Here is a 143,353-nt window from a genome sequence, read left to right as displayed (position 1 = left end):
CCTCTTGACTCAAAGATGGACTTATAAAAATCTCCTCAATGTGAACAAAAATGGTTTTTTACATTAACGGGTGGGAAGACCTGGGGCAGGCATTAACGAGCAAAGAGGAAGCCACATTTTGGAGACTTGTGGCAGTAGGGGAAGGCAAAAGGTAGAACTGTAGAAGAAGCTCTTATCTCTCCAAAAGAATGGTTTTTGTACTTTAGCAAGATTTGTGGCGAATACTCTAATACCTGCTACCTCCCTTCTAAATACCCTAGTGAACAGATTCTACCTGAATAAAAGCTTCATGTAGAAAGGCTCTGTATTGCCTGGTTTGGATGTATCGCTAAACTGTAATTTAGTCTGCTATATGCATGAACCTCAGGCTCATCTCTCCCCTCTCCTTCTCTGGTGTGGACATGAAGAGGCAATGGGAACCTTTCACTTCCATTTACAATTAACTGCAGTTTACCACTGCATCTGAACCCTGGCTTGTGGCTAATCTTAATTATGGTTTAGGGAAACAAGCCAACTAAAGCAAAGTTTCCAGTTAGCTTGTTTCAGTAAGCCATAGTTAAGGCTAACCAGCCTGTTGAGGTTCAGACATAATGCTAAACTGCAGTTGGCTTAAAAACACACACATACCAGATGAGGAGAGGGGGAAGCTGATGAGCCCAAGGCTCACTTATATAATGCTAAACCAGCATTTAGCAATATGTCTGAACACAGCTGATATGGAGTTCACTAGTCTCACTGATCAGGGACAGGGATGAGAGTGATGAGCTGGTGCTTCATTACCAGACACACTTCCTTCCTGACTTTGTCCCAAGGCTCAGTTATACTTTAGTTTATCTCACTGTAGATTATTCTACATATAACCTTAGCTGTCCTATAATTGAGCAGAGATGACTTATGGTGAGATAGAACAAACATGTTTTCTTTGATTCTTCGAACATACCTACTACTTCAGAAGACCTATTATTATCTTCCCTGTAATTATGAAACTCATGAAGACTGAATCTGCTTCTCACAAGGCCCCCATACATTTCCAGAGACTGTTAGCAGAAGACAAAATGCAGGTATAAAGCCTTCCTCTCCCATTCCAAGCCAGGGCTAGGGAAGAAGGAGAGGCAAGTTTCACAATGTCTGATCTCAGCTTTCTATTTTGAGTACATTACCCAGGTCTCAGGTACTGATCCGGTGCCATTGGGAGCATAAAGTGCCATTCAGGACAGGCTACTGTGAGGCAAATATGAATACTAATGTTGTAGATGGGGTCACAGGAGTGAGGAAAAAAAGAGATGTCCTCAACATGGTGTTGTCAAAGGTGTTAGTGCCCTTCTTGCTGCCATGTTTGACATACAATCAACATATCAACACTTGCACCATCAATTATCTGCTCCGTATTCCACACAAGTACTATCAGGCTGGTGACCTTATCATTGGCGGACTTTCTTCGCACCTTGTGGCCTCTCTAGACAAAGAAGACTTCACAAAATCCCTCACTATCAAACACATTCTTAATCTATTGTAAGGACTTTATTTTTGGGATAGTCTGATGATGCTACTTACTAATATCAAATCCGAGCTATGTTTACTGAGATGAATGTTCCATTGGTTACAGTGAGATCTACTTCCAGACAGGGCTGCACAAAATGTTGGCAAAGTGTAGCATCACATTTCATGAGATATGGGAAATCCATGATCAGATGGATTGCTTTTTAGTTAAAAGCATCCACAAGGACACCTGAAATTGGATTGGGGTAGCAGTGCTGGGAGAGGGGGGATTATGCCTTCCCCTCACTGTTTTCCTGATCTAAACATTATGTTTTTGCCCACAGTGGAGCAACTAGCTGCTCCAGGTGAGATTTAAATCAGGGAAATGGAACAGTGAAAAGGGGTTAAACAAGGGGTTCAGAACCTCTTTCTTCCTGAGGACCGAATTCCATTTTGGAGAAGCTTTCAGGGGCCACATTTGAGTAGTGGGTGGGTCCAAGGCAAAAAGGATGAGGGAAAAGCCAAAAGGGTTGGGGCCAAACATAAAAAAAAAAATACCAGCATATTGTAGCGTAAAAGCTCTTAGCGCCAGTTACTAGGACTTTGGAGAGGCATTTCAACTTTTTAGAATGAGGAAAAAAATACACAAAAGATTGGTGGTTGGCAAAAAGGGTGTGGGGCCAGGGGAAGGAGGCATGACCATCTGGGGGACCCGGGAGGACCAGATTGGACTCCAGAAGGGCCAGATTTGGCCCATGGGCCTAAGGTTGTGCTTGTTGTTGTTCAGTCATTAAGTCGTGTCCGACTCTTCGTGACCCCATGGACCATAGCACGCCAGGCCTTCCTGTCCTGCGCTCTCTCCCAGAGTGTGCTCAAGTTCATATTCATTGCATCGGTGATGCTATCTAGCCATCTCATCCTCTGCCGTCCCCTTCTCCTTTTGAAATCTTTCCCAGCATCAGGGTCTTTTCCAGGGAGTTTTCTCTTCGCATTAGGTGGCCAAAATATTTGAGCTTCAGCTTCAGTATCTGTCCTTCCACTGAGTAGTCAGGGTTGATTTCCTTTAGGACTGACTGATTTGACCTCCTCGCAGTCCAGGGGACTCGTAAGAGTCTTCTCCAGCACCACAGTTTGAAAGCATCAATTCTTTGGCACTCAGACTTCCTTATAGTCTAGCTCTCACAGCCATATGTTACTACTGGGAAAACCATAGCTTTGGTTAGATGGACCTTTGTCGGCAAGGTGATGTCTCTGCTTCTTACTATGCTGTCTAGGTTTGCCATAGCTTTCCTCCCAAGGAGCAAGAGTCTTTTAATTTCATGGCTACAGTCACCGTCTGCGGTCTGTCACTGCTTCCATTTCTTCCCCTTCTATATGCCAGGACTAAGGTTGTGCACCCCTGAGTTAAAAATTCATATCCCAGCACCATTGTCTCAGTTAAAATGGAGCTCTCCATGATTGCTTTTATTGGCAGACCAGGTCGGAGGGGAGAGTGTCAGGACATCAGTTACATCTTTCCTACATCTACTGTAATTTGGCCATTAGAAACCAGGCAGATTGTTTGGTTTTTGTATCTCTTTGAAGCAGGAAAGAGATACAGAATGAGATGCCACTAGGACAAGAAATTGTGTTCTTCCTGGAATGTTCTGCATCTCTCTCTCTCTCTCTCTCTCTCTCTCTCACACACACACACACACACACACACCACACAGTTTCTCATAAGCAGTGCTTGAGTGAGAACTGCCAGGGATTGAGCCTATCTGGAAATCTTTATGGCCAAACAACACATTGTGTTAATCATGCTTAAAAAAAAAAAAAAAAAGCATGCCTAACACTGCTGGTTTCATTCTGGAGGAAAAGTACCAATGGAGCCCCAATTCAGCACCACATTCCAAATCCAGAATTGGGTTCTGCACCAGGGTCCTACCAAAAGTGGCCCCTTCCAAGCTGCCATGCTTCCCCTCAAAGGTGCTGTTTGCACTGAAATATAGGGTTTTAAATATATGTGTAGCTATAAGAGGGCACAGGGGAACATTCTATGCAAACGATAGTATGGAAATGGTTTTATGATGTATAGTCTACCTCCCAGTGATGCAGTGTGTAACTCTCATAATTGCAGCGTCGTGCCCAAGAACTATCAGCATCTTCTGGCCTTGGTGTTTGCTGTCAAGGAAATCAATGCAAACCCCGAGCTCTTGCCGAATGTCACTTTGGGCTTCCACATCTATGATAGCTATTACAGTGAAAGGATGACCTATTGGGCCACTCTGGAGCTCCTCTCCACACACTGTAGGTTTGTACCCAACTACAAGTGTGACTTCCAGAAAATCCTAGTAGCAGTCATTGGGGGACTGGACTTTGAAACCTCTTTCTGCATGGCAGATACCTTGGGCATCTACAAGGTTCCACAGGTAAGACGAAAGCTAGTTTCCAGGCCATTTGCTTTCCCTTTTCTATCCAGAAAGGTTTTATAGTTCAAAGACAGAGAACAGTGTTTGTCACAGAAGGAGAGTCCTAATGTAGAAAGAACAAATGCAGACTCTACCATTTAATTCTGTTGGGAGAAAATGTCTTTGCATTGTTGGAACATGATAATAAAATATAGTTTGAGTATGAAAAGTTATATCCAAAGAATGTAAACAGGTTCTGACTACCTTGCACTAGTGTGTGTGTTAGAGTTTTAGAGCTTTTCTACATGAGGTTGTTAATCCGCTTCATCTACTTTCAGTTTTGTCACAGAATTGAGATCTGAGCACTACACAAAAAGCATTTCCTTTCCTGCTTTTCTGATGCATAACCTCTAGGTGATACTGTGGCATAGCGTACAGTACAAATACACAAGTAAAAAAAGTATTTCTTTCACTTTCTTTAAATAGTATTACATTTTCCCTGCTCTAAGAAAACTCGCTGAAAGGGCTGTTTAAAAACAGAAGCGAAACTGGGGGGTCGTAACATCTTCTAAAGAACCTGTAAACAACCATGACTAGGGAATGACGAGCACACAATAAATGCCTTGTGTACAAAATGTTTTAGAGTTACTAAGAGTTAGTTAGAGTTAGTAAGCCTGTAAAGTTTTGCAAGTTTGTGGACTGAGTAGCTAATATTTCAGAAAATTTTACTTGTACTTAAATTGGGCAATGGGATATAGTTTCTGTAATCTTTTAACAATGAAATGTGTGATGTAGCGTTACATTCTTAGTTTTCTTACCCACCCGCTCCACATTATAGACTGTTGTTGGTGTGGTAGAACAGGGCAGGGAAAACCTCAACATGGTGATACATCTTCAGTGTTTTTCTAGTGGACATCACAAGAAGAGAACTGTCGTATTTGGTAGAACAGAATTTTATATTTCTCTCCTGTGTAACGAGTGATGGGAAATTGAATTCTTTCAAGTTTCCTTAGTCTGGACTAGGACATAAGGCAGAGCTGTCATCTGTCTCCCTTGACATTTGATTTGTGCTTCGAACCCTTGGTATGTGCAGTTAGACAAAGTAGAGACATTTATGGTTTTGTGCATTAGCAAGTTATATATAAAATGGCTTTATATGCAGATTTGTTGTTATTTATTGGCAGGTTAGAGTCTTCTATACTGAAATTAATAGGATTAATTGATACCTTTGGTACAGTTTTGGGTTATCCTATCCTTTGGTCAAAATCTGAATTAATGCCTGAAAATAGTATAAAGACACCCAATGTAGTTACTAAATGGCTTTTTCTTTGGTGTCCATAAGTGAAAAAGTATCTTGGTATATTGGTGCCTAGAGATAATTCTCAAATTATTCAGCTGGATATAAACACATTACTCGCAGAAATATCTCTTGACTTGGAAGGTAAGGGATTGCTTAATATAAGTACTTGGGGGTAAGGTTAACAATATTTTGCCACAGGCAATTTATGTATTACATAATATTCTTTTATACATTCCCTACACGTATTTTCAAAAACTTATGCAGCATTTCAGAAGTTTATTGGGGTGTGTGTCTGTGTGTCTCCTCCCTGTTTTTAGTTTAAGAAGATGCAGTTGCTGATCAGGGAGGGAGGAATTAATTTTCTATATCTTGTTGTTGTTGTTGTTCAGTCGTTAAGTCGTATCCGACTCTTCGTGACCCCATGGACCATAGCACGCCAGGCCTTCCTGTCCTCCGCTCCCTCCCGGAGTGTGCTCAAGTTCATATTCATTGCATCGGTGATGCTATCTAGCCATCTCATCCTCTGCCGTCCCCTTCTCCTTTTGCCTTCAATCTTTCCCAGCATCAGGGTCTTTTCCAGGGAGTTTTCTCTTTGCATTAGGTGGCCAAAATATTTGAGCTTCAGCTTCAGTATCTGGGCCTCCAATGAGCACTCAGGGTTGATTTCCTTTAGGATTGACTGATTTGACCTCCTTGTAGTCCAGGGGACTCGTAAGAGTCTTCTCCAGCACCACAGTTCAAAAGCGTCAGTTCTTCGGCACTCAGCCTTCCTTATAGTCCAGCTCTTACAGCCATACATTACTACTGGGAAAACCATAGCTTTGATTAGACGGACCTTTGTTGGCAAGGTGATGTCTCTGCTTCTTACTATGCTGTCTAGGTTTGCCATAGCTTTCCTTCCAAGGAGGAAGTGTCTTTTAATTTCATGGCTACAGTCACCGTCTGTGGTGATCTGGGAGGCCAAGGAAATAAAATCTGTCACTGCTTCCATTTCTTCCCCTTCTATATGCCAGGAAGTGATGGGGCCAGATGCCATGATCTTAGTTTTTTTTAATGTTGAGTTTCAAACCAGCTTTTGCACTCTCCACTTTCACCCTCAACAAGAGGCTCTTTAGATCCTCTTCGCTTTCTGCCATTAGGGTGGTATTGTCTGCGTATCTGAGGTTGTTGATAATTCTCCCGCCAATCTTAATTCCGACCTGTGATTCATCCAGCCTGGCGGTTCTCATGATGTACTCTGCATATAAGTTAAATAAGCAAGGCAACAATATGCAGCCTTGTCGTACTCCTTTCCCAATTTTGAACCAATCGGTTGTTCCATGTCTGGTTCTTACTGTTGCTTCTTGGCCCTCATACAGGTTTCTCAGGAGACAGGTAAGGTGGTCTGGTAATCCCATCTCTTTAAGGATTTCCCACAGTTTGTTGTGATCCACACAATCAAAGGCTTTAGCGTAGTCAATGAAGCAGAAATAGACGTTTTTCTGGAATTCTCTTGCTTTCTCCATGATCAAGCGAATGTTGGTGATTTGATCTCTAGTTCCTCTGTCTCTTGGAAACCCAGCTTGTACTTCCGGTAGTTCTCGGTTCACATACTGCTGAAGCCTGATGATGATACAGAAGGTACTGCTGGCCTAGAATGGTGCAGGTCTCTTTTGCCAGCATTTTCTAATATGGTTTATCTAATATTCATTAAAAAAAAAAAAAACACCTCCCAGTTTAAGACCAGAGTTAAGGCTATCTCATGTTGGTTCAAGCTCCACAAAGTCAAGAAATTGGAAGTCCTATGATCAATAATGACATTGTACAATGTCACAAATTGTGCTTGCTTATAACTTACCATCCATGCACCCACAGTTTTCCTTGGCCTTTCAAGCCCAGATGGAGAGAATGGAGTGCCTGGGACCAACAAAGATGCCCTGCATTGTCCTGGCCTGTTTGTTGCTTACATCAGTAGCTGGCAGGATGAGTTAAACAGTCAGAGGGGTCCCTCTTTGAGTGCCCTCCCTTACCAACCTGCCTGGTCACTGAGGTTATCAGAGGACATGCTCCTGGTGGTTCCACATTGACCTATGGCCCAATTGGAGTCCACCCAGAGAACAGCCTTCAGTGTGGTGGCCCCCCTTCTTTGGAACTCCCTGACCCAGGCAAGCACCAACACTGTTGTTTCTGGCATGTCCTGAAAATAGTTTTATTCTAGGAAGCATTCCGTAACTGACCAGCCACAGTTTTTTATTAGCGTTGTTTTTAAAAAGAATAATTTTAATATCATGCTTTAGAATCAAAGAATCATAGAATAGTAGGGTTGGAAGGGGCCTACAAGACCATTGAGTCTAACCCCCTGCTCAAAGCAGGAATCTAAGTCAAAGCGTCCCTGACAGATGGCTGTCCAGCCTCACCTTGAATGCCTCCAGTGTGGGAGAGCCCACTACCTCCCTAGGTAATTGGTTCCATTATCGTATTGCTCTAACAGTCAGGACGTTTCTCCTGATGTTCACCCGGAATCTGGCTTCCTGTAACTCGAGCCCTAGATTCCATGTCCTGTACTCTGGAATGATCGAGAAGTGATCCTGGCCTTCCTCTCTGTGGCAACCTTTCAAGTACTTGAAGAACACTATCCTATCTCCCCTCAATCTTCTCTTCTCAAGGCTAAACATGCCTAGTTCTTTCAGTCTCTCTCTTCATAGGGCTTTGTTTCCAGTCCCCTGACCATCTTTGTTGCCCTCCTCTGAACCCTCTCCAGCTTGTCTGCATCCTTCTTAAAGTGCAGTGCCCAGAACTGGACACAGTACTCCAGATGAAGCCTAACCAGTGCTGAGTAGAGGGGAACTAGTACTTCCCGGGATTTGGAAGCTATGCTTCTATGAATGCAGCTTATGTTCACTGCTCCAGAATCTGTTATAGATACGGAGCAGTATACAAATGTTTGAAGTACATAAACAAGTACATAAAGTTAACGTTATTCTGGCTCAACAACACAGAGGAGGTATTTGCCTGGCATTACAGTAAGACTGAATAACAAGCGAGCTCAAGTTTCTTATTCTGGGTTTGGAACTGTGGCATGATGAATGAGATAAAAATATTCATTCGCTGTTGTGTTCAAAAATTTCCACAAGCAGATGCTGAAAGATATCTGCAGTTGCTTTGGAGCCTAAGATGCTTGGTGGGGATAAAATGGGCTGTGTGGTATGGTGTTGCAGTTAAAAGGTGATACATGAAAAGGAAATGTATCATTATGGAGTTGGAAATCACATGCAACATATTTGAATCTGCTTTTTTAAAAAGTCAAGCTATATGATCCATGAGATTAACTAATGGCAATAATAATTTTATTTCAAGGCATGCTTCCAGATAAGTCTTTTATAGTACCATCACCATGCCTCTTTCACAGAATTTTAGGGGGGACTTTTTCCTTACTTCGGAAAATTACGGGGAAATATAAACAATTGCTGCAAAATGTATTCTGATTGTTAGCAGTTGGAGGCCTGTATCTGGAAGTATTCAGGGTAAACATTCAACTTTTTTTTTAAGTGTACACCTCAGATAAACAAACTATGCTATTAACCATGTTTGCTATTTAGAACAAATGAAAAGCATAGTAGAGGAGTAATGCTTTTATTATGGATGTCTGCTGAGTTTCCACCTGGTTATGCACTGGTCCATGCCACATCACTTTGTGCAACACTGTTTATACTATGCAAACACAAGCTCAGCAGGCGCAGTTCCATCCCTCCCACACCTTCCCCGAGAAGTAGAGCTGAGGCAGAATGGCTCCAGGCTAAACAAACCAAGATGCCCCCTACATGTTTACCCACTCTCCCATGCCAGGGTACTCGGTGCTCGGGATCCTTACAAGTATTTGTTCTGCCATAGTACTCATACAATATCCCTGTTGTATTCCCAGATTGTGGAAGTGTAGTCCCCTGCAAGGTGACTGAAGCACAACTCTTTTTGGCCCCGGGGAGCTGTCATGGGAGATTGTGAGGGGAGTTTTTTGTGAGGCAATTTTGAGCAGGGCTGTGCACCGCTTTGGTACGATTCCCGAATAACGAGGTGAAACTGGCTGTTTCGGAGGTTCCTTGGCATGATACGAAGCAGATTAGCCCAGCACCGAGACACTACAAAGCAAAACGCCCCCTCCACAAGATGCTTCGTCCACCTCTGAGATTCATAGCTCTTCTTATGCCTTCTGAGAAGCTGAGACAGGCTGTCTCCAAAATGTATCAAATTCTCAAAGATCATGTGGATGGGCAGGAGGAGGAGGGAGGGAGAAGGCAAGCAGACACGGGAGGGGGGGAGGCGGGAAGGTGAGCGTAGAAGGAGGAAGGAATGTGCTTTGGCGAATAGGAACTCTCGGCCAGAACCAATGCCAGCAGTCTCCAATTAGGCAGAGTGGTGGAGTAGGGGTGTATATATACTTTGGTAAAAGGATGCGTTTGTTTATTGCACAAGGTGGTTGGCTGGGAGAGGACTGTGTTTGTCTGGTTAGATCTGGGGTGTGTGTGTGTGTGCACTCATAGCAGTTTATTGCTCTTTCTTCTCCATTGAGCTCTGTCTTTCCTTCATTGTTACAAACAGCAAGTAGTAATTATTATTAGTTAGCTCGCTTATTCTTTGTCCCTCTCCCCCCCCCCGCCATTCCATTGCTTGCGTGGGTCAGTTTGGACTCAGGAGAGGGCTGCGTGCATTTATGTTCTAAGTTTGGCAGTTGTTGCAGCTGCCTTGTTCTGTTCGAACTTGTTGGTTCTGTATCTATCTCAGTCTAACTCTATCTTTCCTTGATTGTTAAAACCAAACAGTTAGTAATTATTATTAGCTTGCTTGTTTTTTTCTTGTTCCTTTGCTCCACCCCACCCCTGCTGTTCCATTGGTGTTGGTTGGGGACTCTGGAGAGGACTGTGTTTGTTTTCAAAAGTCTAGATAGGACTGTGTTTTTAAAAATCTAGGAAAGAAAGAGTAGAGGAGGAAGGAATATTAGAACAAGCTGCACTCAGGGCAAAACTTACAAAACAAGCATTTACCTCTGGGCTTGTTCCTCTGTCCCTCCCGCTCTTTAATTATTAAACCATTTAGTTTTTCCTTTCTTTCTAAATTCTGAAATAAGGAAATATAGCAGCCTGCGTGTGCCTTGCTTTATTTTTTGACTCCCCCCGCCCTTCCGCCCAGTTCAGCAGTGAACTGTCTGTATCTTTTCTGGCTTGTTCCTCCAAAAACATAAAGTGTTGGTTTTTTTGTCCTATTCTTTGGTTGCGCTGGGGTATTACCATCTCTCCTCCTCTGCTGTCCTGTATTTCCTGAGCTTGTTTTCCTTAAAATACAATTAAATATAAAATAACAGATAAAAAATCCCTTTTCTTTGCTTGGGTAGTTCTGTATTTGCTTTTCTTTTGCTCGTGTGTGTGTGTGTGTGTGTGTGTGTGTGTGGTTGTGCTGTGGTCAAGCAAGCAATACATCCAAAATTCAATACAGTGGGCAAAGCACCACACATGTACTATTTTATATCAATGATTAACTAATTATTCCAGTAATACTCCACTGTGTGGCAAAACAAGCCAGCCCAATGAGACATCTTCTTTGGGGTCTTGGCAGGGGCAGAGGTGGGCGAGGTGCTGGTATGACTAGCAGTGCTGTTAGGCAAGCCAGCTCTCCCCCAGTCAAGGTAGTGCATCCCGGTGCAGTATGGCAGCAGAGTGCGGAGGCCTGTTGCAGTGCTCGGAGGTCACCACTTGAGGAGGCTGGCGGAGGCAGTAGTTGCACTCTTGGCAAAGGAGGAGCAGCAGCATCTCCTTCTGTAGTGGAATCAGGGAGCCCACTGCTGGATGTTCAGTCAAAGGTGTCTGATGTCCTCAGTGCGGTGGAGGGTGGAGAGGAGGTGATACTCTAGCGTGTGTTGGAGGAGGAGCAGCAGGCAGAGGCTCCGGCACCTGACCCCTCTTCCATTGTTCCCCCTGCTCATGCATTGCCCCCCAAACTTGAGGCAGGCAGTCTGTGTCTCCTCCATAGAAACATCAGGTCAACATCATGTGGGACGATATTTGCGTAGCCTATTGCGTGAAAAAACAGGGACGCAAATGACGTCCACTACACCATTTGTGGCTGTAAAGGTCTTTGTTGTTGTTCAGTCGTTCAGTCATGTCCGACTCTTCGTGACCCCATGGACCATAGCACGCCAGGCCTTCCTGTCCTGCGCTCTCTCCCGGAGCATGCTCAAGTTCATATTCATTGCATTGGTGATGCTATCTAGCCATCTCATCCTCTGCCATCCCCTTCTCCTTTGGCCTTCAGTCTTTCCCAGAATCAGGGTCTTTTCCAGAGAGTTTTCTCTTTGCATTAGGTGGCCAAAATATTTGAGCTTCAGCTTCAGTATCTGTCCTTCCAATGAGCACTCAGGGTTGATTTCCTTTAGGATGGACTGATTTGACCTCCTTGCAGTCCAGGGCACTCGTAAGAGTCTTCTCCAGCACCACAGTTGGAAAGCATCGATTCTTTGGCGCTCAGCCTTCCTTATAGTCCAGCTCTCACAGCCATACATTACTACTGGGAAAACCATAGCTTTGATTAGACGGACCTTTGTCAGCAAGGTGATGTCTCTGCTTCTTACTATGCTGTCTAGGTTGGCCATAGCTTTCCTCCCAAGGAGCAAGCGTCTTTTAATTTCATGGCTACAGTCACCGTCTGCGGTGATCTTGGAGCCCAAGAAAGTAAAATCTGTCACTGCTTCCATTTCGTCCTCTTCTATATGCCAGGAAGTGATGGGGCCAGATGCCATGATCTTAGTTTTTTTAATGTTGAGTTTCAAACCAGCTTTTGCACTCTCCTCTTTCACCCTCAACAAGAGGCTCATAAAGGTCTTAGTTTAAGCTAAATAATAATAAGTTTAATATATTAATATTTAATATATTTAGTTGAGCTATTTCCTTTCTTTTCCAATACTTGGCATAAAGAAGATATGCTGCTAATATCATATGAAAGAATAGTTTTTCTTTGTTCTTTGGTACTGCATCTTTCAAAAAAGTTAATAAGCAAATTCTTAGCATCTTATTTGGTTTGTCCCAAATTTCCTTCTCAAATGTATTTAATTGTGTTAATCCTCCCTCCTGATTTTTTAACCAGCTATTTAAATCTCTATTCTGAAAATATTCAAACAATTTGTTGTTGTTCAGTCGTTCAGTCATGTCCAACTCTTCGTGACCCCATGGACCATAGCACGCCAGGCCTTCCTGTCCTGCGCTCTCTCCCGGAGCATGCTCAAGTCCATATTCATTGCATCAGTGATGCTGTCTAGCCATCTCATCCTCTGCTGTCCCCTTCTCCTTTTGCCTTCAGTCTTTCCCAGCATCAGGGTCTTTTCCAGAGAGTTTTCTCTTCGCATTAGGTGGCCAAAATATTTGAGCTTCAGCTTCAGTATCTGTCCTTCCAATGAGCACTCAGGGTTGATTTCCTTTAGGATGGCCTGATTTGACCTCCTTGCAGTCCAGGGGACTCGTAAGAGTCTTCTCCAGCACCACAGTTCGAAAGCATCAATTCTTCAGCTCTCAGCCTTCCTTATAGTCCAGCTCTCACAGCCATACGTTACTACTGGGAAAACCATAGCTTTGATTATGCGGACCTTTGTCGGCCCTGATTACCATCAGTCCAATCAACAAATTAATCAACCCCATGTTATTGCCTTAAAAAAAAAAAAAACAGTTATCCCATTTTTATTGTAGTTCAAATAAGACTTATGCCAATGGTGATTTACAAGTACTGAATTATGATGTATTAGAAACTAAAGAATTGGATAGATGGGAACATCTTAAACTTTCTTTTTCAGGAAGATTAGTAGCAATAAAGATGAACATTCTTCCTAAAATAAACTTCCAATTATAAAATATTCCTATAGCAATAAGAATGAACTCATGGCAACATAAGACTATTAAACATGTGTGCAAGAATAAAAGACCTAGAATACTTTTAAATTATCAATAGAAAAATAGATTATCAATAGAAAAGAAGGGGGCTTGGTTTAACAGATTTGAAGAGTTATTTTCAAACTAATTGTTTAATGTGGATTATGGACTGGCATCATGAAATTAGAGAAGGAGATATAGGTAATTTAGAACAATGTTTTGTTAAAATACCATTAAAAGCCCTGCTGTTGATGCATCCGAAAGACAGAAACATATTAAAGGAAATCAGTTGTCTTATCACAGCCTTAGTGAGTTTGGGATAAACTAAGTGTTCAGTCCTATTGAGATAGTTGGTAGCCTCTCCTCCACGCCCTGCCTGCCCTGCATTTGTGGCTAGACATGCATTTTCGTGCATCTAGCCACAGCTTTGGGGAGGGGGAGGGAACGGGCCTAGAGACCTGATCGGAAGCTGTTTAAAGTAGCATCAGTGGTCTCCTCCCCTTCCTGTCCCCGGAACCACCCCTTTACCCCATCTCCTCACTCCATTTCTGAATGCAGAGATGGTGGTGGTGCAGAAAGAACTGCATTGACTACGAAGGCGTGGGGTGGGGGGTGGGGAGAGCAGTTTCTGCGAACCAAGTTTGGACGGCCTCATTTTCCAGAATCTGAAAAATCCTATGGCCATCTAGACGGTGTCTAGCAGCCATAAGATTGCTCTCTAAGTTTATTTATGTCCTTCAAAATCACCAATTTTCAGCACTTTTAAACTTCCTATACCTGCATCTTTTTTTATCAGATTTTTTTTTTTTATCAGATTGATAAATCTGATTGTAGTAACATGTAGTTTAACTCTGAGAGGTCACATTCCATGATAAAAGGAAAAGGCATTGCACATAGTACTCTGCAAACACTGGAGTACTGGCAGCATTCTAGCTTCAGAATAGTACTGAGCATGCACCATATAACTGTGCCAGCAGTTGCTGCCATAGGCTTTAATGGGGCAAGAAAGCCTTAATAACTTTTGAATTGCTGCTTAGAACTTCACTGAACCAATGAAGGATTGGCTTCCTCAAGAAGCCTACATAATGTAAATCAGTAGTTTTCTGAAAGAAGTTTAAATATTGGAGCAATTTCCAATTTGTGGAATGTGTCAATGTGGCAATTTCCATCATGTTTTAATGTGCTGTACCTGTGACAATATTTATTGGATTGATTTGAAACTTGGCACAGTAATGGGCTTCATTATGTAGATCATGGATCCAAAGTTTACAGTTAACTCAATAGCTCATTTGTATAAGCAACAGGCTTTTGAGGATTATAATGGCAGAAACCTTTCCCCGTTTCTTATATTAATTAAAGGGGCACAACACTCCAATGCCCCTTTCATTTGTAAGAGAGATAAACTTTGGATCCATCCTCAATGTCTTATCTTACAAGAGTGCAACCAATGCACTTGGCAAGGGCCTAATTCTATTGCATACCTAGACAGTAATTCAGCATTTTCCGGAGAACCTGAAATAGCAACTCCTGGAGTGGATATGGTACAGTAGTGGGGAGTAGAAGATATACGTACTATCGGCTTCAATGTATACCACATTTCTCAAGGTGGCCCCTATATGGAACCACTCACTTGACTTGATACTAGACAATGTGTGAGAGACTGAAGGTGTATAAGCAGGGAGAACTCAATGCCAAATGTTATAAGGTTTCAAAGTGTATGCAGAGCTATAGCACATTGACTAGTGGATGGTCACAAGTCAGCATAGTGGCCAGTTTTGCATGATCAGCGGGGGGAAAGAAGCCACCATGGCTTTTCCCCCACCCCCATGCATACCAGTCGCAAGCCCACCATTTGCCTAATTATCCATGATGTGCCATGGCATGTTGGGTGTTTCAGAAGCCACACCCACTGCCACCTCAATGGGTTTAGATGAGATGAGATGATAACCTGCGCTGCATTGCAAGTAATTAGGCAAATGATGGAGGTGAGGGAAGAAGCCACGGTGGCTTCTTTTCCCCTGATGATCATGGGAACCAAGCCATAGCATTCAGGTAGACATCATACTGTATACACTCTTTATAGGAACTCCTCTAGTTTTTTCAAATAAATTCTAGCTTGAGAACTGAGTTAGCATTTGTTCTTTCTTTTCTCTTCAGACATGGATAATTGTGTCAGGTGCTCAGATGATCAGTATCCAGACAAGAACCAATCACAATGCACTCCAAAGACAATAGGCTTCCTATCTTTTAAAGAGCCTTTGGGGATGAGCTTGGCTTTTTTTGCTCTTTCTTTTTCTCTACTCACAGCATTGGTCCTAGTCATCTTCATTAAGAATCAGGACACACCAAGTGTGAGAGCTAACAATCAGAATCTCACCTACATTCTCCTTACCTCCCTCCTGCTCTGTTTTCTCAGTTCCTTTTTCTTCCTTAGCCCACCAGAGAAAGTGTTCTGCCTTCTTCGACAAACTACTTTTGGTGTCATTTTCACAGTGACTGTTTGTTGTGTGCTGGCCAAAACCATCACTGTGGTTCTGGCCTTCATGGCCACCAAACCAGGAACCAGAATGAGGAAATGGGTGGGGAAAAGACTGGCAAGCTCCATTGTGTGTTATTGTTCCCTTATCCAAATAGGCATTTGTACCATTTGGCTGGGAACCTCTCCTCCATTTCCTGATTCTGACATGCACTCTGTGATGGGAGAAATCATCCTAGAATGTAATGAAGGGTCAGTCACCATGTTTTACTGTGTCTTGGGCTACATGGGCTTCCTGGCCACTGTCAGCTTTGTTGTGGCATTTTTAGCCAGGAAACTGCCTGACAGTTTTAACGAGGCCAAATTTATCACCTTCAGCATGTTAGTCTTTTGTAGTGTTTGGGTTTCCTTTGTTCCAGTCTACCTGAGCACAAAGGGGAAATACATGGTGGCTGTGGAGATCTTCTCCATCTTGGCCTCCAGTGCTGGCTTAAAAAGGTAAAGGTGTCCCCAACCAGTCGTGTCCGACTCTAGGGTGCGGTGCTCATCCCTGTTTCTAAGCCGAAGCTCCAGCGCTGTCCGAAGACGCTTCTGTGGTCATTGGCCGGCATGACTGAACACCGAGGTGCATGGAACGCTGTTACCTTTCCCACCGAGGCGGTACCTATTTATCTACTTGCAATTTCTTGCTTTCAAACTGCTAGGTTGGCAAAAGCTGGGACTGAAGATGGGAGCTCACTCCATCACGCAGCACTCGGGTCTCGAACTGCTGTCCTGCCGACCTTCCAGTCTACAGTTCAGCATCTTAACCACTAAGCCACCGCGGCTTAATGGGTTCCATCTTTGCCCCTAAATGTTACATTATTGTGTTGAGGCCTGATCTGAACAGCAAAGAGCAGTTAATAAAGAAGAGATACTAAAGTATCCTAGCATCTGTCAGGAGCGCCTTGGTGGCCTCTCTCAGTAGATTCCAATAGCCAACTCAAAACACAGACGAAAGGATTTCTTTTCAAAGCTTTAATCCTTTTACAATTTAATGACTCTTTCAGATGCTAATCACCAGCGGCTAAAGCAAGGAACAGCAGAGTGGCCTAAGCTTCAAGTAGGCAGTTGATCTCCGTTTGAAAGAGAGTCACTTGAAGACCCAGAACTTATGGGCTAGGGAGAGATCCTCCCTCTTTCCCTTGGGTCCATGGGTTTGGTTGCTTGCGCGCCAAACAGGCGCTATGCCTCCTTTCCGCGCCTTCCATCGCTCGTCGCTCTTTGCATCTGTGTCGAGCATCTAAGAAGCCCCCCTCCCGCACTCCCTCACTACTAGGGTCACTATCTAACTCAGGAATGCTGGCAGGAGGAATCTCTGCCAGGTGCTGAGCCTGTGAGGGATGAGCTGGCTCCCCTCCCACGGATTGCTGTTCCTCCTCAGAATCAGAACTGCTCTGGGGCTCTCTGGGCTCAGTTTCCACCCTGACAGCATCTCTGTTTTCTGTCACACCAGAAAAGGAGAAATATATTCTCTACTGCATCTCACAATCAGTCACTTTGAGCAGTTTCATTACGGGATCCTGGAGCATGGACCCTATGTTTTCTTTTTGCTGCCACCAGCACCACAGTGAAGAGAATGAGCCCTAAAGAGCTGTCATTTGCCCGCAGTTGCTTGAATTGTTTTCAGCTGCTGTGGTCTGACGATGCTGACATGGTGTTTGGAGAGTTTGGGCCTACTAAATGTTGATTTGGTCTTTGCCATTCTTGGCTTTTAACATCTAGCCAAATGGAGTGGTTGACTGGCCCTAGTTCCATCTCCTTGAGAGAGGTGGATGGTCCAAAATACCTTGTAGGTGAAAGTTGTGTATATTCCTAAAGAAGCCTTCATTGGACATGATAGATTTTTCTGGCAATCAGTGGTTTATTAATCCTGTCCCCCTGGTTTGGAAACATTTCTGGAAATATTGGTAAATTTTGTTTCAATAAAACTAAGGTGTTTATGTCTTTTAATATTGCATTAAAATACCAAACACTAAAATTTTATATATCATATATTTCATGTTATCATAGTAGTAAGATTAGATTTGATAAACTTGTAAATACTGCATATATTTCTCCTGAAAATCCCAGTCCCGCCGCCGCCCGACAAATCAGGGGAATTGTTTTTGTCAGTTGCTTTCTTTTAATTTTGCATGTGTGCCTTCTCTCCCTTTTTGGAAATCTTAAAAATAAATTGCTCAGTGAAATGTTATCTGAGTTTCAGAGGCTATAAGAGCTCATCAACATAAATATTACAAAATAACCTTATCTGTTCTCAGTGTACAGAAGTTGCAGAATTGTATTACAAATAGTACTGTAAAACATAGTGCTAAGTTATTTCAGCTGTTGCATGTGCTTACAAGTCTCCTGCCATGTAGACATACAATCACGCAAATTATCAGTGAATTCATGACAGACAATTAAAACGCTTGGAAAACGGAAAGCAAGCCAAGCCACTTTCTTCAAATCAAGTGGATCTATTGGTAAAGAGTTTAAAATCCAAGCAAAGCAATTTCACTCAAGGTCAAGCCCCAGTTCAAATGACTCCATAGCATATTAAAAAAAAAACCCGTGTAAGCAGATCACTTAATGATAGACACACCTCTATCATACATACACAGAGGCAATTTTTCCTGTACTTTCTTCCTTTCTTTGAGCCTTTCTAGATGAGGTATTTATTGGCACCTGGTGGTTATGTAATGGAACATATAGAAAGGCAGAGAAAGACACACACACCCATCCCCCAGAAAGAAACATATGTAAAGGATCTGATCTTAATCCCACAAAGAATCTGGAAGCAGAAGCCTCAGTAAATCGGTGGGTTAAAAGCCTCATGTAGAAAAACGCTTTGTTCCTTTCTCTTTCCAAATTCCTCTCCTCTTCCCCTCCACCCCCAAACACACACACTTTCTTTTTCCTGAATCCTATCTGCATACATACTGGCATCTGTTTCTGGCGGTAGTGTACTGATAAATGTTGAAGTTCTGGCACTCATCATGACAGCCCCCATAGCCACATCCCCAAGGAGAGTCCAAAAATACAGGCAGGCCATATCAACAAACCAATTCTAGCAGTTTTCATCTCCAGGAACAGGTCTTATAATGCTAGTGGATCTTAATTGCCCATTCAAGACTAAGCCACCACAAAATACTTTGCATTACAACAGGGAATAATATATTACTGCAGGGAAAATTCATTTCACCCTAACTTCTGTGAAGTTTTCAGCTAAGCTCTGAAGAAACAGGGAAGTCTGGGCTGGGGAGGGGAGATGGCAGATGACTTCAGTGTCTCTGCTAATTAAAAAGGTGCAGGCACTGCATTCCTGTGAGCCCCCAGCTCCACTACGCCACTGGTTTCTGTCCCTTCTAGCCCTCTTGCTTCCTCGACTCTCAATACCCAAAATCGTAACTACCTACCCACCTCTAACCTTTCTGATCTCTCCTTAACTATTCTGGAATTCAACTTTATGCCTGTTTCAGACTAAGCATCTGCCTCTGCCCCTCAGATCCTGGTCAGTTTAAAGTGGCCAGGTGTCCTATTATACAGAGGATAGCCATCCATTTGAAGTTCTGTCAGGGGATGGTCCTATATTTGAAAGTATCCTCTGTTTGAAGGGCTGCTCAACCTAAGTCCATTTTAAAGATAACGAACCATAAGAAGGAAGAACAGACAGGGGACTTGAAATTGCCCATCAATATTTAGCACCTGGACAGAGCAGACAGAGCATTTGACAACTGGATGATTTCAGCCACCACTGAAAAGGCACTCTCCTTAGTAGCCACCTGCCTCACCTCATTTGATGGGAACACCCACACGAAGGCCTCTGAAGATGAACTTAGGGTCCAGGCGGGTATATATGGGAGGATACTGTCATTTTTTAGCACTGCATAAATGGCCCCCTACCTGGAAGTCAACCTTCCCCATTTGGGCTGTGCCCCATGGACAGATAGAGGTTTCCCTGGGCCTAGAACTTAACAGCTTGAAGCAGACACCTGCTGAGGCCTGATAATCATCATCCACAGCCCCTTCATCTATATGGACAAACTGGCCTGACAGAAAATGTGGAGGTTACATGCATGCGTGTTGCTGCTGGTACTGCTGCTGATGCTGCCACTGTTCCATTCCACCACCCACCATGCCCAGTTTGGGGCGCACAATTCATGTTGCTGCCTATGCTGTGCCATACACCAGCACTGTCACCTCTCCTTCAAGGAACACCTGACATGACTTCTGCCCCTGCCACCACTTCCAGAATCTCACGTCCCTTTCCCCAGACAGGGAAAGATGGCTTCAGAGAAGAGGGCGTCAGTGTGCATACCTGAATGAGGCTGGTTGAGTGACCAGAGAATTTGACTGCTGGCCCAGAGATAGGCTTCTGAGTCCAGGCCTGGTGACTGGTAAGCTTACCTTTCACAGTAGTATTACTGCTAGGGCTGAGAACCCAGGGCCCATGTTACTCACCTTCAGGGTTTTCATAACTGACTAGGCCTCACTAATCCTCTTCCTCACAGATTTTTTTGAGAACTCCCATTCCCTCAGGTTTCATAGCAGAGGTGGCATTCTTCTGGGTGGCTGGTGGCCACTGTTTTAATATCTCAGAAGGCCCTTGGGAACAGTGCTATATCATTATGTAGCTATGTCCCCCTCGGACCTCCGGGGAAAGAAAATGGCTGCTGCCAGGTGGCATAGGGAACATTGCCGCATGTTGTAAGCCTCCACTTTCTCAAAAATTGCTGGAATCTGTCCCCACACCCATTTTCACACCAGTATATGGAGCAGTGCGGCCACAGTAACAATTACATTGTAGAGACAATAGCGCTACACAGTCCTGAACATAAAGATAGGCTTCATTTTACAAAGGACTTTGGTTTTAGAAAGGAGTTTCTTAACACTACTTACATACAGCTATTTTGTACAGCTATTTTGTCTTGTTGTCCTTAACAGATACTTTTCTAGTAAGAAAAAAAGATGGAAGATGCAGTGGGAAAGCACAGGAGCATTATAACAAAGATAACATCTGGACTCCCTGTAACATTACATATTGTTAGGGCAATTGTGCAGAAAAAGCCTCATCTGGGACCATTCTAGGTTTCCTCACCTAACCTCTCTCTGAGTGACTAGGAGAAACCTACTATTCCAGTAGCCAAGCAAATTCCTTAGTTACCATCACGCATTTAGGGAATACAGTTCAAGACACAGTATGGCTGCTACCAAAATGTATTTTGACTTTGGTGCAGCTTCCTGTCTTTCAGGCTTAGTGAGAGGGCCAGCTTCTTTCCTTTTGTTTTCCTCATTGTGGCTTTTCCGACATTCATCTTTGTTGTCCCACAAGAACAGAAAGCTCTTGTGATAAGATATGACAAACATGTTTTCTTCCATTTTTTTTATGTACCTGATGCCTCAGAAAGCCCATTATTATCTCCCCTGTAATTATCACATTCATGGTAATGACAATCTCATTTTGATAAGGCCTCCATAGATTTCCAGAGACCATTAGCAAAGTCTAAATGCAGGTTTAAAAATCATCTCTGCCATTCCAAACAAGGGGTAGGAAAGACAAAGAAGCAGGGCTTCAATTTCAGCTTTTGAGGAGCTGTAAAATAGGATTTCTGTCTGTGTAGCTGTAGATTGAAGTGCTATCCAAGGTGAGCTACTGTGATAAGGTCAAGTCTGATTGTAGTTCTAAAATTGTAGATGGAAACATGGGCATCTCTGTCTAAAAAGAGGATTTGCCCTCACTATGGTGGTGTTGATGGTGTTAGTCCTTGTTCTGCTCCCACACATGGTATCGAGGGCACATGCCAATCCTTGTGCCATCAGTGATTTGCTCAGTATTCCACATGTGTACCATCAGCCAGGTGACGTTATCATTGGTGGGCTCGCTTCTCACTACTTAGCTTCTCTTGATGAAGAAGAGTTCAAAGAATACCAAATCATCCATCAAATTCTTAATTTCGCGTAAGAACTTCATTTTTTCCACTAACCAGGTTATACTAATAGTCCAGTCCTAACTGTGTTTACTTTGAAGTAAGCCCCATTGATTTCAGTAGGGTTTACTTCCAGTTAAGGTGCAAAATTTAGGAGCCAAATATATCTTCTAGGAGCCATTTTGAAAGAAGGCAGAGGGAGAGCTGAGTTAGGGTGGCCACATACAATTAGCCAAAAAAGAAGTAATGCATCAGCAAAAGAGAGGACTAAAAAGGACACAGATTTGCATAAAATTTGCATATCTCAATTTATAGGTCTAGATGCATATTAATGACAGTACTATTAAATTACAATAATTTAAAGAGAAGTACAATGTATTTCTGTGTGCTGTATGCCTCCTCAATCTACTTAGTCCAAGTGCTAAACACTGATGGGCAACTCAAGACCCCCAGTCTTGGACCAGACAGCCCTTCAAATGGAGGACACCTTCAAGTACAGGATTGTCCTCTGACAGCCCTTCCAATAGAGGACAGTCTCCTGTAAAGTAGGACACATGGCCACACCAATCTGAGTGCATCAGTAAGATGAAAGATCCTGCTTTTGCTGGTATGTCCCGCTCTTTATTCTCATAGTCATAACCAGACCATTCTAGTAGCCCAGTCCTGAGTTTATTCTGAACTAGGTCCCACTGATTTCAGTAGGCTTTCCTTCCAGCAGAGTGCCAAAATTACTGCAAAAATTAAGAGGCAGCTAGATCTTGTAGGAGCCATCTTGGACAAAGGGAAAGATAGACATCTGAGTGCACCAGTGAGATGAGAAAAGTCCCCCTCCCCAACTTTCTATTTAAGCCACTATTTAACTGGGAAGTACCAGGACTTATACCTACTTATAATTCATAGCTTCTGGTTTGGGAATTGTTCCTCCAGTGAGTGGCTTCTGAGTAGTTAGGGACCAAAGAACTAAGAGGAGGAGGTGGCTTGCACCTACACAGAGTTGCAAAATAAGGGGAGAAACCAATGTACTGTCCCTTCAGAACGAAGGCATCAGTAACCATGACCAATTTCTGAATATCCAGTGGAATCTATATTACTGGATTTTTGCAGCCTTTGTCCAATGTTTAATTATGACTGCAGCCCTAGAATAGCTAATACAAGTAAGTTTTAGTTATTTTATTTGTACAATTATTTACTGGGATTCTTGCCCCTCTCTAATTTCTTGAGGATTTTTTGCCTCTGATTTTTGCCTCCATTTAACTGATTTATATGTACATTTTAATCAGTTTAAATATTTTAACTTTTTGTGGACATGCCTCTATAAGGATTCTGAATTTCTGGGGTTGTAAAAAGCGTGGTCTTCTATGCAACTGATGTTCTTGTAACAGCAATAGCAGCAGTGTAGGATGACAATGATTTCATGAGCTTGGTATATCTTCCTGTGATGGATTATGTAATTCTTATTGCAGCGTAGTGTCAAAGAAATACCAGCATATTCTGGCTTTGGCATTTGCAGTCAAGGAGATCAATGAGAATCCTATGATTTTACCTAATGTCAGCTTAGGATTCCACATCTATGACAGTTATGTCAATGATAGGATGACCTATCTGGCTACCCTGGGCCTCCTCTCCAAATGGCATAAGTTTTTCCCCAACTACAAATGCAATGTCCAGCAAAATCTGATGGCAGTCATTGGTGGACTTGACTTTCAGCCCTCCCGTCACTTGTCATCCATCTTAGGCATCTACAAGATTCCACAGGTAAGATGAAGGTTTGGTGACTTCACAAATTATTTTCTTTGCATGACTTTTTTTGTATTTTCTTCTTTCCATCCATCCATCTCTCTCCGTCTCATTCCATATAATTGTTACACTTTCCTGCCACTGACACGATGTCCTGGTTTGCTCATAAGTGACAGTTCACTTTGCTAGTTCACTCTGTTGCAAGTGGGAGTAGTTAAACAACTCAGGGATATTCTGCTAAACCCTGGGCTCCAATTCTGGCTTGTAAAGGGAATCTTTTAGGTTTGGGCATCATGAGAAACAGCACGCTCCCAATGGCAGGAGCAATCAAGCAGCATGAACTCGCCAGCTTACTCATTCATTACAACCTGTTTTTTTTGTTGTTTACAATTTTTAAACCCTTGGTTGCCATTACATGTAAATTAGGCCATTTTCTGATACAGGTTTCCTTTCAATTAATACTGTATCAGACAAATGTCCTTCTCTTGAACTGCACACCTGCATGTACTTTCTGTGCACTTTCTTTAACCTCACTTACAGTTACTTCTGAGTAAGCATTCATAACACAGAGGTGACAAGTAAGCCACTTCACACATTACATTTATTGTAAATAAACCTAAGGGGTTTAACACGTACACCTGGGTATGCAACAACACCCTTGCATTCTTATATATCATACAGGTAGACTCAGCAATGCTTTGTTTCATTTTTAAAAATATAGTGAAGTTAATAACCAGTGAGGGATCGTAGTTCAGGGGTAGAGTGTATGCTTTGCATGCAGAAAGTCCAAGGTTGAATTCCTGGCATCTCCACTAAAAAGGATCAGAGTTAACAATACTGGGAGAGGTACAAATATTATGAGCTGGTAAGGTAGCTAGTTTCTTATGGTCCTAACAAGTATTCGTATCTCAAAATAAAATTAATAATAAAATTCTGTATTAGATGTTGAATAAATAATTTATATTTTAAAAGATTATCTTATTTTTCCAAAGATCAGGACAATGTTTCCAGTGTTGATTAAATGTATTATATTTTTGTCTTCTTTCTTTTAATCTGTTAGAGTTAGTTTGCCAGGTAATGGGTGATGCTGATTTTAAATTTGTCTTTCACCTTTGCCCCCTTATTTAACCTGTAATTCCTAATAAATACCCAGTGGTACAAAACCAGGTTTCAACTTTGTGGTGTTGTGTTTCAACTTTGTAGTGTTGTGTCAAATGCTTTCTCCATATTTAAGAACATAATTATTGACTATATTCTTTGTTCTTATATGACAAATAATAATTACGATCAACTATATACAGTGGTAAGAAAAAGTTTGTGAAGCCTGATAATTATGGAAATTCCATAGTTTTACTGTGATAGCCTTTGTAAATCAAAACCAGTCCTTTTCTAAATATCCAGTAGGGTTTATATTATCCAATTCCATGTCTTGTGAAATAAAATGATGTATAAATTAGGCAAACAATGAGTACTTAAGAGTCAGGGTATGTGCAAAAGTAAGTGAACCCCTGGTTGCATTATTTGCTGCACTTGTGTATCTGTATATATTCGATAAACAAAAAAACCCTACAGTTCACCCCCCAAAAGTTAAGGCTGTGCAGTTTTCAACCAAGCTCCCAAAAGCAAGGAAATTTTCAGCTAAGGCTCATAAGCTTTAGCACCACATCCTCCCTAAGGAGGCAGAAAGTGCAAAGGAAATTGTGTGTGACAACACACAGCTAGTCCCTTTGGGGCAGGATGGAGAAGGTGGGGAACAAAATCAGACATAGACTTGAATGAGTGAAATAATTGGACACAACTTTCTTGGTTTCAGCTTGGAATAGAGTTAGTGGGAGCAAAGGTCATATATCCATTAATTTGACTGCCTGCCTGCGGTTCAACCCCTTCACCCTGGCCTTCATGCCAGAGGCCTCGGGGGGGGGGGGGAGCCATATGTCACAGCACAGACTTTTAAAGGGAGTCCATTTTCCCTTACAAATGGATACAATCCAAAGACTTCCACACCTACATAGTTGTGACTAAGAAATGACGGGTCACCCCTCACCCCCATTCCCTCTTTCCGCATTCACAGTAGGGCACTTTTGGACACAGGCTTTCTTTCCCACTTAGCACTACTTTGCGCTGTTTCATCCTCTCACTATATTGCAATAGTGCTGTTTTCCCATTCACAATATGTAGCCTAGTGCAGTAGCTGCTTTACCCATTCACAGTATGCAGCCTGTTTTTCAGAATAGTCAGCAGCTGGTTTTAATGCTTTTCTACTTTGTATTGTTTTATCCTCTGCTTTTTGGTTTTAATTTTTGTGAACCACTCAGAGAGCGTTGGCTATTGGGCAGGATAGAAATAAATAAATAAATAGCCCATTCACAGTATTCAGCCTGTTTTTCCCATTCATAATAGTGCAATGGTGCTGTTTCGATCATTCAGAACAGCACAGTAGCTGCTTTACCTATTCACAGTATGTAGCCTGTTTTCCCATTGACAATAGCGCTGTTTCAAGCATTCACAATAGTGCAGTAGCTGCTTTATCCATTCACAGTATGCAGCCTGTTTTTCCCCTTCGTTACAGCGCAGTAGCATTCTTTTGATAATTCAGAAAAGCGCAGTATCTGCTTTTCCAATTCACGGTATGTAGCCTGTTTTCCCCATTGACAATAGTGCAATAGTGCCATTTAAGCATTCACAGTACTGCAGTAGTTGCTTTACCGATTCAAATTATGTAGCCTGTTTTTCCCACTCACAATAGCACTGTTTCAAGCATTCACAATACCGCAGTAGCTGCTTTACCCATTCACAGTATGTAGCCTGACTTTTCCATTCATAATAGTGCAGTAGCATTGTTTCAAGCATTCACAGTAGCACAGTAGCTGCTTCACTGATTCACAATAGCTCAGTATCTTTTCACCTTTCACAATATCCTAATGGTGGATGAGAGGGGAGAGTTCTGGGGTAAACTACAGGGGCTTAATTCAGCACTTCCACTAAACTTCCCTGAGCAGGGGTGCATGGATTGGAGCAGGGAACAAGCCTCTCTCATTTGCTGAGCAGCACCTAGGAGGTTAATGATGTTCACTTCTGCTCCACCCACTCAACCCCGAAGTATGGGGGTTTCAGGTGCTGCGCAACCTGTGAAAGCGGGTTTTTTGGTAGTGCATACTCTGCTTTTCTTGCTTCTCATGCCCCTGATGGACCAAAGTGATGTCATGAAAATCCAGACATAACCAGTAAGAGCTTCTCATTCCATTTCCATGTAGATTAGGCAGATGTGGTATTAAGGCTTGTGAGCCTTAGCACACAATTTCCTTTTCAAGCAAGTTTTTTGGAGCTTGGTTGAAAACTGTATAGCCTTAACCTTTTCGATAGACCACAGGTTTTTTGTTTATTAAATTTCATGGGTTTGTTGAATGGATGAACTGAACTGTAGACATTATTCAGCTGGCAACCAAGCTATTCGCAGCCTGGACCTTACACCATGTCAACATCTAACATGAACATCATGTTCATCAACATCAAAGCAAGGATTATGAATTCAAACCCATTTTCAAATTAATAAATGGACCCAGAAGGTGTGATCTCTCTGACAATTATATACCAAGGCTGAAATCTTATACCCACTTAGTTGGGAGTATGCCCCCATTGAACTTGGTGGGACTTATTTCTGAGTAGACACATATATGGTTGCATTGTAAAGGAAAGGAAAGTCCATTATAATCAATGGCACTTAAACATGCATTTCATACTGGAATGTACAACAATAAATACAATATTAATTAATAATTAATACAATTATTTAAAATGTTTCCTTTACTATTTATCATTCTGTTTGACTTCCACCTGGGGATAGTCTGCACCTGTGCTTCAGGTATCACTGCTTTCCAAAATTGATAACTTCCTTGAACCTCATTTTCATTTAGGCTGCAATCCTATACCTACTTACCTAGAACTTGCTTCTGACTGTATGTATGTATATAGAGAGAGAATGAGAGAGAAAGAGAGAGAAGATTGCTTGGTTGAACTCAATGGGACTTGCTTCATTTATCTCATACCAAAAGTATCCCCCCTCCACCAGCCCACCAAACAGACCCTCTTCATACACCTGTTTCCAAGGAGATTCAGGACTCCCACCACCAACCTCACCAAACAGCTGTTTGGTGGGTGGTGGTGGAAGGCCTAAATCTCCTTGGAAACAGGTGTGCAAGGAGTCCATCTCATGTGCCAGTTTCTCAGAAGAATAAGAATTCCCCCTCCTCAACAACCTACCAAAGAGCTGTTTGGTGGAGTGGAGGGACATGGATCTACTTGGAAACAGGTAGGGCTGGGTGAAGTATAACCTTTCACTTTCTCATCCACATTCTCAGGAATGCAAAACATCCCCCCCCAATATTTGTAATGTTTTTTCTCTCAAGAGAATGTACTACCAGGCATGTTTATTTACTGATCCCTTTTAAAGGGTTAAAAAAGTACAACTGAACATATACAAAAATAAATATGACACCATTAAATTAGTGACCTGTTAAAAAAACCCTCAAGGGACAGTTAAGGAGGAATCTAAAACTCTGCCTATATCACAGTACCGAAAGCCTATTTTGTGGGGATGGATTGGACTGTTAGCATAACCTACCCCAAAAGTTACCCATAGGAGGAAACAGTTGGAGAACAGCATTAGAGTCAGACACTGAACTGCATAGTGGATGGAGAAAAATAAGGCAGGAAGGTTTATATGTCAGTACTAGGGATGGGGGAGAATTTCTCCCTGAAACTTCGGGGGGCTGAGTGCCAACGCATGCGGTCCTCCGAAGGTTGTTCGGGGAGAAATTCTCCGCCCCCCCCCCCCGGGATGGGACTTACCTTTCACGAATGTCCCTCCCGGTGGTGGGTCCCGGTGGCGGTTCGGCAGGTCTTCGTCAGGGGCGGGGGCGGCAGCCGGTCTTTTGACCGGCTGCCGCCGCCGCCATTACAAGAAAAGTAAAAAAAACAACGCCCCTGTGATAGGCTACGTAACGATTAACGTAGCCTATCACGGCTAGATTTGCAAAGTCAGCCGTGATAGGCTACGTTAATCATCATGTAGCCTATCACGGGTGATTTAAAAAAAAAAAAGCGCGTACGGCTAATGGCGGCCCCCATAGGGAGCCGCCATTCGCGTTCCTTATTTGGTCCCTGTAGCCTACGTAAAGATTTACGTAGACTATGGCGAAAATAAGGACAACACAAATAGCGTTGCCCTTATTTTCGTCGTAGTCTACGTAAATCTTTACGTAGACTACAGGGACCAAATAAGGAACGCGAATGGCGGCTCCCTATGGGGGCTGCCATTTGTGTACGTGCTTTTTTTTTTTTTTCAAAGTCACCCGTGATAGGCTACGTGACGATTAACGTAGCCTATCACAGCTGACTTTGCAGATCTAGCCGTGATAGGCTACGTTAATTGTTACGTAGCCTATCACAGGGGTGTTTTTTGTTTTTTTTTCTTTTGAAGTTCGCGGCCGGGGAGACGGGGTGCTTCTCCCCGGCCTGAATTTCGGCCGGGCGAGGCGGGAAGCCTCCCCCCCAGCCTGAATTTCGGCCGGGCAAGGAGGGAAGCCTCCCCCACTGGCCTGAACTTCGGGGGGAGCAGCGAAGCGCCTCCCCCCCACCGCGAAGCAAGCTGTGAGACCAGGTAAGTGACTTTCGTGCATCCCTAGTCAGTACAGAGCAAGCAATACAGTGCACCAGTTGGCCACTTGGATATTTAATACTGAATTGTGGGAGAACTACTACATTTGACAGTTTTCCATTTGATACGGGCTCTATGCTGCCTGCCACAGTGGGAGCTCACAACAGAAGAAGATGCTGGGTTATTACAAGGCAACTTCCATAAAGGAAACCATCTCTTTGGACAGAGATCATGTTAATATTGCACATTTCCAGGGAAGGAAGATGTTTAGGTGAAAGTAGAAAGCTTTGCTCTTAGCCTTTCCATTCTTGTTGGAAGAAGACCAACAACCATTTCTTTACTGAGTTCTAACTCATTTTCAATGGCCTGGACGGCCTCTGTGTGCTTCTCACAGTAGTCTACCAGAAATGAGTAATATTCCAATGACGTCTGCATGTTCTCCAACTGTTTCTTGCCATCTGAAGTAATAAGCTTGCCATAAAGGCGTGCAACATGAAACTTGGCCACCATTGCAGGGCGAGGAACATCCTCCTCCAGGGTCTCAGGGAAAACCTTATCAGGGTTCCTCAGTGAATCAGAAAAGAGTTCATAGAATTCTATTGCCAGCTGAGCAAGAGAATGGATTTTCTTTATTGTGTGGGAATCAAGCTCCTCTAGTCTATTACCAATGGCCACCTTTAAATCCATCATCTCATAGTAGGTATCTGCTAGTTCAAACTGAAGCTGCCTACTGAGGAGCAGATAATACTGAGGGTTTAAGCCTGCATATATTGGCTCCAGCATATCGATCCTATGCTTGTGCATCTTGCAACACTTCTCATAATCGTCTTCAAAGAAAGCCAGTACCTTGAACAAGGCACTATGGTCCTGAACAATTTCATTGTGGTCAGTGAAATACCCATCTACCTGAAAAAACTCTAGAGCTTCATTGACATAATTCTGACCCACCAAGAAGACTTCCCTGGCGTCTTTGAAGTCTAATGGGAACACACAGCTCACTTTTTTTCCGTGGCCAAAATAGAATCACACAGATCACTAGTTCCAAAGAGGCCGGCCTTCTTCCTGCCCTTCTCCTTCTCGTCCTCCTCTTTTCTCTGCTGGGCTTAAGCTCTGACTGCCTGTCCAGATCCAGCTCACCGATGTTGTCCTCAAGCAACTTCCGGGCTCCCTGCAACAAGTTCAAGCAGTACTTAATCCAACATCTGGCAATTTCGGCTTTCCTCTGTTGAAGATCTTGTTGATCTTGTTCTGTTTCATTGTCCTCTGCAGATGGCACTTGTCCAGCTTGGCCAAAGATGACACTGGCAGCTGCTAAACTATGCCTGGACTCCATGAAACATTGCTTTGTGAGATAATACTGAGACAAAGTAGCTGCACTGAGAGCCCATTCTACTGGATAGTAGCCACTATACTCAAGTTGCTGTTTGAGGGTGGTATGGCAATACTGCGCAGCCTTCTCAATCATTTCCAGATGTTGGTAGACTTGTACCAGATAATATCGTGTATGAGTATAGACCTTCTCAAATCTTTTTGATCTCTCTTGGTCAGAGTTTCTCTTCAGTCATAAAGTGTTCATTGGAATCAAGTGGAGGATTCCCATTCTCTTTCATGTACTGATTATACAAAGCCTCTGTAGATTCCAGGTAAGGCTGAGCTGTTTTAATGCCATCTCTTTCCGACCACAGAATACCCAGATTATTTCCCGGGAGAGGCGGTGCCGCTCCAGCAGCTGTAGGCTCTTCACCAGGTGCTCCTCACTGGCAGAGCACTCCTGGAGGTCCGTGTGGTTCACCCCCAGCTCGTACGCGACCGCGGCCAGCCGCATGGTGCGCAGCCGCTCCCTGCCATCGTCCTTGCCAGCGCCTGGAACGCCTTTGGCCTCGCCTGCCTCCTCGGAACCCAGCAGCAGCTGCTTGATGCCTTCGAGCAGCTCCCGCGCCCCGTACTTGGAGCGGTAAGGCTCGGTCTCTGGGTCCTTCTTGGACTCCACATACCCCATATTTGTCACTTTTGAGGTTTAGATGAGGAATTTCTTGAGTCGACTTGAGTATCTTACAGAAACCTTGAAGTTCAGTCATGTTTGCTGCCTCCATCTTTGTTTTCCCAGACTGCACCTTGGCACATTCAGAGGTGTACTGTGAGGGGAGAACATGGCTTCCTCTTCACTCCCCCCCACCCCCGTTCTGATCTTTATTTTGCCTCTCCTAAGAGCTAATATTCTTAACACTTTGTGGACAGTTTAAAGGTGGGGATGGTTACTTTTCTCTTTGTACAGATCAACGTAGAAGCTTGTCTTTACTTTTTAATTCTTCTTTCCGCTTTTGTTGAACAGGAACTGGGCAGGGGCGGAGATGGGTGGGAAGAGATACACTGAATGAAACCCATTTACCATGGCAACAAATGGCTTGCTGTTGACATTCTTTTGTAAACTATTACTGGCTCTAGGATAGAAGTTTCCTTGTGTGCTGATAGAAATATAATTTCATTGTTTCATATGTGATGATTCCAGCCCTCCCCGCAACACATACATTCTTACAAAGTAACAGCTGAGTAGCAGAGTCACCCGATCACAGATTTTATCCACTGATTTCACTTTGCCCCATGCAAGATAAAATTAAAAAGTTCTGATGAGGGAAATCAGACCCAACAAGTTCCTTATTACTGTTCCACTGATCAGAGGCTTCTATATATTGATGCAAAATAACAATGGCAAGTTACCTGTGAGTAAGCCCCACAGAACTCAGAGAGTTTTTCTTTTAAGTAAATATGCAAGACTCTAACCACTGCACCTTATCCCTTCCAGTAGAACTCAGGGAGTCCTCCCAGCGCCTATCAAAACAGGCAGATGTTCACCTGGCTCATCCCAAACATCTCATATAGAGATGGGAATGCCCATCTTTCTAAATTGAATTTCCGCCTGCTTCTTCTGAAGGCAATTGAAGTAGTCTCTCCCCCCCACACACACCCTTTTATCACCCCAGGACTCAAGACTTACTCAGCATTGTTGCTCTAACCACTGTAACTTACATCCCTTCAGTAGAACTCAAGGAATCTTCCTGGCTCCTATTAAGTTCTGATTGGTGGGCTGGTTGGTGGGCTGTGGGTGTGCTGAATCTGCTGGGAGACAGACACATGAGGACAGTCTTCCATGTATGCTGGTTTCCCAGCAGAATTGCCCTACCTCCCCACCAGGCCACCTTTCCCAGCAGATTAAGCCTCCCGGCTCCATCACTCCTCCAAACAGCATCACTGTCTCCTTCTCAGCTGCTAACACTATGTAGTAAATGGCAGTTCCCTCCCCCTCAACATTCTAAACCTGCTGTGATTGGGCGGGCGGGCGGGGGGGGGGAGAGGGAGACCAAGCTACTGAGCATGCCCAGGCTTATTGTTAGTCCTATTTAGGATCTCTCTCTAACAACAAACAAAACCACCACCTAACCAGCGTGCTCTCACTCTCACACAATGAAACAAAAGCAGGCTGGTCTCTCCACTCCAGTATCCCCCCCCCCTCCACCATTGTCACTGATTGGAGACTGTGGTGTTAGGTTCAGCCCTAATTTGGTAACTAGAGTTGCCATTCACCAAAGCTCCCTCCCTCCTCCTCTTCTCCCCTCTGTGATCTTTCTCAAGTTGATACATTTGGAGCCAGACTGTCTGGGCTGCTCAGAAGGCATCAGAAGAGCTATGAATGTCCGAGGTGGGCCAAGGCCCCTCGGCAATGAGCCGCTTCGCTTTGGGACACCTCAGTGCTGTTCTGATCTGCTTTGGATCATGCCAAAGCATCTCTGAAGCAGCCTGCTTCACTTCGTTATTCGGAATTTGGACCAAAGTGGTGCACAGCCCTAGCACTTACACCCCTGCCAATTCTGTTGCGGCCCACTGATTCTGTTGTGCAAGCAGTGGGTCCTGTGATTCCTTTGCGCAAGCAGGATCTTTTGCTTGCACAATAGAGATTTAATGCTTCCTAGAAGAAGCCCCCAAATGAGTGGAAATGCTAATTTCTGGATTGGGGCAGGTCAGCAGAACTCCTTTATGTGAGCTCTGTGGACCTACCCCATTCAGGAAATGAGAGTTTTAGCTCTTTTCTGGTTGCCCCCAGAAGCACTAAATCTCCATTCTGCAAGCAGCGGGCACCACTTGTGGAAGAGAATTGGTGGGGCACAACAGAATCAGTGGGGGCATAAGCGCCCCATTGGATACTACCCCTTGACTTGTTTTCTCTTGGACAATTTGGCTAAGCAGGAGTGCTGGAGCCCAAAACAAAACTTTCTGGCCATGACTATCCTCAGTAAAAATACACAAATCCCCACCCTCATTCCTTTTATCAGATTTATGAAATATGTCACACTGTACTGTGTCCCTAAGGATACTAGTTTCTTTAAAGGATGCCAGCTTGTTCTGCCTAAAGAATATCATAAGCTGGTGATGAAATCTCTTCATAATCATGTGTGATGTTTGGGCACTGAGAGCACATAAGATCTGGTCCATGCCAGATTACTTTGGCCTAGAATGACCAAAGACATTGGCCTAGAATGACCAAAGACATAGAACAGTATTCTAAAAACTGCTTTAGATGCATTCGAAGATAGACTTTCCCTGGCGAAGCCGCTGCCCATGTCAGTATAGTTACAGAAGTAACCTTGGAGTTAGTTTCTATGGTCTTCCTTACACCTGAGAATAATAGCAAAAACATCAGTAATATTCTTGTGATTACCAATCATTTCACTTGCTATGCTCAAGCCAATCTAGTCAAGGACCAGTGTGCCAGCATTGTGGCTAAGTTCCTCTGTGACAGATTCTTTGACCATTATGGATTGCCCAAACATATCTATTCTAATCAGGGAAGGGACTTTGAAGGTCAGTTGAGAGTCGGGGCCCCACAAGAGGATGGTAAGAACCATCCCCTTGTGGATTGTCCTTACCATCCACAAGAACATCCTCAACTTGAGAGCTTCAAGAGAACTCTGTTTGATATGTTTGGTACATTAGAATTGTCCAGAAAAGAAAAATGGAGCCAGCACATCGGTTACCTTGTGCATGCATACAATTGTACAAGATAAAACATTTTATTTAGTTTTAACTATTGGTTTTATTTAACTGTTGTATTTTGATAAAATATTTGTGAAGTCCCTATTTCCAGGAATGCAAAATAAACAAGAACAAAAATCCACTATTCCACTGGTTGAAGTTGGATGGGAAGTCTGTAACACCTTTGCATTCCAGATGGCAAGATTAAACAGAGTTTTTGTGATCTTGACTTGTTCTATCCTGGACAGTTTGGCCAAGCAGGAATGCTGGAGCCCAAAATAAAACTCTCTGGCTATGACTACTCTCAATGAAAATGCATATACCCATTCTTTCTATCAGATGTATGGAATACATGTCTCTTTATTTTCTTTTAGCTCAGCTATGGCTCTTTTGCTCCAGAGGAAAGTGACCAAACCCAATCCACTCCCTTCTACCGGATGGTCCCAAATGAAGCCTATCAGTACAATGGCATTATTGAGTTACTTCTGCACTTTGGCTGGATTTGGGTTGGATTCCTTGCTGTGGATAATGGGAGTGGAGAGAAGTTTTTGCAGACTCTGGAACCTATGCTTTCTGAAAGAGGTATTTGCTTTGCCTTCTCAGAGAGAACCCCTAAAGCCACTTATATGGCACAGTTTTATGAAATGCAGTGGAGGTGGTCCCAAATATATCAAGTAATTGTGGAGAACAAAGCCAATGCTGTCATTGTCTATGGTGACACTACGTTTATGTTTTGTTTGCGGTCTTTGCTAGCGCTAGGTGAAATGGAAAACAAGAATAGCACAGCTGTACACAAGGTATGGATTATAACTGCTCAGCTGGATTTCACAGCTGTAAATTATCAAATGAGTTGGGATATGGAAATCTTCCATGGTTCCATCTCCTTCACAGTTCATTCAAATGAGGTGCAAGGGTTCAAAACATTTCTTCAGCTCAGAAATCCATGCAGGCCAAATGGAGATGGATTTATCAGGGAGTTCTGGGCACAGACGTTTGTATGTATAATTTCCAATTGTATTCCGGATGAACTAAGCTCTGACGACTGCACTGGATTAGAGGAACTGGAGGACCTCCCTTCATCTGCTTTTGAAATGAGCATGACTGGCCACAGTTACAGTGTCTACAATGCTGTCTATGCCATAGCACATGCTTTACATGCCATGTACCTATCCAGGTTGAAACACAGAGCAATGGTGAAAGGAGCGAGACTGGAGTTTCAGGATCTGCAGCCTTGGCAGGTAATGCCTTCCTTGAGATTCATTTCTTTCTGGTCCAGAATGCTGTGACCAGAGTGCTTACAGAAAGTATCAGACTCCCTTGTTACCACAGCTTCACTGGCTACTGGTCTGTTTCCAGGCAGAAATCAAAGTGCTGTTTATGACCCATAAATCCGTATACAGCTTGGGACCAGGCTACCTGAAAGACCTCTATCTTCCATACAAGCCTGCCTGGTTCTTAAGATCTTCGGGAGAGGCCTTTCTTTTGAGACTGCCATCTTCAGAGAGGCGTTTGTTTGGTAGCAACCTGAGAGAGGGTCTCTTTGGTGGCCACTCCCAGACTGTGGAACTCCCTCCCAAGGGAATCTAGGTTCATTTCCTCTCTGCTGTCCTTTTGCCGGCAGGCAAGGACTGCTTTACGCAAGAAGGTCTTTGGCCTGTAAATGGGTCTGATGGGTTAGGTCCTGTATTTAATTCTTATTTGTTAATTTTATTGTATTTTAATGGATTGTTTTATTGTTTTAATCCATTTTAATTGTGTAAGCTGCCTTGATTTTTTGGTAGAGAGGCAGGGTACAAATACATGAATAAATAAATAAATACAGTCATGAAAAGAATAATGACATTCAGGATCATGTACAGCAGGGGCTCAGAACCATAATTGGGGGGGGCTATATGAGCCCCCCCCCCCAGCCCTCTGTGGGCTGTATGACATTAGGTAGACATGACCACAGCCACCTTACATCATCTGCTACCTGGTCCACGTGCCGGGCAGATCTTCCACCAAGCACTTGTGCCAGGGGCCAGGCTTCATTGCATATGTGCAATGAAGCAGAGGCGGCTGGAAGCAAAGGGGACCCTTCTGGTTTCACCCACCTCATCTCCTTCCCGCAATGGGGGAAGGAAGCAGGACCGGTGAAGCAGAGCCAAGTGGGTCCCAGAGGACTCAGCCAGCTCATCTACACTGCATGCAGGGCTTCCCTAACTGGGAAAGCCTGTGCACAGCAAAGCCGGCCTAGTTGCCTTTGGGTCCAGCTCTGCTTTGCCTGCCCTGCCTCCTTCCTGGTGAGAAAGCCTGAAGACAGTCAAGCCAAGCCAGCTGGAGGAGTGAAGGGAGCTTGACTGGCTTTGCCTGCCCTGCCTCCTTCCCACAACGGGAGAAGGAAGTAGGATGGGTGAAGCAGAGCAGGATGGGTCCCCGTCACCCCTCTAGAGGACCAAAGGGGACTCAGCTGGTTAGGAAAGCCCTACATACAGTGAAGCTGAGCTGGTCAAGTCCCCTTCACTCCTTTGATGTAGGAGCGACAGGGCTTTGATTGGCTCTGCCCCTGCTTCACCTGCCCCACTTCCTGTCCACAATGGAGAAAACTCCCAAAGAAAGCCTCCCACTACTTAGAGGTACAAAGAAAGCCTCCCACAACGCTATTTGTGTTGCCCTTATTTTCGCCGTAGTCTATGTAAATATTTACGTAGACTACCCGTGCCAAAATAAGGAATGCAAATGGCGGCACCCATGGGCGCTGCCATTTGCATACGCGCTCCCCCCCCCCAAAGTCAGCCATGATAGGCTACGTAAAGATTTACGTAGCCTATCACGGCTGACTGCAGGCCAGGGACGCAAACGGCGGCGGCTATGGCCGCCGCCATTTGCGTCCCGGCAGGAGAAGAACTTTCGCAGCCGGAGAGGCGGGGTGCTCCCCCCCGGCCAGAATTTTGGCGGGGAGGGATGGGGCGCCTCCCCCCTGCCCAGAATTTCGGGGGGAGGGACGGAGCGCCTCTCCCCCATCGCAAAGCAAGCTTCGGGATCAGGTAAGTGACTTTCGTCCATCCCTAGAAATTAGGGACTGTCCCTGGTAAATATGTATAGTTGGGGAAAACATGGTACATCTGGTAACTCCTGAGATGTGCTCATCACACAACTCCTGAAGAATTGTTTGGGCATTGCGGGGAGGGGGAGAATCCAAGCTCCAAGTCCCCATCCATCTTCTATCACCACCATCCTTTGTCCATCTTACTTTCCCTCCCGCGGTCTCACCCTCTTCCCATTTAGCTCCACAGAGATTTGTAGCATCAAATTTTTTTGGCTCCAGTCTGAGATTTAGGATAGCTCCATTCACTGACTGGCTCTCCCCTGTTTAGAGACAATTCGCATCCTGTAAAGGGAAATATTTGAGTTGTGAGTAATTGTTCCTTTGTATCTACTTTTCTTTCCATGCAGCTCTTTCCCTTTTTGAAGAGTGTCTCATTTAACAACAGTGCAGGGGAAACAGTGTCTTTTGGTAAGAACAGAGAATTGGAAGCTGGATTCGACATGACCAGCTTGGCCACTTTTCCGAACAACTCCTTCATGAGAGTCAAAGTGGGAAGGATGGACCTGCAGGCTCCTCCAGGCAAGGAATTTACCATCAGTGAGGACAAAATGGTGTGGCACAGAAGCTTCCAACAGGTAGGGTATGAGTTCAACACTTAGGGTATGACTGCAACATCCTGTGATAGTCTCTTGCTACTTCCTTCTCCATGGCTTTACTAGGCACTCAGCCACCTTTGCTTTACTTTAGCTACACAGGTGTGGTGACATCTCCCTAGATAAAAATTGTAGGATGCCCACTAATCAAAGTTAGTATTAGATACACAATAAATAGAAGAAGGCCCAACAGATGTAATTAGATTATAATTCACTATTCTTTGTTTAGAAAAATAGAGCAGATACAACATATACAGAATATACAATATGTTACAACAGATATTATCATTAAAAATCCATTGTTAGAGCTCAATTATGTAGTCAAATGCCATACAATAAATGTCTTATCCTAAGCCTGGAAGCTGTGCTCTCTGGCTTAACAGTCTTCAGTGGAAGCTACTTTTCCTACAGTGTAAGCAGATTATATAGCTTTCTGAATCTAATCATCTCCAGGAATGTTTAGGAGCAAAAATTGTTGTTTCGGGAATTGAGTAAAAGTGATAAGGCAATCGGTACTATATTTAGTTATTCTGGGAGTGTTTTATATATAAGGTTAGATATAAACCGAGAACTTTTTAAATAATTCTTAGAAGCTTCTTTGGCACAAGGCCAGATCTGAACGAAGAGTAAGGGGGTGACTTTGGATTTAGAGACTGCATCTTTGTCTTGGTGCCACTTGTACTCTTCTGAATTTAAGGGGATAAAAAGTGTTTAAGAAAATTACCCATTATTTACTCTTATTAAACAGCATTTTGTTTTTTAACTTCTTTTAATTATTCATCTGTGAAGCCCTCTTGTTCAGATCTCATTTTAAAATAACGCATTTTCCCTTTTTTTCTTCTACTTCAAGATAGTATTTTTGGTTGAATGCCTGGACTTGTTAAGATAAAAAGTTCCAGTAGTCCTTGAATTTATTTTACTAGGTTCCTGTATAATCATTCATTCATTCATTCATGTCAGCAGCATTTTGAGGCTTTGTCTGAGTTTAACATGTTTCTCTAAAGCTTTATTTTGAGTCATCTGAATGTTAACACGTTTCTTCTTGCTTTGCATGGCTGGATCTTAAGATGTATATTGGTCCTTTTAGTCCTCTGAGCCTGGAACAATCCATGATACTGGTACACGCATGCCACTTCCTTGAGTAGTGAGAAGATTTGGGGGTGCAGTAGTTTATGGCTTTTATTCTTTTAGAAGGAAGTCTCATGGTGTTTTGTAATATTACAGTTTATTTACAAATACACAGGGTGAGCACAGGAGGAGGCAGAGAACCTAACTCCTATAAGCAGCAAATTCCACAGCCCCACATCACATCTCTAGAGAGAGGGATACCCCCCACAACCACTTCCCACAGCTCAAGGGGAGCTCTCTTCTTGCTGTCTGCTTCCAACCCAAAGAAACTGCATTTCCTCTCAGGTGGGGTGCCAGGGGCATGCCCTTTTCTCAAGAACATCCAAGTATTTCCTAGCCATTCAGGAGACACACATTAGCCATTTAGGGCACAATCTTATGAATGTTTAGGCAGAAAAAGTCCTACAACTCCCAGCATTCCCCAGCCAGTATGGTTGGCTGGGGAATGCTGGGAGTTGTAGGACTTCTTTCTGTCTAAACATGCATAGGATTGCTCCTTTAAACATCATCTGGCCTAACAAAATGAAGGTATGACCATGTGGTTAGGTCTGGCTGACTGTTTTGATTAGTAAGGTGTGTTTGGTAGTCCTGGCCCCATAAATGTTTTTTCTGTCCAAACCTCAAAGCTGACAAAAATATGTAGGGAAATAGAAGATAATTGCACTGTAGATCACAAACCCAGGGTGTCTTAAATCTGGGGCCTGGTCTAGCCAGGACCCACACACTAAACAGATTTGAAGGTACCATTATGACTCAAGTTCACTTGTGTGAAAGAATGATAGTTTATTGGTAGAACAAGGATGCAGAGAATGAAAGCAAGGAAAGAAAGCTTACACACCCCTTAATTCTTGGTTCAGGCACTCCAGTTTCCAAAGATGTGACAGGTGCTGCCTCAGGGCTGGTTATGAGAGCAGGCGGTGCACCTTCCCCCTCTCAGACCAGAACAGGGTAACAGGCCAATCTGCTCAGGATTTTATAGCGCACATCTCCTGAGTTAGAATACTGTCAGAAGGTACGCATACTACCCCTCTTACCAAGGCCTTTCTCTCTTGGCTGCAAAGAAAGTTTCTCACAGCATAGAAAGGAGCAACCTTATCAACTAGAAGGTACAAACCAACTGTGCATTGTTTAACTTTGTTAGTAGCAAAAAAGTGGCCTTCACAGCTTGAATACAGCTATGGGAACCAACTCTAAAATCATAAAAATATTACCAACTGCTTTAACCAATCAGTATACTTATGCCACTGCATACGACTTGTGAAAATTCATGCCTGCCTTCCTGCTATTCTTCCAAAACCAAACCCAGTACACGGTGTATTCTAAACAATGTCTTATACATTTTTTGAATAGGTGGGGCATGAAACCTGTATTTTGCTGACTGCCAGGTCTCTTTGCAGCAGGAGTTTAGGGACTCTCAGCCAGGTGGGATCAGCTTTTTTGTTCCAGTTCTAATGAGAATGTTGCACATTTTGTAGATAAGGAAAGTGGAAGTTCATCCTGAAATCTAATAAAGCATTAGCACAAAAGCTTGCAAGGATGTGACTGGAACAGGTCAAGCTGATTTCAAGAAAGAAAGTCTGGCCAATTGGGATGTTCAAGATTGTGTAACTAGCAGTGAAATCTGGGAAAGTTCAGCACTCACTCCATTTTGAAGGCCTGTTGACTTGTTTAGAACTGCCTCTTGCACTAATTCCACTTGTACTGTGACAAATAGCCCTTGACACCCGAATTGTTCCAAAAGGATTGAATTATTTTGAACTGATCAGAGAGTTTCCAGTGTAGTTTCTCCATATACACAAATTAGTATCTCCAAAGTCTTCTACCTGTACCCAAGCCACTGGTTCCTACAACAAAAGATTAGCCTTTACAAGGTCTTCCTAATTCACACACACTAGTTCTTTGATGATTTTGTCACCATCTGCAAGATCACTGTTTGGTTCTACTTCCTTCCTGTCAGGAAACCTTCAAACCTAAACTGCTTCACGTTCATACCTAAGTCATACCTAACTTTGGCTTCAAACCCCTTAAAATTTAACTAAAACATTAAAATGGAGCTTTAGAAACTCAATATTTCTCACAATTTGTTCTTTGTCACATTGGCAATTTTAGACAAAATCAAAACGGCCAGTTTGAAATGTGTGATAGTAACAGTGATAATAGATACCATTAATAGTTCTTAGTCAGAGGGAAAAACTCATGCCAGAGTGTTGAACCCTGGAAAGTCACTTATTTCTTCTGTTTGTTTTGATCCCCACTTCACTCAAAAAATAGACAAACTGTTGTCTATCCAAGTTAATGTAAACAGGAGTTTAGTCATTATAGACCCTGGATTCAAAATGGATAGTGGTTCTTAAATGAACTTAGGTTTCACTGAAATTGTCTTCAAGTGACTTCCATGCTTGTAGTTAAAAAAAGTATTCCTATACATGTTTCTTCAGAAGTATGTCCTGCTGTTTTCAGTGGGACTTACACAAAGGTAAATTTGGATAGGATTGTGGCCTAATTTTCCTAAAGCTCATTATTTTCTGCTGCTAAACTGTTCTTGTAATTCAAATGGACAGGTGCCACCCATTTCTTTATGTAACAAAAAGTGCCCTCCTGGTTCCAGCAGAAAAAAGAAGGAGGGAGAGAAATTCTGCTGTTATGATTGTGTTCCATGTCCCAAAGGCAAGATTTCACATGAGAAAGGTAAGAGATACAAGATGTATTTCTCAAAGACATGCCAGATTACATATTGTAAAATAAGTTTGTGACAGTGTGAAAGGAATCAAGAGCAACTGTTACAGATAATTATGCCTTGTCACTGAAGCTCACAACTTTGGGTTTCTGCAGGGGAATAATGTGTCCAGCTGGAGACAATTGAACAACTGCGTCAATTGGAGACAACTCCCTTTTTAGTGCTGTGTCCTACTCTCTGTGATAATTCAGAGGCTACTACTGGCCTAGAATGGTTTTGGTCTCTTCTACCTGCATTTCCATGGTTTATCTAATATTTGTCAGATGTTAAAACATAGGAGCTTCAGAGTCATTTTGAATTATGGTTATTATTTAATGCAGGGAATAAATGACTGAAGATTCATTCACAAGATATCTCAGAAGAGCTCATATCATTGTGCTGGAAGGGGTAGTAAGCAGTGGTGAGGGAATATAAAAAGTCTGCCATCACTGTAAATGTTTTCTACAGGTTGTAATGCTGCCCTGATCTGAGGCTGTGAGTGTGATGTGCAAATCTGGATTGCTGGGTTGTTTAAGGGCTAAACCCAGCAGTTAAGCTATGGCTTGTTGTTGGGTTAGCCGCTAGGTTGTTTAGCACGTAAACAACGCAGCTGTCCAGGCTAGCATGTCATGCTCACAACCTCTGATCAGGCCAATCAGAGGGAGTTTATAGAAAGCAGCTTGCACACAGTGCATATCCCAGCAAATCATGGGTGATATGCGAACTGGCCCGTTACATAAATATACACATACACATTATTTTTAATATAGGTACTTATAAAAACAGCAGATGGAGGGCCTGATCTTAGAAGAGGAATTCCTCATTCAAATTTGCATGGTTGGGAATGCTTCTTCTAAGATGGCATCTGCTGTAACACACACACACAAAACAAAGCAAAATAAAAACTCTGTCAAAATGTCTATTTTAGTAACATGTACTTTTATTCAGATAGTAGCTGATTAAATCTCATTTGGTTGATCAAATAAGGTTTTGTTAATCATGTGAAGCCCTATTTGCATCCCTTCAACATGGCAGGTGGTGACTTCTAGCAACCACACTGTTGCTACTTTCAATTAAATGCTATAGTGCCAAAACCAAAATATTGGTAGATCCTCTCCAATACATAATGAACTCACATCTCTTCTTTTTTTCAGACATGGTTAACTGTGTTGAGTGCTCAGAAGATCGCTATCCAAACAAGAACCAATCACAATGCATTCCAAAAACAATAAACTTCCTGTCTTTTAGAGAACCTCTGGGAATAAGCCTAGCTTTTGTTGCTCTTTCATTTTCTCTACTCACATTGCTGGTCTCAGTCATCTTCATTAAGCATCAGGACACACCAATTGTCAAAGCCAACAATCAGGCTCTCACCTACACTCTCCTTACCTCCCTCTTGCTCTGCTTTCTCTGTTCCTGCCTCTTCCTCAGCCCACCAGAGAAAGGGACCTGCCTTCTCCGACAAATTGCTTTTGGTATTATTTTTACAGTGACTGTTTCTTGTGTATTGGCCAAAACCATCACTGTGATTTTGGCCTTTGTGGCTACAAAACCAGGATCCAGAATGAAGAAATGGGTGGGGAAAAGACTGGCAAGCTCCATTGTATGTTACTGCTCCCTTATCCAAATAGGCATTTGTACTGCGTGGCTGGGAACCTCTCCTCCGTTCCCTAATTCTGATATGCATTCCTTGATGGGAGAAATCATCCTAGAATGTAATGAAGGGTCAGTCACCATGTTTTACTGTGTCCTGGGCTACATGGGCTTCTTGGCCATTGTCAGTTTTGTTGTGGCATTTCTAGCCAGGAAGCTGCCTGATAGTTTTAACGAGGCCAAATTTATCTCCTTCTCCATGTTAGTCTTTTGTAGTGTTTGGGTGTCCTTTGTTCCAGTCTACCTGAGCACAAAGGGGAAATACATGGTGGCTGTGGAGATCTTCTCCATCTTGGCTTCCAGTGCTGGCTTACTGGGTTCCATCTTTGCCCCCAAATGCTACATTATTGTGTTGAGACCCAATCTGAACAGCAAGGAACAGTTAATAAAGAGGAAATACTAAAGGATCCTAGCATCTTTGTTTTCTGTCACACCACAGTTTTAAGTAATATCTTCTCTGATGCCCCTCACCAGCAGTTTCTTTCAGCAGTTTCATTAGGGAGAAACAAAATGGAGAGAAGGAGATCCAGAGCCCTCCAGAGCTCTGGAGGGCAACTATTTGAATTATTTTCTGGTGGGCATTTGTTTGAATTATTTACAATTGCTGCAGTCTGAGAATGCTGACATGGTGTTTGGAGAGTTTTGGCCTAATCATTGTTTATTTGACCGTTGTCTTTCTTGGCTTTTAACATCTAGCCAAATGGAGTGGCTGACTGGTCCTAGTTCCATCTCCTTGAGAGAGGTGGATGGTCCAAAAGGCTTTGTAGGAGGAAGTTGTCAGTCTACACCTAAAGGAGCCTTAATTGGATATGGCAGTCAATTGTCTATTTCCTCCCACTATTAAATATAGTGCCCTGGTTTCCCCAAATGGCACTATATCTAACACCCCCAGACAAAACATGGGGAAAATGGGGTTTCTCCACCGCTTCAAAGTTTCTTCTCATCATTTCACATGCCTACCTTCGATCACCTCTTGGATGAGAAAAAAAAAAAAGATTGATAAAGGGAAATGCCTCTGAATTTAGGGAGAGATCAGGGCTCATCAACTTGCATATTCTTTTTAAAAGTGTCCTCAGTGTGTAGACATTGCATAATTTCACCACAATAGTACTTCAGAGTGCAAGAGTAAGGTCTAGGAGATGTTGCATATGTTTACAGGTGTCCAGTCATCCAGCTGTACATCCTTTCTATCAGGCAAATATAGATGGTAAGTGAATCCATGGTATGCAATTAAAAACTCATGCAAATTGGATCAGTCAAGGAAGCCAGCCAAGCCACAGTCTACACATAAAGTGAACCTATGGTATAGAACTCAAAATTCAAGCAAAGAAGATCACTCAAGGTCAGGAAGTGAACCAAGCCTCAGATCAGGTGACTCCATGACAGATGATTAAAAGGCTATGTGAAAGCAGACCACTCAGTGAAATCAGCTGGCTTTCTTCTATGTACGAATACATACACAAATCTACCATATTTATGTCCAATTCCACCTGCACTTCCTTTTTTATAACCCCCCTCCTCAACACAAACAGATTCTATCTGTCTCTTTTTTCTTCTCTGAAATTCTGGGTATGATCCAGACTTAGTCATACTTAGAGCAAATGTACTGAAAGAAATGGGACTTAATTTAGTCATTACTAGCTTCACTCCCATTGATTTCAGTGGGTCTGCCCTAAGTGTGGCAATGTTTGATTCCAATCCCCTGTCTACACAAACACTGGCATCTTCTTCTAACGCTTCCACCCCTATATTACTGCCTTGATGCTCAATACCCACCTGATTTTGGCTTTTCTGATTGGTCTCTGCCTACTCTGAACAATCCCTGACTACACATCTGCCTCTGGCCCTCAGCCTTCCCTGTCTGACCATGCCTCCTAGGCTGATAGTCAGCTTTCTCTGGGCCTGGAACCTAACAACTTGAAGCAGACTCCTGCTGAAGCCTGATAAACACCCACAGCCCTTTCATCTATATGGACAAACTGGTCTGACAGAAAATACATGTATGTCCTGCTGGTGCCAACACTGTACCACTCTACGTCCCCCCATCCCATCCGCACTTACAGGGCCTACAAAGCCTGGCTTCATTTTGCTGCCTCTGGTGTGCCATACAACAGCACTTCTCCTTCAGGGAATATCTGATGTGGCTTCATTTCTGCCCCTGATCCTGCTTCCAGAATTTCACTTCCTTTCCCCCAGACAGGCATGTTTAGATGGCTTCAGAGAAGAGGCCATCGTTGTACATACCTGAATGAGGGTAGCTGAGAGACTAGATAATTTGATCGTTGGGCCAGAGACAGGCTTCTGAGTCCAGGCCTGGTGACTGGTAAGCTTACCTTTCACAGTAGTATTACTGCTAGGGATAAGATCCTAGGGCTCATGCTACTCTCACTCAGGCTTTTCATAACTGACTAGGCCTCACTAAGCCTCTTCCTCACAGCTTTTTTGAGAACTCTCATTCCCTCAGTAGCTACATGGCTGCGTGCAGAAATTTAAGCTCAACAGTTGTGGAAGTTCACTTTACCTTTTTTTGCTTCCACCACAAGTTTTGGGGTGGTGGTGATATTCTTCTTGGTAGCTGGTAGCCACTATTTTAATCTTTCAGAAGTCCCTTGGGAACAGTGTTAAATGGTCATGTAGCAATTTATTTATTTATTTATTTATTCATTTATTCATTTCATTTCTATACCGCCCAATAGCCGAAGCAATGTTGTCATGTAGCAATGGAACAACTGATTGGTTCAAAATTGGGAAAGGAGTACAACAAGGCTGCATGGTGTCGCCCTGCTTATTTAATTTATATGCAGAGTACATCATGAGAAACGCCGGGTTGGATGAATCACAGGTCGGAATTAAGATTGCCGGGAGAATTAACAACCTCAGATACGCAGACGATACCACCCTAATGGCAGAAAGCGAAGAGGATCTAAAGAGCCTCTTGCTGAGGGTGAAAGTGGAGAGTGCAAAAGCTGGCTTGAAACTCAACATTAAAAAAAACGAAGATCATGGCATCTGGCCCCATCACTTCCTGGCATATAGAAGGGGAAGAAATGGAAGCATTGACAGATTTTACTTTCTTGGGCTCCAAGATCACTGCAGACGGTGACTGTAGCCATGAAATTAAAAGATGCTTCCTCCTTGGGAGGAAAGCTATGGCAAACCTAGACAGCATAGTAAGAAGCAGAGACATCACCTTGCCGACAAAGGTCCGTCTAATCAAAGCTATGGTTTTCCCAGTAGTAATGTATGGCTGTGAGAGCTGGACTATAAGGAAGGCTGAGCGCTGAAGAATCGATGCTTTCGAACTGTGGTGCTGGAGAAGACTCTTACAAGTCCCCTAGACTGCAAGGAGGTCAAATCAGTCAGTCCTAAAGGAAATCAACCCTGAGTGCTCATTGGAAGGACAGATAGTGAAGCTGAAGCTCAAATATTTTGGCCACCTAATGCGAAGAGAAAACTCCTGGAAAAGACCCTGATGCTGGGAAAGGTTGAAGGCCAAAGGAGAAGGGGACGGCAGAGGATGAGATGGCTAGATAGCATCACCGATGGAATGAATATGAACTTGAGCACACTCCAGGAGAGAGCGGAGGATAGGAAGGCCTTGCATGCTGTTAGAAAAAAGGAGACTCCATAACCGTTGGCGTCTCAAGTTACGTAAGAGCCCGAGTGGCGGGAAAATATAGGCGGAGCAAAAAGGGAATCATACTGACGCGCTCATGACTAACGGCTTGGTAAGCTGATAGTGACTGTTTATTGGATATTAACTTAGTGAGCCGATGTACTAACTGTTTCATTGGTTACTGGTAAGAACAATAGAAGCGATATGATATAAAGGGCTTTTGCACACGTGTCTCGGGGTCCAGACTGCTCTGCACCCGTTTTGCAAAACGTTCAATAAAATAGTGTTGGATCCACTGCTGCCTGCCTGGCATTCTTTTCTTCTAAACCGAAAGCAAGGACTTTTTATCTAACAATTTGGTGCCGTGACTCGGATCCTGCTTCGGGGCGCGTCCCCTTCGCGCTGAGCCGAGGGGCCGTGGAGGAGAAGTGGCCACAGGCGGTTGTTTTATACTGCCTTCTCCTCACGACGGTGGCGGCAGAAGCGCCTGGGGACCAACGCCAGAGGAAGAGGGAGACGTGATCACTCCTTTTAGGCACCGGCAGTGGATCAATAAGCAGCTGGACGCAGCTGCGGGCGGGACAGAAGAGGCTTTTGGGGTAAGTGAAACAGCTTACATCAGGGGATAAACGCGGGACGGTGGTGTGTTTGTGATTGTGTGAGACGCCTACGGGCGAAGTGAGTGGGGAGCCCCGATCTGCATTTCCTTACCCCGGAGATGGGCTAGGTCAGAGGAGGGCGAAGCGCAAGAATTGCTGACTGAAATTCCCACCGTCATGGGCGGGTCCCAATCTAAGTCTGCGAAGAAGTCCCATACGCCCTTGGAGTGTTGTTTGCGCAATTGGTCACATTTTAAGCAGGATTATGGAACTAAGATGACAAAGGATCGTCTTGTCTTTTTTTGCACCCGGGAATGGCCAATTTTAGAACCCAAATGGCCACCCGAGGGGTCTTTTGACCCAACCTTGGTATCTGATGTGCGAACAATAGTAGCACAGAGGGGAAGTTGGGACCAGTTCCCTTATATTGATTCGTGGGCAACTTGTGTGCCCCTTGGCGGCAGGCCTGCTCCGTGGGTTGTTAAATGTATGTCCCTTGCCCTTCCCATGGTGGTCAAAAGGAAACCACCAAAAGAAGGACCACCCAGGGTCGTGGCCACGGCACCGGAGGACCTACTGCTTCCTCCTCCCTACGGGACAGCCGTCGCAGGGCGCTCGTTGCAACCACCACCCTCTCCTGAGGGGCCCGCCCAGCGGTTAGATGCCCCCGAGAAGGACCCCTCTCATGAAATAGTACCAGAGGACCCCACCCCTCTAGTTGAATGCCAGGACACTCTCCAAGATCGTCTATATTCCCTAGAGGAAAGATTGGAGGTCCTACAGAGAGAGGCAAAAGGGGGACCTAACTACAACCTGCGAAAGGACCCCCAACCACTGGTGAAGTTCACCTTCCCCATCAGAGAAGTCCCCGACCCTACCGCCCAACATCCTCAAGGGACGATGTTTGTTTATGTCCCATTCACAACATCTGATTTGTATAATTGGAAACAATTTAACCCCTCCTTTGAAGAGGATCCCGGGCCACTCCTGTCTCTGATGGAGAATGTGAGGCTTACTCACAACCCCACATGGGACGATACACAAATGCTATTGAACACCTGTTTTCTCAGCCAAAAGCCAACCATCCTTGCGGGGGCACGAGCCAAGTATAGGGAGGAAAATCCCCAGGCAACTGAGGAGGAGACGGCGGAGGTTCTGCCCACAGGGCGACCCAATTGGGGGGTGGCCATAGCGGCACATAGACGCTTACATGCTGACTATTTTCGACTCATTTTAGCAGGCATGAAGCAAGCCGCGAGAAGGGCCCCCAATTTGCAAAAAGTCCTGACTCTAAAGCAAGACAAAAACGAACCTCCTGCTGTGTTCCTCCAAAGGCTGAGGGAAGCCTTCGCTAAATATACTGACATTGACTTGAATGATCCAAATAATTTAAGGATCCTCACGACTCAGTTCATGGGAAATAGCTGCCAGGACATCAGAAATCAGTTGCAAAAAGTTGAAGGAGGGTTGGCAGCTGACCTAGGAGTTTTAGTTGAAGTAGCTCAAAAGGTTTATGAGAGGCGAGAAGAAGAAGAAGGAAAAGAAAAAGATAAGAGGCAGGCCAAGCTCCTTGCTGCGGTTTTTAAACCTGACAAGGAGGGAGCTAGGAAGGGGAGAAAAGGGGGAAGGAAAGGATCTCCCCTGGGGAAAGATCAATGTGCCTTTTGTAAGAAAATGGGGCACTGGAAGCGTGACTGTGAGGCTTTGAAGCAGAAAGAGAGAGGGGAAAATACGGGAGGAGCGCAGAGAGTTCTGTATGAACAGGAAAGAGATTAGGACAGACCGGGGCCCGGCCCCCTCTTAGCCGTCTCTGAGGCAAGACGGGACCCCATGGTCAAAATAAAGGTTGGGGGCCGCTCCTACAAAGCCCTTGTGGACACAGGGGCCGCCCTGTCCGTCCTCCCCCTCAGTGAGCCCCCAACGGGAGGTGGGGGGTTCACCACTATAATGGGGGTCGAGGGAAGGGCAACCCAAGTGCCCCTCTCTCGTCCCCTGTTCACCAAGGTTGGGAAAACACACCTAGAACATGCATTTGTCTGTACCCCCTCCTGTCCGGTGGCATTGCTAGGGAGGGACTTATTGACTAAACTCCAAATTGAGATTGCTTTTACTCCTGACGGAAGGATGGAGATACGGCTCCCTAAACAGCAGAGTTGTTGTTGTTGTTGTTGTTGTTCAGTCGTTCAGTCGTGTCCGACTCTTCGTGACCCCATGGACCATAGCACGCCAGGCCTTCCTGTCCTGCGTTCTCTCCCGGAGCGTGCTCAAGTTCATATTCATTGCATCGGTGATGCTATCTAGCCATCTCATCCTCTGCCGTCCCCTTCTCCTTTTGCCATCAGTCTTTCCCAGCATCAGGGTCTTTTCCAGGGAGTTTTCTCTTCGCATTAGGTGGCCAAAATATTGGAGCTTCAGCTTCATTATCTGTCCTTCCAATGAGCGCTCAGGGTTGATTTCCTTTAGGATGGACTGATTTGACCTCCTTGCAGTCCAGGGGACTCGTAAGAGTCTTCTCCAGCACCACAGTTCGAAAGCAAAACAGCAGAGTAGTAACTACCAAATGGCCCTTTGAAGGTTGCAGAAGAATCCACCCCAGAGGCCACCGAGGACTGGAGCTTAATAGAAAACAGAGTCAACCCTCTAGCTTGGGCCGGGATTGGAGGGGCCTCTCGTGCCAAGTCGGCAGCACCATACAAAATTCCCCTCAAGGAGGGAGCAAGGCCTGTTCATGTGAAACAGTATCCCCTTTCCCGCCAAGGAAAGGAGGGCCTACAACCAGTAATAACAAAGCTCCGAGAAGAAGGCCGGCTCATTGAGATAATGTCCCCCTATAACACGCCCATCATCGCTGTGCCAAAAAGGGGAGGGGGGGGCAAGGGCTTTCGCTTAGTGCAAGACCTCCGGCTCATTAATCAGCAGATCGAGGCCCCCCATCCTGTGGTCCCCAACCCACACACCCTCCTTGTAGGAATTCCGGAAGAGCACGCCTGGTTCACTGTCATAGACCTAAAAGACGCCTTTTTCAGCATCCCCCTCCACCCTGATTCAAGGCCTTTGTTCGCCTTTGAATGGGAAAGCCCAGGGGGGGGGGGTCAAAAGTTCAATTAGCATGGACAGTCATCCCTCAGGGGCTGAATCTCTCACCGGTGGTCTTTGGCCAGCAGCTCCAAAAGGATCTCGAACCCTGGGTCCAGCAGCACTCAGAGGTGCATCTCCTCCAGTACTGTGACGACCTCCTGATTTCAGCCAAGGCCAAGAATGCGTGCCTGAGTGGGACGGTTTCCCTCCTCAACTATCTAGCGGGGGGGGGGTATAAAGTGTCAAAAGAAAAAGTACAGTTGGCCCAACCAACTGTAAAATTCCTAGGCTACCACATAACTAAAGGGACTCGGAGCCTAGGGCAAGAAAGAGTTGAAGTCATCCGTGACACTCCTGTCCCTAAGTCCCCCCGCGAATTGAGGGCCTACCTGGGGTTGACCGGATTCTGCCGACTATGGATAGCAAACTATGGGGAGACAGCGCGGCTGCTGTATGAGGCGCTGCAGAAAGATAGACTGGATAAATGGAAATGGACTAAGGAAATGAATAAGTCTTTTCTCAGTCTTAAAGCTGCTCTTGTGTCACCACCTGCTCTAGCCATACCAAATCCCAGCCGGCCATTTAGGCTTTATGTGCATGAAAATAAGGGCATAGCTTCGGGAGTGCTTTGCCAGCGAAAAGGGCCCTCTTGGAGACCAGTGGGATATTACTCCAAGGTCCTAGATGTCGTAGCACGAGGATGGCCAAGTTGCCTGAGGGCAGTAGCGGCAACGGCTCTGGTTTGCGCTGAAGCCGAGAAAATGACAATGGGAGGACCCATTGAAGTTTGGGTGCCGCATGGAGTGCCACAAATTTTGGGATCAGGAGGAGGAAGCAAATTTCTCAACCCAGCCCGGCATTCCCGATATGAAATAGGTTTACTAACAAACGAAAACCTCACTTTTAAGGCTTGCTCCAGCTTTAATATCGCCACACTACTGCCAACATTACTGGGCACAAACGGATCAGGACTCCCAGATCATGACTGCCTTGAAGTATTAGACCTAGACACCAAAGGCCGACCGGACCTTGAGGATGAACCAATAGAGGGAGCCAGAGATCTGTTTGTAGATGGATCTAGCTATATGCTGGATGGAAGGCGCTACACAGGGGCGGCTGTCGTTACTCTAGAGGAGAGTGTGCGTAAGGAAAGGCTGCCTCCTCATTTCTCCGCCCAATCCGCTGAACTGGTAGCCCTGACAAGAGCCCTGCAAGCCAGCAAGGGAAAGCGAGTAAATATTTATACCGATAGCAAAAATGCCTTCGCCGTTGTGCATGCTCATGGGCAACTGTGGAAAGAGAGGGGATTCCTTACAGCAAACGGATCTCCAGTGGCTAATGGCGGCCTAATAGTGGATCTTCTGGATGCTCTCCAGCTACCCTCACAAGTAGCTGTTGTCCACGTCCGAGCCCATGGGAAAGAAAAAGAGGAAAAATGGAGACAGGGAAACCAGAAGGCAGATGAGGCCGCAAAAAGAGCATCCAGAGAGGGAATCCAAGGAACATTCCTCATTCTACCCAAAAGAAAAGAGCGCCCCACATACTCCCCTGCTGAGTTACGGATGGCACAAGAACACGGAATAAGTCCCTGCGATGACGGATCCAGATGACAGATGGAAGACTGCTTCTTCCACAGACCCTGCAGAGGGTTGTTCTAAAACAAGTTCACCATTCTCTTAGACACCCTGGAGCATCAGCCATGATCGACTATTGCAAGAGGCTGTTTGTCTCCCCTGGCTTAACTGTATGCGCCCACCGACTAGCCGCAACCTGTGAAGTCTGCCAGAAAACCAACCCTCCCAGGGCACCCCCTCCTCCAAAAGGAGGGCGACCATGGGCCTACTATCCTTTCCAGAGGGCGCAGATTGATTTTGCTGAGATGCCACCATGTAGGGGTTACAGGTATTTGCTTGTAATAGTATGTCAAATGACAGGGTGGGTAGAGGCGTTTCCATGTAGGAACTGCCAAGCTAAAACTGTTGTTGCTAAATTGTTACAGGAGGTGGTGCCCCGGTTCTCCCTGCCCGAAGTTATAGAGTCTGATCAGGGCTCACATTTCACCTCAGTTATTACACGGGGGCTGGCACAAGCTCTGGGAGTAGAGTGGCATTTACATTGCCCCTGGAGGCCCCAGGCAAGTGGACAGGTTGAAAGAATCAATCGGAGCCTCAAGGAGACTTTAACCAAACTCCAACGAGGGGTGAAGCTCACTTGGGTTGAGGCTCTGCCAATAGCTTTAACGAAGCTTCGAAGGATGCCAAGAAAGGACATAAAATTGTCCCCCTTTGAACTGATGTTTGGGTTCCCGCCTCGGGTACACTGCGGAAGGAGGGAGGAAGTCAAGTGGGAGGTGGGTGATCAGATGCTAAGGGATCAGTTGACTTCTCTACAGTCTGTTCTTTCACAGCTACGAGCTTATTCCGTTCCGTTTCAGAGACTGCCGTTAGATGCACCTATCCATCTCTTCCAGACGGGAGACGAGGTGTTGCTGAAAAAGTGGAATAAAGAAGCTTTAAAGGAAGGGTGGGAGGGGCCTTATTTGGTGGGACCAACCAGCCACTCGTGTGTAAAGCTTGTGGGTTCTAGTAAATGGACACATTGCAGCCGGATAAAGCCATTTAAGCGACCCTTGCTTCCTTCTGTCACCTGGAAAGAACAGGAGGACACAGGCAACGGTCCTTTGCTCCCTGGCACCCCTCTGGAAGCTGCCAAGGACACAGGCGAAGAAGCCATCCAGGAGCCACAATTGCCTGTAATATACAAGTCACAACATCTGGGAAAAGCTCGGGTTCGAATTACAAAAAACTTGTAATATGAAGCAAGTATTGTGGGTGGTGTTGGTAATGTTAGTTAAAGAAATATTAACGTGGATGGTGATACCTCAAGGACTTGGGCTTGACAGCTTTAAGATAAAACCCCGAAATGTCACACCAACACCCCTCAGACCACTTCTGGTACAGATCCCTGAGAAAGAGAGGCGTCCCTGGAGAACCAGGTTAGGGATCCCAATAACAGAGGAAACTGATAATGTGTGGTTAGAGTGGATAAAGTATACAGCCAAGTCTTTAAATAAGTCTGACTGTTTTGTTTGTGCCACAGGGAGATCTGTAGCAAAGGTGCTGCCCTTTCCACTGGGATGGGACACTCCTTCCCTCCTCACCTGCGTGATCCGTTTGTTCCAACACCCTGATGCATGGGGAGAGGAGGAATGCCAAACCCTCAATAAATTATACCCCCCACTCAAATCAAAGGATCGGGTCAGACCTTCCACAGTCTTCCTGCAAAGAAGAAACCATACCGGATGCATACACTGAAACCTTGCAGACACAGAGGGGCGTATAGGGAACCTGATGAGTAAAGTAAGATGTGTTAATTCCACCCGCTTTAGGAATAATTCCCTTTCAATCCCACGAGCTGATCTCTGGTGGTATTGTGGTGGCCTAGAGTTGTATGAGGTATTGCCCTCCAATTGGTCCGGAGCTTGTGGGTTAGTTCAGTTGGCAGTCCCCTTTTCAATTGCATACCATCCAGCAAAGAAGACTGGCCAACCCCGGCAGAAACGATCAGTAACCCCTTTTGATGATCAAATATATATTGACTCCATAGGAGTACCAAGGGGAGTGCCAGATGAGTTCAAAGGAAGAAATCAAATTTCTGCAGGATTTTAATCTACCCTGTTTTGGTGGGTGACCATTAACAAAAATGTAGATTGGATCTATTACGTTTATTATAATCAACAGAGGTTTATAAACTATACTCGAGATGCTGTAAAAGGATTGGCTGAGCAGCTAGATGCCACCAGCCAAATGGCTTGGGAAAATCGGCGTGTTCTTGATATGATGTTAGCAGAAAAAGGAGGGGTTTGTGTCATGCTAGGTGGACGGTGTTGCACCTTCATCCCTAACAACACTGCCCCAGATGGCACGGTAACAAGGGCTTTGCAGGGTCTCACCGCCTTGTCTGAAGAATTAGCCAAGAATTCAGGGATTAACAATCCCGTGACTGACTGGTTGGAGAGATGGTTTGGAAAATGGAAACACCTAGCAGCCTCAATCCTTATTTCGCTTGTAGTGATGATAGGAGTTTTAGTGTTATTTGGTTGTTGCATTATCCCCTGCGCTAGAGGCTTATCCCAGTGGTTAATTGAAACTGCTCTGTCAAAACAGATGCTCTTGCTTTATTGTGCTGATAAAGAAACTCCGTTTTAAATGCTTTAAGACGTGAATAAAGACTTAAAGGAGGGAATTGTTAGAAAAAAGGAGACTCCATAACCGTTGGCGTCTCAAGTTACGTAAGAGCCCGAGTGGCGGGAAAATATAGGCGGAGCAAAAAGGGAATCATACTGACGCACTCATGACTAACGGCTTGGTAAGCTGATAGTGACTGTTTATTGGATATTAACTTAGTGAGCCGATGTACTAACTGTTTCATTGGTTACTGGTAAGAACAATAGAAGCGATATGATATAAAGGGCTTTTGCACACGTGTCTCGGGGTCCAGACTGCTCTGCACCCGTTTTGCAAAACGTTCAATAAAATAGTGTTGGATCCACTGCTGCCTGCCTGGCATTCTTTTCTTCTAAACCGAAAGCAAGGACTTTTTATCTAACAATGCTATGGTCCATGGGGTCACGAAGAGTCAGACACAACGACTGAACAACAACAATGTTCCTCTGGGACATCCAGGAAATTAAAAAACACTGCTGCAAGTGTTACCCCCCCCCGTTCAACCTTTGCAAAAACGTGCTGAAATTCCTCCCCACCCTGTTTTCACACCAGTAAAATAGGTGTGCAAATGGGTGTTTGTTATGTATTGGGGAGGGGGTGTTACTGTGGCTTAGTTATTGTTTTCAACCTTGGCAGCTCCAGTAGAGCTGGGAGTAGCAGCAGTGGGTGGAACTTCCGCTAAGTTGTCATTTCTATGTGTGCTGAATTAAAGAACAGTTGAGTTTGAGGCCTGCTGATTCTATTGTCATTCCTTCTACCTATACAACATTTTGTGGCAATGAAGGTGGGATCCTGAAAGCTATACAGGCAGCAAGGACTGTGAATCCATTTACACCAGTAAATGACTGCTAACCGGTAAGCAGTCAGCTAGACCCACTTAAGAACTTGAGCAATTCATGTGTGCGTGTGGGTGGGCGTTTAAAGAGAATTAAAATCAAAATGGCTGCTCTTGGACATATAGAAGAATTTGATGTTAGTCAACCTGCTTCCTGGGATTCTTCTTATGCAGAATGGCTTTCATTCTATCTGGAAGCAAATAGGATAGCTAATGCTGAACAAAAGTGAGCTGTGCTCTGTTTGTGGGCCACAGACATTTGTCATAATAAGATCACTCACTGCTCCTGCCTCACCCCAAACTAAGACATGTGATGAACTTTGGGTATTATTGAAGATACATTTCTCACCAAATCCTTCAGTTATTGTGCAGAGATTTAAATTTCACAAATGAATGCAGCAACCTGGAGAGGGCATTGCCACTTATACTGCAGAACTGCATCATCTTTCTCAATGGCAACTTTGGGGATTTTCTAGAGAATATGTTGAGGGATCGCTTTGTCTATGGGGTATATGATGAAGCACTGCAATGATGCCTCTTGTCCAAGCCAAACTTGACATTTGCAATGGCTCAAGAAAAGGCATTATCCAGTGAGGCTGCATCACTATATGTCACAAAACTCAAGAGAGATGCAGAGGATGTAAATGCCATCTGGAGCAAGCAGGCTGAGAATGATGGGCAACAAGGTCAACAGAACACAAGAAATGCACCCTCCATAAAATCTGCAGACAGGCCCTGGCTTACCTATTCCTGCTCAGTCTGTCGAGGACCACATCAGTGTTCTCTGTGCAGATTCAAGGATGGTGAGTACAGGTTTTGCAAGAAGATGGGTCACCTTGAGCAAGTCTGCCATTCAAAATCTGTCAGCACAAGGCCAAGGAACTATAATAAAGAGTCACTCCACCTAGTGTCTCATGGGGTTGATTATCTACAGGGTGATGAAACTCAACAGCTATATCACATTCAGAAGGTCTGTGGCAAGGAACCTCATGATTCTGTGTTGTATGCAACAGTATTAATCAATGGCCAGAAGTACAAAATGGAAGTGGGTTCAGGGTCTGGGGTATCCATAATTAACATAGGCACCTTTAAGCACATATTTTCTGGGACCCTTGCTCCAAAGTTGTCACGTCCATCATGCATTCTGTGTGATTACAATGCAAAGAAAGTCAATATCGTTGGATGCTGCACTGTAGATGTACAGTATGGCTCCTTCCAAGGGAAGCTTCCACTTATAATTGTGAAGGGGCAGAGGAAAAACCCCTTGGGGAGAAACTGGTTCTCATCAATAGGGATTAGCATTCAAGGAATTCACGCCCTTACTATAGGTCAGCTTGCAACAATTGTTAATAAATTTCCAAGGGTATTTTCTGAACAATTGGGAGAATGTAAAGGGAAACCAGTGTCACTCCATCTGGATCCATCTATTCCACCAATATGCATGGAAGCCAGGAATGTGTCTTTTGCTTTCTGGGAAAAAATTGAAAAAGAGCTTGAGCATCTCATCAAGCAAGGTGTGCTAGAACCAGTTACACAGACCCAGTGGGCTATGCCCATTGTGCTGGTATTAAAGCCTAATGGGAAGGTGAGGCTGTGTGGGGATTACAAGTGCACAAGTGCCACTTAAGCAACACCCATACCCAGTGCCTGCTGTCAATCATAGAATCATAGAACAGTAGGGTTGGAAGGGGCCTACAAGCCCATCGAGTCCAACCCCCTGCTCAATGCAGGAATCCAAGTCACAGCATCCCTGACAGATGGCTGTCCAGCCTCGTCTTGAATGCCTCCAGTGTGGGAGAGCGCACTACTTCCCTAGGTAATTGGTTCCATTGTCGTATTGCTCTAACAGTCAGGAAGTTTTTCCTGATGTTCAGCCAGAATCTGGCTTCCTGTAACTTGAGCCCATTATTCCGTGTCCTGCACTCTGTGATGATCAAGAAGAGATCCTGGCCTTCCTCTCTGTGACAACCTTTCAAGTACTTGAAGAGCGCTATCATACCTCCCCTCAGTCTTCTCAAGGCTAAACATCCCCAGTTCTTTCAGTCTCTCTTCATAGGGCTTTGTTTCTAGTCCCCTGATCATCTTTGTTGCCCTCCTCTGAACCCTCTCCAGTTTGTCTACATCCTTCTTAAAGTGTGGTGCCCAGAACTGGACACAGTACTCCAGATGAGGCCTAACCAGTGCTGAGTAGAGGGGAGCTAGTACTTCCCGGGAATTGGAAGCTATGCTTCTATTAATGCAGCCCCAAATTGCCTTTTTTGCAGCCACATCACATTGTTGGCTCATATTCAGCTTGTGATTGACAACAATTCCAAGATCCTTCTCGCTTGTCGTGTTGTTGAGCCACGTATCCCTCATCTTGTAACTGTGCATTTGGTTTCTTTTTCCTAGGTGCAGAACCTGGCATTTATCCCTATTAAATGTCATTTTGTTGTTTTCTGCCCAGTGCTCCAGTCTATCAAGATCACTTTGAATTTTGTTTCTGTCTTCCAAAGTATTAGCTATCCCGCCCAATCTTGTGTCATCTGCAAATTTGATCAGCATTCCCTGCACCTCCTCCTCCAAGTCATTAATACAAATGTTGAAGAGCACTGGGCCCAGGACTGAGCCCTGCAGTACCCCACTCATTGCCTCTCCCCAGTTTGAGAAGGTCCCATTGATAAGCACTCTTTGAGTCCGATTCTGTAGCCAACCGCCAGATCATTGTTTCATCTAGCCCACTTTGAGCTAGTTTGCTCATCAGGATATCATGGGGCACTTTGTTGAAGGCTTTGCTGAAGTCATTGTATATGATGTCTACAGCATTCCCATGGTCCACAAGGGAGGTTACTTGATCAAAAAATGAGATCAGATTCGTCTGGCAGGAGTTGTTCTTGACAAATCCATGTTGGCTTTGAGTAATCACTGCATTGTTTTCAAGGTGCTTACAGATGGATTGCTTTATCATCTGCTCCAGAATTTTCCCAGGGATTGATGTTGTCAGACTGACTGGTCTGTAGTTCCCAGGTTCCTCCTTTTTACCCTTTTTGAAGATAGGGACAACATTAGCCCTCTTCCAGTCATCTGGTACTTCCCCCATCCTCCATGATTTCTCAAACAGAATAGACAGTGGTTCTGAGAGTTCTTCTGCCAGTTCCTTTATTACTCTAGGATGCGGTTCATCTGGCCTTGGAGATTTGAACTCATTCAAAGTCATTAGGTGTTCCTTGACCATATGCCTATCGATCTCAAGCTGCAGTCCTGCCCCTTCAGCCTGTACTTCGCCTTTGCCAGGGGGGTCATAGACCCTCTTTTGGGAGAAGACTGAGCCAAAGTAGGAATTGAGCACCTCTGCCTTTTCTTTGTCATCTGTTATTGTTTTGCCATCCTTATTTAATAGCTGAACCACCATTTCTTTCCTCTGCGTTTTACTATGCACATAGCTGAAGAAAGCCTTTTTGGTTTTTTTTAGCATCCCTCGCTAACCTCAGCTCGTTCTCAGCCTTAGCCTTCCTGACACCATCCCTGCAATTCTGTGCTACCTGCCTGTACTCTTCCTTTGTTACTTGGCCTTCTTTCCACTTCCTATATGTGTCCTTTTTTGTTTTCAGGTCATCCCTAAGCTTTTTGTGAAGCCACATTGGCTTCTTCTGTTGTCTTCCACCTTTTCTTCTTGTTGGAATTGTTTGTAATTGTGCCTTGAGAATTTCCTTTTTTAAAAGCTCCCACCCATCTTGGACTCCTTTTCTCGTTAGCGTCGCTCGCCATGGGACCTTACTGATCATTGTTCTGAGTTTATTAAAATCAGCTTTCCTAAAATCCAGGGAACACGTTTGACTGCACTCGGCTTTTGCTTCCCTTAGAACCAAGAACTCAAATACAACATGCTCGCTTTCCCCCAGAGTTCCTGTATCTCTGTAGCTCCTCCACCATCTATCTTCCTGTGTGTGAAACTATGCCAAAGTTCTTTCCTCCTTCTGACAATAGCAAAGATTTATACACAGTGATGCTATATAAGTTTGAACACAAAAAAAACCAGCTTTGATTTTATAAACAACTTTTATGTTTTCTCACATGTACTCTTGTTTCTCTCCAAGGGACAGAGGGAAAGCTGGTGCTCCAGAAGTCAGGGAAATTATTCCCTGTCACATATTTATGGCCCGTAGTACAAGAACCAGGACCATTAGAACCAAAATGTATTATGACTTCTGTGCAGTTTGCTTTCTTTACAGCCTCAGTGACCTAGGATGGGAGAGAGACAGGGGGAACATTAGGGACAGGTGGGGAACATGCAGCCCCTAAGCTGCACACAGCCCCACATAGCTGTTTTTTTTTGGGGGGGGGGCTGCCTCCACCAAATTTGCCACTGCAGCAAATGTAACAGCAATTTTGGTGGCAGCAGCAGTTACGGCGGGGGTGGGCTACAGCCCCCAACTCCCAGAAGTTATCCACTCCATTTAGGAGACAAGTAGCACTCATGCTAAGTTACCTGACAGGTCCATGTCCTCCGTCTTAATATTTTCCCAATGCCCAGCTCTTGTCCATTTGTTTTTCTTCATTGTGGGTTATTCTACATGCATCTGTGCTGTCCAACATGTGACAAGGTTTGGCAAACATGTTTTCTTCCATTCTTCTGATGCGCCTGATGACACAGAGAGACCAATATTATCTCCCCTGTAATTATCACACCCGTAGTAACTGACACATCTTTTGGGAAGGCCTCCATAGAATTCCAGAGAGCAACCTCAAAGGTTTAAACACAGTTATTAAAACCTTCTCTGCCATTCCAAGCACACACCAGGATAGTGGGAGAGGCAGTATACATTAGTCTGGTCTCAGATTTTCTCTCAATTTGTATCTGAGGCACCAGAATTGTATGTGTCGTATTGGTAGAGTTAAGTGGCATTTGAGACAGGCTGCCGTACCATGCTGAGGATGACCCTAATGCTAACGTTGTAGATGGAAACACTGGAGCCAGTAGGTTCGAACCAGTCATGACTCACTTCAGTGTCATTGCTTGCAATGGATGTACTTTAAGGTTGACTGTGTCTGGATCCAGCCCTCTGTTTGGAAGATTTGCGCTCCGTATGGCATTATTTATAGTGTTAGTCATCTTGCTGTTCCCACACATGGTGCACAAGGCTCATATAAGCTCTCACACCATCCAGGATCCACTCCGTATCCCACAGCACTACTATCAGCCAGGTGATCTTATCATTGGTGGACTTATTTCTCACCTCTTATCCTCTCTTGACAAAGAAGCCTTCAAAGAATGTCTGCCCATCTATCTGAATCTTAATCTCTTGTAAGTACTTTACTTATTCATTTAGCAGGTGATAACATGACTAATTCCTAACAGAAGTAGTTCTGTTAGTAATAAAACAAGGAAATAAGAGGAGTAAGCGGAACCGCTGGAGCATTCTAAGGCCTCCTGTGAGGCCTTGGCAAGGCACTTTGCAGATAAAATTGATCAGATTAGGAGTGTTATTCCGTGCGTTGTGGATACAGTTAGTGAGCAGGAGGCGGTCTGTGGCACACCGGTTTTGTGGGACCGGTTCCAGCTTCTTCCTTCTGACGAAGTGGACAAGGTGCTTTCATCTGTAAGGCTGACCACCTGCTTACTTGATCCTTGCCCATCTTGGCTCATTATGAGCTGCAGAGAGAGGCTGGGTGAAGGGATCAAGGTGGTGGTGAACGCCTCCCTTAAGGAGGGAGTGATGCCATCAGCCCTCAAGGAGGCAGTGATAAGACCGCTCTTAAAAAAGCCCTCCTTGGATCCCCAAGTTCTGAACAACTTTCGCCCAGTCTCGAATCTGCCTTTTTTGGGCAAGGTGATTGAGGGGGTGGTGGCGATGCAGTTGAAGGCACACTTGGAAGAAGCCGATTATCTAGATCCATTTCAGTTGGGCTTCAGGCCTGGGCATGGGACAGAAATGGCTTCGGTCGCCTTGGTGGATGATATGAGGAGGGCTCTGGATAGGGGCGAATGCTCCTTCCTTGTTCTCCTTGACCTCTCAGCGGCTTTTGATACCGTTGACCATGGTATCCTCCTGGACCACCTGGAGTGGTTGGGCATTGGAGACACCGTATTACGGTGGTTCTGGTCCTTCCTCTCCGGCAGGTACCAGAGGGTAGCACTGGGAGAGGAGGTTTCGGACCTGTGGCTGCTCACTTGTAGGGTGCCACAGGGTTCCATCCTCTCCCCGATGCTATTTAACAGCTATGTGAAGCCACTGGGGGCTATCATCAGGTGGTTTGGGGTGCGGTGCCATCAGTATGCAGATGACACACAGCTCTGCCTCTCGTTCAAATCTTCACCAAGGTTGGCCGTAGAATCCCTGTCTAAATGTCTGGAGATGGTGAGTGGCTGGATGGGGAGGAATAAGCTGAGGCTGAACCCTGACAAGACCGAGGTACTTTTGGTGGGAGACAAGAGGAGGTTGGGGGATGTTGACCTAGTGTTGAATGGGGTACGGTTACCCTTGAAATATCCATCTGATACGGTGGCTGTGCCCCTTCCTTCCCGACCATCTGCTCCCATCGGTAGTACATGCCCTGGTCTCCTCTCGTTTAGACTACTGTAATGCGCTCTACGTGGGGTTACCTTTGAAGACGGTTTGGAAGCTGCAGCTAGTACAGAACGCGGCGGCTCGCCTGATTAAAGGCAGCCGCCGGCAAGATCACATCACTCCAGTGCTGAAGGAGTTGCACTGGTTACCAGTTGTTTTCCGGGCCAAATTCAAGGTGTTGGTTTTGACCTTTAAAACCCTATATGGTTCCGGCCCAGCCTGTCTTAAGGAGCGCCTCCAGCAGCACCAGACAGGCCGCTTAACAAGATCAGCCTCGGATGGCCTTCTCTCTGTCCCATCAGCCAGGACAGCTAGACTGGTGGGGACGAGGGAGAGGGCCTTTTCTGTGATGGCCCCCGCTCTGTGGAACTCCCTCCCTAGGGAACTCCGCCATGCCCCCTCTTTAATGAGCTTCCATCATGCATTAAAAACGTGGTTGTTCAGGCAGGCATTTGGGGTGGGTTAGGGTATTTTAGAAAAAGTTTTTACTGTAGAATTTTATTGTTTTAAACTGTTTTATTATATGTTGTACATCGCCCAGAGTGGCTGGGTGACAAGCCAGATGGGCGATTAATAAATTTAATAATAATAATAATAATAAAAAAATAATAATAATTGAAAGACCAGGTCCGCAGCTTGGGGGTCATCTTAGACTCCCAGCTGTCCATGGAGGCTCAGGTGTCAGCTGTGAGCCAGACAGCGCTGTACCAACTCCATCTGATACGGCGGTTGCGCCCCTACCTTCCCGACCATCTGCTCCCATGGGTAGTACATGCCCTGGTCTCCTCTCGTTTAGACTACTGTAATGCACTCTACGTGGGGTTACCCTTGAAGACGGTTCGGAAGCTCCAGCTGGTACAGAATGCGGCGGCTCGCCTGATTAAAAGCAGCCGCCAGCGGGATCACATCACTCCAGTGCTGAAGGAGCTGCACTGGCTACCAGTTGTTTTCTGGGCCAAATTCAAGGTGTTGGTTTTGACCTTTAAAACCCTATATGGCTCCAGCCCAGCCTATCTCAAGGAGCGCGTCCAGCAGCACCAGATAGGCTGCTCAACAAGATCAGCCTCGGATGGCCTTCTCTCTGTCCCATCAGCCAGAACAGCTAGGCTGGTGAGGACGAGGGCCTTTTCTGTGATGGCCCCCACTCTGTGGAACTCCCTCCCTAGGGAACTCTGCCATGCCCCCTCTTTAATGAGCTTCCATCATGCATTAAAAACGTGGTAGTTCAGGCAGGCATTTGGGGTGGGATAGGGTAATTTTAGAAATGTGATGTTTTTAATGTTGAATTTTATTGTGTAAACTGTTTTTATTGTTGTACATCACCCAGAGTGGCTGGGTGACCGGCCAGATGGGCGGTTAATAAATTTAATAAATAAAAAATAAATAATAAGTGGCCAAGACCAATGTGCATCATCTGCCAACCATAGGCGGAGAAACTATCTTAATTCCCTCTTCAACAACTCAGGTTCAGGCATCAAGACCAATTTCTTAGGATCCCTTGGTGACTGGGTACCAGTATTTTTATACTCCCCTGGCTAGATATGGTTATGACTAGAGATTTAGAATAGTCCACACTAGCCTCAGAGTTCTGGGGAAACAATTTTGTTGGGTCAAATTTTGGAATAGGGCTGGGGAGCCCCCGGGTTCAAATTGCCTCTCAGCCATAAAGCTCACTGGGTGGTTTGGGATATGTCACTATCTGTCAGTCTAAGCTACATCATAGGGTTGTTCTATAAAACGAGGCAGAAGGAAAGAACCATATTTGCCGATCTTGGCTATAAGTATATTAAGAAAGAAAGAAATGAGCGGCCAATGTGCAAAAGAAAAATTAAACCAGGACAGAATAGGCAGATTTGGGGGTATGGGAGAATGTTGCATAGATGATGTGCTTTCTGTAGAGCAGATCTTCTTTCAACAGTAGCAGCATCATAGCATGGAAATGTCTTCATGATTGCCCTGCTTCATATGCCCTGGGCCCTCTGCTAGTGGGTGGGTAGGTGGCTACTGAACAGGGGCGATTACTGTGGTGGTGCCCAACCAACAGGATTGTCTCCGTGGACAGGTTTTTATCTTTTAAGGCTCTGGTTGATGTTAATCTTCCTCTTCAATTTTGCTTTTAAAAGTATTTAGGCATCCTTTGGCTTTTAATTACATTATTGGGTTTTTGCTTTGTTTTTGCTTATTTTTTATTTTTTACTGATGCCTCAATTGTTTTTATTGAATCTGTTTCTAAGCTCCCTTGAGAGTTTTTAAAATCAAATGGAGGATGTAAGACTCTTATAGAAATGATTGATGAGTAACTCTCATTGCAGAGTCGTACCAAAGAACTACCAGCATCTTCTGGCCTTGGTGTTTGCTGTCAAGGAGATCAATAAGAACCCCAAGATCTTGTCGAATGTCACCTTGGGATTCCACATCTATGACAGTTACTTCAGTGGAAGGATGACTTCTCGGGCCACTCTAGAACTTCTCTCCACACAGGACAAATTTGTACCCAACTACAGATGCAATGTCCAGACAAATCTGATAGCTGTCATTGGAGGACTTGACTTTGAGACTTCCCTCCACATAAAAGCTATTTTAGGCATTTTCAAGATTCCCCAGGTAAGAGACAAACTTGATGATTTCACAACTCATTCACCCTTTCCCTGTTCCTGTTCAGAAAAGTTTTGATAATTTAAGAATAACGTAAGCTCACTCACACCTTTGAACTGTATTCACTCAACAACTAGACAAGAAGAGAAGGTATGAATGGAGCCATATGCACATATAGTTGTACATGAATAGCTTCTGTCGCTAAAATAGCTTAATCTGACAGTTCCATTCAGAATCAAGTCAGGGACAGGTGAGCAGGTTGCTTATCACCAGGCAGTACATTCCCTTCATTAACTTGACATGGACAGCTTGGCCTACCAGGAGAGGTGTCTCCCAAATACAATATACTGGCCATTAATCTCATTCATGGAGACATGGATACGCATCCTTCTGTCACCTTAATGAGAAAGAACTATGCATTTCCTTTTAGCTCAGTTATGGCTCCTTTGCTCCAGAGGAGAGTGACCAAGCCCAGACCACGGCCTTCTACCGGGTGGTCTCAAATGAAGTCTATCAGCATACTGGCATTGTTGAGTTGCTTCTGCAGTTTGGATGGACCTGGGTTGGATTCCTTGCTGTGGATGATGAGAGTGGTGAGAGGTTTATGCAGACCCTGCAAGCTCTGCTTTCCAAGAGAGGCATTTGCTTTGCCTTCTCAGAGAGAACTCCAAAAGCTACTTATTTAGCAGACTATTACGACATGCATACCAGATGGCTCAAAATCTATCGAGTCATTTTGGAAAGCAAAGCCAATGCTGTTGTTGTCTTTGGAGAAACCAAGTTCATGTTTTGTTTGCGAATATTGCTAGCAGTAGGTGAACTGGAAAATATTACCAGTACTGCTTTAGGCAAGGTATGGATTATGACTGCTCAGCTGGATTTCACAGCAGTGACCTATCAGATGAGCTGGGATATGCAAGTGTTTCATGGCTCCATCTCCTTTACAGTTCACTCAAATGAGGTTCAAGGATTCAAACATTTTCTTCTGGGTCGAAATCTTTTCGAAGTAATGGAAGATGGTTTTCTTCAGCAGTTCTGGGCACAAACATTCAACTGTTTCTTACCAAATTCCATTATGGAGAAGGAGATCACTGAACCTTGCACTGGAGAGGAGAAGCTGGACGGCCTCCCTTCATCTGGTTTTGAAATGAGCATGACTGGCCACAGCTACAGTGTCTACAATGCTGTCTACATTGTGGCATATGCTTTACATGCAATGTACATATCCATGGTGAAACACAGAGCAAAGGTGAAAGGACTGCTAGAGCTTCATAACTGGCACCCTTGGCAGGTAATGGTTTTCTTGAGGCAGATGAGAATGACATCCAGTGTAACAATAGTGTAGAAGATTATGATCCATCTCTTCTCTTACTGACCTTCTGAACTCCTCTCTCTTCCCTTCCATCCATCAGCTCAAGATAATTTCAGTTTGTCTCCCATGCCTTTTCTCCATAGATAATTTGTTGAAGAGAGGCATGGTTCACACTTCAGCATCCTTTTCTTAAACCCAACTGATATATAGAATTTGAGGGTTGGGGCGGTCTTGGCTTCCTGTTCAGTCTTGAGTGTTTGAATCTTGTGCTGGGTACTCAAGACAGATTGAGGATTTTGCTGATGATGTACCACCCACCCACTGCCCATTGTTCTCCCTGCCTGAGCTGAGAGAGGTGGTCTTGGGCTTGGTGTTGACGACTCCCGGGATGGTTGTTTTGGAGGATCTCAACACCAAGGCAAAGCCACCTGATTCAAGGCAGCTCAAGAGTCATAGCCACCAAGACAAGCACAGGGCTGTCCTGACATGTCATCAGCCCAACACAGGTAGCAGGACAGTCTCTTGATCTGGTGTTCTTGATCAGGAAGGAGAATGGTGATCTGGAAGTGGGGTATTTAGCATCTCTTCCCTTCTCATGGTTGGACCATCTGCTATTGAGATTTAGACTTTCAAAGCATTACCCTTCTGGAATGATGGTAGACCTGTTAAAATGGCCCATCCCTGGAGGCTAATGGACTCTGGGGAACTCTAGTGGGGTTTCCTGCTGGTATGGCTGGTGCTCCTGTCAAAACCATTGTCATGCGTGTAATGGCTTGAGCAGTTGACAAAGTTCTCTCTCCCTCTGAGCAGAGCTTTTGCAGTTCCTTAGTATAGACCTGAGCTGAGGGTTATGAAGCAAGCAGGGAGATAGCTAGGACACAGGTAGAGGAAGATGCATGTGGTGAACCGCCCAGAGAGCTTTGGCTATTGGGCAGTATAGAGATGTAATAAATAAATACTGAATCTGTCTGAACACAAATTAGAGCTCATTATCAAGCCTATTCTGTGAAGGTTATGATGGTAAAGGAAGAGTTCTTTTCCACTGCCATCTCATCTTCTCTGTGACATCCAGTGGAGCTTTTGCAGGTGTTGTGAGGCCTGTTGCAATCTGGCCCAGAGAAAGAGGTAGTGGAATCCTTGGTAGCCTGCTGAGACAAGTTTGCAGGACATTTTGAGAATAAAAGTCATTTCTATCCATCACAACCTAGACTCCACAGTTAATGCAGTTCCATTACTGGAGGTGTCCAGAGCACTGTCTGTTCTTGTTCCGTTGGATGATTTTCAGTTGTTGAGGCATTAAGATGTGGATAAGGTGCTTGGCCATGTCTGGTCAACCACCTGTATGCTAAGTCCTTACCCTTCTTGGCTCATTAATCTAATAGGATGTTTGGCTGGTTTCAGGAGCTTGTACATTCCTCCTTGAGAGAAGGGGGTGTCACTCCTGATGAAACCTAACAACTACAGGCCAGTTGCAAACATCCTCTTCCTAGGAAAGGTGCTCAAGGGAGCAGAGGCCTGTCAACTCCAGATGCTCTTTGATGAAGCTGGATTTCATCTAGTTCCATTTCAATTGGGTTTTAGGCCTGGTTTTTGAACTGAAACTGCCTTAGTCACCCTGTGGGCTGTGGTGAGAAGGGGCAGGGGGAGTGCAACCCTATGCCTCTCTTGGACCTCTCCGTGGCTTTCAGTACCATTGACCAAGGTATCCTTCTGGATAGACATTGAGTGTTGGATGTATTGTTTTGCCCTGGCCCCACTCCTGCTTGTATGGTCAGTTCTAGAAGGTGATGCTGGGGGATTATTGCTCTACCTCTTGGTAGGTATGCTTTGGTTCCATAGGGCGTTATTTTATCCTCCATGTTGTTCAACATCTACATGAAACTGCTGGGAAAAGTCATCTGGAGGTGTGGACTGAGGTGTCACAGATGTGCAGATGACATCCAGCCCTACCTTTCCTTTTCATCGAATCCAGGTGAAATAGTAAGTGAATCAGGTAATGGGTGTGGTAATGGACTGGAAGATCAACAAACAGAGAGTCAGTCTAGACAAGACAACAATACCGTTAGTGAATAGTTTGTCTGTACAGTGAGTGGTGTTCAACCTGTTATGGAAGGGGTTGCAATCAAAGCAAAGTATAGTAATATAGATAGACCAATGGTATAACTTAATACAGACAGCTTCATGTGTCTGTATAAATAAACTTCCGTGGATGTTTGCATAATGATTTTCAGGATCAAAAGTGCTTTCAGATGAGGCTTTCATTGGGCAATCACCTTGTCTCATTCACAGAATTTTAAGGGGGTGGTGGACAACATAACTGCATAAGAACGCAAGAACAGCCTTGCTGGATCAGACCAACAACACATCTCCACTGGGGATTTGCTGTGAGCTGGCTGTGTTTGGAGGTCGTTCAGGGCACATGACATCATGGCCATCCCAGAGATTTTCGCTGAAAAAATGTTTTTTCGAAGACTATTTTTAGTCCGATTGTTTTCCTTAATTTGGCTTGTCTGCGCTTCTGTTGCAGGGTGTACCAACCCTCCACATTTACTTCAGCATGGTAGCCCTGCCCAGGGGTGTGTCCTTTACTTGGCCGTGACCTCATTGACCCTGGTCAAGGGGTGTTCCCCCAGTGTTTCCCTTCCCAGTGTTTCCCCGATGTTTACGCCATTTTGCAGCGTTCAGGAGTTCTGAGCTGCCTCATGGTATTTACTTCGACTTGCCTACCACTACCCTCTGGCAGCCCTCCACCCAAAAGTATAGGGTGCCTACCACCACCCCCTGCTCGGCATGCTCTAACTTAAAAAAAATCCTCTTAAATCAATACTGCATAAAAGCGCAACGTTGAATTAGCGCATTGCTGCTACATCGGGAACCCGAAGTAAGCATGCCAGTTTCACCAACCACAGCCATCTGCCGGGAATGGGGTTATTTACAAGTGGGGGTATGGGGTGGGTGGACAGAGAGAAAAAAAAAGCTGGGGAGACCAATGGGTGAGGCTTGTTCCCCACCCACCCCCTTTTTCCCTTTCTCCTTTCCCTTGCTCCCAGTGAGAAGTTACTGCGATAAAGGGGAGAAGGGATTTTACCTAACAGAGAACTACAAAACATCAAGGAAGCACAACCTTGCAATAGCCATGTCAGACAGCATTGGAGAAGCGAAAGAGTGGTTTAGAGGAGTGACTACAGTTAGCCTTTAACCCTTTTACTGCAAGGGAATGAGACTAATTTCTTACTTCTGAATAAACATGCACAGAAGGGGGGGCATGCTAAAGATTGAAAGCAGGCTACCTAAAGTGATTGAGTGTCCCCACTACTGTGATCATGTGAGGGGTCCCTGCTGTGGTCCCAGGGATTTTCTCAATGAGAATGGGAAAAACTACTTCCACTGGGGAAACAAGGGGGAATAGGGTGTCCTAGGACACTGCCAGGTCAAAGGGGCGTGCCCAGGATTCTAAAAGCTCCTTTTTCCTTTTCATGCAGGCATTACCATCCACAGCGTTCAGACCTCCTGGGATCAAATGGAGGCTGTAGGGGGAAAAGAGAACTCCGGAGCAGAGCTGAGCTTCTGTTATTTTTTTATTATTATATTTGGATCCCTTCTTTTTCCCTCTTGTAAGGAACCCAAGGTGTCTTACATGGTCCTCCTCCTGTCCCTTTAATCCTCAAAACAACCATGCCGACTAGAACCCGGGTCTCCCGGGTCCCAGTCCAACATTCTAACCACTGCACCACACTGGCTCTCTTGGCAGACTACCAAACAATAGCGAGCTGTGCAGAACCAAAGGCAGGCCCTCACCGAAAGAAGAGGAGGGAACTATCCCCATGAGGGTCCTAATGGCACCCCAAAGACCAGCTCTTATTGCTAGGCACTGCTCCCTTCTGCAGTGGCCCCAATTCCATAGAATGCCAGCCGGCGATTTAATCTCTTACACACACACACACACACACACACACACACACCTTTCCTCTAATGAGCACAAGGCAGCTTACACTGTTTCTGTCCCCCTTTTTATCCAGAGAACAACCCTGTGAGGTAGGTTCAGCTGAGAGGTAGTGAGTAGCAGAGGCTCAGCCACCGAGCTTTGTGGCGGGGTGGGGATTTGAACCCGGGCCTCCCTGGTTTTAGTATGAGACCCTAACCACTGTGCCATGTCGGTGTTGCCATTCCAGGCTTTCTGTGACTTGCAAGCCCTAACCTTTGTAACCCCAGTTAGGTGGGGAGCTGGTTGTGGCGACACTCTGGTGTGGGGAAAAGACATTCTGCACATGTTCGAAGGCACCCCTTCCTCTTTGAGATAACATCACGTTATGTTCCATAAACTGAACCCTAGCACAAATTGCCGATATGAGGGTGCTAGTAAGGACTTTCTCTGTGCCTATAGCACCCTTGATGGTGGTCGACCCCTTCCCCAAATTTTCATCCTTTCTGCATGTGGATAGAGGGTCTTGGTGCCTGGACGCCTGGGTTCTATAACCCCTTGAAAGCTAACAATGTGTTGAAATGCTTGGATTCCAGAATGGAGCGTCTTCCATTAGCAGACTACCAAATGATAGCGAGTTGTGCAAAACCAAAGACAGGCTCTCACCAGAAGAAGAGGAGGCTGACAGCTCTTGCTCATTTCAGTGTGGTTTGCACAGCAGGAGAACTCACCCCATGAGGACCTAATAGCACCCCAAATCTGCCCCTGTTCGGTACACACACCATGCCCTATGGTAGAGCTGTCTCTGTGACCACCACCCCATCCCCATCCTCCCCCTTTCAAATCTGCCCATCCCATCTGCTTATTCATATATTTGTCAGTCCAATAAATACCTCTGAATTGGGGGAGGGGGTAGCCACCCACTCCCTCTTAGCAGAGCTTCTGTGCCTTTAACTGCTGCAGGACAGGCATACATTCAACAGGTGAAGATGGTATTTTCCCCTTCTCTGCTTCTGGACAGCACGAGTAGAATGCCTGCCTGTCCTGACAAGAACCAGGAGCACTGCCTGAGCCTTGCCAAAGGGAGTTGGGTACAGTGGTTAGAGCCAAAATGCTGTGTCCTGGGGGTTGCTGGAAGGGAATTGTGCCGCTTAATGGTCAAACAGAAAGGCTGTCTTCTTGGCAGCTTCTGGGGGTCCCAAGAAGGGAAGACGTGACATACTAGACGCCTGGGTTCAGATCTCTGATTTGGCAGAGATGGTGCTACTTCGCTGCCTTAGAGCGCGGCAGCAAGAGGGGGAGAAACTTTATCACTGTCCCCAACTCAGACAGAGGAGTGTTGTGTGTGTGTGTGGGGGGGGATTATTGGGGGCTGGAAGCCAGGACTCCTGAGTGCTTTCTGGCCTTTGTCCTATGGAACCCTTTCCCACTTGGCTCTGCCCCAAGCTAAGGGGGTGAGAGAGCCAGTGTGCAGCAGAAAGGGGGGGGGGGGTTGGAAGAAGGGGAGGAACAACGTGAGAGTGGGAGGGAGGGAACAGGCTCTCTAAATGATGATGTGGACAAGACTCCACCCAGTGCAATTCACAGTAAACTGCCGAGTGTGACCTGCCGAGAGCCCCAGGCTTGCTTTGGGATAACCCGGGTTTTCAAGCCCCCTCTGCTCCCAGACAGAGCAGATTCGACTACAGTACAAGCACAGCAAAGTGGAGAGTAAGCTAAACCCATCGCCATGGAGATCCCCCAAGGATCCATCTAGTCCAGCATTCTATTCACACAGCGGCCAACCAGCTGCCCACAGGAAACCCACAAGCAGGACGTACGTAAGTGCAACAGCACCCTCCTGCCCATGTTCCCCAGCAACTGGTGTACATAGGCATGCTGCCACTGATACTGGAGGTAGCATACAGGCATCAGGACTAGTAGCCATTGAACAATGTATTCCACTTGTAACCCTCCCGTTTCCCCACCGTTTCTTTCAACTTACCACAAAAAAGCACGTGGAGGGGGAAACAGAAGGTTTTTTGATTGGTAGTGCTAGGAGGTGTCCGGATGCATCCCTGATCCAAGCTTTAAAACAGCTGGCTCTGTCCTATGTGAGACAATCCATGTAGGACAGAGAAATGTAAGGGAGACGTTTTATTTGACTTACAGATTATAGTCTCTTTGCTTCTGTTTCTCTTTTAATACAGCTCCACCACTTTCTCAGGAGTGTCTCCTTTAACAACAGTGCAGGGGAAACAGTGTCTTTTGGTAAGAACAGAGAACTGGAAGCTGGATTTGACATAACCAACTTGGTCACTTTTCCGAACAACTCCTTCATGAGAGTGAAAGTGGGAAGGATGGACCTGCAGGCTCCTCCAGGCAAGGAATTTACCATCGGTGAGGACAAAATGGTGTGGCACAGAAGCTTCCAACAGGTGGGGCATGACGGCAAAATCCCAGAATACACAAGAAAATACAATATTATTATTACTATTATTTATTTATTACATATCTATACCGCACCATAGCCAAAGCTCTCTGGGCGGTTGACATCGGTCAAAAACTATCAAAATACAGTACACAACATTTAAAAACCATTTACATAAAAAACCCCACACAAACAGACAATATACACAGAGACAACAGCTTCTCCACATCAGGTTTTTTTATTCCTTAACTTTACCAGGGCTTCTGCCTCCAGATTCTTTGGAGGATTAAGATGGACTCCACACACACTTCCTGGTTTTTTCAGAGGACTGGCTTTATGTGCAAGTTCTATATGTTTCATTATACAGCCACTAGATGGCACTGTTGTTAAGGTACCACTTCCTCGTTACATGGACAAATTCAAACTGCTTCTTTTTATAAGCTCATTATTTCTGTTTCAAATAAAGCTGTGGAAATGGTCGGAAACCATGGGAGAGGTGCAGGAGGTTGACAATGTCATGTAAAGGATCTGCAAACTTCTGTGAGTAACCAATCTCAAACACAGGATAAAAGCCCCATGTGGAGAAGCCCAGTATGTATCTCAAAACAACTTTGAGCCACCAACCATAACCACAGGACAAATCCAGGATCAATTACTACATTGCAAATCACAATTTCAGTGTGTTCTAAGCAAAATGTGCTGCAGATTTGAAGCACAGGGGAGATGGAACCTGTATTCTTTCCTAATTACTGTTTATGCAGGCCTGTATGTGCGTTGTGGGGGTTCTGAGCAGTGGTGTAGTGGTAAATTCTGAAGTGCAGGGGCTTTTCTTGACATCCCCAAAACCACACACACCACAGCCAACCCCACCCCAAAGCCACACCCCTTCTAAAATGATTGAATAAAAATGGATCTCTTACTTTGCTTAGAGTTCTGTGAATGCAGTATTAGGATATGTCCCATAGGCCCCCAACTAGATGAAAATTATTCTTGAGGTTCTACTACAAGGACTCAAAAGTAGCTTCCTGACCCCACATCGAGCTTGAACCCCATGTGGTTATTCTCCCAAAGCAGCAGCCTAGTTTGTTTACCACTAAAGGGTGGAGGATATGGCTGCGTGAACCGTTTGGGGGCCAAAACAGACATTACTTTATTAGCTTTATGGATCGCTATTTTGAAATAGAAATTGCAGGCATGCCCCTCCTCCTCCCCAATCTGGATCAGGCCCATAGCAGTGGGGAGGGTTAAAGTCCCCATACCCCTACACTTGGTTCCTTTCAAGATCAGCCCCCCTGCACGTACTCTAGAGTAAAAATGAAAAAAAGAGGTAGCTGCTGGGATGTCACGAAGAGCACCTGCACTTCAGAAGGAAATACATTTTCCCCAAGTAATTTGGTCTTTAAAATCACTGTTCAGAACTAGTTTCTCACTTACAAAAATCATTGATACCTAAATTGCTATTGCCTCATCTTCTGAGCTCTAGGGACGTCCTTTGTCATATTGGATGCCATTTAATTTAATTTCATTCATCACATTTCTATACTGCCCAGTCGCCGAAGCTCTCTGGGCAATTTCTAAAGACTAAAGGCCATTAAAATTCATCATTTTTACATTTAGTAGCTTGTAGTTGGCACTGAATGCCCACTGCGTTCAAAACTCTCTGAACATTCAGCATGCCGTTTCTTCCAACCACTTGATAGCTTGTTGCCCAGAAAACAGAACTCCAATTCTGCAAAAGCCCCCTATTTTCTGTGTGCTAAACTGTTCTCATGTCTCACTGAAATGGGCAGGTGCCTCCACTCTCTCTGTGTAACAAAAATTGCCCTCCCGGTTCCAGCAGAAAAAAGGCCGAGGGGAAGAAATTCTGCTGCTATGATTGTGCTCCGTGTCCAGAAGGCAAGATTTCACATCAGAAGGGTAAGAAACAAGAGAGAGTTTTCAGAGATACACCCTATTAGACCTTGTGCAAGACAACTGCAACAGTGTGGAAAGTGTCACCACTGCTATTATCGATGTCTTCTGCTTTCTGTGCGCAGTGAAGCTCATGGCCTTGGGGTTCTAATAACTGTCCATTAGCAGACCTTATTGGCACACTACTCTCAAACCCCATTGGTTGAAACAGCTCTTACTAAGATGCCACCTGCTGTGACTTATATCTTGGTTGCCAAGTTGCTTCTGGGTTCAATTCAAAGTGTTGGTGCTTATCTTTAAAGCCCTGGATAACTTGGGTCCTGTTACCTGAGAAATCACCTCTTCCTGTGCTATCCTGCCCACTCCCTAAAATCAGGAAGAGAAGCCCTTCTCAGTGACATGGTTCGCACAGTCACGGCATGGTTAACAAGCCATGGTCACTTCTTAACTCTGTCGGGCGTGCTGGCTGGATTTCCTGAATCACATTTGCTGGCACAACTTGCCGTGTCATCTGAACCCAGGCAGCATGGCTTATTTCAAGGAGCAGCAACCCTCCAATAACCCATGGGCTGTTCTTGGGTTATTTGAAAGCTACTCCCCCCCACCGCAACAAGCCATGCTGCCCATGTTCAGCTGACACAGCAAGTCGCACCAGCAAGGGTAATTAGGGCAATCTGGCCAGTACGCGACCTGCATTCACAGAGGGGGAAATAAGCCACTGTGGCTTATTTCCTTCACTGCGGTTATGTTAAACAGCCTTGTGTCTCTCTTAGGATGGAGGCATGGCTGATGACAACAAGAGATAGGGCTTTTTCGGTGGCTCCACCAATATTGTGGAACACCTTGCCCCAGGAAACAGATAGCCACTGCTCTGGCTTTCTTTCACTGATTGGTAAAGATGGTTTTATTTCAACATGCTTTCCTTGTATACGTGGGGCCTGTCTACATGGGAGGTTTTCTCCAATGCTGCTGTGGCTTAAAGTCATTAGGGACACATGATGTCATGGCCACTCTGCATCAAAGCTGTCTTTTCCAGCCTGAAACCTGGAGATTTTTCAGAGGCACTTTGTGCCGCATTTTCCCTTTAAGCCAGCTTCTGCCCACTTCCAGTGCAGTGTGCCCCATATCCCCAAATTAAATACGGCTTCTTATGTGTGTGTGGTTTTTTTTGGGGGGGGTGCTGTTGCATCACCATAGGCGGGCTGCCCCTTTCGTTCTGTTTTTTTCCTGCTGCATCCCTGATTTGTGGAACGGTGGCTATTGTGGTTTGGGGAACTCATTGCCCTCACATGCACTTGAGCAAAGAACAGAACTCCCACCAAAGCACAGCATCCCTACTCAGAAGTAAGGGAAGTGCTGATTGCCCCAGTTTAATTTTTCATTTAGTTTGCTCCACATCCATTTTTTTTTAGGGTGCCAGGTTGGGGAAGTAACTGGTTGTCTCTTCTCATATCACTGAGCACGGAAAGGTGGGCTGCATTGGGAAGCGAGCCTGTTATTCTCAAGGGCGCTGCTTCTCTGCTGCTGCCGCCTCTGCCTCTGCTGGCGCCTCCTCCATCTCCTGAATTCTTCAGTTTTCACTGTATCACCCTATCGATAGGGCAAAATACCGGGGCTGCAGACTCCCACTCCTGGCTGCTTCCTCTCCCTAGACAGCTAGTACTTGAAACAACACCACTCTGATTTTCTCAGTGGGAAAAAGACGCTACAGATTTTCAGTGGGGGGAAAGCAGGCAACACAGGCTGCAGACTGAGAATGGGTGAAGCAGCTAGATTGCTGTATTTACTCCCTGGAAGTGCACAACTGGGGTTTTATGACTGGACAACACAGGCTGCAGACGGTCAGTGGGTGAAGCAGCTAGATGCATTTGCTCCCTGGAAAAGGAGAAAGGGAGTGGGAGCTCTAACTCCCTGACTGTTGGCTGGAATGGGGTGAAATTGTGCTGGTGGGGTGCTCTCATGGGGAGCCTTCAGATGCTGTCAGGGATAATAATGTGGTAGCTGGGGGGTGGGGAGCCTGGACAGGGGTGGGAAACAAGCCTCTCTCAATGGTTGAGCAGCACCTGAGGGGTTGATGATGTTCCCCCCACCCAATCTGGCTGGAAGTATATTGCTTTCAAGTGCTGTGTGACCCATGAAAAGTGGATTTTTAAGGAACGGTACACTTGGTTTTTCTTGCTTTGTGTGTCCCTGACAAACCAAAACCAACTCCATGAAAATCCAGAAAATACTCCAGTGTACTTCTCATTCCATTGTTGTGAAGATCCCCCACCCCACCCCCCCCCGGTATCTGCTTTTGCTATGTTTCTAAATTATATTCTTGTTCTTAATTAAAAAAAAAAAAAAGTATTTGCATTATTATTGTGATTTTAAAGGGTTGTATTTTGCCCTGACTTGTGCAGAGGCACAAGAAGCGTGGGATAGAAAATTATATATATATATATATATATATATATATATATACACACACACACACACACACACATACACACACACATACACACTTGCACCATGTAAAAACAAGATAGTTTTCTTCTATTCAGTGATATGCACATTTATGCAGATTTCATTAATTACAATGGATTCTTTGAGTAAGATTTCTTCAGTTGGGTAAGAACCCTCAGCTAAACTGGGGCCATAATGCCATGGTGGTAGCTCCTCTCTAACACATCCTGAGTTTGTATTTGTTCTTTTTTTCAGACATGGATAACTGTGTTGGGTGTCCAGAAGATCAGTATCCAAATGAGGAACAAACACAATGCATTCCAAAGACAATAAGCTTCCTATCTTTTAAGGAACCTCTGGGGATAATATTAGCACTTTTTGCTCTTTCTTTTTCTCTGCTCACTGCACTGGTCCTAGCCATCTTTATTAAGCATCAGGACACGCCAGTAGTCAAAGCCAACAATCGGAATCTCACCTACACTCTCCTTATCTCCCTCCTGCTCTGCTTTCTCTGTTCCTTCTTCTTCCTCAGCCCACCAAAAAAAGTGACCTGCTTTCTCCGACAAGTTGCTTTTGCTGTCATTTTCACAGTGACTGTTTCTTGTGTGTTGGCCAAAACCATCACTGTGGTTCTGGCCTTTGTGGCCACCAAGCCAGGATCCAGAATGAGGAAATGGGTGGGGAAAAGACTGGCAAGCTCCATTGTGTGTTATTGCTCCCTTATCCAAATAGGCATTTGTACTGTATGGCTCGGAATCTCTCCCCCATTTCCTGATTCTGATATGCACTCCGTGATGGGAGAAATCATCCTAGAATGTAACGAAGGGTCAGTCACCTTATTTTACTGTGTCTTGGGCTACATGGGCTTCCTGGCCATTGTCAGCTTTGTTGTGGCATTTTTAGCCAGGAAACTGCCTGACAGTTTTAACGAGGCCAAATTTATCACCTTCAGCATGTTGGTGTTTTGTAGTGTTTGGGTGTCCTTTGTTCCAGTCTACCTGAGCACAAAGGGGAAATACATGGTGGCTGTGGAGATCTTCTCCATCTTGGCCTCCAGTGCTGGCTTACTGGGTTCCATCTTTGCTCCCAAATGTTACATTATTGTGTTGAGGCCCAATCTGAACAGCAAGGAGCAGTTAATAAAGAAGAGATACTAAAGTATCCTATCATTTCTGTTTTCTGTCACACTGGAATATTATTTCTTTATTTATCCCATTTCTATACCGCCCAATAGCTGAAGCTCTCTGGGCAGTTCACAAATATTAAAACCAAAAAGCACACAGTAAACAATAAAAGTTATAAGCATTAAAACCACAGTATAACAATACAACCAGAATAAAACCTAGAGGCAATGCAGAGATTTCAAATACAGGTTTAAAACAGCAAAGCTAAAGAACTAGAAAGCTAAAATGCCTGGGAAAATAAAAAGGTCTTTACCTGGCGCTGGAAGGTATACAATATTGGTGCCAGGCGAACCACAGTAGTGAGCTCATTCCACAGCCAGGGTGGCGCAGCAGAAAAACCCCTCCTTCTAGTAGCCACCCGCCTCACTTCCTTTGGCAGGGGCTCATGAAAAACGACCACTGAGGATGATCTTAAGGTCCAGGCAGGCACATATGGAGGAGGCAATCCTTCAGATAACCTGGACCCAGGGCTTTGAATGTTGACACCAGCACTTTGAGTCGGGTCTGGAAATGGACTGGCAGCCAGTGCAGCTGGAAAAGTAGTGGCATTATATGACCTCGTTGGCCAGTCCCTGTTAACAATCTTGCTGCCCTATTTTGGACTAGCTTCCGGACCATTTTCAAAGGCATCCTCACATATAACGCATTGCAGTAATCCAGATGAGAAGTTATCAGAGCATGGATAACTCTAGCTAGGCTATCTCTGTCCAGATAAGGGCATAATTGGTATACCAGCCTAAGCTGATAAAAGACAGCTTGGAGCTGTCCTGCGGCCACCTGTTCAAGCACCTTGCCCAGGAAGGGGATGTTGGCCACTGGCCTTTAATTGTTAACGTCCTCCAGGTCCAGGTTAGGCTTTTTCAGGTGTGGTCTAATTACCGCCTCTTTTAAAGAGGCCAACACCACTCCCTCTCTCAAGGAGGAATTTACAACCTCCTGGTCCCAGCCAAACATCCCCTGCTTGTTTGATGTAATAAGCCATGAAGGGCAAGGGTCAAGCACACAAGTGGTCGATCAGACTTGGCTAAGCACCTCGTCCGCATCCTCAGGCCTCAATAACTGAAACTCATCCAATAAAACTGGACCAGACGGTGCTCTGAACGCCTCTGCCAATGGAACTGCATTAATCGTGGTGTCCAATTCATGACGAATCTGAGTTACCTTATCTTCAAAGTGCCATGCAAACTCGTCACAGCGTGCAACTGAGGGTTCCAAAGTCTCTGTCCCTGGCCCAGAATGTAACGGGCCACAAACCACTCGGAAAAGCTCTGCTGGATGACACTGAGAAGATGCAATGCTGATGGGAAAGAACTGTCTCTTTGCCACCCTCACCACCACAGAGTAGGCTCAATAATGAGCTGCGACCTGTGTTCAGTCAGACTCAGCACGCGTTTTCCTCCACCTGCATTCCAGCTGTCTCCCCTCTTGCTTCATTGCCCTCAGCTCGGGTGTATACCAAGGAGCTGGCTGGGCTCTTCTTAGAGGGAGAGGGCGCTTGCGTGCAATCATGTCAACCGTCCAAGTCATTTCTGCATTCCACAGAGTGACCTGGGCTTCAACAAGAGCACCAGCCATACCAGTAGGAAAATCCCCCAGAGCCCTCTGGAATCCATCAGAATCCATTAGCCTCAAGGAATGGAACATTTTAATAGGTCCCCCCATCCTTGCATGGGGGAAGGGCTACCAAGAGTCTAAACCTCAACAGGAAGTGATCTCACCATGACAAAGGGACTGATGTTAATTCCTCCACTTTCAGATCACCCTCCTCCTGCCCAGTTGAGAAAACCAGATCAAGCATGTGTCCTTTTACATGTGTTGGGCCGATGACATGTTGGGACAGCCCCAGGGTTGTCATAGTGACCGTGAAGTCCTGAGCTGCCCCGGATACAGTGGCCTCAGCGTGGAAGTTGAGATCCCCCAGGACCATCATCCTAGGGATCCTCAACACCAAATCTGAGACCACCTCCATCAGCTCAGGCAGGGAACCTGATGGGCAGCAGGGTGGGCAGCACACCAGCAGAATTCCTAATCTGTCCCGGGTACCCAACACAAGGTATGAACACTCAGGATCTGCACTCGAAAGAGCAGGAAGCCTAGAGAGAGGAATCAAATTCCTATAGACCACGGCAACCCCCCTCCCTGACCCTCGAGTCGGTGTTGGTGCTGCACCAAGTACCCAGGAGGGCACAGCTGGGAGAGGGTCACCCCTCCCAGTTCCCCCACCCAGGTCTCAGTAATACATACCAGGTCAGCCCCCTCATCCACAATCAAATCATGGATGAGGGAGATTTTATTTTGGGCCGACCTGGCATTCAGCAGCAGCACCACCAGACCCGAGGGCAGACTGGTAAGGCTGCCAGGAACCATCAGGTTGGAGGAAGAATCAGAAGGGGTGGCCATAAGGTGTCTAGCCCCTCTTCTCCTCACCTGGCCTTTAATCCCCCAACGCCATACCTCCCTGACCCCCTGAGTTGTTCAATGGATTTCCCAGGCACATCTTAAAAATGTTAAAATATAAAATAAAAAAATATTCAAAGAATATAAGATCTCTGCTGACCTTCATCATACTTATTTGTCTTTATCTGTTGTGTTTGCTTTGTATAATTTTTATTTTGTTGGCTACCCACTCTGAGATGTAAATTCCATCAAACCTGTGGGCATGACATAAAAATAAAACTGCGTTACTATATTGATATATTTAAATCTCCTTACACCTCTTCAATCCATCGCAGCACCCATCGCAACTGAACAAAAGTGTAATGCATCCTTCAGAATGAATAAGTAGATCTGAATATAGGTTTGTGTACAAAGCCATTGTCTTCAGGCATACATGATCTAATTGTTTCTTTTGTCTGGCCTTTGGGGTCTCTGCTTGAATCAGCCCATCTGAATTTGGTGTGCCATATTGGAAGACAGGTGCACATAGCACAGTGCAAGTTTGTTCATTTTCCTGGGAGTACGTTTTCACACAGGCTTCTGTGTAGAGAGGATTAGGCCAACAGCAGGTTTCAAGTGCGATTTTTGTGCAGAATTTTGCATGCTTATCCACAGCCTATTACATTTCCTGTTTATATTGCTGACTAGGATAAAGGTGTGTGCATAAGACCCCCCTGGTCAAGACAGCCTGCAAAATGTATGAACGTGCGAAACTGCCTTTTACTGACTGAGGCCGTTGATCAACGTTGCTCAGTTTTCTGCATTTTGACTACCAACAACTCCCTAAGGTATAAATCAAGATTCCTTCCTAAACCTGCTACATGATATCCTTTTTAAATGGCTAAGCCAGAGGTTGGATCTATCACCTCGTACATGCCTAGTATGAGTTCTTCCACTGAGCTGTGGGCCCTCCCCAAAATAAGAATTGCATAAAGCAATTCAGCACAGCATAAAGCAATTCAGCGGGGCTGCAGAGAACATATGACACCAAGTCTCATTCATCTACACTGGCTTCTAATTTGTTTCCAAGCCCAACTCAAAGTGCTGTTTATTACCTTATTATTATCATACTGCTGACATCCCCCCCCCCAATTACCTCATTAGCAGTTAGGGAAAGTGAACCTGGCCTGAATATCATGTCCATTTCCCCCCTGTGGTTGACTTTGCCATGTGGAACAGCATTGATGTATGACAACACATCCTTGGACCCTGCTTACAAGCTTTTCACAAATGACTTGGGCCATTTCTACATGAGGCATTTATTGTACACTTGTGATTGGCTACTCGTGGAAGTTTGTCCTCCATCTGGGAGCCTGTGGTAAACACGGAAAGACTCCACAACAAAGAAAGCTTGGTAAGACTGCGGGTTTTTTCTTTAATGTACAGATGCCATAGGTCTCATCAGGCCTGTTCCTCAAAACAGATTTCTTGAGAACTCTACTTCCTCCACCATCTATCTTCCTGTGTATGAAGCTACGCCAGAGTTCTGTGCTCCATGTGCTGGACAATAATAATGTTTTCAACACAGTGATGCCACACAAGTTTGAAAACAAGGACAGCTTTAACTTTACAAACAATTTTTATGTTTTCTCACATGTACTCTGCTTTCTCTTCCAGGGACAGAGGGAAAGCTGGTGCTCTAGAAGGCAGGGAAATGCTTTATTCCCTGTCACATATTTAGGGCCCATAATACAAGAATCAGGATGACTAACAAAAACCAAAATGTATTATGACTTTTGTGAAATGTGTTTTGTTTGCAGCCTCAGTAACCTATGATGGGAAGGGGACAGGTGAGAAGGGTTAGGAGATAAGTAGCATTCCTGCTTTGTTACCAAAGAGCCCCACTTCCTCCTTTCTGGTACTCTCTCAATGGGGGCACCTGCAACCTGTTCTAGGTGAGTTAGGGAGAGGGATAGTGTTGCATCCCAGTTGGGAGAGGGGGCAGGTCCAGGCCATGGACATCCAGACAGATGTAATGCCCCCACATCAGCCAATGTGAGGCCGAACGTTGGGCTATAAAAGCCAGCCCAGCAGCTGTACCCTTTCTCATTGGTTGCTTGGTACACACGCTCATAGAATCTTGGAATAGTAGGGTTGGAAGGGGCTGATAAGACCATCGAGTCCAACTCCCTGCTCAATGCACCCTCCTACCCTAAAGGATTTAGCATAGACAAGACTGGTTGCTACCAGGCAGAACAGGAATTTTTAATATGCAGACCTGATTGCAAAACCAAAAGTGTTTATTTAGTCCTTTGATCATTCCACAATGCAGACCTGATAAGCTATGGAATGCCGGAATTTTCACCTACTCTACTCTGATCTAATCAGGAAAGATGGGTGACTGGAACAGGGTGATGCTGTTCCTGAAATAGGGTGTTAACAGTAGCGAAGGGCAGTGCTGGAAAAGTGGATCAGCAGGTCAACCAGTGGTGCATAACCTCAGATCCCTTAATGGTGAAAGGAGAACCTCTAGACTTGTCCTAAAGGGCTGTGGGACTCAGCAATGGGGAAAGAAACCCCTTTGAGGCTTACCGGGAATACTCACCCTATGTCATGGGGCTTGAAGGGATGGGGAGTTAGGGGGCCCTCCCTCAACTGAAAGGTGGCCACCCAGACACTAGCAGGTTAAATACAGTGTGCAAACAGGGCAGTGGGTGGCTTGCCTATAATACCTTGGTGGGAAGGAGGTTGCAAGATGACCCCTGCATCATTCCATTCCCACACAGTGATTGGCTCACAATACATCTACATGAAGTAACTTAATTGTAGCCTTAATCCACCCCACCTCTTTCTCATGTCTTTTGGGGTGCAATGCCCAGCTCTAAGCCATTTCTTTTTCTGCACTGGGAATTACTCTGCATGCATCTTTGTTGTTCCACAAAGGCACAGAGGACACATGTGGTAAGATATGACAAACATGTTTTCTTCCATTCTTCTGAAAGGATCTAATGACCCAGAGGGACCATTATTATCTCCCCTGTCATTATCACATTCATTATAACTGAATCTTCTTTTGATAAGGTCTCCATAGAATTCCCCCTTCATGGATCACTGCCTTGTTGTGGCGAAGGGGCTTACATAACTCAGTGAAGCCATAAGCTATGCCATGCAGGGCCACCCAAGACAGACAGGTGATGGTGGAGAGTTCTGACAAAATGTGGTCCACTAGAGAAGGAAATGGCAACCCATGCAAGTATTCTTGCCAAGAAAACCCCATGGAACGTATCACAAGGCTAAAGGATATGACGCCAGAGGATGAGCCCCTCAGGTCGGAAGGTGTCCAATATAGTAGTGGGGAAGAGCAGAGGGAATTTCCAAGTAGCGCCAGAAAGAGTGAAGCAGCTGGGCCCAAGCCAAAAGGACACTCAGCTGTGGATGTGTCTGGTGGTGAAAAGAAAGTCCGGTGCTGTAAAGAACAATATTGTTTAGGAACCTGGAATGTAAGATCAATGAATCAAGGTAAGCTGGAGGTGGTCAAACATGAGATGGCAAGATTGAACATTGACATCTTGGGAATCAGTGAACTAAAATGGACAAGCATGGGCAAATTTAATTCAGGTGACCATTATATCTACTACTGTGGGCAAGAATCCCTTAGAAGAAATGGAGTAGCACTCAGAGTCAACAAAAGGGTGGGAAAAGCAGTACTGGGGTACAATCTCAAAAACGACAGAATGATCTCAGTACGAATCCAAGGCAAACCATTCAACATCACAGTAATTCAAGTCTATGCCCCAACCACTGATGCTGAAGAAGCTGAGGTTGATAGGTTCTATGGAGACCTACAACACCTTCTAGAACTAACACCAAAAAAAGATGTCCTCTTCATCGTAGGGGATTGGAATGCTAAAGTAGGAAGTCAAGAAATCACAGGGATAACAGGCAAGCATGGCCTTGGTGTACAAAATGAAGCAGGACAAAGGCTAATAGAGTTTTGCCAAGAGAACACGCTGATCATAGCAACACTCTTTTCCAACAGCACAAGAGGCGACTCTACACATGGACATCAGCAGATGGTCAATATCGAAATCAGATTGATTATGTCCTTTGCAGCCAAAGATGGAGAAGCTCTATACAGTCAGTCAAAACAAGACCTGGAGCTGACTGTGGCTCAGATCATGAGCTGCTTATTGCAAAATTTCGTCTCTAATTGAAGAACATAGGGAAAACCACTAAACCACTCAGGTATGACCTAAATCATATCCCTTATGAATATACAGTGGAGGTGACGAATAGAGTTAAGGGGTTAGACCTGATAGACTGAGTGCTTGAGGAACTATGGACGGAGGTCTGTAAGATTGTTCAGGAGGCAGCAACTCAATCCATCCCAAAGAAAAAGAAATGCAAGAAAGCAAAGTGGCTGTCTGAGGAGGCTTTACAAGTAGCTGAGGAAAGAAGGGAAGCGAAAAGCAAGGGAGAAAGGGGAAGATATACCCAACTGAATGCAGAGTTCCAGAGAATAGCAAGGAGAGACAAGAAGTCCTTCTTAAATGAACAATGCAAAGAAATCGAGGAAAACAACAGAACAGGAAAGACTAGAGATCTCTTCAAGAAAATCGGAGATCTCAAGGGAACGTTTTGTGCAAAGACAGGCATGATAAAGGACAAAGAAGGCAGGGACCTAACAGAAGCAGATGAGATTAAGAAGAGGTGGAAAGAATACACAGAAGAACTATACTGGAAAGATTTGAATGTCCCTGATAGCCATGATAGTGCGGTCACTGAACTTGAGCCGGACATCCTCGAGAGTGAAGTCAAGTGGGCCTTAGGAAGCATTACTAACAACAGAGCTAGCGGAGATGACAGTATTCCAGCTGAGCTATTTAAGATCCTAAAAGATGATGCTGTTAAAGTGCTGCACTCAATATGCCAACAAATTTGGAACACTCAACAATGGCCACAAGACTGGAAAAGGTCAGTTTACATTCCAATTCCAAAGAAGGGCAATGCCAAAGAGTGTTCAATTGCACTCATTTCACATGCCAGCAAGGTTATGCTCAAAATCCTACAAGCTAGGCTTCAGCAGTATGTGAACTGAGAACTACCGGAAGTATAAGCGGGGTTTCGAAGAGGCAGAGGAACTAGAGGTCAAATTGCCAACTTTCGCTGGATCATGGAGAAAGCAAGAGAATTCCAGAAAAATGTCTATTTCTGCTTCATTGACATTGACAACAAACTGTGGCAAATTCTTAAAGAGATGGGAGTACCAGACCACCTTACCTGTCTCCTGAGAAACCTGTATGAGGGTCAAGAAGCAACAATAAGAACCGGACATGGAACAACTGATTGGTTCAAAATTGGGAAAGGAGTACGACAAGGCTGCATATTGTCGCCCTGCTTATTTAACTTATATGCAGAGTACATCATGAGAAACGCGGGGTTGGATGAATCACAGGTCGGAATTAAGATTGCTGGGAGAATTATCAACAACCTCAGATACGTAGATGATACCACCCTAATGGCAGAAAGCGAAAAGGATCTAAAGAGCCTCTTGTTGAGGGTGAAAGTGGAGAGTGCAAAAGCTGGTTTGAAACTCAACATTAAAGAAACTAAAATCATGGCATCTGGCCCCATCACTTCCTGGCATATAGAAGGGGAAGAAATGGAAGCAGTGACAGGTTTTATTTTCTTGGGCTCCAAGATCACCGCAGACGGTGACTGTAGCCATGAAATTAAAAGACGCTTGCTCCTTGGGAGGAAAGCTATGGCAAATCTAGACAGCATAGTCAGAAGCAGAGACATCACCTTGCCGACAAAGGTTCATGTAATCAAAGCTATGGTTTTCCCAGTAGCAACGTATGGCTGTGAGAGCTGGAGTATAAGGAAAGCTGAGCGCCAAAGAATCGATGCTTTCAAACTGTGGTGCTAGAGAAGACTCTTACGAGTCCCCTGGACTGCAAGGAGGTCAAATCAGTCAATCCTAATGGAAATCAACCCCGACTGCTCATTGGAAGGACAGATACTGAAGCTGAAGCTCAAATATTTTGGCCACCTAATGCAAAGAGAAGACTCCCTGGAAAAGGCCCTGATGCTGGGAAAGATTGAAGGCAAAAGGAGAAGGGGACGGCAGAGAATGAGATGGCTAGATGGCATCACCAATGCAATGAATATGAACTTGAGCACACTCCAGGAGAGAGTGGAGGACAGGAAGGCCTGGCATGCTATGGTCCATGGGGTCACGAAGAGTTGGACACAACTGAACAACAACAACAATGCGAAGAGAAAACTCCCTGGAAAAGACCCTGAGTTGGCTAGATGGCATCACCAATGCAATGAATATGAACTTGAGCACACTCTGGAAGAGAGCGGAGGACAGGAAGGCCTGGCGTGCTATGGTCCATGGGGTCACGAAGAGTCGGACACGACTTAATGGTGGAACAACAACAACAACAACAACTGTGCCAAGACTGATCCTAATGCTAATGTTGTAAACAGAACCATGGGACTCATAGTCTAGAAAGGAGATTCGTCCCCAGAACGGCAGTGTTTGTGGTGTTAGTGGTCTTCCTGCTGACCCACACAGTACACAAGGCTCATATCACTTATTGCACTATCAACAATCTGCTCAATATTCCATACCAGCCAGGTGATCTTATCATTGGTGGACTTTCTTCTCACCTCTTACCGTCCCTCAACAATGAAAACTTCACAGAATACATCACCTTCCATCACCTTCTTAAGCCGTTGTAAGGACTTCATTTTTCCAGCAGGCAAATGATATTGATTGACTGGCAGCCTGATCTTCACCAGTGGGACAAAGAGTGTTTAAATTAAATTAAATTAATTAAATTAATTAAATTAAATTAAATTAAATCAAATTGTTTAAATTTAAAAGCAGCATGGCGGCTTAAGGTTGATATGGTTAGGTGAGGTATTTGTAGGCTGCCTATAAATTCAGGCGACAAATCAACAAGGCAGCTAATTAGGGGATGGGGGTGTTCGTTTTTAAAGTAGTTTCCTCCCAATGTGTTCTATTCTCTACATGATATCCTTGAACATGTTTTATTCCCCCACTCTGACTTTATCTGTATTAGTCTAGTTTTTGTATGCAACTTTCCATATTACACACATTTTGTATGCATTTTTGAACAGCGTGGTAAAATTTGGAGAAGTGCACAACCTGACGGATAACCATGTTCTGATTGACATATTAGTCCAGGAAGTGTGAATTAGTCGGTTTGCTTAAAAATCCAGACTAAACAAAATTCTCCCCCATCCCTATTCACACTTCTAGACTTCAACTGCTCAGTTAATGACATACACACGCCAATGTCAAGTGGGCTATTCCAATAGCACTGCCACCAATTCTTCTTTGTGCTTCTTGTTGGAAAGATTTCAGAATGAAGATTTAGTAGAAGAGGAGAAAGAGAGGAGAAAAGGGAGAGAGGGAGTCTATGAGCTTTTCTACATGAGCTCGTGAGCTTTATTCATTCCCTACTCACAGTTCCTTAAGGATTCTTTAGATGATGGCATGGCCCTCCAGTTTCACTTCTTTGCCTATAAAGCACTTTTGGTGAGTTTTTTTAGAGCAGGGAACATGCAGTATTATTTGTGAAAGGGAAAGAAAATGCTTTTTTTCACTTGTGTATTTGAACTATTCAAATACCCTAGAGGTTATGTAGTAGAAAAGCAGGAAAGGAATATGTAGTGCTCGGATCTCAATTCTGTGACAAAAGTGAAAGCAAGTACAGTGGATTAACAGCTTGTGTAGAAAAGCTCTATGAGTGGAATTACACTTTATATTGAATTCAATTATATGTTTTTAAGGACTTTATACAATGCAGCTGTTGAGGCTGCAATTTGAAGTGGAGACCAGTGTGATGGGAGAGAGGCTTCTTAAACATTTCCACTTGTGCCCGTTTTCCCACTGAAAACCATCCTTCACCAGCTGCTTTTGGGTGCTTCCAGATGAGGATTTTATCATGACAACATGAGAACATAAGAAGAGCCCTGCTGGATCAGACCAAGGGTCCATCTAGTCCAGCATTCTGTTCACACAATGGCCAACCAGTTGTCAACCGGGAACACACAAGCAGGACACAAGTACACCAGCACCCTCCTGCCCATGTTCCCCAGAAACTGATGTACAGCCTCTGATACTGGAGGTAGCATTGAGCCATCAAGACTAGTAGCCATTGATAGCCTTTTCCTGCAGGAATGTGTCCAACCCCCTTTTAAAGCCATCCAAATTGGTGGCCATCACTACATCCCGTGGTAGCGAGTTCCATAGTTTCACTATGTGTTGTGTGAAGAAGTCCTTTTATCTGTCCTGAATCTCCCACCAATCAGCTTCATAGGATGACCCCAGGTTCTAGGGTTTTGTGAGATGGGGGAAAAATGTCTCCCTATCCACATTCTCCACATGATGGATAATTCTGTAGACCTCCATCATGTCTCCCCTTACCCTCCTTTTTTCCAAGCTAAACAATCCCAGCTGTTGTCACCTTCCCTCAAAGGGGAGATGTATGTGCTCTGCCTCATTCACAGAATTTTATGGGGGCTCAGACAACATCATCTTCCTTTTGTAACCCACCCGTGTTTTCCTGCTGCTGCTTCTACCCATTTTCTTTCCACACAAAAATCTGTTGAGGAAAAGATAGTCTTTTAATTGGTAGTGGTAGGAGCCCTCTGCATGGAAAAATCCTTTATCACAATTAGGGAAAACATATGAGTCCCCATATCTTTCTGGCATGGGTATATGGCCTGAAGGAGGGAGCTTGGAAGGCAGTTGTCAGTCAGTGTTAAACAAGAACAAGGAGAATGTTGAAGAAGACACTCTCCCCATGCCAGCAGAAACACAGCCCTGATAGAAACATATCCCTTTCCCCCTCCCACAGAGAATTCCATGTAACATCTATCGTTGCTCTGGGAAAGAAGGAGAAAAACAGAGAAAGAAGGGTAGAGGTGAACATTTATGGAAGGATGGCAAGCATGCGGCCCTCCCGACGTTGTTGGACTTCAATTTCTATCATCCTTGATGTGTGGTCATGCCGGCTGGGGCTGAGTGGAGCTGGAGTCCAGCAACGTCTGGAAGGCTGCAGGTTCCCCACCACTGAATTATGGGAGAGGGGGATGAAAATATATGAATATAAGTAGAGCCTTGCTTGATCAGACCAAAGCTCCATGTTGTCTAGAATCCTGTTTCAGATATCTCCAAGAAGCACATTCCATGATGGCATTAGTCCGACATTTCTGTATTGAATTGAAAGAACAAAAGCCACACTCTTAAAAGATGCTTTTAGTTCTGCGAGGGCACAGGGAAGATTCTATGTGGCAGATGTTCTTGCAGAAGCAGTCTTAGTGAGAAAATAATGTCATGATGCGTAGCATATGCATATCTCCCATTGGCACATTATGTACCTCTTGTTGCAGGGAAGTGCCAAAGAACTACCAACATATTCTAGCCTTGATAGTCGCTGTCAAGGAGATCAGCGAGAATCCCAAGATCTTGCCCAATGTCACTATGGGATTCCAAATCTATGAAAGTTATTTCAATGAACGGATGACATATCAGACTACGCTGAACCTTCTCTCCACACGGCATAGACTGGTACCCAACTCCGAGTGCAACATCCAGAAAAGTCTGGTAGCTGTCATTGGGGGGACTGGACTTTGAAACTTCCTGCCACACGACAACCATCTTAGGCATCTACAAATTCCCCAGGTAAGATATATGCTTGGTAAATTCACAGTTCATTCCCTTTAAAATGTTTTGCATTTCAAGGAGAAAAAAAAATCCCTGTTCAATGTGTAGAATCAGTGTGTAGCTAGCTAGTGCAATTATGCCCTGAGCAACAGGGTTGTCTCCAAGCTACATAGGTTAGGGATGGGGTTGAAAGACTAAGGGAAAGCATGGGTGTTGTTGGGCGGGGGAAATGGCAGCCCCTAGAGCAACCATAAAATTTTGCAAGCACTCTATATGTTGGTAGCTATTTTTTTAATTTTTATTTTACAAAACCTTACATTGATTGTTTGATTAGGCTGTGGGATAAAGTTTCCATACAAGAAAACATGCATACTGTCATATTGTATTTCGAAGGGGAAAAAAATTCTTACATTCTGTGCATACATCACCTCCCCACTCTTTCTCCGTTGTATGCAAGCGCACATACATTATATATCTATATCTATGACAGAGAGAGAGAGAGAGAGAGAGAGAGAGAACAACTTCACTTCTTTACCAGATGACACATTTTCAAAGGTAATTTTCCTCACTGTACTATTTCACAAAAACCTCCTTCCCTTATCATTAGGCCACCTTAAAAATCACATGTTTGTATTTGCACCTAAGCTATTTTGCATATTAAAGTGTACAAGTAAAAGATACATGTGTCCCTGACAACATATTGCAGTCTTACATACAGGTACTCTCTATAGGTAGCTAAAGTTATTTAGGCTTCCCCTGTTGCATGTACAGTGTGTGGGAAACCTGGGTTGATTACTGCATAATGTAGTAATCATTACATTGAGGGAAGACTTAGCAAGTTCATTTTCATTTGAAGCAGTGAGCAATGGCAATTGATAATGACTGTAGAAAGTTATTTATTTGTCAGGTCTGGACTCAAACTAGATGCAGGTTTGGCAGCTGACATTAACATCTAGTTAGCAAAATAGCACCATTACATTGTACAATGCTCTAACCCCTCTGTGTGTTACTGACTGTTGCTGGAGGGGTTGGACAGGAAAAAGGTCAAAATGGTGATGTCACATCAGGCATTTCCCTAACTGGATGTCTCACCACAAACAGGTGGAATTAGACGTGCAGCTGCCATTCTTGGCAGCACATGTACATTTACCATAATGTTCAGTTGTAGTCTGAGAAGAATTGCATGAGTGCATCAAAGGAGAGTCAGTACTTGTCCCCCAAATGAGGCAATATGGGCCGCCTAGACTTCAAAACTCTTAAGTACACAACCCATTTCACAAATTTCTCCTCGTAGGAACTCACTATACATGGACCAAAACCCACTTTCCCCTGGCCTCCACTTGAAGCTGGGTGAGATCTCTGGACAATCCAGATGCCATGATTAAAGAGCAGTCCTATGCGCACTTACCAGGAAGTAAGCTCCTCCTTTGAATTAAATGGGACTTACTTCTCAGTAAGGATGCATAAGATTGGTTGTTCATCAAGTTAAGGCTGGCTGGAATCCTATACTCACTTACCTGTGAGTAAGCTGCCTTGAACTCAGCAGGACTTGACTTGTTGCATCCCGGATAGCCTGGCTCTCCAGGAGAGGCGGAACTGAAACATATTGGCTGACCATCACTATCCTTAACAAGGATATGCATACCAGTTCCTTCAGCCACATTGACAAGAACTGCCTCTTAATTTCCTTTTAGCTCAGTGATGGAACCTTTGCAGCAGAAGAGAGAGATCAAATCCTGCCTATCCCCTTCTTCCGGATGGTCCCAAATGAAGCCTATCAATATACTGGCATTGTTCAGTTACTGATGCATGTCAGGTGGACATGGGTTGGGTTTCTCCCTGTGGATAATGATGGTGGAGAGCAGTTTTTGCAGGTGCTGTTTTCTCAGAGAGTCATTTGCTTTGCCTTTCCAGAGACCACTCCAAAAGCCACTTATTTAGCAGACCTTTATGACATGCAACGGAGGTGGCTCCAAATCTATCAAGTTCTTGAAGAGAGCAAAGCCAATGCTATAATTCTGTATGGGGAAACCAAGTACATAATCTGTTTGAGAACACCGCTAGCGTTAGGTGAACTGGAAAATATCACCAATACACCATTGGGCAAGGTGTGGATTATGACTGCTCAGCTGGATTTTACAGCACTGGCCTGCCAACTGAGCTGGGATACCCAAGTCTTCCATGGCTCTATAGCCTTCAAAGTTCATTCAAATGAAGTAAAAGGATTCAAAACATTGGTTCAGCTCAGAAATCCTTGTGGAACAATGGAAGATGGTTTCATCAAGGAGTTCTAGGCACAAACATTCTACTGTTTATTTCCAAATTCCAATACAAACAAGCAAATCAATGAAATCTGCACTGGAGAGGATAAGCTGGAAAGCCTTCTTTCATCCATTTTTGAATGGAGCATGACTGGCCACAGTTACACTGTCTGCAATGCTGTCTGTGTTGTAGCACATGCTTTACGTGCCATGTACCTATACAAGTCCAAACACAAAGGAATGCTGGAAGGAGGGAGAGTGACATTTCAGAATCTGCACCTTGACAGCTAATGCCTTTCTTGAGACAGCAATATTGACATGAGTAGATTGATGACAGCCAGAGTCATGTACAACAGTGCCTTGCTGTGGGCCCCTGGGTCTGGGCATCAGCTTAAGGATCTTATTGCCTGGGCAGCATCACACAGGAAAATGAGGTTCTTCAGGTACCTTCATCCAAAGGTGTTTAGCGCTTCAGAGGTCAAAACTAACACTTTGCACCATGCCTGGAAAAAAACTGATGGCCAAGCACAGGTGAATGTGAATTGTTTGGAGTACGGTGGATTTACATCCAGTAGGAGTTCCTTCCTTTGTTTGAATCAATCCTATGGAGAGTGACGGCTCCAGGGCTTTGCATACTGTGTATAGGCGTGTGTACAGAATCATAGAATAGAATAGTAGGGTTAGAAGGGGCCTACAAGGCCATCAAGTCCAACCCCTTGCTCAATGCAGGAATCCAACTCAGAGCATCCCTGACAGATGGCTCTCCAGCCTCGTCTTGAATGCCTCCAGTGTGGGAGAGCCCACCACCTCCCCAGGTAATTGGCTCCATTGTCGTATTGCTCTAACAGTCAGGAAGTTTTTCCTGATGTTCAGCCAGAATCTGGCTTCCTGTAACTTGAGCCCATTATTCCGTGTCCTGCACTCTGGGATCATCAAGAAGAGATCCTGGCCTTCTTCTCTGTGACAACCTTTCAAGTACTTGAAGGGTGCTATCATATCTCCCCTCAGTCTTCTCTTCTCAAGGCTAAACATGCCCAATTCTTTCAGTCACTCTTCATAGGGCTTTGTTTCCAGTCCCCTGATCATCTTTGTTGCCCTCCTCTGAACCCACTCCAGTTTGTCTGCATCCTTCTTAAAGTGTGGTGCCCAGAACTGGACACAGTACTCCAGATGAGGCCTAACCAGTGCTGAGTAGAGGGGAAGTAGTACTTCCCGGGATTTGGAAGCTATGCTTCTATTAATGCAGCCCAAAATAGCATTTGCCTTTTTTGCAGCCACATCACATTGTTGGCTTATATATTCAGCTTGTGATCAACAACAATTCCAAGATCTTTCTCGCTTGTAGTGTTGTTGAGCCACATATCCCCCATCTTGTAACTGTGCATTTGGTTTCTTTTTCCTAGGTGCAGAACTTGGCATTTATCCCTATTACCCCTTGTTGTTGGGTGTTGTTGGGTGTTAACCCTTGTATGTTGGGTGGGTGGGGGGAGGAACTAGAGGTTCTGACTGAGTTTTGAACAGAATGCTGAACTAGATGGAGCTTGGTCAGATCCAGCATGGGTTTTCTTACATTCTTATGTTCTTAACTGGTTCTTCAGCTGAAATGGGGGGTAATCTCAGTACAGCAGGAGGAGGTCTTTCAACTTACAAAAAAGAAATCCCTAAGTGGAGCTGCTGTCGCAGTCTTAGGCAGGGTCCAGCATATGGGAGATGTCCACCTTTTGTAAGATCTGATCTCCTCAGCATTGATCAGACCACTCCTGAAGAAGTCACTGAATATGGTGGAGAAAGCAACCCTCAGGGATACATCATCGTTCCACCACCAACTCCCCCCCACATCATCACCCCTTTTAGCCCTAAGGATGTTTGCAAGAGAATTTTCAGGATCTGGACTGAACATTAAAATAACTTTTTCACAGGCAGGCCTTATCCTATATGGAAAGAATCCAGTTCCAGTAAGGAGATTGTCTCTCTGTTCCCCTTGCTCTTTCAATGCAGTTCCATCCCTTTCTTTGGAGTGTCTTCTTCAACTACAGTGCTAGAGAAACAGTGTCTTTTGGTGAGAATATGGAATAAGAAGCTGGATTTGATATTACTAACTTGGGCACTTTTCCAAATAACTCCTTCGAAAGAGTCAAGGTTGGATGGATGGACCGGGGGGTCCCCCAGGCAAGGAATTTTCCATTCATGAGGATAAAATGGTGTGGCACAGGAGCTTTCACCAGGTGGGGCATGACTACAACACCCAGGATCCATAAAAAAATGGAACATTCAGGGCCAGCCCTGCTGTGCTGCAGGGTGAAACAACCTGCTTCAGGTGGCATTGTGTGGAAGGGGGGAATAGATGAAAGCAGGAACTGGAGTCTGAATGGTGTAGCAAGACTTTTTAAACTGTTGGTCCTAGTGGTGGTGGTGGGGCATTTGGGTTCCGCTTGAGGCAGCAAAATGTCTTGGGCTGCACTGGGAAGATTATTGTACTGTAGCTCACAAAGAAACAAAACATTTGTGTTCCAAACAAAAGATGATGCACTTCTGGAGCGGGGAAGGGTTATGGGATCAGTATTTGGTAGTAGCAAGAGCTCTTTAGGGTCATTCGTGACACATGACATTGTGTGAATTTGTGACGCTTCCCTTTCGAAAAGGCACATTTTCGCTGTCATTTTAGTGTGTGTGTTTTCTTTGAGGCCCCTGCGGGGTTCGGCTGCAGTGTGCCCCATTCCTCTGAATTAAATCTGGCATGGTGGGCATGCCTAGGGGTGTGTCTGTGACCTGGCTGTGATCTGATCATGGGGTGGGGCTGTCCCTCCCCCCCATTTCTTTTTTTCCACCATTTGCAGTATCGTGCTTTGAACACAGGTTAAGCTTCCAGCAGTAGTGCTCTTTCTCAGTAGCACTGTTTCAGGCTCTCACCACTGCCCCCTGCTTTCCTCCTCCTCTGTTTATTTATTCACACAATATCACAGTAGTGCTGTTTATTTCTTACTGAGCACTAGAGTGCAGTAGCACTGCTGCAAAATAGTGCTATTGCAGGCTGTCACCACTGGCCCTCCCCTATGCTTCTTGTTTGTGTACTTCCAGGTAACACCATATTGCACTAGCACTATTTCACTATTGTGCAGTTTCACAGTAGCATTTCACTCACTACAGATTCTTTTCTCTGTAATCATGTGAACCCACTTTTCCCAAAGAGTTGGATGAGGAAAAGGAAAAGAATAAATCCTCTTGTCCATTTGATGAAGGGTCACCTACTGTGTTTTACTGTGTCCTGGGCTACATGGGCTTCCTGGCCACTATGCTTTACTTTGTCCTGGGCTGCCTGGCCATTGTCAGCTTTGTTGCAGTATTTTCGGCCAGAAAACTGCCTGACAGTTTTAACAAGGCCAAATTTATCTCCTTCTCCATGTCTTTTGTAGTGTTTGGGTGTCCTTTGTTCCAGTCTACTTGAGCACAAAGGGGAAATACATGATGGCTGTGGAGATCTTCTCCATCTTGGCTTCCAGTGCTGGCTTACTAGGTTCCATCTTTGCCACCAAATGCTACATTATTGTGTTGAGACCCAATCTGAACAGCAAGGAGCAGTTAATAAAGAGGAAATACTAAAAGATCCTAGCATATTTGTTTTCTGTCACACCACAGTTTAAGTAATATCTTCTCTGATGTCCCTCACCAGACGTTTCTTTCAGCAGTTTCATTAGAGAGAAACAAAATGGAAAGAAGGAGAGCCAGAGCCCTCCAGAGCAGTCATCTATCTGCAATTGTTTGAATTATTTTCAGTTGCTGCAGTCTGAGAATGCTGACATGATGTTTGAAGAGATTTGGCCCAATCATTATTTATTTGACCTTTGTCTTTCTTGGCTTTTAACATCTAGCCAAATGGAATGGCTGACTGGTCCTACTTCCATCTCCTTGAGAGAGGTGGATAGTCCAAAAGGCTTTGTAGGAGGAAGTTGTGAGTCTACACCTAAAGGAGCCTTCATCAGATATGACAGTCAATTGTTTATTTCCTCTCATTCTTAAATATAATGCCCTGTTTTCCCAAATGGCACTTTATCTAACACCAGATTTATTTGTAATTTTTTTCTGAATAAAACTAACCGCCTAATCCTACATATGTTTCTTCAGAAGTAAGCCCCCTTGTGTTCAATAAGGCTTAGTTCCAACTAAGTGTGTTTATGATTGCAGCCTACAATCATTCTTCATCCCTTAAATAAGATACAGGATATATTTCATCTTGTTAAATCAGTTAAGCAAGCTTAGATTTGAGAAGACAGTAAATATTGCATTTATGTCTTTCTCCCAAAAATTTATTTTCCCCCAGACAAAACATGGGGGAAATGTTTTTTCTCCACTTCTTCAAAGATTCTTCTTGTCATTTCACATGTCTACCTTCTATCACCTCTTGGATTAAAGGGAAAAGATTGATAAAGGGAAAAACCTCTAAATTTAGGGAGAGATCAGGGCTCATCAACATGAATAAATGGTTTTTTTAAAGTGTCCTCAGTGTACAGACACTGCATAATATCACTGCAATAGTACTTCAGAGTGCAGGAGTAAGGTCTATGAGTTGTTGCACATGTTTACAGGTCTCCGGTCATCCAGCTATACATCCTTTTTGTATCAGGCAAATATAGATGGTAAGTGAATCCATGGTATGCAATTAAAAACTCATGCAAATCGGATCAGTCAAGGAAGCCAGCCAAGCCACGTTCTTCAGATCAAGTGAACCCATGGTATAGAACTCCAAATTCAAGCAAAGGAGATCACTCAAGGTCAGGAAGTGAACAAAGCCTCAGATCAGGTGACTCCATAGCAAATGATTAAAAGACTACATGAAAGCAGACCTCTCAGTGAAGTCAGCCAGCTTTCTCCTACATATGAACACATACACAAATCTAACATATTTATGTCCAATTCTATCTGCACTTTCTTTTTTCTTTCTAAACACCCTCCTCAACACAAACAGATTCTATCTGTCTCTTTTTTCTTCTTCCAAATCCTGGGTAGGATCCAGACTTAGTCATACTTAGAGCAGACATACTGAAAGAAATGGGACTTAATTTAGTCATTACTAGTGTCGGGGAAACAAACAGAGTGAGAACTATCCCCGCCCAAAGGCTGAGGCTGGTGGTCACGTATCTAAAATCACACTTTATTCAAAATGTGTTGTTGTTCAGTCGTTCAGTCGTGTCTGACTCTTCGTGACCCCATGGACCATAGCACGCCAGGCTGCGCTGTCTCCCGGAGCGTGCTGAAGCCCATATTCATTGCATCGGTGATGCTATCTAGCCATCTCATACTCTGCCGTCCCCTTCTCCTTTTGCCTTCAGTCTTTCCCAGCATCAGGGGTCTTTTCCAGAGAGTTTTCTCTTCGCATTAGGTGGCCAAAATATTGGAGCTTCAGCTTCAGTATCTGTCCTTCCAATGAGCACTCAGGGTTGATTTCCTTTAGGATGGACTGATTTGACCTCCTTGCAGTCCAGGGGACTCGTAAGAGTCTTCTCTAGCACCACAGTTTGAAAGCATCGATTCTTCGGCGCTCAGCCTTCCTTATAGTCCAGCTCTCACAGCCATACGTTACTACTGGGAAAACCATAGTTTTGATTATACGGACCTTTGTCGGCAAGGTGATGTCTCTGCTTCTTACTATGCTGTCTAGGTTTGCCATAGCTTTCCTCCCAAGGAGCAAGCGTCTTTTAATTTCATGGCTACAGTCACTGTCTGCGGTGATCTTGGAGCCCAAGAAAGTAAAATTTGTCACTGCTTCCATTTCTTCCCCTTCCATATGCCAGGAAGTGATGGGGCCAGATGCCATGATCTTCGTTTTTTTAATGTTGAGTTTCAAACCAGCTTTTGCACTCTCCACTTTCACCCTCAACAAGAGGCTCTTTAGATCCTCTTCACTTTCTGCCATTAGGGTGGTATCATCTACGTATCTGCGGTTGTTGATAATTCTCCCAGCAATCTTAATTCCGACCTGTGATTCATCCAACCCCGCGTTTCTCATGATGTACTCTGCATATAAGTTAAATAAGCAGGGTGACAATATGCAGCCTTGTCGTACTCCTTTCCCAATTTTGAACCAATCGGTTGTTCCATGTCCAGTTCTTACTGTTGCTTCTTGACCCTCGTACAGGTTTCTCAGGAGACAGGTAAGGTGGTCTGGTACTCCCATCTCTTTCAGAATTTGCCACAGTTTGTTGTGATCCACACAATCAAAGGCTTTAGCGTAGTCAAAGAAGCAGAAATAGACGTTTTTCTGGATTTCTCTTGCTTTCTCCATGATGCAGCGAAAGTTGGCGATTTGATCTCTAGCTCCTCTGCCTCTTCGAAACCCAGCTTGTACTTCCGGTAATTCTCGGTTCGCATACTGCTGAAGCCTAGCTTGTAGGATTTTGAGCATCACCTTGCTGGCATGTGAAATGAGTGCAATTGTGCAGTAGTTTGAACACTCTTTGGCGTTGCCCTTCTTTGGAATTGGAATGTAAACTGACCTTTTCCAGTCTTGTGGTCATTGTTGAGTGTTCCAAATTTGTTGGCATATAGAGTGCAGCACTTTAACAGCATCATCTTTTAGGATTTTAAAGAGCTCGGCTGGAATACTGTCATCTCCGCTAGCTTTGTTGTTACTAATGCTTCCTAAGGCCCACTTGACTTCACTTTCTAGGATGTCCGGCTCACGTTCAGTGACCGCACTATCATGGCTATCAGGGACATTCAGATCTTTCCAGTATAGTTCTTCTGTGTATTCTTTCCACCTCTTCTTAATCTCATCTGCTTCTGTTAGGTCCCTGCCTTCTTTGTCCTTTATCATGCCTGTCTTTGCACAAAACGTTCCCTTGAGATCTCCGATTTTCTTGAAGAGATCTCTAGTCTTTCCCATTCTGTTGTTTTCCTCAATTTCTTTACATTGTTCATTTAAGAAGGCCTTCTTGTCTCTCCTTGCTATTCTCTGGAAATCTGCATTCAGTTGGATATATCTTCCCCTTTCTCCCTTGCTTTTTGCTTCCCTTCTTTCCACAGCTACTTGTAAAGCCTCCTCAGACAGCCACTTTGCTTTCTTGCATTTCTTTTTCTTTGGGATGAATTTCGTTGCTGCCTCCTGAACAATGTTACGGACCTCTATCCATAGTTCCTCAAGCACTCAGTCTATCAGGTCTAATCCCTTAAATCTATTCCTCACCTCCACTGTATATTCATAAGGGATATGATTTAGGTCATACCTGAATGGTTTAGTGGTTTTCCCTACGTTCTTCAATTTAAGCCGAAATTTTGCAAGAAGCAGCTCATGATCTGAGCCACAGTCAGCTCCAGGTCTTGTTTTGACTGACTGTATAGAGCTTCTCCATCTTTGGCTGCAAAGGACATAATCAATCTGATTTCGATATTGACCATCTGCTGATGTCCATGTGTAGAGTCGCCTCTTGTGCTGTTGGAAAAGAGTGTTTGCTATGATCAGCGTGTTCTCTTGGCAAAACTCTATTAGCCTTTGTCCTGCTTCATTTTGTACACCAAGGCCATGCTTGCCTGTTATCCCTGTGATTTCTTGACTTCCTACTTTAGCATTCCAATCCCCTACGATGAAGGGGACATCTTTTTTTGGTGTTAATTCTAGAAGGTGTTGTAGGTCTTCATAGAACCGATTACCTCAGCTTCTTCGGCCTCAGTGGTTGTGGCATAGACTTGAATTACTGTGATGTTGAATGGTTTGCCTTGGATTCGTACTGAAATCATTCTATTGTTTTTAAGATTGTACCCCAGTACTGCTTTTCCCACCCTTTTGTTGACTCTGAGTGCTACTCCATTTCTTCTAAGGGATTCTTGCCCACAGTAGTAGATACAATGGTCACCTGAATTAAATTCACCCATGCCTGTCCATTTTACTTCACTGATTCCCAAGATGTCGATGTTTAATCTTGCCATCTCATGTTTGACCACCTCCAGCTTACCTTGATTCATTGACCTTACATTCCAGGTTCCTAAACAATATTGTTCTTTACAGCACCGGACTTTCTTTTCACCACCAGACACATCCACAGCTGAGTGTCCTTTTGGCTTTGGCCCAGCCGCTTCACTCTTTCTGGTGCTACTTGGCAATTCCCTCTGCTCTTCCCCAGTAGTATATTGGACACCTTCCGACCTGAGGGGCTCATCTTCCGGTGTCATCTCTTTTAGCCTTGTGATACGTTCCATGGGGTTTTCTTGGCAAGAATACTGGCATGGGTTGCCATTTCCTTCTCCAGTGGACCACATTTTGTCAGAACTCTCTGCCATGACCTGTCCGTCTTGGGTGGCCCTGCACGGCATAGCTGATGGCTTCAGTGAGTTATGCAGGCCCCTTCGCCACAACAAGGCAGTGATCCATGAAGGGGATGTTAAGTATTAGAGATGTCCTAATGTTTTGCATGTTGTCTGATGCAAGTACGGCCCATAATTCCATGTCCATCCTTGGGGTCCATTTGACATGACAGTAAGCTTCCCCCTCAGGTAATATCATAGGCATATAGCGATTGGCACTTCGTAGATAGGGGTGCAGGGCTTTCCAAGTCAATAAGACCGGGAGATGATCACTGTGAAGTTTTGGGATGACCTCCATGGCCTTCAAAAAGGGAATCAAGTTTATTGATATAATAAGATAGTCTATTTGACTCATTCTGGTTCCCACCAGACAGGTAAATTCTGCCGGATTCAGGGTCCTGCAGGATTCTGGCCCAGCCATTTATGTTCCATGTTGTAAGGCCAATTTTATTTATATGCTGGTTGTTTGCGAGTCATTGGGACTCAGGAGTGGTACTTTCCAACTCCTGGGCACCCTTTTTTTCTTCACTTAGCTCAGTTGTTAACTCTGCGGCCAGTCCAAATGAGGGGACAGTTGAGTCCATCCAATTCTCTCCCAATGGGGAATCAGCTTGGGGATATATCACACCTGATTTTAAATGGTGTCCAGTCATCCCTTGAGGGCTGGAGGCACTGCCTTGGAGTATTGGAGCGGCCTGGCAGTCTGCTTCTACAGCATCATCTGGCTCTGTACTAAGCTGAATACTTGTTGAATTTTGTAATCCTTCTATAAGTTTCTCAGTAGAAGTCTGAGGTATCTGGGTCTGGATCTCATCCAGCGCCCTTTCTAGGTCTATTGAAGATATTTCACACATAACATAGGAGTTGTAGTTCTTCCTTTCCATTGCAGGGAGTGGCCTTATTGGGATCAGCTCCCTTGTCCCCATCAGTGCCTCCATCTCTAGTTCCACTTCCCCGTCATCCATTATGGCAGTCTGTGGCATACATAGCTCAGATGAATTTCCAGTGTCAGACTTAGCCATTCTGCTATACGATGGTAGGTTTGAAATTGCTATTATTTCTGGGGTCATTGTTACCATAGGCTTTTCCTTGGTCACTAAGGAGTGGAACAGTCTATTATCCAGTCCCACATTATCAGCTGATTTCATATCAGAGTCTAAGTGATTATCAGGGGTGCCCAAATTTAGGTCCAGGGAGCTCATAAGGGCTCGACTTGTCTGAGTAGAAGAGTCAAGATTTAAAGTGTCGCTCTCTCTCTCCACGGCCAGATCTTCTTCATGTAATCTGATTCTCGTTGGCCTTACTAGCTCAACCAGTTTGTTCCTTAATTTTAAGAGTCCATCCTGCTCGACTGGGTGGTTAGCAGCCAGCTCACGGTAATTATTCTTTAGCAGTTTATCTCTCTTATCATGGTTAGACTCCTCCACAGCTGTCTGAATTGTCGATGATAAAGTGGTACCATAGTTAACCCTTCTAACTCTGGCAAGAGTTCTACCTCCGAGCTCTTTAAAAACTTTCTGAGGGGTTATACCACATCCTCTCAGGTACTGTGCTGAGTGGAAAAATTGTAAAGGCACAGTTGTTGATTTAAAGTCTAGGAATAATCTTTTGCAGTCCATTTGCGATGGCAGAAAGTGGAAGTGTTTTAAATCCAATGGCGGTATAACACAATTCAGTAATTCTGTCAGAGAGGTAAGGACTCTTTTCTTAATTGTCCAAAGCTGTGCATCTTTCTTTGGGAAGCGTATTAGGACCTGATTTGTTTGGAGTATTCTTTGTACTCTCCCTTTTGTCTTGTGTTGTACATATTGTGTTCGCTCAGGGTTAAAGGGGGGGGGCGTGTAACAATGGCATCTTCCTCGTTCTCACCTCTTTGCTTTAACTTGGATACTGGGTGAGCGTACGTTTGAATTAAGGCTCCTAATTGCCTTTCAATTTTATTTAAACGCTCTAAAAGTATAAGTAGAGTTTCTGCAGATATAGAGCAGATTTCACTCAGCTGTTGAGGAAGGCAATTTGGCTGTGGGGAGGAAGCGTATTCTGCCTTCTGCGTGTTTACTTTCTGTCCCAGCAATTTATTTCCTGCATTCTCCTTCACAGGGGTTTTAATTAGTAGGCTGCTTTCTATCTCTTGGCAGACTGAGGTGCTGATAGGGGTTGTGGCCAATGCCGCAAGTCTATTCTTAGTACTATTTTTGATACTCACGGCATACGTAGCCCCATTTGAGGGAAGGAAGCTTTCAATTCTAAGCTGTTCCTTCTTCCTCTCCTTTTCCAACTTTTCTTCTCCGGGACTTATAGTTTGCCGTCTCTTTCTTAATCTCCTCCTCCCTTTGACTGTGAATAAATCCTTATTATTTTTCATGTTTGCGGCTTCACTTGTCCCAGTGTAGGTGGGAGCTGCCTCTAGTCCTAACCCTAATCCTCCCCCCTCCTTCGTATTCCATATGGCCACAAGAATGAGAGCTACATCTGAGAGACAGTATTTGACCACAAAGTTAGCTTTCATTTTGCAAACTAAATCTGCTTCCAGTTAAGGGCGCCTAGTGCTACCTATCAAAAGGAATTGTGCAGCTATTCCACCTGTTTGTCCTTGACAGAATTTTAATCTGGTACGGATAAAAATGGAAGGAGCTTTGGGAAAGCACAGGAGGGTTAGAAGTGGAGGATGACATCTTGACTACCTGTACAATTCCATAAATGATTCAGGATGATTGCACAATAAAAACTGCAACTGGAACCATCCTAGGTTACTTCACATGAACTCTGTATGAGCCACTAGGGAAAACTGCTGCTCCAGAAGGTAGACAAAGTCCGTATTCACTATTATTGTATTTAGGGTCTGTACTTCAAGAGACAGGGTGCCTGCTCCCAAAATGTATTACGGCTTTTATGCACTCCTTACCTTTTGAGATTTAGCCAGGGAGGCCCACTTTGTTTCCTTTGGTTTTTCTCATTGTGGATTTCTCTACATGCATCTTTGCTGCCCCAGAAGGGGAGAGAGCACTTGTGGAAACTTATGGCAAACATGTTTTCTTCCATTCTTCTGATGTACCTTGTTCCCGAGAAAGCCCATTATTATCTCCCCTGTAATTATCAAACTTCTCATGGTGACAATCCCCTTTTGATCAGGCCTCCATAGATTTCTAGAGACCCTTAGCACATACTGGTATAAAAATCTTGTTTGTTATTCCAAACAAGAGCTAGGAAAGAGGGAGAGGCAGGGTCTTGATTTCAGCTTTTCTGTTAAGGAGCTGTAAACGAGGGTTTCAATCTGTATTTGTAGAGTGAAGTGCCATGCAAGGCAAGGACTTGTAACAAAGATTATTCTGATTGTCATTCTAAAACTGTAGATGGAAACATGGGCATCTCTGTCTAAAAAGAGGATTTGCCCTCACTATGGTGGTGTTGATGGTGTTAGTCCTTGTTCTGCTGCCACACATGGTATCGAGGGCACATGCCAATCCTTGTGCCATCAGTGATTTGCTCAGTATTCCACATGTGTACCATCAGCCAGGTGACGTTATCATTGGTGGGCTCGCTTCTCACTACTCAGCTTCTCTTGACAAAGAAGAGTTCAGTGAATACCAAATCATCCAACAAATTCTTAATATGGCGTAAGGACTTCATCTTTTCCAATAACCAGATGATACAAGTAGCACAATCCTAACTACGTCACTCTGAACTACATCCCATTGATTTCAGCAGGATTTACTTCCAGCTGAGGTGCAAATCACGCAAAAAATATTGCAAATTCTATGAACCAACAAGCTCTTTAAAGCTTTAAAGATTAAAGAGTTATCTTGAAAGAATGGAGAGATAGAGATCTGAGTGCACCAGTGAGAAGTTCTTCTCTTTTCCCTCACATACAAATTTTCTTCCCAAGTAGTATTTAACTGTGAAGTACCAGGGCTTATGCCTATTTATAAATTATAGCATCTAATTTGGGAACTCTTCCTCCAGTGAATGGCTTCTGATTGTAGTTAGGAACCAAGAAACTAAGAGGAGGAGGTAGCTGGGACCTACACACAGTTGCACATATAACGAGAGGAAACTGTTTACTGTTCTTTTAGCACCCAAGGTATCAGCCACCAGAACAAGTTTCTGAAAATCCAGTGGTGTCTATGTTGCTGGAGTTTTGCTCTGTTTGTTTGACATATGCTTGTGTTTGCAGCCAGTGGAGGCTGGTGGCTCTGATTTTGGTTGGGCTGTAAATCCATTCTGGGTTTCAGTCAGAACCAGCCAGAACTCTATAGGAGCTATACAAGGTGCTGGACCCATTTTGAGAATAGGGTCAGCACCTTGGATAACTCCTTTAGAGTTCCGGCTGGTTCTGGCTGAAACTCAGAATGGATGCACAGCCCCACCAAACCTTGAGCCACCAGCCTCCACTGATAGCAGCCTTAGAATAATTAATACCAGCCATAGGATTGGATCCAGATTTAGTCATCCTTAGAGTAGACTCATTGAAATCAATAGGAATCACGCTAGTCATGACTATCTTAACTTCCATTGATTTCAATGGGTATGACTAAATTTGAATCTATCCCATAGACTTCCTGAAACAGAATTTACTAACTTAAAAAAAAATGCAGCAGCTTTGGGTTTATTTAGAGATTTGCCATTTTATTTGTAATGTTGCCCACATACATCCCTGTACATTTTCTAACCTTCTTGGGTTTTGTTCCCCCTTTTATTTTGTTTGCCTTTAAATGATTAATTAATCATGTACATTTAAATCCATTTAAATATTGTCAATCTTTGTGGGCCTGGTGGTTTGAGGATTCTGAATTATTGATGCATTAGTGTAAAGGCCTGGTCTCCTTTGCAGCACATGTCCTTGTAACAGCAGTAGCAGCAGTATAGCATAACAGAGATTTCGTGAGCATAGTCTTTTTTCTCTGTGATAGGTTATGCCATTCTCATTGCAGTGTAGTGCCAAAGAAATACCAGCATATTCTGGCCTTGGCGTTTGCTGTCAAGGAAATAAATGAGAGTCCGTTGATTTTACCTAATGTCACCTTTGGATTCCACATCTACGATAATTACGCCAATGAAAGAATGACCTACCCATCCACTTTGGGCCTCCTCTCCACACAGCATAGGTTTCTACCCAGCTACAAATGCAACATCCAGCAAAATCTGATGGCAGTCATTGGGGGGCTTGATTTTGAAACATCCCTCCAAATAGCATCCATCTTAGACATCTACAAGATTCCCCAGGTAAGTTAAACTCTTGGAGGCTTTGCAAGTTCCTTCTTTTCCCTTTTTTATCCAGAAAGGGTTTGTTTTGCAGAGAGACAGAGGGGTTCATCACACAACACTGTTTATTTCCTAATTTACCAGGGCTTATGTTTCCACATTCTAAGTGAGATAAAGATCAACTCTTTACACAGGCAAGTTCACTGCAGTCTCAAGGCAGACAGCAAGTGGTGAATCAGTGGGTCTCCCAGGGGATTCAAGTCTCAATTTCTCTCTCTCTCTCTCTCTCTCTCTCTCTCTCTCTCTCTCTCTCTCTTTCTCTCTCTGCAAAGCAATGAGGGTGGTGGAGGCTTTGTTGCTGTCAGACAGCAAGTGGTGAATCAGTGGGTCTCCCAAGGGATTCAAGTCTCAGTTTCTCTCTCTCTCTCTCTCTCTGCAAAGCAATGAGGGAGGTGGCAGCTTCGTTGCTGTCAGCTGTTTGCATGGGGGGTTGCCATCTTCTTCTCCTTCTTCCCCCGGCCTGCTGTGCACTTGCCTTGAGCCTCTCCTTGCCCATCCAAGAAAACAATCCTCCTGGCCCCGGGTGAACAGGGAGAGATGTGCGGGTACGGGGTGGGAGGTGTGATTTTCCTGCTTATTTCAGTGGCTTCTCCTTCCTAGGCTGTGGTTATACAGAACTGCACATTTCCACACAGCCATTAAAGCAGGTTTACATTTAAATCGTGTATTATCTCAGGGTGTGTGTTTTGTTCTGTTTTAGCAGGATAAAGAGCAAATACAGCTGGATGTGCCCTGGAGGTTGATGGTGTCATGTAAATGACCCGCAAACCGTAAGTGACCAATCATGAGTGCACTATAAATGCCTCATGTAAAGACAGCCAGAGAAGTTTGACTCAGATGGATGGACAGTCCTACTATAAACAGAATACATGCAGCCTTTATAATTGAATCCATGGACTGGCAGATCTCAGGCTTGTGGGAGCTACTTTTTAAAAAATAGCTAGAATCCCAAGATCTACCAATTGGAGCCTGGTTCAAAAGACATTGACTTAGAATTGAAAAATTATGATGCTGGGAATTTGATCTGAGTACCAGAACTCAGTGGGACCCACAGTCCTTCCACATAAAAATCCGCTACTGGTTATGCCAGTATAAATCATCAGGAGATTTGGGCCCGGGTGTTATCAGTATGCTGATGACACCCAAATCTGTTTCTCCTTCACATCTTTACCCAAGAAAGTCATGACTCCTCTGAATGACTTCCTGAAGTCATTAATGGGCTGAATGAGGGAGAACAAGCTGAAGTTCAATCCAGGCAAGACAGGGGTGGTCGTCGTGAAGGGTCCTAATTCAGGTATTGAGATATGCCAACCAGTTCTGGATGGAGTTGTGCTTCCCCTGAAGGAACAAGTTCCTAGCTTGGCTTGGCTGTGCTTCTTGACCCAGCCCTGCTCATGACCCCAGATGGAGGTGACAGTGAGAGGTGCCTGTTATCAGTTTTGGCTGACACGCCAGCTACGCCCATTCCTGGATCATGTGGACCTGGTAATTATGGTGCCCATGCTGATAACCTCTAGGTTTGATTCTGTAACACACTCTTCTTGGGGCTGCCTGTAAATCTAGTTGGGAAACCCTGACTGGTACAAAATATGGCAGCCAAGTTGGTCTCCGGGACACCCAGTGGAGACCGTATTACACCGGTTTTAAAATCTTTACACTGGCTTCCCATTTATTTCTGGACAAAATATAAAGTGCTGGCTCTTACCTTTAAGGCATTACATGGTCTAGGTCCAAGGAACCGTAGGGAGTGCTTCCTCCCCTATGTCCCAGTCACTGCATTTCATGTATGATATTTCTATACCGCCCCATAGCTGAAGCTCTCTGGGCAGTTCACAAAAATCAAAAACCATTAAAATACATTGTATAAAATATATAACAAAACCATTCACATGATGACATAAAACAAACAACACACACAACAACAGCATATATCTAAAAGAATGTAAAACACATTTCATTCTCTGAGGGTTTTCTGCTGCGGCTGCCTAAAGTGAGATTAGCAGCCACATGCAGGAGGAGGTTTTCCTTGGTCGCCCCTCAGTTGTGGAATGACCTGCTGGTTGAAATGCGCCTGCTGACCTCTTTGAAGGTTTTTCAGAGGGGATTAAAGTCTCTGTTATACCAGCAGGCCTTCCCTTTATAGAACTCTCATTCTTCCTTGTTGATTGTTATATACTGTTTTTATGTATTGTTTTTATTGTTGGGTTTCTTGTTAAATTGTTTTTAACTTTGTACACCACCTAGAGTATTTAGTATATAGGCCGGCTATAAATTGAATTAATAATAATAATAATAATAATAATAATAATAATAATAATAATAAACATTCTTCATTTTGGCAGTATAATTTAAGGCGGAAGGGAAGTCTTTTAGTTGCTGCTGTGCTGTTGTTAAACTAATGGGAGTCAGAAATCCTTTCCAATCTACTTCCAATCGTGGAGAGATCTACCAGTAGATACAGATCTATCTTCTGCCCATCTCTAGTTTAATCCAGTTAGGTGAAAAAGTCGTTTCATTCATGGTAAATTGTAACCAAATATATTGTATTCTCACAAGGAACCATATCCTATATTCTTTGTACTCTTACAAAGACCTATATCCCAAGGAGGCCATCACATCTTGACATGATTGCACTAGTATAAGTTTTAGAACACCAGGAGAGTTTTGGAAGCACCATATGGATTGGATGGCAGATAGTTCACGAAGTCTTGCATGTATTTAAGCAGGGCAATGAGATATAGCATGCTTCCTTATCGGGAAGGTCAAGAAAGGCTCACATTATGATTGCAGATTCTGAAAATAAAATAAATCTGCAATTCCCCTCACTCCCGCTCTCAAACCATAGAATTGTTACACTTCCCTGCTATACTTTCCAGCCACATATTTTCTCACACAGGCCTCTTTTCCCATAATATGTTTCAAACAAACCTTCTTCTCTTAAGCTGCACCCCTAGGTATACCTACTTGAGAGTAAGTTTCTTTAAATTCCCTTAGACTTACTTCTGAATAGACATGCATGGGATAGGGCTGTTAATCAGGCCACTTCAGACACTGCATTTACTGTGTATAACTGCCTGGCCATGATTATCCTTAATGAAGATACATGTGTCCTTTCCTTGTATCAGTTTTATGGAATATGCCTCTCCATTTCCTTTCAGCTCAGTTATGGCTCCTTTCCTCCCGAGGATGCTGATCAAAGCCAATCCACCCCCTTCTACCGGATGGTCCCAAATGAAAGCTATCAGCACACCGGCCTTGTTCACTTACTTCTGCACTTTGAATGGACTTGGGTTGGAGTTCTTGCTGTGAATAATGAGAGTGGAGAGAGGTTTTTGCAGACCCTGCAACCTCTGCTTTCCCAAAGAGGCATTTGCTTTGCCTTTTCAGAGAGAACTACTGAAGCCACATATTTGGATGAGTATTATGACAGCCAGTTGAAGTGGCTCCAAACGTATCAAGTGATTGAGGAGAGCAAAGCCAATGCTGTTGTTGTCTATGGGGACACTACATCCATCTTTTCTTTGAGATCATTGCTGGCTTTAGGTAAAATGGAATCTGCGACCGATACAGGGGTTGGCAAGGTGTGGATTATGACCGCTCAAATGGATTTCACGGCTTCAAACTACGACATGCACTGGGATATGCAAATTTTCCATGGTTCCATCTCCTTCACAATTCATTCAAACAAGGTACAAGGATTCCAAACATTTCTTCAGCTCAGAAATCCATGCAGGCCAAACGGAGATGGTTTTATCAGGGAATTCTGGACGCAAGTGTTTCTCTGTGAACTTTCCAACTGCATTCTCAATGACAAGAGCACTGAAGCACCCTGTACTGGGGGAGAGAAGCTGGAGGACCTCCCTTCAGCCGCTTTCGAAATGAGCATGACAGGCCACAGCTACAGTGTCTACAATGCTGTCTACGCCATAGCACATGCCTTACATGCCATGGTCCTATCCAGGTTGAAACACAGAGCAATGGCGAAAGGGGCAAGATTGGAGCTTCAGGATCTGCAGCCTTGGCAGGTAATGCCTCTCTTGAAACTCATCTCTGTTGTCACTGAAAGGGTGGCGACATTCAGGATCATGAACAGCTGTACTCTCTAAATCAGCATGGAAGTTCATCACCTGGCTCTTCTACCTGATTCCTGCTCCCCTCCACCTCTCATATGCTTCGTTTGTTTTTTCTGGTACCCTATCCTGGCTTCTGAGGCAGGTGTGCCTCACTGTAACGGTGTCCATTCTATTTATGTATCTAATGTGAACTCCACTTTCAGATTCAATGAAGGCTCAGGGGTTCTTTTTAAAAACGGAACTTATGGATATTAAATCTCATTATGAATTTCACTGCAGTTATACGCTTGGTGATATTTACTTCTTGGACAGACAGCTTTGTAGGAGGTGGGGAATGAAAGGGAAACTGGGGTACTGTGATGCAACTATTTAAAGGAAAAAGAGAGAAAGTGATTATCCAGGGACAGGAACCAGAAATTAGGGACTGTCCATGGTAAATATGGATAGTTGGGGGAAACATGGTTTATCTAACTCCTGAAAATTGTTCATCACACAACTCCTGAAGAATTGTTTGGGCATTGAATGGAGAGGGAGAATCCAAGCTCCAAGGACCCATCCATCTTCTATCACCACCATCCTTTCTCCATCTTACTTTCACTCCCTCGGTCTCACCCTCTTCTCATTTAGTTCCACAGAGATTTGCAGCATCAAAACTTTCTGACTCCAGTCTGAGATTCAGGATAGCTCCATTCACAGACTGGCTTTGCCCTATGTGGAAACAATCAACATCCTGTAAGGGGAGAAGTTTGAGTTTTAAATGATTGTTCCTCTGTTTCCATTTTTCTTTCCACACAGCTCTATCCCTTTCTTAAGAGTGTCTCATTTAACAACAGTGCCGGAGAACAAGTATTTTTTTGGTAAGAACAGAGAATTGGAAGCTGGATTTGACATAACCAGCTTGGTCACTTTTCCGAACAACTCCTTCATGAGAGTGAAAGTGGGAAGGATGGACCTGCAGGCAAGGAATTTACCATCGGTGAGGGCAAAATGGTGTGGCACACAAGCTTCCAACAGGTGGGGCACGATTGCAACATCCATACATTCACCCCACATCCTTGGGTGGTGAGAAGATTTGGGGGTGCAGCACTTCGCCAGCTTTGGATTTTTTAAGCAAGAAGTCACTGGGGGCTTATGAAAATTTGCAATATATTAGTCTATTTAAATATACAGGTTGAGCATAGAAGGAGGAAGGGGCTTGATGCCTATAAGCACCAAATGTCATAGTCCCACGTCAGATCCCCAGAGAAAGGCAGCCCCTAAAAGGTGCTTTGCAGAGCAATCTTTGCTCACTGCTTTCAACCCGCAGACCAAGAGCTTCTCTTGTTTTGATCCTTTTCACAAATCTAGAATGTATCATCCATAGGTGGGGTGCCAGAGGAATGGCATGCCCACTTCTCAGGATGTTCCAGGTACTTCCTTGCCATTCAGAAGGCACCCATTAGCCATTTTGATGATAAACATCATTTGCCAGAACAAAGGGAAGGTATGGCCATTTGGTTCAGCCTGGCTGACAGTTCTGATTAGTAAGATGTGTTTGGCAGTCCTGGCACCATAAACACTTTTCTGACCAAACCTCCAAGCTTACAAAAATATGTAGGAAAATGGAAGGTTACTGCACTGTAGATCACAAATCCAGTGTATTCTAAACAATGTGTTGTACATTTTTGAAGCATGGATGGGACAGGAAACCTGTATTTTGCTGTTGGCTTTTATGCAAGTCACTTTGTAACAGGAGTTTAAGGACAGCCAGGTAGGATCAGGTTTTTTTGTTCCATTTCTAATGAGAATTTTTCACATTTTTTAGATGAGGAAACTGGAAGTCCAATAAACATCCAATAAAGCTTTAGCATGAAAACTTGGAAGGATGCAAGCTGGGAACAGGTCAGGGTAATTTCATGATAGAATGTCTGGCCAATTAAGGACTGCAAGATTTTGTAACTAGCAGTGAAATCTGGCAGAGTTCAGCACTTACTCCATTTTCCCTGTTTTAATTGCTTTGACCTGTCTTTTACACTAATGCCACTTGTCCTGTGGCAATTAGCTACTAACACTGGAGTTTTTCCAAAAGAAGAACGGAATAGGGGTGTGAGAAACACTTACCCCATTCCGGCTGGCAGTCCGCGGTGGGGGGGGGAGGCGATCCGTCCCTCCCCCCCGGAATCCTCCCCGGCCGGCTCCGCTCCTCAGCAAGGCCGCAGAGCCGCCAGCCGGGGCCGGCTACAGCTGGACTTCCGGCTACTGCTGGGCTGCGGCCAAAAATGTCAGCCGCTATGTCGGCCGCCATTTGCATCTCTGCCAAGCCGTGATAGGCTACGTAAGTATCTACGTAGCCTATCACGGCAAAAGGCAGGGACACAAATGGCAGCCGCTATACCATTTGCATCCCTGTCTTTTGCCATGATAGGCTACGTAGATACTTACATAGCCTATCACGGCTTGGCAGGGATGCAAATGGCAGCTGGCATAGCAGCTGCCATTTGCTGCCGCAGCCCGGCAACGGCCGGAAGATGACCAGGAGCCGCCGCCGGAGCCGCCACTGCCGCCAGGTAGGTCTGTTCCAGGGGGGATTTCAGGGGGTGGAAGGGGGGTAGTCTGTTCCGCCACGTCACTGGAGTCCATGGCGGAATTCTCCAACATCCCTAGAACGGAATGATTTTGTCTGAATTGATCTGAGAATTTTCAGCTTAGTTTCTTTTTCCCACAAATTAGTATCTCCAAAGTCTTCTGCCTGTACCCAAGCTACTATTTCCTAGGGATGTACGAATTGTGTACCTTCCGTGCCGCTTGACTTCCGCAGTTTGCGGCCAGTGCTCCGTACCATCATTCGTAAGCCCCCAGAATTCTCCTCTTTTTTTTCTGCTCCAAGAATTACGAAGGTAAATCCGTACTGACAGCCGTAATTCTGCATAACTTCTGTAAGAAAGGCTATTTTTCGTAGATATTTACATATTTTTTCCCCTGCCCTGAGATGTGCAGTAATTACTTTCAGCCAAAACACTTCCTCCTCCTCGGGGCTTCCCAAAACAAGGCTGCCCTAGGTGTGCCTGAGCGATGCACTCTTTGCTTAAAGCAACGCTGTTTGAAAGAAAGAAAGAAAAAACCTTTTAAAATGACCATGCCGATCTGGAGCCCTGCACCAGGTATTATTCCCCCTGATAGGCTTTCTATTTCCACATCCAGCCTTGTTGGTGACGTTGTGAGGCTAAAATGGAGAGGAGAACCAACTCTGTGCATGTCTACTCAGAAGTAAGTCTTACTGAGTTCAATGCGACTTACTCCTACACATGTCAGCACCCCACTTGCCCCCAGCTCAGCTTTGTATTTCCACATCCAGCTCATTAGCAGATCTGTTAGTTGTCTCACTGGGTGACTTTGGGCTGGACTCTAACCACTACATCATACTTCTGTTATATGAAACTCTTGAAGAAAAAGAGACAGTATAATGGAAAGTTCTTTCTGAAGCAGTCACACTTGTACAAATGCAGCATGAAGGGAAAGAACAGGAGGTTTGATAATGAGCTGGATGTGGAAATACAAAGCTGAGCTGGGGGCAAGTGGGGTGCTGACATGTGTAGGAGTAAGTCGCATTGAACTCAGTAAGACTTACTTCTGAGTAGACATGCACAGAGTTGGTTCTCCTCTCTGCTCAGCTTTGTATTTCCACATCCAGTTCATTATCAGACCTCCTGTTAGTTATCTCAGAAGACCCTTGGGTGAATGGGGGGGGGGGTTTTCCAGGGAACAGCTGGATTGAGGGAGATTCCCTCCACACACACACACATAATGGAAGAATATAGTTCTTCATATTCCCTGGTATGTTTATTCCTCATTTTGTCCATTCCCTGAGCATGTGCAGAGTGTGCTTTTTATTCAAACAAAGAGAATGTTGCTGATCTTTCCCTTCATGCTGCATTTGTACAAATGTGACTGCTTCTAGGGATGTATGAAATTGGCCTTACCTGGCTCCGCCGGGTTCTGCTGGGGGGGAAGGCGTTCCGTCCCTCCCCCCGGAATCCTGGCCAGCCGGCTCCGCTCCGCGGGGATTCCGCAGAGCCTCCAGCCGGCTCCGCCAGCAGCCGGACATCCGGCTGCTGGCTAGCAGGGACGCAAATGGCGGTGGCCGTAGCCGCCGCCGTTTGCATCCCTGTAGTCAGCCGTGATAGGCTACGTAAATCTTTATGTAGCCTATCACGCCTGACTTAAAAAAACAACAACAACAACGCGCGTACGCAAATGGTGGCAGCTATGGCCGCCGCCATTTGTGTTCCTTATTTTGGCCCATCTTAATCTACGTAAATATTTACGTAGACTAAGATGGCGAAAATAAAAGGTAAAGGTGTCCCCAACCAGTCGTGTCCGACTCTAGGGTGAGGTGCTCATCCCCGTTTCTAAGCCGAAGAGCCAGCGCTGTCCGAAGATGCTTCCGTGGTCATGTGGCCGGCATGACTGAACACCGAGGTGCACGGAACGCTGTTACCTTTCCCGCTGAGGCGGTACCTATTTATCTACTTGCAATTTCTTGCTTTCGAACTGCTAGGTTGGCAGAAGCTGGGACTGAAGATGGGAGCTCACTCCGTCACGCAGCACTTGGGTCTCGAACTGCTGACCTGCCAACCTTCCAGTCTGCAGTAAGGGGAACGCAAATAGCGTAGCGGACGCTATTTGCGTTCCCCCTTATTTTCGCCATCTTAGCCTACGTAAATATTTACGTAGACTAAGACGGGCCAAAATAAGGAACGCAAATGGCGGCGGCCATAGCCACCGCCATTTGCGTATGTGCGTGTTTTTTTAAAAAAAATTCAGACGTGATTGGCTACGTAAAGATTTACGTAGCCTATCACGTCATTTTTTTTTTTTTTTAAACCTAGCCATGATAGGCTACGTAAATCTTTACGTAGCCTATCACGTCTTTTTTTCTTTCTTTCAAGACTGGAAATGGCGGCGGCGGTGGCGGCGGCAGCGGCGGCTGGTCGGAAGATCCGCCCCAGGTAAGTCTTGTCCCGGGCGTGATCCGTGGGGGGGGCGGGGGGGCAGGCCGTTCTGCCACGGAGTTCGGGGGGCCGAATGCACTGGCATTTGGCCTCACCGAGATCCATGGCGGAATTCTCTGCCATCCCTAACTGCTTCAGAAAGAACTTTCCTTTATACTGTCTCTTTTTCTTCAAGAGTTTCATATAACAGAAGTATGATGTAGTGGTTAGAGTCCAGCCCAAAGTCACCCAGTGAGATAACTAACAGGTTTGCTATTGAGCTGGATGTGGAAATACAAAGCTGAGCTGGGGGCAAGTGGGGTGCTGACATGTGTAGGAGTAAGTCGCATTGAACTCAATAAGACTTACTTCTGAGTAGACATGCACAGAGTTGGTTCTCCTCTCCATTTTAGCCTCACAACATCACCAACAAGGCTGGATGTGGAAACAGAAAGCCTATCAGGGGGAATAATACCTGGTGCAGGGCTCCAGACCAGCATGGTCATTTTAAAAGGTTCTTTCTTTCTTTCTTTCTTTCTTTCTTTCTTTCTTTCTTTCTTTCTTTCAAACAGCGTTGCTTTAAACAAAGAGTGCATCGCTCAGGCACACCTAGGGCAGCCTTGTTTTGGGAAGCCCCGAGGAGGAGGAAGCGTTTTGGCTGAAAGTAAACGGAGATGGAGGATTTCAATTGAAAAAGAACACCCACAAACAAGGCGGTGAGCACAATTCATTTTTTTTTAAAGTACGTATTTATTATCGAAATATACTACCTTGCATTTTTATTTACAAAAATTTTGCGACTCTGTGCGGATGACCCAAAAAAAGCCGCATGACTGCTGGCTCCGCAGGACCTCGTGGTGCCGCTCCGCAGGACCTCGTGGTGCCGCTCTGCAGAGGATTCCATGGCACAGACTGAAGGGAATTCGATCCCATTTCAGCCCATGGCAGAATTCTCTGACATCCCTACTATTTTCTACAACAAAATGTCAGCCTTGACAACGGTCTTCCTAATTCACAGACACACACAGATACTAGTCCTGAGGGTTGTGTCAACATCTGCAGGATGTTGTTCCTTTCTCTCAGGAAACCTTCATAACGTCATTTTGAGTTAAAATTTAATTAAGACAGCGAATTGAGCTCTAGGTACTCAACATTAAGCCACCAAATTGAGCTCTAGACACTGCAGACCTGTTCTTTATCATGTTGACCATGTTAGACAAAATCAAAAAGGAAAACTAAAGGCCAGTTAGAAATGAGCAAAGTTAACTTTGGGAATAGACACCATTAATGGGGGCAGTTTGTCAGTGAGAATAGCTGCATGGCAAATACTTTAGGTTGGATCGAGATCAAAATAGCTGAACTTTGGTCTGATTAAAATCATGTGGACAAATGAGGGCTTAATTTAGTCCCATTGATTTTAGTGGGAACTAAGTGCAAGTAATCTAGCCTGGATCCAAACCTCTCAATTTATTGTTCTCTATCTTAATGATTTATAGTCCAGAAAAATGGAACTCCAACAATGCAATCCTATGCAACTTTACTTGGAAGCAGGTCCTGCTGTTTTAAATGGGTTTACTTTGAGCTTCCAGCCTAATTTTCCTACAGCCCAATATTTTCTATCTCCAGAACTGTTTTCATCTTTATTCAAATGGGTGCCACCCATTTCTGAATGTAACAAAAAGTGTCCTGCCGGTTCCAGTACAAAAAAGAAGGAGGGGGAGAAATTCTGCTGCTATGATTGTGCTCCATGTCCCCAAGGCATGATTTCCTACCAGAAGGGTAAAAGATACAAGATGCACTTTTCAAAAATAGGTCCAACTTCTTTTAAATAAATAATAACATAAAATACATGATATTAAATCTTGTTCAAGAAGTCTGTGATGGTGAGAAAGAAGTCAAGAGTAGATGTCATAAATAGTTCTGCCTTCTTTGGTTACTGAACCGTATAGTTTGGGGGATCCAGACTCAGTGGAGGCTGGTGGCTCTGATTTCGGTGGGGCTGTGAATCCATTCTGGGTTTCCGTCAGAACTAGCCAGAGCTATAAAGAGCTATCCAAGGTGCTGAACCCATTTTGGGGATAGGATTCAGCACCTTGGGCAGCTCCTGTAGAGTTCTGGCTGGTTCTGACTAAAGCACAGAATGGATTCACAGCCCCACCACAATTGCAGCCACCAGGCACCACTGTCCAGACTAAGTCTGGATCCCATCCACTCTGTGCAATTGCATCCCTTACTGGGGCACTAGTCAAAAATATTATTTGATGCCTTGTCACCACTATCTCCTGCTAATTTTGTCCTAGAAGCCATCTTCATGCCTTTGTAGATGTAGGCTACACAGGACTCCCTTTCATGATGATTCAGAAGGTCCCACTGGCCTGGGATGGTGTAGGATTCGTTTGCTAGTATTCTCATGGTTTATCTAATATTGATCAGTGTTTAAAATGTAGGATCATCAGTCATTTTAAATTATGGTATATTATTTCTTCTAAGATGTTCCTACTGTGAAATACATATGCACCCTGTAGAATAAAGCAACAGTTTTGTTTGCCTAACATGCACATTTATGCAAAAGTTGATGTTAACTAGGGATGGGGGAGAAATCCGCCACGGACCCCAATGAGGCCGGATTCCAAGAATCCAGCCCCAATGGGGCCCGTGGAGGAACGGAGCACTCACCTCCTTCTCCGCACGGAATCCCTCCTGGTCAGATCCATCGCTGTCTTGATCCCGTGGAGCCAGCCGCGTCTCTGGCGAATGTCGATACGGCCGGCAGCCATTGCCGTGCCGTATCGCTGTAAGTCAGGCTCCGGACGCAAATGGCATAGTGGGCACCATTTGCGGCTGTAAAGCTGGTAGATTAGCCCGAATGCAGCCATTTACAGCTGCATTTAGGCTAATCTACCAGTTTTGCAGCCACAAATGACGCCCACTATGCCATTTGCGTCCGGAGCCTGACTTACAGCGATACAGCACAGCAATGGCTGCCGGCCGTATCGACTTGCACCAGTGAAGCGGAGCTGGTGGCTGGCTCTGCAGGATCAAGGCGGAGTGGAGCCGGCCTGGACAGATTCCAGGGTGGGGGGAGGAACGGATCGCCTCCCCCCAACTGTGGACCCCCCCACCCAGAACAGGGTAGGTGATCCACCCATCCATCCTTAATGTAAAACTGCTTCATTTATCAACAAAGATTGTGTTAAATGGCCAGTAGCCCCATTCACAACCCTTAGACACTGTAGGTGGTGATTTCTAGCGAACTCAGCCCTGGAACATCCATTTCATGCTACAGTGCCATAACCCACATTCATAGATCATTTGAACCTGCATCTCTTCTTGCTTTTTCAGACTCAGATAACTGTGTGAGGTGCTCAGACAATCACCATCCAAACAAGAACCAATCACAATGCATTCCAAAGATGATAATCTTCCTGTCTTTTAAAGAGCCTTTGGGGATGAGCTTAGCATTTTTTGCTCTTTCTTTTTCTCTGCTCACAGCATTGATCCTAGCCATCTTTATTAAGCATCAGGACACGCCAATCGTCAAAGCCAACAATCGGAATCTCACCTACACTCTTCTCATCTCCCTCCTGCTCTGCTTTCTCTGTTCCTTCTTCTTCCTCAGCCCACCAGAGAAAGTGACCTGCCTTCTCCAACAAATTGCTTTTGGTATTATTTTTACAGTGACCGTTTCTTGTGTGTTGGCCAAAACCATCATTGTAGTTCTGGCCTTCATGGCTACAAAACCAGGATCCAGAATGAGGAAATGGGTGGGGAAAAGACTGGCAAGCTCCATTGTGTGTTATTGCTCCCTTATCCAAATAGGCATTTGTACTGTGTGGCTGGGAACCTCTCCCCCATTCCCCGATTCTGACATGCACTCCGTGATGGGAGAAATCATCCTAGAATGTAACGAAGGGTCAGTCACCATGTTTTACTGTGTCTTGGGCTACATGGGCTTCCTGGCCATTGTCAGCTTTGTTGTGGCATTTTTAGCCAGGAAACTGCCTGACAGTTTTAATGAGGCTAAATTTATCACCTTCAGCATGTTGGTGTTTTGTAGTGTTTGGGTGTCCTTTGTTCCAGTCTACCTGAGCACAAAGGGGAAATACATGGTGGCTGTGGAGATCTTCTCCATCTTGGCCTCTAGTGCTGGCTTACTGGGTTCCATCTTTGCTCCCAAATGTTACATTATTGTGTTGAGGCCCAATCTGAACAGCAAGGAGCAGTTAATAAAGAAGAGATACTAAAGTATCCTATCATTTCTGTTTTCTGTTACACTGGAATATTATTTATTTATTTGATTGTTTATTTCATTTCTATACCGCCCAATAGCCGAAGCTCTCTGAGCAGTTCACAAAAATTAAAACCAAAAAGCACACAGTAAAACAATAAAAGATAAAAGCATTAAAACCACAGTATAACAATACAACCAGAATACAACCAGAATAAAACTGAGCAGAAATGCAGAGATTTAAAATACAGATTTAAAACAGCAACGCTAAAAAACCAGAAAGCTAAAATGCTAAAATGCCTGGGAAAATAAAAAGGTCTTTACCTGCCACTGGAAGGAATGCAATGTAGGTGCCAGGTGAACCTCAGTAGGGACCTCATTCCACAGCTGGGGTGCCACAGCAGAAAAGGCCCTCCTCCTAGTAGCCACCCACCTCACTTCCTTTGGCAGGGGCTCATGGAGAAGGACTGCTGAGGATGATCTTAAGGTCCGGGCAGGCACATATGGGAGGAGGCGATCCTTCATATAACCAGCCCCAAGCCATTAAGGGCTTTGAACATTAATACCAGCACTTTGAATTAGGCCTGGAAATGGACTGGCAGCCAATGCAACTGGAAAAGTACTGGCGTAATATGAGCTTGTTGGCCACTCCCCATTAACAATCTTGCTGCCCTATTTTGGACTAGCTTCTGGACCGTTTTCAAAGGCAGCCCCACGTATAACGCATTGCAGTAATCCAGATGAGAAGTTATCAGAGCATGGATATCTGTAGCTAGGCTATCTGTGTCCAGATAAGGGCGTAGTTGGTATATCAGCCTAAGCTGATAAAAAGTGCTCTGTGCCACTGAGTTCACCTGTGCCTTAAGTGACAGTTCTGGGTCCAAGAGCACCCCCAAACTACGAACCTGATCCTTTAGCGGGAGTGCAACCCCCTCCAGAACAGCTTGAATATCACCTAGCCGGGCAGACGAACCACCCACTAACAGCACCTCTGTCTTGTCTGGATTGAGTTTCAGTTTATTGGCCCTCATCGAGTCCATTACCATGCCCAAGCACTGATGCAGAACAGACACTGCCTCACCTGGGTTTGATGAGAAAGAGAGTTAGAGCTGGGGGTCATCCGCATCTTGATGGCACCTCAGCCCACACCTCCGGATAACCTCCCCCAGCGGTTTCATGTAGATGTTAAACAGCATGGGGGATAAAATAGAGCCCTGTGGAACCCCATGGCACAATTGCCATGGCACAGAGCAATACTCCCCCAGCACCACCTTCTGGAATCGGCCATCCAAGTAGAAGCGGAACCACTGTAGTGCAGTGCCTCCAACTCCCAACCCAGACAACTTATCCAGAAGGATACCATGGTAGATGGTATCAAAAGCTGCCGAGAGGTCCAGGAGAATCAGTGGATTTCCTGAATCACATTTGCTGGCACAACTTGCCGTGTCATCTGAATCCGGACAGCATGGCTTATTTCAAGGAGCAGCAACCCTCCAATAACCCATGGGCTGTTCTTGGGTTATTTGAAAGCTACCCCCCCCCGCAATAAGCCATGCTGCCCATGTTCAGATGACACAGCAAGTCGCACCAGCAAGGGTAATTAGGGCCATCTGGCCAGCACGCAACCAGCATGCACAGAGGGGGAAATAAGCCACTGTGGCTTATTTCCCTCTCTGCGATCATGTGAACCAGCCTCTTGTCTCTCTTAGGATTGAGGCATGGCTGATGGCAACAAGAGATGGGTCTTTTTCGGTGGCTGCACCAATATTGTGGAACACCTTGCCCCAGGAAGCATAGATAGCCACTGCTCTGGCTTTCTTTCACTGATTGGTAAAGATGGTTTTATTTCGGCATGCTTTCCTTGTATACGTGGGGCCTGTCTACATGGGAGGTTTTCTCCAATGATGCTGTGGCTTAAAGTCATTAGGGACACATGATGTCATGGCCACTCTGCATCAAAGCTGTCTTTTCCAGCCTGAAACCTGGAGATTTTTCAGAGGCACTATGTGCCGCATTTTCCCTTTAAGCCAGCTTCCGCCTGCTTCCAGTGCAGTGTACCTCACATCCCCAAATTAAGTACGGCTTCTTATGTGTGTTTTGAGAGGGCGGGTCTGCTGTTGCATCACCATAGGCAAGCTGCCCCTTTCGTTCTGTTTTTTTCCTGCTGCATCCCTGATTTGTGGAACGGTGGCTATTGTGGTTTGGGGAACTCATTGCCCTCAAGTGCACTTGAGCAAAGAACAGAACTCTCACCAAAGCACAGCATCACTACTCAGAAGTAAGGGAAGAGCTGATTGCCCTAGTTTAATTTTTCATTTAATTTGCTCCACATCAATTTTTTTTTAGGGTGCCAGGTTGGGGAAGTAACTGGTTGTCTCTTCTCATATCACTGAGCATGGAAAGGTGGGCTGCATTGGGAAGCAAGCCTGTTATTCTCAAGGGTGCTGCTTCTCTACTGCTGCTGCCGCCTCTGCCTCTGCTGGTGCCTCCTCTCCTCCATCTCCTGAATTCTTCAGTTTTCACTGTATCACCCTATCGATAGGGCAAAATACCGGGGCTGCAGACTCCCACTCCTGGCTGCTTCTTCTCCCTAGACAGCTAGTACTTGAAACAACACCACTCTGATTTTCTCAGTGGGAAAAAAGATGCTACAGATTTTCAATGGGGGGGAAAGTAGACAACAGAGGCCGCAGACTGAGAATGGGTGAAGCAGCTAGATTGCTGTATTTACTCCCTGGAAGTGCACAACTGGGGTTTTATGACTGGACAACACAGGCTGCAGACTGTCAGTGGGTGAAGCAGCTAGATGCATTTGCTCCCTGGAAAAGGAGAAAGGGAGTGGGAGCTCTAACTCCCTGACTGTTGGCTGGAATGGGGTGAAATTGTGCTGGTGGGGTGCTCTCATGGGGAGCCTTCAGATGCTGTCGGGGATAATAATGTGGTAGCTGGAGGGTGGGGAGCCTGGACAGGGGTGGGAAACAAGCCTCTCTCAATGGTTGAGCAGCACCTGAGGGGTTGATGACGTTCCCCCCCACCCAACCCGGAAGTATATTGCTTTCAAGTGCTGTGTGACCCATGAAAAGTGGATTTTGAAGGAACAGTACACTTGGTTTTTCTTGCTTCATGTGTCCCTGACAGACCAAAACCAACTCCATGAAAATCCAGAAAATACTCCAGCATACTTCTCATTCCACTGTTGTGAAGATCCCCCCCACCCCAGTCTCTGCTTTTGCTATGTTTCTAAATTATATTCTTGTTCTTTATTTTTTAAAAAGTATTTGCATTATTATTGTGATCTTAAAGGGTTGTATTTTGCCCTGACTTGTGCAGAGGCACAAGAAGCATGGGATAGTAAATTATATATAAATAAATATATATATATATAATTGAATCATGTAAAAACAAGATAGTTTTCTTCTATTTAGTAATATGCACATTTATGCAGATTTCATTAATTACAATGGATTCTTTGAATAAGATTTCTTCAGTTGGGTAAGAACTCTCAGCTAAATTGGGGCCATAATGCCATGGTGGTAGCTCCTCTCTAACACATCCTGAGTGTGTCTTTGTTCTTTTTTTCAGACATGGATAACTGTGTTGGGTGCCCAGAAGATCAGTATCCAAACGAGGAGCAATCACAATGCATTCCAAAGACAATAAGCTTCCTATCTTTTAAGGAGCCTCTGGGGATAATATTAGCACTTTTTGCTCTTTCTTTTTCTCTGCTCACAGCTCTAGTCCTAGCCATCTTTATTGAGCATCAGGACACGCCAATAATCAAAGCCAACAATCAGAATCTTACCTACACTCTCCTTACCTCCCTCCTGCTCTGCTTTCTCTGCTCCTTGTTCTTCCTCAGCCCACCAGAGAAAGTGACCTGCCTTCTCCGACAAACTGCTTTTGCTGTTGTTTTCACAGTGACTGTTTCTTGTGTGTTGGCCAAAACCATCACTGTGGTTCTGGCCTTTGTGGCCACCAAGCCAGGATCCAGAATGAGGAAATAGGTGGGGGAAAGACTGGCAAGCTCCACTGTGTGTTATTGCTCCCTTATCCAAATAGGCATTTGTGCTGTGTGGCTGGGAACCTCTCCCCCATTCCCCGATTCTGACATGCACTCCGTGATGGGAGAAATCATCCTAGAATGTAATGAAGGGTCAGTCACCATGTTTTACTGTGCCTTGAGCTACATGGGCTTCTTGGCCATTATCAGTTTTGTCGTGGCATTTTTAGCCAGGAAACTGCCTGACAGTTTTAACAAGGCCAAATTTATCACCTTCAGCATGTTGATGTTTTGTAGCATTTGGGTGTCCTTTGTTCCAGTCTACCTGAGCACAAAGGGGAAATACATGGTGGCTGTGGAGATCTTCTCCATCTTGGCCTCCAGTGCTGGCTTATTGGGTTCCATCTTTGCTCCCAAATGCTTCATTATTGTTTTGAGGCCTAATATGAACAGCAAAGAACAGTTAATAAAGAAGAGATATTAAAGTATCTCTGTTTTCAGTCACACCACAATGTTGTGTGACAGAGAATATGGTGCCCTCCAGAAGTGTTGGACTCCAACTCCCATCAGCCCCATCCTGCATGGCCAATGGTCAGGAATCCTTGGAACTGTAGTCCTAAAAAATCTGGAAGGCACCAGGTTAGAGAAGGCTGTGCTATGTGATAGACATAGATTTTGTGCTGCTGCTTCAACAGCTAATTCAGCAAATCAGGAGTCTCCTTGGAATATCATGGGACCAGAGTGGGCTTGCTGACTTCATTGTAAATGCCAAAAACACTGAGCAATATGTTAATTCCTTTTCCAAAGCAAGTCTTTGCACATTTCTGATCTAGGAACACAACAAACTGAACAGGATAAACCCCCTTAATTTAGGCAATGCTTCTGCAAGCAAACTCTCCATCTTATGATGTTTGCATGCTAGTGCAGAATGTATTACCTCTCATTTTCTATTATTTTGCTATATTGTACATGGCCGAAAATAAAGCCTCATGTATATCCATTATCTTATTTATTTATTTTTCTTATTTATATGGCATCTTTCAGCAGGCATGGTCATGGCAGCCTTCAAAGTACACAAACAGGCCAGTGGCCCATCGAGCTCAGGGTTCATGATGGGAAAATTCCACCCAGGTGCAATACAGATTAGCTCACCAACCCATTTCGCCCCTAAGTAAGGAAACCCTATCCTCAAATAGGTTCAGCACCTTGGATAGTTCCTTTAGAGTTCTAGCTGGTTCTGACTAGAGCCCAGAATGGATTCAGAGCCCCACTGAGATTGGAGCCACCAGCCTCCACTGGTTTAGACAGAAAAAAAATCCTACAACTCCCAGCAAGCTGCAGCCAGCCATGCTAGCTGGGGCATACTGGGAGTTGTAGAATTTCTGCTTGTTTAAGTATGGCACCCGAAATGGTAATGTTTAGGACAGCCTCATTTAACTTGCCCCCTTCAGATGTAGTGTTGGACTATATCTCCCATAATCCCTAGCCCATATGGGCACACTGGCTGGGGATTGTGGGAGGTGTAGTCCAACACATCTGGAGGTAGCCAGGTTGGGAGAGGCTGGATTAGGAAGTCAGATGAAGCACTGCTGCTTTTTTTTTACGAGACAGGGCCTGCTTCCTTTGTGATGCCATCCCACTGCCTAGCTGTCCTCCTTTTGTTTTTCTCATTGTAGATCTCTCTGCATGCAGCTTTGTTGTCTCCCAAAGGACAAAGACCACTTTCAATAAAATATAACAAACATGTTTTCTTCCATTCTTCTGATGTATCTGATGCCTGTTATTATCTCCTCCCCGTAATTATCAAGCTCATGGAAGCGGCAACCTCCTTTAAATAAAGCCCCAATATATTGCCATAGAACACCGGCAAAAGTCTAGGTGTGTGGCTATAAAAATCCTCTTGGCCATTCCAGGCAAGGGCCAGGAAAGACTTAGGTGCAGGATTCCATCAGTTTGATTTCAGATTTTCTCTGGAAGTGTTATAAATCAGGATTTTAAAATCCTGGTACAGCAGGCTATCAATCAAGTCTATTGAGGCTGGTTCTGAAGCTTAGGGTCTTATTCTAGATAATAACATGGGAATTAGTCTAGCGACAACATTTAGCCCCATCGAGGTGGTTCATGGGGTGTTCATCCTCTTCCTTCTGCCACACACAGTGTGCAAGGCACATACCACTACGTGCACCATCAATTATCCCCTCCGTATTCCACAAGAATACTACCAGCCTGGCAACCTTATTGTTGGTGGGCTTGCTTCTCACCTCTTGGCTATTTTTGACAATGAATACTTCAATGAATACCTCACCACCCATCAGCGTCTTAATCTCTAGTAAGGATTTCATTCTTCAAGCAATCAGAAGAGATTGACTTGTATCCCACTCCTAATGATGTTTCCTCAGAAGGAAGTTTCACTGATTTCAGTGGAATTTACTTCCTCTGACAGCTCTTCCAACAGAACACTGTCCTGTGTAATGCAGGACACATGGCCATCCTATGCTGAGGAGTTCTGGTCAGAGTCTCTCTTGCGTGCACGTGCGCGCGCTCACTCTCTCTTCTCCCAATTGTCTTCCAGGCAGTGGTTAATTGCACCCTACCTAGAAATCTTAGCTTCTGACGAGGGAGCCCTTCTTGCAGCTAGGAGCCAGGGAAGTCAGAGGTGGATAAGTCCCAGGCACAGCAGCACACATTGGGGTGGTGGTGGTGGAGAAACCAGCTTCTTGTGATTGGCAAGATCGATTGGCAAGAGATGTAGAGAGGCAACACCAAAAAGAGCAAACAGGAAGGCACGCCTAAAGCCGACACTTTAGACACAAGAGAAACATGGACAGGGAGGGGAAAGGAAAGAGAATATCTACCTTTCTCCTTTCTCTCTCCTCAGTGCCGTTGTCACCACACTGTTCCAATATAAAATTGACTAAAATGGGGACGGGGGTGCTTTGATGATGGGGTGTGGGGCCCTTCCCCAGTCCAGATATTGAACTGAAGTGTGGTGATGGTGGTCTAAAAACTTGCTTCTCTGTTGCGGTGGGATTTTAAGAGCCCTCCATGTTCTTCTTGAAGTCAGGGTTGGACAAATTCACACAACACCCTTCAGCTTATTTCCTGAAGCTAGCCTGCCCATTTCTTTGTTCCTATATTGGTTCGAACCAACAAAAAAGCCAAATCCTAAAGATATCCATAGCTGTGGTGGATTAAAGGTTGGCATTCCCTTTGGTAGATGTTCTCGCAAGAGCAGTAGCAGCTTAGCAGGGGAAGTGCAACTGAAGCATAGCATACCAACCTGTGAAATAGCATGTCGCTACTCATTGCAGTGTTGTGCCAAAGAACTACCAGCATATTCTGGCCTTGGCATATGCTGTCAAGGAGATAAATGAGGATCCTAAGATCTTGGCGAATGTCACCTTGGGATTCCACATCTATGACAGTTACTTCAGTGAAAAGATGACCTACTGGGCCACTCTGGAGCTTCTTTCTGCACAACGAAGATTTGTACCCAACTACAACTGTGACATCCAGAAAAGTCTGGTAGCAGTCATTGGGGGACTGGACTTTGAAACGGCCCTTCACATGGCAGCCATCTTAGGCATCTACAAGATTCCCCAGGTAAGATGTATGCTTAGTAAACTCACAGTTCATTCCCTTCAAAACATCTTGCATTTCAAAGAGAGAGGAAAAACCCTATTTAATGTGTAGGATCAGTGTGCAGGTTGCTGCAATTATGTCCTGAGCAACAGGGCTGTATCCAACCTCCATAGGATAGGGATTGGGTTGAAAGGGGAAATGGGGTTGCATTAGGGCTTCATCTTTCATTTACCTTTCCCCCTTTTCTATCCAGAAAGGTTTTCTACCTAGACTGCAGAAGGTGCTATGTACCAGGCCAAGTCTAGGGGTTCACATGCTGCTGAAAGGGACCCCCAGCAACTGAAGTGGCATGAGCATAAGCATCTTGCTTTGTATGCATAATCTCATCTGCAATTTCTTCTTGCTGTCTTTATTCTGCACTTTTGTGTTGTTTTCTAGCTATACTAGTCCATTTTCATGTTAAATAAACCTCTTTTTGTCTTCACCTATTACTGTGCTTATTGTTTCTAAATATCCAAAAAGAACCACTGCATATTGGCAAAACCATCTCCAAGCATTATGGACTATTGGCCATGCTGGCTGAGGGCTGAAGTCTAAAACATTTAGGGAGCAATCCTACGTGGATCGACGGTCGCCTCCGACCCTGGATGCGACCGCCTATCCAGTGCAGGGCAGGAGGAGTGGTGAGGAGCGGATCTCCTCCTCACTCCCCCCACCCTGCTTTCATGGCTAGACAGCTAATTTCGGCTAGATGCGTGGCCTCAGAGTGTGGGAAGCGGCAGCCAGATGACACATAGGATGTGTAGTACCAGCATTTCCAACCTCTCTGCCCCAGCCCGTCCCCGGGAATGTTCTGCTTTTGCTGCTCCGCGCTGCTCTTACGAGCACAGAGCACGGGGCCGATCCGTGCTGCTTACGAGGCGGCGTGGGAGGGGGTGGCTGTTGGTTTTCTGGAAACTGACCTTGTAGCACGGGCTCCGAGGCCAGTTCCCAGGAGCCGACCTATCCTATGGCTGTCTAGCCGCTGACAAGCAGCCATAGGGTTGTGCCCTTCTTTATGTATTTATTACAGTTTTATACCACCCAATAGCCAAAGCTCTCTGGACAGTTCACAACGATTAAAACCATAAAATACCAAACAACAAAATACAGATGATAAATAACAATATAAACATTTAAAAGTTTAAAACTACAATATAAAAATAACTAAATGGAAGCTAGGAACAAAAAATTAAAATACAGTACTAGATAAGAACAAACTGAAATGCCTGGGAGTATAAAAAGGTCTTCACCTGGCACCAAAATGAGCACAATGTAGGCACCAGGCAAACCTCTCTGGGAAGCTCATTCCACAACTGGGTTGCCACAGCAGAAAAGGCCCTCTTCTTAGTAGCCACCCACCTCAGTTCCTTTGGCAGGGATTCCCGGAGAAGGACTGTTAAAGCTGATCTTAGGGTCTGGGCAGGTGTATATGGGACGAGATGATCCTTCAGACAGCTTGGCCCCAAGCCATTTAGGACTTTTTAGTGTTAGTACCAGCACTTTGAATTGGCCCTGGAAATGGACTGGCAGCCAGTGCAGATGAAAGAATACTGGCATAATATGATCATCTTAGGGGTGTCTGCTTGGGAAAGAATGCACACCATCTGCCCATCATCATCATCATCATCAACATCATCACTATTATTAATTTTATTTCTATACCGCCCAGTAGCTTAGGTTCTCTGGGTAGTTCACAGCAATTCATAAAAATAAATAGAAAACCTACAACATTATAAACATTGTAATACACCATTTGGATACAATGTGGCCTAAAAAAAATTAAGATTCAAAATTTAAAACAATTTCAGTTCACAATTTCAATAAGAGACCTGTTCAAGACAGCCAAACTAAGTGCCCCCAGGAAAAGGGGAGGAGGAGACATGTCACTGTCTCCTCCTCCCCTTTTCCTGTTGGGGAACAAACTTCCCTGCAGCCAGTTTCCTGAGGTGGTAGAGGTTGAATTACTTCCAACGGAGTCAGCTCAGAGGAGCCTTCCCATTAGTACCAGGAGGTGTTGTTGGCAGAGGTAATAAGGCACAGGTGAGTAGGGCTGGATCTATATGGGGCTTTTACACCAGTCCTACTGTGCTCCCAAATTGATAGAGTCAGATGACACATGCCCTTCTCTGTAGCCAGCGTGCTGTTTCTAGCTCTAAAATGCGATGTTTCTGAAACTGCTTTTCTGATGGATTATCCCATCATGGTGCTTTCATGGCATTTTCAGGGCCTGTGTGAACTGAACTGCCCTTGTTGCGGGCCACTGGAGCAGCACCGATTGGGAAAGGGAAAGTGATGGGGGCAGGGTTGGCGCAGGGAGAGCAGAGTCATGTCTACCCAGAAGTAACTTCAAATTGCACCTTGAAGAGTACAGGAGCAGAGGGGTCAGGAGTATTCCTCCACCTGTTGTTATAATATTCACTGAGCGCAGGAGCGGGGAGTGGGAGTGGTGGAGAGCAAGCCTCAAGCCAGCAGTTTTAAAATTATACAACCCTACTTGAAAGTAACTTGTCCTCTTTTGCAGTTCTTTTTTGCAGTTCACTGCCCACAGGGCTTGCAGGGAGAGTGGCGGAGAACAAGCCTCAAACAGCAGGAGGGGGAAGGAATGGAAGGAGTTAACTTTCTGCTTCTCCTTATCTGCACACCTTTGAATATGAATGGAGCTGGTTCTCTCCTTTCTCCCTTTTAATTTCTTTGCCTCAAGGAACAACAAGCTGGCTACTTAGAACTAAATCACATTTTTTTTCAATGAGGCTTACTCCTGTAAAAGTCAGCAGGTTGCCTTGGGGCCGCCTTTATTTTATTTTATAAATCTCCATGCAGCATCATCTTTTTACACTCATTCCTGCAATGCCCTTCCCCTCCTGCCTTCCTGATTCTGAGGCACACAGAGCTTTATTGATTTTAAGAGCTGATGGCCCCCCAATGACCCCTAATCCCACCAGGACCATTATTATTATTAGCACCGCTACTGCTCAGTCATTCACAATATCACTGTTCCAAAGGAGCAAGGAGCGTTGTTGCGCACTTTGGGCACCACTACCACCAGAGAGAGAGAGAGAGAGGTTGGAGGGAGGATGTTCTACTCAGAAGTAACTCCTCCACTGCACGCAAGCTGGGGGGGAGCCTGTTGATTCAAAGCTGCATAGCTGGGGGAGCAGAGGGCTAAAAAATGGAGATGCGCAGGTATGCAGAGCTTTATTGATTTTGAGCTGATGGTTAGAATGTGCACATATACAGGATTGTCCCCAATCCCCCCACATTCTCATCCATTTCACTTGACTGAGCACAGAAGGGTGAACAGGGGAGGAAGTAACTTGGTGCCTCCTGTTGACTTAACAAAGCACGGGAGTGCAGAGAGATGGGTGGGGGGAAGCCTGTGTCTGTCCACACACCCACAGCAATTTAATTCAAGTACTTTAATTCACCCTGAGTTCCCCTGAGAGAAGGAGCACGCAAGCAGGAGGTGTTAGCTTAACATGCCTACTCAGAAGGAAGTCATGCACGTCCATTGCACTTGACTGAGCAGGGAAAGAAAGACAGGGGTGGAGATCAAGCCTCTGCTCATTTGCTGCCCCGCCCCTGCACAATTCTTGACATTGATCTACTCGTCCACCCAACCCCAAACTAATGCAGCTTCAGGTGCCCTTTGCCCAGTGCAAGCGTTTTTTGTTTTTAAGGTATACATCATTTTACCGGCTACCTTTGGCCACTGGAGAAGCACACCTGAATTGATGAAACTCCGGGTTAAACCAGAAATGGATCATGAAGCATCTCCGTGTGGATGGGGCCCAGGTTAGCCAGCTTGTTATAGTCTCTTTCTTTCCTTTTAGCTCAGTTATGGCTCCTTTGCTCCAGAAGACAGCGACCAAACCCAGTCCACCCACTTCTACCAGATGGTCTCAAATGAGGCATACCAGTACACTGCCATTGTTGAGTTACTTCTTCACTTTGGATGGACGTGGGTTGGAGTCTTTGTTGTGGATAACGAGAGCGGTGAGAGGTTTATACAGACTTTGCAGCCTCTGCTTTTCCAGCGAGGCATTTGCTTTGCCTTCTTGCAGAGAACAGCAAAAGTCAGTTACTTCGCAGAATATTATGAAAAGCAATTCAGCTGGCTCCAGATGTATCAAGTCCTTGTGAAGAGCCAAGCAAATGTTGTCGTTGTCTATGGAGAAACCAAGGCCATGCTTGCTTTGCGAACATTGCTCGCCCTAGGTGAACTGGAAAATATGACCAATACATCTTTAGGCAAGGTGTGGATTTTGACTGTTCAACTGGATTTCGCAGCATTCACCTATCAAATAAATTGGGATATGCAAGTCTTCCACGGTTCCATCTCCTTTGCAATTCATTCAAATGAGGTACAAGGATTCAAAACGTTCCTTCAGCTCAGAAATCCTTTTGGGACAAATGAAGATGGTTTTCTTGAGCAGTTCTGGGCAGAGACATTTCTCTGTTTATTTCCAAAATCCAATACAGAGAAGCGAAGTAGTGAAGCCTGCACTGAAGAGGAGAAGCTGGACAGCCTCCCTTCATCGGCTTTTGAGATGAGCATGACTGGCCACAGCTACAGTGTCTACAATGCTGTCTTTGCAGTGGCACATGCCTTGCACACCATGTACCTATTCAAATCCAAACCCAGAGGAACGGGGAAAGGAGGGCGAATGCAGCTGCAGAATCTGGAACCTTGGCAGGTGATCCCTTTCTTGAGACATAGTTCTATTGTCATGAGAGCACATGAATGTCAACAAAGGGCATGTACCACGGTGTCCTAAAAGATTCATCAGTAAAAAGAGGGCTAATTTTGTTTTCTGCTTGCTCAAATGCAGCAGTTATCCTGTCACTGCTAGGGATGGACAGATTAGCCTAAATCCATTCTGTCCTATTTTCATGTCTGTTATGTCCTTGTCTGTTATGTCAATGTTTCTATGTAGATTTTTTTTTTTTTTTAGGGGGAACCACATTTAAAAATCCCCACATATTTAGCAATATGTTTTTAAAAATCAAGAGGGCTGAGTGAGATCAAAAGTCAGATGGCTGCCAACTGTGTTGCTTAGTTTGGACTATCAATCAACCCATGGTTACCAAACCATAGGTTGTTTACCAGCACATGTGAACAAACAAGCATGCTGGCTCCCACCTGCTTGCCCACTTTCCACTTACTGATTTTTGTCATGACGTTCGAAACCAGCACTCTGGGTTGTTTAAGGTTAAACAACCCAGAGTTTTAACTCATGTTTTTTTGTTGGGTTAAAACTCCAGGTCACTTAACCCTAAATAACCCAGAGAGCCAGGCTCACACATCACAACCACAGTTGTTTTGTTTCAGAAAGCAGAAACAGGCAAGCAGGCGGGAACCGGTATGCTTGCTTGCTCGCTCGTGCTCACAAACAACCCATAGCCATTGACTAAGGAAAGAGGTGCTCTGTCTTACTGCATGTCTGTGGCTGCTTCACCTAGACTCATCATAAACTTGATGGCTCCAAAGGACCTTGATCATACAACTGAGACAGATCATACAACTGAGACAAAATATTGCTGTGTATCCTCCCATCTTATCAGGAGTGCTCCTGTTCAGGGCTCTAGCAAGCCATGCCCTCCTCCAGGATACTATAAGCTGAAAGGGACTGAAAAGCAGGCCAATGCTCTCTCCACCCCACCCCATTTTTGGTTTTTTTTTTTCCTAATTGACACTCCTGGAGGCCACTCATGGTCAGGCCTCAATGAGCTGCTGTTTCAGAGTTGCTGGGGTGTGCATGCCTCATTTTGGATAGCTTTTCTTTAATGTTTCGTATTTCTGTGTACCTCAGGCAGCATGCTGCTGCCTCCCTTTTGTTTCTCAGTGGCCCTGTTTTGGTCCCAATCCTGTTAGCAAAATTAGGTGGTTGAGTGCCAACAGAAGGAACAATGCTGAAATTATAGGCACGATTGATAATAAACCCATATGAATCTCAGTTCTCTCTAATTCTATAACCATTTACATCCCATATGAGAACTAAAGGTAAGTCTAAAGCTCTATTTGTAGCACCACTTAAGCACTTTGCATCCAGTTGTCCGTTTGGGACCACACAAAAGGACCTGCTTCAAGTCACGCTGGCGTGGGACCTTGAGAAACTGCACTTTGAACTGTGCCCAGAAACAAATGAGAAGCCAGAGGAGTTCTTCAACCACTGGTGAAATGTGTTCAGCATGTCAAAGTTACATTCAGTAAGAGATCCCGCTGTTCTCTGGCACAAACCTGAGAATTCTAGAACATAGGGAGGGTCAGAAGTGTTACATGCAGGCAAGAAAAGAGGAGAAGGAACCAAATGTGGGTTGTGTGTAGTGGTTCCTAACCTCAATGGCTAGGCTTCTATTCTCACACAGATTCCGGCATGTGGAAGACAGTTCACTTTTCCCAACATCTGATAACTCCTTAGCAACACTCATCATACATCTCTTCAATAAGTGTTTGGATGTTAGGGATGCAGAAAACTTCAGGGACCCTCCCTCCTTTCACCACCTCCTCACCACCACCATCGTAACTTCTCTTTCTCCATCTTACCTTCTCCCCATTTAGCCCCATGGAGAGTACCATCAGAATTTTCTGGATCTCTTCTGAGCTTGAAAATAGCTGCATTTGCAGCTCAGCTCTGTCCTATCAAATAACCCAGTCCCAGTAAGGACAAACATTTGAGTTTTAAATAGTTTTCCCTCTGTTTCTGCTTCTCTTTCAGCACTGCTCTGCCTCTTTATTTGAGCTATAGATAATTCTCTCTTTGTTTCTGTTTCTCTTTCAATGCAGCTCCACCCCTTTCTTAGGACCATCTCCTTTAACAACAGTGCAGGAGAAACAGTGTCTTTTGGTGAGAATTTAGAATTAGAAGCTGGGTTCGATATGACCAATGTGGTCACTTTTCCAAATAAGTCCTTCATGAGAGTCAAAGTTGGAATGATGGATCTGAAGGCCGCCCCAGGCAAGGAATTTTGCATTGATGAGGACAGAATGGTGTGGCACAGAAGCTTTCGCCAGGTGGGCCGTGGGCCATCATCGCGACATCCCAGGATCCATAGGAAAATAGAATATGATTGCATTGTAAGTCACAATCCCAGGGTATTCTAAGCAAAGGGTGATACATCGTTGAAGCATGGGTGGGACATGGAATCTCTATTTTGCTTATTGCTTTAGCAGGAGTTTGGGGCCACTTAGCTGAGTGGGATCAGCATTTTTTTCTTCTTCAAATGCTAATGAGAGCAGTGTATGTTTTTGTAGGCCAGGTGAGTGGACCATCAGCCCAACAAATCTTGAGCAGGGAGCAAGGGAGGATGTGACGTGGGGATAGGGGTGGGTGAAGTCAGGGAGATTTCAGGAGGGGAGGCCTGGCTGGTCAGGGACTATAAGATTTTGTAACTAGTGTTGAAACCCTGGCAAAATTCAGTGCTCAGTACAAAAAAGGGCCACAGTTGTAGAAACCGATAGGAAATTGCAAACAAGCACACAACTGTAAGTGGGTCAGGTAATACTGGTGCAATGTTGTAAAAAAGGTAAAGGTGTCCCCAACCAGTCGTGTCCGACTCTAGGGTGCGGTGCTCATCCCCGTTTCTAAGCCGAAGAGCCAGCGCTGTCCGAAGACACTTCCGTGGTCATGTGGCTGGCATGACTGAACACCAAGGTGCACGGAACGCTGTTACCTTTCCTGCCGAAGCGGTACCTATTTGTCTACTTGCAATACCTTGCTTTCAGACTGCTAGGTTGGCAGGAGCTGGGACTGAAGACGGGAGCTCACTCCGTCACGCAGCACTCGGGTCTCGAACTGCTGTCCTGCCAACCTTCTGGTCTGCAGTTCAGCATCTTAACCACTAAGCCACCGCGGCCCCTATGTAATGTTGTAACAATATACAGTAATATCGTGGGTGTTAGTAATGTATTTAAAATAGGACTGGTGTTAGACCAATATGATTATACATATGAAGACCAGGTGAATACAATTGTACATATATTAGGAGATAACAGAAACATCTGTATCACAGGTATATATAAATTATAATTATAGTTTGTTCTGAGGATCTTAAAGTCCATACTAAAAGTCTTCGGCTGGCTACAGGAATCTGGTTAATCCTGTTTCACGTATGAGTTGCTCTTAAGATAAATAATAAAGTCCTTAGACTCAACAAAAAAAGCCATGGCAGTACTGTAATCTAAATAGTTTTTTGAATGAGGCCGCTTACTCCGCTGGCATAGCTTGCATTTTATCTCATAGAGCTTAACAGAGCTCAAACCACAGGCTGATAGTTTCTCCTGCTCTAAAGTCGGTGAGTTGAGTCAGCCCCAAATCTATTCCCCAGAGCCATGTGTGTTGATTGATGCCAGTGGAAGATTTCTTTCTTAGCTTAACTGTCATGTAGGGTTTTTTCCCTCAAGGGGAATTGCAGCTGAGAAGGGAAGGGTTAACCCTCCCCTCCCCATATCGTGGGCCACCCTCCACAGCAATTAAGCATCTTAAAAATTCTTCCATGAGTGCCAAATAGGAGGTTATTTTCTGAGTTTAATTGGCATGCAAGGGGATTTCTCGGGGAGGGGGATCCCAGTTGCAGAGGATTAACTCTCCCCTCCCTGCATTCTGTGCTCCCCCGCAAAAAAACCCTTGCATGACAATTAAGCTTAGAAAGAAATCTTCCATTGAAGACAACAGGAAAAATGTTCCTCCAGGATAGAAACAGACAGAAATGTGTGGGTGGGGCAGGGCAGGAGAAGTGGGAGAATGGACAGCAAGAGACTGCAAATTAATTGTAACTGAAGAGGAGCTACTGATTTGGGATTACCTGAGTCAGAGTGCAAATTAATTGAAGGATTTCTTTTATTTGAGGTTATCTGGATGAGAAATTAATTGGATAGCTTTGTGCTGTGTTGAATTTAAATGAATCCTACTATTTCTAAATCTGCATATATAGCTATAAATTGTTGTTGTTCAGTCGTTTAGTCATGTCCGACTCTTCGTGACCCCATGGACCATAGCACGCCAGGCCTTCCTGTCCTGCGCTCTCTCCCGGAGCGTGCTCAAGTTCATATTCATTGCATCAGTGATGCTATCTAGCCATCTCATCCTCTGCCGTACCCTTCTCCTTTGGCCTTCAGTCTTTCCCAGCATCAGGGTCTTTTCCAGGGAGTTTTCTCTTCGCATTAGGTGGCCAAAATATTTGAGCTTCAGCTTCAGTATCTGTCCTTCCAATGAGCAGTCGGGGTTGATTTCCTTTAGGATTGACTGATTTGACCTCCTTGCAGTCCAGGGGACTCGTAAGAGTCTTCTCCAGCACCACAGTTCGAAAGCATCAATTCTTCGGCGCTCAGCCTTCCTTATAGTCCAGCTCTCACAGCCATACATTACTACTGGGAAAACCATAGCTTTGCTTAGACGGACCTTTGTTGGCAAGGTGATGTCTCTGCTTCTGACTATGCTGTCTAGGTTTGCCATAGCTTTCCTCCCAAGGAGCAAGCGTCTTTTAATTTCATGGCTACAGTCACCGTCTGCGGTGATCTTGGAGCCCAAGAAAGTAAAATCTGTCACTGCTTCCATTTCTTCCCCTTCTATATGCCAGGAAGTGATGGGGCCAGATGCCATGATCTTAGTTTTTTTAATGTTGAGTTTCAAACCAGCTTTTGCACTCTCCTCTTTCACCCTCAACAAGAGGCTCTTTAGATCCTCTTCACTTTCTGCCATTAGAGTGGTATCGTCTGCATATCGGAGGTTGTTGATAATTCTCCCAGCAATCTTAATTCCGACCTCTGATTCATCCAACCCGGCATTTCTCATGATGTGCTCTGCATATAAGTTAAATAAGCAGGGTGACAATATGCAGCCTTGTCGTACTCCTTTCCCAATTTTGAACCACTCGGTTGTTCCATGTCTGGTTCTTACTGTTGCTTCTTGACCCTCGTACAGGTTTCTCATGAGACGTGTAAGGTGGTCTGGTACTCCCATCACTTTCAGAATTTGCCACAGTTTGTTGTGATCCACACAATCAAAGGCTTTAGCGTAGTCAATGAAGCAGAAATAGACGTTTTTCTGGAATTCTCTTGCTTTCTCCATGATCCAGCGAACGTTGGCGATTTGATCTCTAGTTCCTCTGCCTCTTCGAAACCCAGCTTGTACTTCCGGTAGTTCTTGGTTCGCATACTGCTGAAGCCTAGCTTGTAGGATTTTGAGCATCACCTTGCTGGCATGTGAAATGAGTGCAATTGTGCGGTAGTTTGAACACTCTTTGGCGTTGCCCTTCTTTGGAATTGGAATGTAAACTGACCTTTTCCAGTCTTGCGGCCATTGTTGAGTGTTCCAAATTTGTTGGCATATTGAAAGCAGCACTTTAACAGCATCATCTTTTAGGATTTTAAAGAGCTCAGCTGGAATACTGTCATCTCCGCTAGCTTTGTTGTTACTAATGCTTCCTAAGGCCCACTTGACTTCACTCTTGAGGATGTCCGGCTCAAGTTCAGTGACCGGACTATCATGGCTATCAGGGACATTCAGATCTTTCCTGTATAGTTCTTCTGTGTATTCTTTCCACCTCTTCTTAATCTCATCTGCTTCTGTTAGGTCCCTGCCTTCTTTGCCCTTTATCATGCCCGTCTTTGCACAAAACGTTCCCTTGAGATCTCCAATTTTCTTGAAGAGATCTCTAGTCTTTCCCATTCTGTTGTTTTCCTCGATTTCTTTGCATTGTTAATTTAAGAAGGCCTTCTTGTCTCTCCTTGCTATTCTCTGGAAATCTGCATTCAGTTGGATATATCTTCCCCTTTCTCCCTTGCTTTTCACTTCCCTTCTTTCCTCAGCTACTTGTAAAGCCTCCTCAGACAGCCACTTGGCTTTCTTGCATTTCTTTTTCTTTGGGATGGATTTCGTTGCTGCCTCCTGAACAATGTTACGGACCTCCGTCCATAGCTCCTCAGGCACTCTGTCTATCAGGTCTAATCCCTGAAATCTATTCCTCACCTCCACTGTATATTCATAAGGGATATGATTTAGGTCATACCTGAATGGTTTAGTGGTTTTCCCTACGTTCTTCAATTTAAGCCGAAATTTTGCAAGAAGCAGCTCATGATCTGAGCCACAGTCAGCTCCAGGTCTTGTTTTGACTGACTGTATAGAGCTTCTCCATCTTTGGCTGCAAAGGACATAATCAATCTGATTTCGATATTGACCATCTGGTGATGTCCATGTGTAGAGTTGTCTCTTGTGCTGTTGGAAAAGAGTGTTTGCTATGATCAGCGTGTTCTCTTGGCAAAACTCTATTAGCTTTTGTCCTGCTTCATTTTGTACACCAAGGCCATGCCTGCCTGTTATCCCAGTGATTTCTTGACTTCTTACTTTAGCATTCCAATCCCCTATGATGAAGAGGACATCTTTGTTTGGTGTTAGTTCTAGAAGGTGTTGTAGGTCTTCATAGAACCGATCAACCTCAGCTTCTTCGGCCTCAGTGGTTGTGGCATAGACTTGAATTACTGTGATGTTGAATGGTTTGCCTTGGATTCGTACTGAGATCATTCTATCGTTTTTAAGATTGTACCCCAGTACTGCTTTTCCCACCCTTTTGTTGACTATGAGTGCTACTCCATTTCTTCTAAGGGATTCTTGCCCACAATGGTAGATATGATGGTCACCTGAATTAAATTCGCCCATGCCTGTCCATTTTAGTTCGCTGATTCCCAAGATGTTGATGTTCAGTCTTGCCATCTCATGTTTGACCACCTCCAGCTTACCTTGATTCATTGATCTGACATTCCAAGTTCCTAAACAATATTGTTTTTTACAGCATCGGATTTTCTTTTCACCACCAGACACATCCACAGCTGAGTGTCCTTTCGGCTTTGGCCCAGCCGCTTCACTCTTTCTGGCGCTACTTGGAAATTCCCTCTGCTCTTCCCCAGTAGTATATTGGACACCTTCCGACCTGAGGGGCTCATCTTCTAGCATCATCTCTTTTAGCCTTGTGATACTTTCCATGGGGTTTTCTTGGCAAGAATACTGGAGTGGGTTGCCATTTCCTTCTCCAGTGGACCACATTTTGTCAGAACTCTCCACCATGACCTGTCCGTCTTGGGTGGCCCTGCACGGCATAGCTTATGGCTTCACTGAGTTACGCAAGCCCCTTCGCCACAACAAGGCAGTGATCCACGAAGGGGAGCTATAAATTACCACATGCAAATTTCATGCAGATTAGTATCCTATGCATCTGGGCCCCAAATCTTGTGTGTGCCTAGCAACGCCCCTGGTGCTTACCTTCTTTCCCAGTTCAGCTCAGCATGTCATCTAGTGTGCCAAGGGCATCAATCTTGTGATCATTACTCCCTGACATTGGGATTGTTTGAAAAGAAGAGCTGTAAATGGATCAGAAAATATATGACCGCAAAGTCCAAGATTTACTGTGTGCTAAACTGTTCTCATGTTTATTCAAACTGGCAGGTTCCACCCTTTTCTGAATGTAACAAAAATTGCACTCCTGGTTCCAGCAAGAAAAAGAGGGAAGGGGAAAAATTCTGCTGCTATGATTGTGCACCATGTCCCCAAGGCATGATTTCATCCCCAAAGGGTAAGAGACACACAGTGTAGTGTTCCGACATGTGTCATATTAAATCCTGTGGAAGACGATTCCGATAATGGGGAAGGAGTTGGATTCGTGACATTTTTGTGCTGGGTTTCCCCCCATACTAGTTGAGAAGCTAACGTTTTCTTTTATTTTCCACCTACCTCAAAATACAGTTGTGAATTTTCTATCAGATTTCTGTAGATAAGACTATCCCCGTGGGTTACCCAGAGGAAATACTGGGCCAGAGTCTTGGACTTAACAAAGGAGTGTTAAGAGGCTAGAATATTCCAATGGGAATTAATCGTTAGATTATCTTTCTTAAGTCTCCAAGAATGGGGTGGAATTTAATTGACACACACTGACGGAGAGAGACAGACAGACCTACAGAGGAGATTGGGTCCTATGCCAACAGCATTTTGGGGTGCTGGCTGCAACTCTCAGGAGATATGATATGGGGAAGTAGATTGACTGTGTTTTGGAGTGTTTAAGTGGTCCCCAACCTTTTTAGACTCATAGGCACATTTGGGAACTTGAGAAACTGCTGCGGGCACCACTACAAAATGGCTCCCATGGAGGATGTGGCTAGTCACATAATGGTTGCTGTGGGGGCCTGGCTAGTCAAAAGAGGTGGGGGAGAGAAACAGCAAGGCTAGAGGCTGGGAGGGAGGGGGAAATAGCACAGCAAAGGGAAAGAGTGAGGCTAAAAGCTAGGAAGGGGGATAAACAGTTAGGTAAAGAGGTGCAGGGGAAGAAATAGTGAGGCTAGAAGTGGAGAGAAACAGCAAGATATTATTCACTTATAAAGCATCAACAATATTCTAAGTGCTGTACAGGGGTTAAAGGGAAAGGACAGCCACTGCCTGTTGGCACACAATCTAACATGGCACCTGCGGGGGGGGGGGATTGCACCTCAAATTCCCCTTCCCAGTCATTGGAGTTTCTACAGTTTCGTGGGGGGGGGGGGGAAGATCCAAGAAATCCCATGTCCCTCTGATGCTCTTCCAGGGACCATAGGATTGCTCTGTAAGTTATCTTACAGGAGTCTAGCCAAATATATTTAGATGGGACTTAAAGCCATCATATGTACTGTGCACCTAGACAATAATTCAGGAAGCCTTCAGGAGAAGCTCCAGTAGCAACTGCTAGAAGTAGTGACAAGGATAGAGTAGAAGAGAAGCCTGCCATAACTAGCGGTGTATGCCACAGTTATTAAAACTAAATGGATCCTTTCATTTTATTCTGGACAATCCATGTGCAGCAGAATGAAGGTACACATGAAGTCCAAATGTTATAAGCCAATATACCAAGAGTTGGTTCTACTGCCCATCTATACTGCATAAGGTGGCTTAGGGGGAGCTAGCAAGCAACACAGTATATGCATGACCCAACATGCAATGCTGAGGTGAAATTTTCACATACTACATTATATGAGGTCTTTCTGGAAACACCTGCTGCAATTTAACTCAGGAGTCTGCATCTACTCTTTTATTTCAGACATGGGTAACTGTGCTGGGTGCCCAGAAGATCTGTATCCAAACAAAGACCAATCACAGTGCATTCCAAAGATAAGAACATTCCTGTCTTTTAAAGACCCTTTAGGGATGAGCTTAGCTTGTTCTGCTCTTTGTTTTTCTCTGCTCACAACATTGGTTCTAGCCATCTTTGTTAAGCATCAGGACACACCAATTGTCAGAGCCAACAATCGGAAACTCACCTATGTTCTCCTTATCTCCCTCCTGCTCTGCTTTCTCTGCTCCTTGCTCTTCCTCAGCCCACCAGAGAAAGTGACCTGCCTTCTCCAACAAGTTGCTTTTGCTGTCGTTTTCACAGTGACTGTTTCTTGTGTGTTGGCCAAAACCATCACTGTGGTTCTGGCCTTTGTGGCCACCAAGCCAGGATCCAGAATAAGGAAATGGGTGGGGAAAAGACTGGCAAGCTCCATTGTGTGTTATTGTTCCCTTATCCAAATAGGCATTTGTACTGTGTGGCTGGGAACCACTCCCCCATTCCCTGATTCTGACATGTACTCCATGATGGCAGAAATCATCCTAGAATGTAACAAAGGGTCAGTCACCATGTTTTACTATGTCCTGGGCTACATGGGCTTCCTGGCTATTGTCAGCTTTGTTGTGGCATTTTTAGCTAGGAAACTGCCTGACAGTTTTAATGAGGCTAAATTTATCACCTTCAGCATGTTGCTGTTTTGTAGTGTTTGGGTTTCGTTTGTTCCAGTTTACTTGAGCACAAAGGGGAAATACATGGTGGCTGTGGAGATTTTCTCCACCTTGGCCTCCAGTGCTGGCTTACTGTTCTCCATCTTTGCCCCTAAATGTTACATTATTGTGCTGAAGCCTGACCAGAATCTCAGAGAACAATTAATTAGAAACAAGAATGAGAGAAAATGATACTTTGGGGGAGGGTTTGATTTTGTTTTGTTCCTGTTCTCTTTATTTCTTTCTAGATTATTCTCTAGTAATACTATGTCAGGAATGATCATTCATACATATTGTGCATGTTTGTTTGGGGTTTTTTTTACCTCGAATTCAGCTGATATTGGGGGGGGGGTGTTAATGCACATTTTTATAAGATGGAGCAGGATACATATTGGTAGGGGTTTTCCATTAACTTTCTGTGAATGGGTTTTCCATCGATGTGGGTCACCTGAGGCATGCCCGAACTTAGCCTTAGACTTGTTAAGAATTGCCCAGGACCCTCCCTTTGTCAAGGGGATTAGCTTTAACAAGGGCTAAGGAAACAGGCAGAGACTCCTTCTAGAAAAGTCAGTGGTGTAGTGCCTGGCAGGCACCATGTATCAATTCACAAGGGACAATGATATCATCTTTCAGTCCCCTCAGATTTTGTTATTCCCTCTGAGTTTAGATGCAATCCTTGCAGGGGGGATGGATTTTCCAAAACAACAGACAGATAGATATGGATCAAATCAGCTGCCTACACTTTTGGACTCTTCTTGGGGGCATGGCTATGGGGGCTCTCATTATGAGCACCTGCACCTCAACATTTATCACTACACCACTGCAAAGGGGTCATGTCTTTCCTCTTCCACCTTCTCTGGAGACGAGGTCATCAAGCTGTTTATCTGTGAAGAAGGTGGCAGTATTTGACAAAAGACTCAGACCAATGGGTGCTTCCAGATGGGCAGCTCCTGTCCGTCGAAAGGCATTGTGCGGCTATTCTATCTCTCTGGATGGATGTTTTGTGGTAACAAGAAGACGGAAGAAGTGGCATGAAAACATGGGAAGGTTACAAATGGACATTTGGACCCCTCATAAAATTCTGTGCTTGATGCAGGGTGTGTGTGGTATATGGTCTGAGAAGGGCTTATTTATTTTATTAATTACATTTGTATACTGCCCGATAGCCAAAGTTAAAAGGATACTGGCTGTAGTCAACACTCCTCTCATAACTCAGTGGGGGAGACTTATGTTCTGTGGTCTTCTCCTCCCCTCAGTCAGTCCTGAACTTGTGAGCCTCAGTGCTAGTTGTATTTGTCACCTGTTTTAATAAAGCTATTCAACTGCTCTCCAGAAGTCTGCTGTGATGTCCGGTCAACAGAGAGGGTGCAATACTACAGGGGGAATTTCACAAAATCCTCATCTGGAAGCACTCAAAGACAGAAGCCTGTGTTTCAGTTCTGTAACCGTATTTTGGGGTGCTGGCTGGTCTGCCTAGAGATCTGATACAGGAGCAGTGAACTCTAGGACACCAGTTGGGGTGCCAAGCTGTGAACCATCACCTGTGTTTGGTGCAAATAAATGCAAATATTACGAAACACAGCCAGTTTCCAGTAACCTCATTCTAAGGAAACCAAATGCGCAGAGGTATATGAATCCCTGAAACCTCATAGCTCAGAAGACTGGGGTGCACGTAAAAATAAGAATAAATATTTTAAAGAAAAACATTTTGAATGTCAGCAAAATTAAGTTCTATTTTATTAGGAAATACAGTATTGCCACACATTATTTGAAAATCTGTAAATTCAAAGGCGGAGGGGATCTGTAATTAAAAACTGGAACTGTGAATTACAGTCCATGACCTGCTTTGGACAGTGAATACACCTGGGCTATTGTAAAGTCATTTCTCAACTCTGTCTTGATAACTCCAGGGTGTTAATGTATCATTGTCTTGGTATTTCCAATCCTTAGGCATCTTTCTATCAGGAACATGAATGGTGAGTTTGAACCACAAAATTCCATGTGGGGAAATAAAGCCAGAAAAGG

The 143,353-nt window shown here is 44.7% G+C and overlaps 5 protein-coding genes and 1 pseudogene across 6 annotated transcripts; 5 read left to right on the top strand and 1 right to left on the bottom strand.

Annotated features, from left to right (window-relative positions):
- The first annotated feature begins 19,824 nt into the window (after nucleotides 1-19,824).
- LOC146341246 (vomeronasal type-2 receptor 26-like) lies at nucleotides 19,825-43,482 on the top strand. 2 transcript variants are annotated; one of them, XM_084808307.1, is made up of 6 exons: nucleotides 19,825-19,949; nucleotides 30,558-30,826; nucleotides 34,275-35,138; nucleotides 37,336-37,563; nucleotides 41,271-41,397; nucleotides 42,580-43,482. In XM_084808307.1, exons 3-6 carry the CDS (start codon nucleotides 34,338-34,340, stop codon nucleotides 43,479-43,481), a joined length of 2,058 nt encoding a protein of 685 aa, XP_084664433.1. In that variant the 5' UTR covers nucleotides 19,825-19,949; nucleotides 30,558-30,826; nucleotides 34,275-34,337; the 3' UTR covers nucleotide 43,482. The 2 variants fall into 2 exon arrangements, with proteins under 2 accessions (XP_084664433.1, XP_084664434.1); XM_084808308.1 differs by lacking the exon at nucleotides 30,558-30,826 and having other exon boundaries at nucleotides 34,275-34,482.
- LOC146341247 (KIF-binding protein pseudogene) lies at nucleotides 29,140-30,878 on the bottom strand (annotated as a pseudogene).
- Nucleotides 43,483-60,540: 17,058 nt separating the features above from the next.
- On the top strand, nucleotides 60,541-77,732 carry LOC146341245 (vomeronasal type-2 receptor 26-like). The gene is made up of 8 exons (XM_084807332.1): nucleotides 60,541-60,716; nucleotides 64,293-64,584; nucleotides 65,006-65,168; nucleotides 69,370-69,456; nucleotides 70,272-70,354; nucleotides 71,999-72,226; nucleotides 74,010-74,136; nucleotides 76,831-77,732. The coding sequence occupies exons 1-8, from the start codon at nucleotides 60,541-60,543 to the stop codon at nucleotides 77,730-77,732; spliced, it is 2,058 nt and encodes a 685-aa protein (XP_084663458.1).
- A 5,158-nt stretch (nucleotides 77,733-82,890) lies between these two features.
- On the top strand, nucleotides 82,891-118,946 carry LOC146341244 (vomeronasal type-2 receptor 26-like). Its single transcript, XM_084807331.1, has 15 exons — nucleotides 82,891-82,949; nucleotides 89,568-89,781; nucleotides 94,101-94,161; nucleotides 95,291-95,442; nucleotides 100,768-100,771; nucleotides 101,287-101,433; nucleotides 101,733-101,773; nucleotides 103,911-104,014; nucleotides 105,329-105,620; nucleotides 106,161-106,211; nucleotides 107,064-107,144; nucleotides 108,818-109,684; nucleotides 111,080-111,215; nucleotides 116,329-116,481; nucleotides 118,045-118,946. Exons 1-15 carry the CDS (start codon nucleotides 82,891-82,893, stop codon nucleotides 118,944-118,946), a joined length of 3,264 nt encoding a protein of 1,087 aa, XP_084663457.1.
- Nucleotides 118,947-125,005: 6,059 nt separating this feature from the next.
- LOC146341243 (vomeronasal type-2 receptor 26-like) lies at nucleotides 125,006-133,656 on the top strand. The gene is made up of 4 exons (XM_084807330.1): nucleotides 125,006-125,259; nucleotides 126,242-126,533; nucleotides 130,385-131,248; nucleotides 133,339-133,656. Exons 1-4 carry the CDS (start codon nucleotides 125,006-125,008, stop codon nucleotides 133,654-133,656), a joined length of 1,728 nt encoding a protein of 575 aa, XP_084663456.1.
- Nucleotides 133,657-140,611: 6,955 nt separating this feature from the next.
- On the top strand, nucleotides 140,612-141,520 carry LOC146341242 (vomeronasal type-2 receptor 26-like). Its single transcript, XM_084807329.1, has one exon. It carries the CDS (start codon nucleotides 140,612-140,614, stop codon nucleotides 141,518-141,520), a length of 909 nt encoding a protein of 302 aa, XP_084663455.1.
- The last annotated feature ends 1,833 nt before the right edge of the window (nucleotides 141,521-143,353 follow it).

This window comes from Heloderma suspectum, chromosome 6 (assembly GCF_057233095.1).
Source record: "Heloderma suspectum isolate Gila_16-S chromosome 6, 16-S_ref, whole genome shotgun sequence".
NCBI lineage: Eukaryota > Metazoa > Chordata > Lepidosauria > Squamata > Helodermatidae > Heloderma > Heloderma suspectum.
The sequence above is the reverse complement of the archived record's forward strand: the minus strand, read 5'-3'. Positions and strand labels throughout refer to the sequence as shown.

Excerpts from the sequence above, each read along its gene's own strand:
- LOC146341246 (XM_084808307.1), top strand. The coding sequence starts at position 34,338 with ATGGTCCCAAATGAAGCCTATCAGTACAATGGCATTATTGAGTTACTT. Across the intron at positions 35,139-37,335 it reads AGGATCTGCAGCCTTGGCAG|CTCTTTCCCTTTTTGAAGAG; the intron begins GTAATGCCTTCC and ends CTTTCCATGCAG. Across the intron at positions 41,398-42,579 it reads CAAGATTTCACATGAGAAAG|ACATGGTTAACTGTGTTGAG; the intron begins GTAAGAGATACA and ends TCTTTTTTTCAG.
- LOC146341245 (XM_084807332.1), top strand. The coding sequence starts at position 60,541 with ATGGTGCACAAGGCTCATATAAGCTCTCACACCATCCAGGATCCACTC. Across the intron at positions 72,227-74,009 it reads GGCACAGAAGCTTCCAACAG|GTGCCTCCACTCTCTCTGTG; the intron begins GTGGGGCATGAC and ends TGAAATGGGCAG. Across the intron at positions 74,137-76,830 it reads CAAGATTTCACATCAGAAGG|ACATGGATAACTGTGTTGGG; the intron begins GTAAGAAACAAG and ends TCTTTTTTTCAG.
- LOC146341244 (XM_084807331.1), top strand. The coding sequence starts at position 82,891 with ATGACCCCTGCATCATTCCATTCCCACACAGTGATTGGCTCACAATAC. Across the intron at positions 101,774-103,910 it reads TGGTTAGCAGCCAGCTCACG|CCAGGTGACGTTATCATTGG; the intron begins GTAATTATTCTT and ends GTGTACCATCAG. Across the intron at positions 106,212-107,063 it reads GAGAGATGTGCGGGTACGGG|ATGGAGGTGACAGTGAGAGG; the intron begins GTGGGAGGTGTG and ends TCATGACCCCAG.
- LOC146341243 (XM_084807330.1), top strand. The coding sequence starts at position 125,006 with ATGGGAATTAGTCTAGCGACAACATTTAGCCCCATCGAGGTGGTTCAT. Across the intron at positions 125,260-126,241 it reads CATCAGCGTCTTAATCTCTA|TGTTGTGCCAAAGAACTACC; the intron begins GTAAGGATTTCA and ends TACTCATTGCAG. Across the intron at positions 131,249-133,338 it reads AGAATCTGGAACCTTGGCAG|CTCCACCCCTTTCTTAGGAC; the intron begins GTGATCCCTTTC and ends CTTTCAATGCAG.
- LOC146341242 (XM_084807329.1), top strand. The coding sequence starts at position 140,612 with ATGGGTAACTGTGCTGGGTGCCCAGAAGATCTGTATCCAAACAAAGAC.